We start from the raw sequence: 144,179 nt of genomic DNA, 5'->3' as shown, positions 1-144,179 counted from the left end.
AATTGGTTTTTAGAACCCATAGTGTAAGTTGGCCAATGGATTGGCAGGGAAAGACCCCGGGTAGTGTAAAGTGTGTTAAAGTCATTTAGAGGATAGTTAGGATTAAGAATCTCCTCGCACCATCTACATCCACTCACCTGAGGTGACGCTGCACTACACCATGCCATGGATGTTTTGTTAATTTATTATTTTGATGCAAATGTTTGGAATGTGAGACGCATCATGACGTGGGTGTGACATTGTGCTGATGTTCCATCTCTTCCTCCTTATGAGGATTGATGATGAATTGGGTGATGGCAAATTTTGGTTAGAGGGATTGTGGAGACGAATTTGGTATAAGGGAAATATGGGGGAGACGTGACAGTAGTGACGAATTTGTAAATGTGTAGATTGTTGTAAATATGGGGTAAGGGCAAGGGTAGAGTAGGTGACAGGTGGGGGTGACGTACGGTAGGGACGAGCTTTTCTCCGCTCCGTCTCCATACGCACCTCGCCTTGCATCGCCTTTATTGAAGTGTACCCTTGTGACCTTACCCCTCGCTCACCTGTCTTTTCCCCCCTTTGTCTCCCACCCGAGGACTGTGCGCCACTGGGCGTTGAGGGGAGCGTGCGGAGGTCGTCTTGTGTGCCAGGACCCTCGCAACCAGCATGCATTGCATTGATGTACCACTTTATGGACCGCTGTTCTGCGGCCAAGTACCACTTGATGGACCCCAGGTTCTGGGGCAGGGCACCTCTGTTGGAGCCCGGCCATAGTGGCCAGGGAATCTTGCTTGCGGACCTCGGTAAGGTGGCACCTATGCCAAACAGGTGGACCACCCTTAGTTGGCCCCTGTGGCCCTAAATAAAAATGGACACGGTTTGTGCTTTTTATATTTCCAAGTAGGCCGCATGAAGCAAGAAGACATCGGGAAGAACATCGGCCCAGCAGAGAAGGAGAAGACCACCACCAGTTGTTTTTTTGTGTTTATTACAAACAGTAATGACTGTGCACTGGTTGGTGCTTTTGGGTGCTTTGGTGTTATTGGTACTGGTGCATCGATGCAATGCATGCTGTCTCCTCCCTCCCAACAGGAATTTCCTTCTCTTTGTTGCTCACAAAAAAAAAAAAAAAAAGGAAAAAAACACAGGTCCTGTGTTGCGTTGTAAATAAGAAATAACGTCACTGTAAATAATGCTCCTCACCGTAAATGTATAGCTTGAAAACAATTCCGTAATTCGGTTATCCTGTGGGCGCAAATCTGTTAGGCAGGGTGCAATGCAGCAGGGGGACATATTTATTTGTGTTTTAAAATTGTCGCACTCAGGGTCAGGTTAATTGTAGAGGGAATTACACCTAAGTGTCACACTAAAAGTAAAGTTTTATAGGCCCGAACGGGCCTGAAGGAAGGAGGGTGCAGTGTAACGAATTTGAGAAGTGTAACGAATTTGAGAAAGTGTAACGAATGTGAGAAGTATGGTTTTGTTGTGTGTAACTGTCACCCTCCGTAATGTAAAGAAAGGTCGAAGCTCGTCCTCTTAGTTAATTCCATAAACCTACACACAGGGCACCATATATCCTTTTAAATAGTTAGTCCCTTATTCTCTGTAGGTTAAGGATGTGTTTCCCAATAGTTTGACTCTTCATTGCACTGAATTAAATAAGAGTAGGCCCCTCCGACGCCCCATGGCAGCTTCCAAATGCCAGGTTTGCCAGGTTTGCTGCAATTGACTCTTTAGCCACTTTGCTGCATTTTCATCTCCCGTCCACTTTGCTGCATTTGACTCCATTATGCACGAGGTAATGACGAAGAAGAAAGGCAGGTCTCCACCTCATCATAGAGGGGAGGAGTAAGTCGGCCCCGCTCATCCAACCCAGAACGAGGGGTTTGGCTTGAGAGGGCGGAGAGAGAACACTTGGGGGAGGTCCGCAAAGGTTGAAGGGCGGGGCCTATATAACCCGCAGCGCGACGCTCCCCACGGCAGATGAGCCTTTTGGAGAAGATTGAGGTCCGAAGAAGATTGAGAGAGAGGTGCAGCAGATGCGCGATCCAGCTAAAGCAGCCAAGAGAGAATGAGACGTGAGGGGGTGCTGATACTGAGCAATACGCTGAGACCCTCTAGGCCCTATTGCCGGCTGTGGAGACGCGGAGCTGCCAGCTGCTGTTTGCTTCGAGCACGGAACGTGGACCTCGACGGTGTGGAATTGCCCGGACCTTCCTGCCCTGCCATCGGCTTGGACCTTCTCCTCCCTCCAGTGATTCCTGCCATCATTTCCCCCGTGTAAGTGTGCCCGTTTGTCCGTCTTTCATGTTGTCTTGGGGTATTAATTAAGACTGCCATATATATAAGCTAATCATTGCACTACGTCTCCTGCTCCTTCAATTGCCTTATAAATCATCTTTCTTTTCCTTTCTGCTTAGTGTGTATAAATAGTAATAAATCTTGTTATTCCCTACTTTGTCTTTACTTCTTCATGCGCTTTCGGTCGCTTCAGAGGTTTCCATATTGAGTGTACGTGGCGCGATTCGGCCAACGTTCAGGATCGGGTTTAGTGAAGGCTAATGACTCGAACTTCGGGTTGCTAAAAACCGCTCGGCAACTAACTAGACCATCCAAACTAGGGTTCGAGCGGTACTTGTCTCCCTAGTCTGCGGAGGGACGGATAAAGGTATTCGGGATAGACCCTGGGCCCATAACCCTGATCCGTTCCATCCCGCGGGATAGCGTTACAAGTACCAGGACCGGGGAGACGGCCAGCTTTACAGGACACAGGGCACCATATATCCTTTTAAATAGTTAGTCCCTTATTCTCTGTAGGTTAAGGATGTGTTTCCGACGCTACTCATTGGTCGATTTAACAGGAGTAGCTGATCAATCTTGTAACGGTGATGTTGATTCGCTAATGTAAGAGCAATGATGTACCATTTCCCAGCCTCTTTCAAACGGACGGTTTACTTCGTTTTTCATGAAAACTTGTGGAAATATCAACTATGGATTTGCATGGTCCAATTCTTATTTATTTTGATCTTTGATCTTTTTCTTTGTCCAATATGGCTGCCAGACCACGTGAGCAATGACATAATAAATGCACATTTTCTAATATAATTGTTGTGTAGATCACGCTAAAGAAATTTCGAATTGCTCAGACGAACATCGTGCATGAGTCAACCCTCAAAAAAAAAAATATATATATTATACATACTGGTATCAAATTTGAATTTAAATCCCTTCAGCTGTTCACAAGTTATAGACCTATTAGAGATTTGACCTTTGACCTTTGACTCCAAAATCAAATCACTTAATCTGCACATCATTGTACATACATGTACTAAGATTGAATTAGATCACTTCAGCCATTTTTTTTTGTATACAGGATCGAGGCTATTGAAAGAGCTAACATTTATCACACCCCAAAAATCAAATAGACACACGAAGTATATAATAAGGGGAGCGGTAGACAAGATGGGGAGAGAAAGGGAAGCACACAAACACAACATTTGAGACCAGGGACATCGGGAGATCTGTGGGAGGGAGAGGGCTTGGGGGGAGGGAGAGGGCTTGGGGGGAAGAGGTGTGGGAAGGCGAAGGGGGTGAGGGGGAGAGAGAAGTATAAAACACAAGGACACTGCAAGGACTTCCAGGACAGAAGTTTGTATTTCAAAAAAGTGAATCTGGAGTGAAATTAGCGATGGTAGAAAAGATCAAGGTTTTGGATGGGGGAAGATAAGAGATGGTGGTGAACAGCTGTTTAAAAGACCTGGAGGGAGGAGTGGGATTGAAGAGAGTGAGGGAGTTTGTTCCAGAGGCGGGAGAAAAGAGGAATGAAGGAGTGAAGGTGAGCAGAGAGACTTGATTTTGGCAGTTTAACCATAAGAGGGTTGCAGGCAGATCTTGTGCGACCTGTAAGAATATTTGGGGGACAGAGCCCAGAGATAGCTGGGGGGGCAAGGTCGGAGAGGAGTCGGTAGAAGACAGAAAGACCACCAACCTGCCTGTGGTGAGTAAGTGAAAGGCCCTAGGAGTTAGCTTCATTGTGGGAGATTCCAATAATTCTGAAATATTTGGTTTCAACAGCGTGAAGCCGAGCTAGGTGTGAGGCAGGATCACCAGCCCAGGGGGAGAACAGTATTCCATTGAACTGCGGATGAAAGCCTTGTATGTGGTGAGGAGCTCAGGTGTGCTAAGGAAGGACTTCGCACGATGGAGGATGCCCAGTCGACGACTTGCTTTGGAGGCCAGCTTGGAAATGTAGTTTTCCCAGGAAAGATCAGCAGATAGTGAGACCCAAAAGCTTGAGTGACAGAACTTCTTGTAGAAGATTATTCAGAAAGTGGATGGGAGGGTTGTCCAGTCGGTCTTTTCGGAGAGACATAGTAAGAGTGTGAGATTTGTCAGGATTGAAAGACATGTTCCACTTGTTTGAACAGTCTGTGATTTTGTCCAGGTCTGCAGAGAGCGAGGAGGATGCAGACTGCCGATTTGAGGGATGAGGAATCGAGCGGCAGAGAGTGGAGTCATCAGCAAAGAGATAGAGAGGATTTTCAAGAGAGTCAGGGAGATCATTGATGAAGACCAGAAAAAGCACAGGGCCCAGAACACTGCCTTGGGGAACTCCAGCCTGAACAGAAAGGGGAGATGAGAGAAACCCATTCAGGGCCTCACGTTGACTACGACTAGAGAGGAAGTCCGCAAGCCATTTGTGGAGATTTCCATGGATACCATAGGAGGAGAGTTTTGTGAGCAGAGCGGGTTGCCAGACCGTATCAAAGGCACGTGATATGTCAAGGGAGACAGCTCTAATTTCCTATTTGGCATTGAGGACCTCCATCCATTGTTGAGACAGCAGCGGCAGCATGTCCAGAGTAGAGTGACCTGGTCTGAAACCAAATTGACAATCAGAGATCAAGCCATTTGAAAAGAGGAAAGATTTGGTATCTGAAGCAATGATGGATTCCATGACTTTGCTGATTTTTGGGAGAAGGCTGATTGGTCTGTAGTTGCAAGGATCTGTTTTGCACCTTTTTTGTGCAAAGTGGTGATGTTGGCTGATTTCCAAGCTGATGGCAGATTATCTTGAGCAAAAGAGAGGGTAAAGAGAACAGAGAGAGGGAGTGAAAGAGCAGCAGAGCAGGATTTTAGGACCCGTGGGCTGATGCCGTCAGGTCCAGTTGCAGAATCACAGTCGAGGGTTGACAGAAACTTTTACACCTCGTCAGGATGAATGGACACAGAGTCGAGGAGCAGAAGGGTACCACTGTGCACAGTGGGGAAAGAGAAGGATGGGTTTTGGACACAAGATTTAGAGGCAAACACAGAGTTGAGGCATTCAGCTTTTTCACATGCGGAGTCAGCTGTGTAGCCATTTGAGTGAGGTATGGGAGGGGATGGGGGGGGGGGAACAAACACCAGAAACGGATTTGTCCAGACGAAATAATAGGGGAACGCAAGACTGGAGGTTCGCAGTTATCTTTAGTTTGTGCACTGCAACAAGATATGAGTTGCTATAGTCGTATAGTTCACCAAGTGCAACCTGGATGTGCTCGTGGGCGACAGTAGGCTGTATGGGCAGGTTGGGAAGACCAATGTTTATGGTATGTTTATGGGAGGGGAATGAGAAACAACTCATGTTATCCAATATGAAAATACAAAAACTTTGCAACTCTATATCTCCGAAACCGTTCCATGGATGAAATTGAAACATGGCTCCTTGTTAACCACTCCAAATGGGGAACAACATATATTCATGATGATGTCATCGGATGCCTTCATTATGACGTCATAATTGGACAAGTAGAACACTTGATCCGATCAGTTTAAAATTTTTGAGCATGATCTGCACATATATTGTATGGGAGAATTCAGTTGATGACGTCAATGGTAACGTGGTTTGGCAGCCATATTGGATGGAACAAAATCTACGTCGTCAGTAAATCGCACAAACACAGCAGCGAATAAACGCCATACAAAATTCACCAAACAAACATGTCCTGGCGAGGGTCTGCAATCTCTGACTGCTCTTTTTTGTTGGAAATGCATTATGCATTTTGCTATTTTATTATTGTATAAAGAGTATTTATAGGCTTAGCAGTGTGTGCCTCCACTTTGAGCTGTATAAAATGGGCTTCAATCTCGACCCAGTTAAAAAATGTCAATCTGATATGTCACCAACAGGGAGAAAAATCAAAGTATGCACCGTCTATCTATCGAATGGACATTAAGCTGTATTGGATCCATCTGCCAACACTGGATGTGCCCCCAACAACCCTACCCCCTGTGCATCCTGTGATGGATGCTGTGAAGAGGAACAGGTTGAGATGGTTTGGTCATGTGTTGAGGAAGGATGAAAGTGACTGGTTGAGAAGGGTGATGGAAGCGCTTTCACCTAAAAAGACTTATTTGATATAAGTTAATATTTTGATATAAGCCTTAGAAAACCAACCCTATATAAGTCAATACCTCCAACGACACAGGCGCGCATTCGTTCCATTCGAACAAACTCCATTTGTTCGTTCGAACGAACTCCATTCAAACTCCATTCGAACGTTCCATTCGAACAAACTCCCTCACTCCCTTCAATCCCACTCCTCCCTCCAGGTCTTTAAAACAGCTGTTCACCACCATCTCTTATCTTCCCCCATCCAAAACCTTGATCTTTTCTACCCCCGCTAATTCACCCCAGATCCACCTTGTTTGAAATTCCAACTTCTTTCCTGGAAGTCCTGGCAGTGTCCATATGTTTTATACCTCTCCCACCCCCCCCCTTCCCATGCCCCCTCCCTTCCCATGCCCCCCCCCCAAAGCCCTCGCCCTCTCTCAGATCTCTCGATGTCTCCATGTCTCTCGGTCCCTGCTCTCAAATGTTGTGTTTGTGTCCTTCCCCCTCTCTCCCCATCTTGTCTACCGCTCCCGATGTTATATGTTTTATGTGTCGGTTTGTCTTTCTGTGTGATTAATGTTCGCTCTTTCACGAGCCTCGATCTTGTGTACAAAAAAAAAAGAAGAATATAGAAGGAAATAGAGGACGGGGAAGACCGAGAAAGACTTGGCTAAGGATGGTGGAAGAAGAAATGTGGGCAAGGGGGTTAACAAGGAGAGATGCAGAAAATAGGGCAAAATGGAGAAGATTGTCATGGGGACCGCAAGGCTAACCCCCATTCTAGCAGGGAAAATGACCTTAAAATGCATGTTGTTGTTGTTGTTGTTGTGTTGCCAACACTTTTTGTGAACGTTAAGGATCCCACAATGTCTTTTGCGAAAAGTAAGTGACTTACCACCAGCAATGATGCATCCTGGTCAATTTCTAAATTCCTGCCATGATTGACTGCTAGGAAGGCAACGGCAAACCACCCAGGATAACCATTGCCAATGAACTGCTTCTGCAGCACAAACGCTCCGTGAAAAGTATCGTATATCAAAATCAAAAAACTGATGTAGGAATTTGGGAAAGTCCAAAATATTTTATTGCACAACTTTTGAGGACTGTTAAAGCCACTCGAGGGTTTTCCATTGCATGTGTGTAACTGCCATCCACTCCATCGAAAATGGAATGATCAACATTTCCACTTTTCCATGTTATGGCAGTTGGAAGGATGGCCTAGGCCCGAGAGTTACGTACTCTTTACCCTCTTCTCCTCTCTCTTCTCTTTACCCAGACTATGCCCCAAATAAAAAAAAGAAAAAAAAGTTTGTGCCAGAATATATCAGTAGTTATCTCCCTCATTTTACTTTTATCTCCTTGCTGCTTTTACTTTACTCTTCCTGTTACTTTTCTCTTCAATTTTCCTCCCACAATACCTACAGTGCTTGACCCCATGCAGGCATCGAATTAATGATGTTCTGTATCACTGCATGGCAGCCTGATGGAGATGTTATCCAATATAGAGTAGATTTTGTTACAGCTCTTGTCTATTATTTTACAGACATCGGCTTTTTCACAGCTCTGGTTTCTGTCAGGACTCTTGTTCTTAGGGAAGAAGCTTGAGTACATTCCGTCTCTTCCAGGCAGAGGTGGTTCTGGATGTGTGGTATATATTCCCATCTTCCCGCAGTAAATGTGTTCCATCCTACAAAATATCTTGTCGAGTTGTCAGTATAGTGGTAAGAAGGTTTCTTATGTCTCTCCTGGGAAAAGGGAGGAAGATACATTAATTCAGCCCAGACTATATCCCAAGATATATTTTTTTAAGTCTGTGCCAGAATATATCTGTAGTTAATAATGAGGGGTTTTCCAGAATAAATATGGATATATACCATGGATTAAATCAACAGGTCAATGATTGAGGTTTACTGACTGGTGGGAAGAAAGGAAAAGCTGATCAATATTTTGAATGTTAATCCTTCGCTGAATGAAAAGGTCTTCTCTGAATTCGCCAACTTTTCTACCTTTCCATCAACAGATTCCACCAACAGATCACCTACAAGAAGAGTTCTTCATTACTTCCATCATGGTGGATGGAGGTTATGATTTCACTCCTGTTTGTCTGTCTGTTTGTCAGTCTGTGAGTGGGATATCCCAAAAAGTTATAGACAGATTCGGACGAAAGTTGGTGGGCAGGCTGGGCATGTCACACTGTCACAGTGACCAATTGGTTCGATTTTGGTGAAGATCCAGATCCGGATACAATGTATTTTTTTTAATTTTCATAGCGATACTTCACCATTGAGAGATATGACCAAAAACGATATCCCAAACAGTTATTGATGGATTCTGACGAAACTTGGTGGATGAGTTGCTTAGGTGAAAAGAACAAGCCGATTAGAGTTTGGGTAAGATATGGATACAGATCTGGCCGGACAGTGGGCTACAAACATAAACTGTCCAGCCTGGTTTTTAAAAATTATGTTTATTAATTATGGACTCTACAAAGTGCCGTTCTATTTCTACAATGTGTATACACACGAATCAGTGAAAGTTTTTTGGCTGTTAAACTAAAAAATCTTAAACTCAAAATATCTGCCTTGACTACACCCACAGAGGAGATGCATTACAGACATCCACCGGTCATTATGCCTGTTGAAACTACATGAAGGCTGTTGCTTTTTGCCTTTCAATTGATCATTCGAGTCAAGGGACAGACTCATGACAAAGATAGAGGATCTAATGCCAACAATAAATACCTTGCGGTACACCAACATTTTAGCCACTCCTTGCCTCTCTGTAAATTTAACCTTTTTGCTCGGAATCCAAGTGTCAGTAATGAAAAGGGCAGAAACGAAGCAGAGATTACTAAGCCCTCATAGAGGGCAGGCGAATGGCACTGAATTCTGGTAAAGATTTTATCGCCTCTACAGAGGATCCATAGCATGCGTGGGTGACGACTGCGCACATCCAAACAAACATTTGGCCAATGAGACAACGATGATGATTGTCAGGATGATTATGATGATGATAACATGTGTTGAAACTTGTCTGTCTAAAAATCAAACACTTGACACCAATATGTAGGTGTTGTTATTACCATATACCCTATGCTGTTTCCGTTACTTGGAGTATGACCCCCATCACAAATAGCAGCCAATATAAAAAAAACAACACCACAATATGTGACTTTACACCTTCCTTTGATATTGTTACGTTTGTGGGGGTTGGTGATGAATTGCCATAATGTAGATAGGAATGTATAGGTTTTAGTATGGACCATGAACGCAAAGAAGAAGAACCCACGATGTAATAAGTATGGAACCTGTCAGGTTAAGAGTGTTTGCATGTCGCCATATGGGACGTGGTTTTAGTGTTAACTGGACAAGGCTTAAGATTAATTTACCAATGTGTAATTGCCTCCTGTGATTTTCCCTTATGTTTTTATATTCTTTCGGCCAGCCATGAAATCGGTCCCTTAAACCACAACAACCGACATTGCCAATAGAGACTACACCCCGCCCCCGGGGACTCGTAATGGAGAGACCACGCCCCGAGAGTTGTGATTGGTCCAGAGGACATGGAGTGGTGTTAACCGAGCTCGGTGATTGGTCAGGGGTAACGTCAGAGGTCGAACGTTCAATTGAGAGAAGAAGAAGACGTCTCTCCCTGGCTCGTGGCGGTTCAAACAGAATGGGGAGGGACCGAGGACCTCCTGCCCGAGTTTCCTCACGTTTGTGGCGTGACGGAAGAGTGATTCGATGCCATCTCGCTCCCGTCAATGATCGGGCCGTTGGCCGAAATGCGGGACCCTTTCCATGGCCACCAGGCATCCCACAGCCCTCGCAGAGGCTGGAGTTGAGTACTGGCCGACGCACGAGCAGTTATTTTCTTTTATCATTGCCCTGTTGTGTAATTGTTTATAAGTGGAGAATCCTCTCCCTAGGAATTATAGTTTTTACCTCACCTTTCATTTTTATCGTACCGCATTTATTTCCATGAAATTCATTTATTGTGCATTTTATTATTGTGTCTCGTGTTTTTTGTGTCTGTGCGTTTCGGATTAGACACCGTGTGCACATACAGGTAAGACCTCAGTTCCTTCCCATCCCGCACGTGCCAAAAAGATACTGCCAAGTTCGAACTGATTCCACGGATTTAACCGATTGGCTATCCATGTGAGGTCGGTGTTCATTGGCCACGGGCGTGACAATATATTCAGAGGTGGTGTCCCTAACGCCGAACAGAAAATGTAATGAGACCTTGCCTGCGGTGTGGGTTTTGAGTTGGACCATTTATCAGCCGGGCCATGTTCTTAGTCAACATGCATCGACCCCACCTGCAAAACACCAGGATGACAGTGTATAGCTGGGCTGAGATTCATACCCAGGCTAGACAACTCAGGAGTGAGTGCACATACCTATAGGATATCTTTTCAGCCCCAGAAAATAGACTCGTAACGGAGAGACTAAATGAATAAAGTAACAAGAAGACGTCATGCAGCGTACGATACTTGCAACCCCACTCCCCTCAAAAAAGGTTGCCATTGATCCAGCAAATTGTTCATTTCATCAAGATTAAAATTGACAATCTTGACCAAAGCTCGGGTCAATAGGATGAAAAGTGATGATTTTTCAGTTGAAAATTGATGACTTTAGAAGCTTGACCTGGAGTTTACCTTTGACCTTTTCACTTCAAAAATAGTTGTCCTCTGTCCTCTGTTCACCGGAAACTTATCCTCTGTTTCCCAATTCAGTGAGACAACAACCATGCAAATACTGTTAAATTTTCAAGTCATTCGGCTGAAAATTTATGATTTTTTTTCGATGAAAATTGATGTTTTTGGAAGTTTGACCTTGAGTTGACATTTGACCTTTGAGGCAATAAGTTTGATAACTTTCAGGCAACTATAGTCACCTAGTGCAGTGATATCAAACAAGTGGCAGTTACTGAAACTTGGTTTACCTTGGAAAAGCCATCCACATGTTTTGACTTACCAGCATTTACCTCTCTATTGTTCTGACCGTGATGGCCGAATGGGAGGAGGAGTTGCACTTTATGTTCGAGATGATATCAACTCCCGACAAGTGTTCAACGATCTTGCCCCAACATATCTTGAAATTCTTTGGATTAAACTGACATCGTCATCTACCGTGCGTTTGATGAGGAACGTCTACACATGTGTTGTTTATGCTCCGCCACGATCTCCCCACCATCAGGAGACAACAGACCACATCATTGAGATGGTTGACCTGATCAATTCAACGGAGGAGGCGGTAGTATTCATCATGGGGGATTTTAGTGAACTCCACACCAATGTTATTGAGCAGCATGCTCTGTTGTCACAGTTAGTTGTAACACCGACATGAGGCAATGCAGTATTTGATAAGATTTTGACAAACTTTCAAGAACTTTATAGTGAACCAGTAAAATGTGCCCCAATTGCATCTTGTGATCACTGTGTTGTTATAGCCCGACCGTATGACTCCATTCAACCTCTGAAATCCACCTGGTCTAAACGAAGACCTGCTATCCGGAATCTATCCGGAATTCTGGACAGTGGATTACGGAGTATAATTGGGCTGATTTTAACTCTACCGATAATCCTGATGAGATGGTTAAAATTTTACACGCTACTCTTATGATGCAACACAAACGATGCTTTCAAGAGAAAGTGATGAAGCGGAAACCTAGGGACAAACCATGGTTCAACGACAATCTTTGCCGTTTCGTCAGGGCCCTTAGGGATATTTTGGGGCCGTTTGGTTCAAATTCTTCCAAAAGCACCAAATTTGGCCCAGATGTTGCCCATGCCATACTCTTTCGATTTTTGACGGGCGCCAAGACGGGCGCCCCCCCCCCCCCGGGGGGCCCCATATTGGCGAAACACTAAATGGCCGCCACCCGGATTAGAGGAAAATCAGTTAAATAACCAAAAGGGTTGGAATCATGTATGATACCACTTTTCAGGGGTTTTCGAGGTCGAGAAATCCAATTATGATGTTATTTTGATGATTCGACGTCAAGGTCAACCCTCAAGGTCATCTTAAAGGTCATTTTTGAGTCAAACATGTCGGTTTTTGAGTTTTTTGTCAAGATTTATGCGAGGTTCACCATTTTATGTTTCTGGGTTGGGTAATCGAACTCTGACCTTATTTTTGACAATTAGAGGAAATATTTACATGTCTATTTCCTAATTTTCAGGCATATGCAGTTAATCAGTCTAATTACAAAGGTACGGATTTTGATGTTTTATGAACTGTATGCCATATCCTTGTGTTTAATTTTTGTGCGATCAGGATCCGGGTTCATGTATACATGATTGTATACATGTCATAAATATGACGTCATAGGTCATGTGACCTGGCGGCCATATTGGATTTTATGAAAACCTTAAAAATGGATCCCTGCCTTAATTTTTCGATCGATTCATTTTGAACTTTGACCACTTATAGTACGCCATGTGATTGGATGCATATCCTAATTATGACGTCATAGGTCAGGTGACAAGGCGGGATGGACCGGTATGGTCCCCGGATCATACCGCCCTTGGCGCCCGTCAAAAATCGAAAGACTATGGCATGGGCAACATCTGCGCCAAATTTGATGCTTTTGGAAGAATTTGAACCAAAATATCCCTAAGGGCCCTGACTATTTTAATAGTACAACGGAATGCTACACATGATGATTTGTTCGATACTGTCAACTAAAGAATATAGTTCAGCGTCATGTTAGAAAAGCTAAGGTATTGTGGCGGACACGAAAGCACTGACGTGGTGACATCACCCCGCACACCAAGTGGGGGTGGGCCACGCCAGGGAGAGAGGCGTGGCCTCACGATATACACGGGGCGCGCAGCCCTGAGCAGCTCAGTGTTAGTGAGCTCTTGAAATAAAGACTCTTACAAATTGCTGCGTTGTCCGCCTCCTCTTTGCTTACGAGTAGCGCGCGTAACACCGCGCTTTATTGGTGACCTCGACACTGGATCTGCCGTAGCAATCCTTCCAAACACGACGCCATTGCCATGGCCAACAACGCGATGTCGGTTAAACTTCCCGAATTTTGGGAGGCCCAGGCCGAAGTTTGGTTCGTCCAAGCCGAAGCCCAGTTTCAGCTTCGGCGCCTCACCGGCGACGACACGCGCTACTGCCACGTCGTCGCCTCCCTCGGGCCCGGCACGGCCGCTCAAGTTGTGTCCGTCCTTCGCCACCCACCGGACGGCCACAAGTACGAGGCACTCAAGCGGCTGCTCCTAGCCACGTTCGGCCTCACGGAGGACGCACGGGCCGACCGCCTCCTGGATCTCCCCGAGCTCGGCGACACGCGCCCGTCGGTCCGAATGGACCATATGCTGTCACTGTTGGGCGACGAAGCCCCTGGTTCTCTATTCCGGGCACTTTTCCATCGCCAACCTCCAGCACAGGTACGCCTCGCGTTGGCCGGGACCGTGCTAACGGAACCCCGAGCATTGGCCGCCGAGGCGGACAGGTACTTCGCGGCTTCGGACACGTGGGCGAGAGTCGGCGCGGCCGTCGCGGATCTCGAGGCTGATGCTGCTGCCCACCTTGTGGATCCCGAGGCCGATGCTGATTCACAGCATCAGCTTACACAGCATACGCAGCATGCTGATACGCACCTCCGGGCCGCCGCCACGCCCCGCCCACCACCGCGGTGAAAACCGCCACCGCGGGGAAACCTGCCAACTCCACCGGCCTGGCGGAGCCAGCCACGCTCCTCCAGCTCCACCACCTGGTGCTGGTTCCACGCCAAGTTCGGCCACGAGGCTCGACAGTGTCATCCGCCATGCTCCTTCGACAGGTCGGGAAATGCCCGGGCTGGCGCTCGATAGTGGCAATGAGCGCCGGCCGTTCGAACAGCCTGCTGTTCATCACGGACACCTTATCCGGGCGCCGTTACCTGTGCGACACAGGAGTGCAGGTGAGTGTCGTTCCTGCCGGTACGTCTGACAAGCACGCCGCGGGCGTGGGCCCCGCGCTGCTTGCCGCGAATGGGACGCCCATCCGTACGTACCGAAAACGCTGCCTCTCTCTGCGGTTCGGAGGGCAGGTTTTCCGATGGTCGTTCGTCACCGCCGACGTGCCCATGGCATTGCTTGGCGCGGACTTCCTGTGCGCAAATGGGCTCCTGGTTGACGTAAAGCACAGACGTCTTGTCCAGGCCGAGACGTTCAGCTCGCTCGCTTGTGCTCTGCCCAGCTCGTCGAGCAGCCCACTGAGCGGCTCACCGAGTGGCTTGCCAAGCGGCTTGCCGAACGGTTCGGTTCCGGCCACGTTGATCTGTACGCTTCCGGCAGCGGACGAATTCACCCGCCTCCTCGCCGGCTTCCCGGCCCTCACGTGGCCCACCTTCTCGGCGGGGGCCATCAAGCACGGGGTGGCCCATCACATCCCCACCGTCGGGCCACCGATCTACGCCCGGGCACGCCGCCTCGAGCCGACGAAGCTGGCGGTAGCAAAAGCGGAGTTCGCTACCCTGGAGCGACTCGGCATCGTTCGGCGCTTGGAGAGTGCTTGGGCGTCGCCGCTGCACATCGTGCCGAAGCCCGGTGGGGGATGGCGACCGTGCGGGGACTATCGCCGTCTCAATGACGCCACCACCCCCGACCGCTACCCCGTCCCCCACATTCAGGACTTTTCCGCCCGTTTGGCGGGCATGTCCTTCTTCTCGAAGGAGGACCTCATACGCGGCTACCATCAGGTCCCCGTCAGGCCGGAGGACGTCCCGAAGACGGCGGTCATCACGCCGTTCGGACTCTTTGAATTCCTGCGGATGCCCTTCGGTCTGAAGAATGCGGCTCAGGCATTCCAGCGGCTGATGGACAGTGTCCTGCGCGACTTGGATTTTGTATACGTCTACCTGGACGATATCCTCGTCGCCAGCGCGTCCCGCGAAGAGCACCTACACCACCTCCGCACGCTCTTCGAACGCCTGGGCCAGCATGGCCTGATTGTGAACCCCGCAAAGTGCCGGTTCGTCGCCGAACTCGATTTTCTGGGGCACCGCGTCACCAGGCATGGAGCCATCCCCCTGCCGGGCAAGGTGGAGGCGGTGAAGGGGTTTCCGCGCCCCCGCACGATCAGGGGGCTGCAGGAGTTCCTGGGCATGGTGAACTTTTACCATCGGTTCCTGCCCCGTATCGCCAGGCTCCTGCGCCCCCTGCACGAAGCTCTCCGAGGTAAGCCGGGCAAAGGCGAAGTTACCTGGACCGAGCAGATGGATGCGGCGTTCACGGGCGCGAAGCTCGCCTTGGCTAACGCCACCATGCTCGCGCACCCGGCGCCAGATGCACCGATCGCCCTCACCACCGACGCCTCGGACGACGCGGTGGGTGCGGTGCACGAGCAATGGGTGCGTGGAGCTTGGCAACCGCTGGCGTTCTTTAGCCGGCAGCTTCACCCGCCCGAACGCCGTTACAGTACCTTCGACCGTGAGTTGCTCGGGCTTCACTTGGTGGTCAGGCACTTCCGCCATCTGCTCGAGTGTCGTGCGTTCACGGCCTTCGTCGACCACAAGCCGCTGGTCTTCGCAATGGGCAAGGTCACCGAGCCGTGGTCGGCCCGGCAGCAGCGTCACCTCTCGGCCGTGTCCGAGTACACGACGGACATCCGGCACGTCACGGGGAAGGACAACCCGGTGGCGGATTGCCTTTCCCGCGCCATCGCCCACGCAGTCCACCTCGGCATTGACTATGCCCGGATGGCAGCGGACCAGGCCGCTGACCCCGACGTCCAGGCCTTGCGGACCGCCGTCACGGGCCTCCGCGTCACCGAGGTGCCGTTCGACGGTGCGGGCACGGCCCTCTTGTGCGACGTCTCCCTCGGGCGGCCTCGCCCCATCGTGCCCGCGGGCTGGCAGCGCCAGGTGTTTGACGCCATCCATGGCCTGTCCCACCCGGGCACGAGGGCCTCCCAGAGGTTGATCGCCGACAAATTCGTCTGGCATGGCCTCCGGAAGGCCGTCCGCGGCTGGGCCAGGACGTGCCTCGCGTGCCAGCGCGCCAAGGTGCACCGGCACACCCAGGCCCCATTGGCCCCGTTTGCGGTGACGGATCGCCGGTTTGACCACGTCCACGTGGACCTGGTGGGACCTCTGCCCCCCTCGCGGGGTTTCACCCACGTCCTCACCATGGTGGACCGCACCACCCGGTGGCCGGAGGCCATGCTCTTGGCGTCGACGACGGCGGCGGACGTCGCGCAGGCGTTCATCGCCGCCTGGGTCGCCCGGTTAGGTGCCCCCTCAGACATCTCGTCCGACCGCGGCCCCCAGTTCACCTCGGAGCTCTGGGGGGCGGTCGCGTGGGGCCTCGGGGTCCGGCTGCACCGAACCACGGCCTACCACCCCCAGGCTAATGGCCTGTGCGAGCGATTTCACCGCTCATTGAAGGCCGCGCTCCGGGCCACCCTCCGCGATGGCGGCTGGGTCGACAGGCTCCCCTGGGTCCTGCTGGGCCTCCGGACGGCACCCAAGGAGGACCTGCACGCATCCGCGGCGGAGTTGGTCTTTGGGCAACCGCTGCGGGTGCCGGGCGAGTTCCTCCCCGACTCCACGGCACCATGCTCCGCTCTGCAGTAGACCGCCCAGAGGTTCGCCCCGGTGCCAACGGCACGCCACGGGCACCCACCGACGCACGTCGCCCCGGAGCTTCGCACGGCGGAGTACGTCTTCGTCCGCCACGATGCCCACCGGACACCACTGCGGCCCCCGTACGACGGGCCTTTCCGCGTGCTGGAGACCGGGGTGAAGCACTTCACCCTGGACATCGGCGGTACTCCTGACCGCGTTTCTGTGGAGCGCCTCAAGCCGGCCCACCTCGACGTGGACCATCCACCGCCAGTGGCCTGACCCCCGCGTCGGGGCCGCCCCCCTGCGGGCGGACCCCCGGCACCGCCCAGCCCTGCCGCCATGCCGCCCCCTGGTCCTGCAGCCGGAGGCATCCCAGATGGCATCCCTGCATCCCAGACGCCGCCAGTCGCCAGGGGGCGCTTCGGCCGGGTCATCCGTTTGCCCCGCAAACTGACCCTTCAGGTGCGCAGGGATTCTGGGGGGGGGCGCGTGTGGCGGACACGAAAGCACTGACGTGGTGACATCACCCCGCACATCAAGTGGGGGTGGGCCACGCCAGGGAGAGAGGCGTGGCCTCACGATATACACGGGGCGCGCAGCCCTGAGCAGCTCAGTGTTACAGTGAGCTCTTGAAATAAAGACTCTTACAAATTGCCGCGTTGTCCGCTTCCTCTTTGCTTACGAGTAGCGCGCGTAACACCGCGCTTTAGTATCTTACTTTCAGAACAAAGTCGAATACCTTCAAAGATCAGAGCCTGGAAAATGTCATAGACAGATCAGATTATTGACCGGAATGAAGAAGCATTCCTATAATGTTGCTTTTGCCGACCAATCTCCTCACCAGCTGGCTGATGATGTTAACAAGCATTTTTCCCTTATCTGTTCTATGTTACCTCCGCTGCACATTGCAACTCTTACAGCTTATCTTCCGGCTCCTGTGCCTCCAACAACAATCCAGCAACACGAGGTTTACTTTCGTCTTCGACGTCTCAACGCATCTAAGGCACCTCATCCCAGTGATGTACCTACTCGTCTTTTCAAAGAGTTTGCACTGGAAATCTCAGGCCCTGTTACAACGATATTTAACAAATGCTTATTGAATTGAACAAATGCTTACAGAATGGTAACTTCCCTGTTAAGTGGAAATGTGCTTCAGTATGTGCAATTCCTAAGACTATTGGTGTTACTGAATTCGATCAGTTGCGCCTTATCGCAATTGCCTGTGTTTTAGCTCGGGTGTTTGAGAGTTTTCTTGCTGATTGGTTGATGGTCGATTTTGAACCTCATATTGATCCTGCACAGTTTGGAAACATGAAAGGAAGTTCTATCAACCACTATTTAGTCCATATGCAGGATGTTATACATCGAAATCTTGACCAACGAGGTCATTATGTTAATATTTGCACTTACGACTTTACCAAGGCCTTCGTCCTTGTCAATCACTCCAGGGTCATCGAAAAGCTCATTCAGCTTGGAGTTGATGCTTCCATCCTACCTGCAGTGTGCAGTTTCCTACCGAAATGATGATTGATGATTGATTGACCTTTTGACTTCAAAAATAGTTGGTTTCCATATTAAGTGACTCGATGTGCAAATGCTGTTAAATTTTCAACTCAATGGGTTGAAAATTGATGTTTTTTCAGATGAAAACTGATGATTTTGGAAGTTTGACCTTGAGTTCACCTTTGACCTTTTGTCTTCAAAAAAATAGTTGGTTTCCCAATTTAGTGACTCAATATAGAAATGCTGTTCAAGTTTCAAGTGAATGGGATGAAAAATGACGATTTTAGAAATCTGACCTCCAGATGACCTTTGACCTTTGATTTCGAAATCAATATTCTTCTCACTTGTGACGACCTCGGCAACTTGGTGAAGTTTCATGACGATCGGTCTGGAATTGTGACCTGTAGGCGAGTGACAGACAGACAAACAAACAAACAGACAAAATAACAAACGCAGCCGACATCTTCGATTTTGCAAGTAATAAAAAGGATAGGGTTAGGGTTATGGTTATGGTTAGGGTTAGGGTTAGGGTTAGGGTTAGGGTTAGGGATAGGGCAAAACAAACTCTGAAAAGTAAGAATGCAATAAAATAAAAGGAAGATTAATATACAAAAGACGAGAATATAGAAATGGAAACGTTCTACTAAATGGTGCTCTGATGGCACTCTTAATGTGTTGATTTATGATACACTATAGTACTGCTTTAAATACTGGAAGTCTGTGAATTGAGGATTATCTCCACTTTCTAGAGAAGGTGGCAGAGGATGACTCTGTGAAGCACAAGGAAAAAAACAGCATCATCAGACATCCACCGGATTAACAACTATATCAAAGAAAAGAACAAATACAGCGATGGAGTCATCAGGACATCAGTACATATGTTTTATACCTCTCCCACCTCCCCCCAAACCCTCTCCCTCCCACAGTTCTCTCGATGTCCCTGCTCTCAAATTTTGTGTTTGTGTCCTTCACCCTCTCTCCCCATCTTGTCTACCGCTCCCCTTATTTTGTGTTTTATGTGTCGGTTTGACTTTTTGTGTGATTAATGTTGGCTCTTTCACGAGCCTCGATCTTGTATACAAAAAAAAAAAGGAGGAACTTGGATAGGATTCCAGTTTCGGAAGATGCTCCTCTACCCTCAAACCCATCCAGATGCAGTCAAGTGAGCCTTACGTATGAACGTTAATGCATGGATGAAGAAATAAAATATTTGCTAGAATTCTGTGCCGTTCTCCTGCCCTCTATGAGGGCTTAGTAATCTCTGCTTCATTGCTGCCCTTAATTGCTCACCGACACTTGGATTCATAGCAAAAATGTTTAAGTTTACAGGGAGGCAAGTGTGATGTACCACAGGGTTATGTTGGCATTGGATACTCCATCTTTGTCATGTTTCTGTCCCTTAAGTAGAATGAGCAATTGGAAGGGAGAATGCAGCAGCCATCATGAAGTTTAATCAGGCATCACGACCAGGCGGTATGGTTCACGGGTGTAGTTAATAGTGGGGGGGCCAATGTAGCAGATTGAAATGCCCGGTGAAATTGCTTGTTAATTTTTGGACACTGGTTGGGCTGTCTTTAGGGATGATATAAGTTCTAGAAAAAATATGTCTCCAATTGTTTCAAGTTCTTTATGGCGGCCATTTTGGATTTTCAAAATGGCGGATGTCGAAAACGTAAAATTCCATTATCTTGGCTTCTAAATGACCTAGAGTTTCGATTCTGGTGTCCAGTTGTACATTTTTGGGGATAGAGAATTGAATGAAACCTTCTTTAATAACCTACAAGGGATAAAAATAGGTTTTTATGGCACAGCCGAACCAGTGTCCAAAATCTAACTTAATGCACATCTATCTTAATTGTTATTTGTTATTTGTATGTTCCAGATTCGTGACCCTGAGCTATGATGGAGCCAAAAAGCAAGAAAACCAAGAAAGAAACTGATTTCACACTTTGCATTCAGTGCCAGGATCCCCAAGGTGCACTAGTGACTGAGCCAGCACTGGGCTCATATGCAAAGTTTCTCCAGTTCATCCAGGAGAGGGCACGATATGGTGATGCCGACTTCAAACAGATCAGCGAACGATTAAGCTGTTTCACTGCCACTGACTTGAGGAACAATAAAGCAAAGTGGCACCGGGCATGTTATGGATCTACATGCAACACTGCTCACCTGGAGCGTGCTAGAGTTCGCCACCAGAAAGCCTGCGAACATGGCGACACCCAGCATCTTCATAAGAGGTGTGGACGTCCTTCTTCTGCACCTGCCGCTGCAAGTACCTCAGGTTCTACGCAAGACGAGACTCTTCGCTTCACACGTTCATCATCAACTCCATTCAACAGAGACCTTTGTTTCTTCTGTCAAGAGGTCACTAAGGAAAGTGTACATGTTGTATGCACGTTCAACGCAGGTAAACAGCTGAAGAAAGCTGTTGAAGAAGGCAGCAACCACAAGTGGAAAGTTCAGCTGAGTGCTGCCATCAGTGCACATGATGCTCATGCGATCGACGTCAAGTATCATCTCCCATGCTGGGTGCAGAATGTCCAACGTGCTCCCAAGAGTGGGACATCAAGTGATGACAAAGAACACATACTGCAAGAAACTAATGTTATCAAAATAGCCGCAGACATTGAGTTTGTCAGCCTTGTTCGCTCTCTACTCCAAGCTGGTGAAATTCTCAACATGTCTGACCTGAAGTCGGTTTACTCCAGGATTCTTGACAATAATGGTGTGCACAATGTCCCATCACCTACTACCCAAGGCATGAAGGAGAAAATCAACTCTCACATTGATGACGTTCACTTCATGAAACCAAAACGTCGAAACGAGTCAGACTGTGTATTCTCCACTGCCGTGCGTGATGCAGCTGTCGAAGATGCAATGACGAAGACAAATGAAAAAAACATCGAACAACTGTTTGAGAGTGCCTCTGTTCTCCGCAGTGCCATTGCTTGTCAGAACAAGCACCCATGGCAATTTGAAGGAGAAATGAACACTGATGATGCTGAAAAGCATGTACCCAAAGTACTCTATGCTTTCCTCCGCTGGCTACTGGAAGGACCAGCCACGAGCATTAAGCCAGAGACTATGCGCTCAGCCACTATTCATCGAGATGTTATAACCATCAGTCAGAACATCATGTACGGCTACAAGTCAAAACGCCAAGTCACGTACAAGCCCAAAGAGCCAGATGCACCATTCCGCCATCGCTTAGAATGGCCACAGCAGCTTGCCGTTGCCATTGTAGTCCATCAGTCCACCAGAAACAAGAAGCTTCTGGATTTCCTGCATGGGTTCGGTCTGTCTGTTGATTATAGTCGGATCTTGCGGTTGGAGACACAGCTGGCCAACTCAGTCATAGAGTCTACGACAGAACAGGGTGTATACTTTCCAAGAACCATGCGCATAGGGACGTTTGTCTTCTTTGCAGTGGACAACAGTGACTTCAATGAAGACACACCTGATGGGAAGCGGACACTCCATGCTACAGCCTGGGCACTCTACCAACGACGGGAACATGCACCCTCCACAGATGAACATAGAACACTGACACTACATGACCGAAAGGCCAGACACCGCTCACTCAAGGTTCTGACTGCTCCAGACTTTGTTCCTTGCCAAGCACCAAACAAACAATCTGCCACAGGTACCACGTATAGCTTGAAGACACGGTCAAACCCAGATGTCACCAAGCCGTACTCTGCGACGGACACAGTGTGGCTACTTTCACGCACAATCATGCGAACAGCTGAAGCTGAGGACGTACAAGACGACATCATCCCACCAGATGACCAGCTGCAAGCTGCAGAACCCCAGCATGCTGACCCTGTTGGGTCACTCGTCCACGATCCAAAACAACCACCTGGCAGTAGGATCAAGCATCACGATATCCCAACTTGGACAGCCTACAACTCACTGCTCTCCTCTTCGAAGCCTCTGACAGAGGTCAACGCCCTGCCATTGGTAGCAGCACCAGCCCATGAATGGCAAACACTGATAACAGTCTTGAAACAGACACAGCAAATCAACTGCATGGTCATGGGTCCCGATAGGAAGACAGTGATCACCTTAGACATGGCCCTGTATGAGCGAGCCAAACAGCTGGAGATGACCAGAGATGACTGCAAAGGCAAGTGGGTACTGCGACTAGGGGAGATGCACACTGTGATGGCTGCACTGAGGGCTGCTGGGAATGCCATAGAGGACAGTGGTCTTGACGAGGCTTGGTCTGAGGCTGATATCTATGGCCCAACAACGACCAGACAAATACTGGAAGCCAAGCACATGAAGAGGGCTTTGGAGGCCCACATCACCACTGTCCAAGCCCTCTTCGACCTCTATGTGGACGAATTCTTCCAAGAGCATCCCCATCTGAGGGGCCCATGTACCCAGTCAGCACAACAGGTTGCCCAGAGCTGTCATCTACACAACCGAGAGGAGATGACAAGCGCGCAGAACAACATGCTAGCTGTCCTCGAGTCAAACGAAGTCCTGGAGGCCATGGCAAAGTTTGATGAGAGGAAAGAAGCCAAGAGTCCACTGTTCAAGTTTGTGCGACGCTACATGCGGATGATAATGCTGATATACACATTCATCCGTGCCACCCGTGATGGACAATTTGAGCTTCACCTGTCTTCACTGGATGAGATGTGCATATACTTCTTTGCACATGACAAACAGAAATATGCCAGGCTGACTCCCCGGTACCTTGCAGAGATGAAGGCCCTGAAGATGACAGATCCAGGGATCTACCAAGAGTTCATGGATGGGAACTTCAGTGTCCATAAGAATGAAATCCCCTTCTGTGCTGTAGGTGTGGACCATGCACTGGAGCACATCAACAGGATCATGAAGGTGACAGGGGGTATTGTGGGCATTACCCAGAATGCCAGTGCCCGCGAAAGGTTCTTTCTGACAGCACCAGAGCTGAGTAGGCTTGCTGAAGAAGCCCGTCAGATGGCTGGCTCACAATCAGCTACACGCAAGGAGCACCACGACCTATCAACCACAGTCTGGGCTCGGCAGGAAGACAGCATTCGTCGACTGAAGAATGTGATCAGAGAGTCCATGAATCCCATGACGCATGAGGGTGAAGACCTGACGACTATCATCACCAAGGTGGTGATGCCAGCTGAAGTACAGAAGGATGTGTTGGCATAAGTGCGTGAAAATCCAAGATGGCTGCCATAAGAACCCTTTTGATCATATGTAGGTGTATAAATGTGTGTTTATTGGATTAAGTATCCGCAAATATGTACATTTGGACACCAAAATTAACACTCTAGGTCATTTAGAAGCCAAGATAATGACAATTTCGGTTTTCAACAAACGCCATTTTGATAATCCAAAATGGCCGCTATAAAGAACTTGAAAAAAATGGAGACATATTTTTTCTACAACTTCTATCATCCCTAAAGACAACCCAACCAGTGTCCACAAATTAACATTTGAATTCAACGGGAAAACATTGGCCCCCCCACTATAAGGCAGATATTTAGAATCTTCGAGCAGCAGCCAAAAGTCAGAATGGTGACAGGCAGACTTTGCACAGTGACAAGCAACTGACTCGATAACAACTCTTGAGGCGGTACTTTGGTCGTCATTGTAGCATGAAAAAAGGCATTTTTATTCCTCCCCACCCCCTTGCTCTCCCCCCGCCCCCCTATATTTAGTGGGTAAGGGTGATGACCGACCCGATTTTCTGTTAGTGCTATTCTCCACACTAAACTTTGGTAGTTGGCTCATTCAATATGAATGGCCAAACAGTCAGATACGTATCGGTGGGAGTCATTCACCCATTCACTTAGTCAAAATCTAAGTCCTGTTTTCCCTTTGGTTTGAGGTGGGACAGAGATCGAGAGTATGTCTGTGTACATGTGCGGGGGAGTGAGGGGAGGAGGAGGGGGAGTACACATCTGTGGGTTTTGAATGGGGAGGGAGAGGAATAGGGCAAGAGTGAAGGTGTGTCTGTGTGTGTGTATGTTTGTGTGTGTGTGTGTGCGGTGTGTGTGCGTTCGCATGATAATGTAAAGCGCCATGAGGGTCGTTTACTCTGCTTGATGGGGCTATATAAGACTCCTTTATTATTATTATTATTATTATTATTATTATTATTCATTCCTCAGATTATTGTGGCAGAACAACCAGTACCTCACATTATCAGCCTGATAGTGTTCGAGCACTCTTTGAATGTGTGTGCAGATTGCTCACCAACTCCTCATGCATTTTGCATGGACTGATTTGTCTGCAGATGATGGTTTTCAAGTTCTGAAAGGATTTTGATACTTCTGGCTGCTTTTGAGAATGCTAAATGACTTTTTTTTTTTCACCAATTCCTGGCAGGGAACTTGTCATGTCACATCGTACCAGTGCATGGTATGCAGGGAGTGCTGCACACAATATTGGGCCTATCTATATCTAAATATTTGAAATGTGTTTGGACTATGTATGTATTCGTAAATTGGTAGGTGGACCATTGAAGGTCTGCCGTACACCCATTGGCTGGACAGCCTGCCTGACTCCACCCACAATTAAAATCATGCACCGCCATTTTTATAAACTGCACAGAAGGCAGGCCTCAGGTGTTAGGCCTGGGTGTCTGCCCATATCCCAGTGTAATTGGCATGATCCCAGGTATGTAACCATGATGTCCTTTTTTGCACATAAGCAGTATGCATGTTTTTGCTTCATGTATGTACATCGGGTTATTTATTATTATTTTTTTGGGGACAGAATTCAGCAGTGATCGGTGGCATTATACACCACCCAAATATTGGGATGTGGTGTTTTACTGGTGCGAAAAGTCTAGTAAAAACCAAAATGATGCACAAAAACCTTCATTTATTTTGCTGGTGTGAAAAGCATAATTAAAGGGTGTCAAATAAATGATGGGGTTGGAGTTGTAGGGCCATCATTTTGCGTTGGATGATGTAATATGTAAATATGCTTGAGCTCTGGTGTGGAGGGATTTCCCGAACCGGGAGGGACCCGGAAGAGTTACGAGCGGGTTGTTCGGTCACTGTTTTCAATAAAGGTATTGACTCTGATTCCATGTGTTGCGGGGATGGTTTGCTGTGTGTGTATGGCATGAAGTGGTGTTGAGTTGAGTGGTGTGATGGGCTGACAAGATGGCCCAGAGTTTTGCACACTTGCCTTTCAGCTGTCCAATAGGGTCAGTGTCCAAATCCCAATCCAGCTATGAACTTCCACCCTGGCCATCCAGTCAGACAGGGTAATTCATCAGTGTGTATGTCATCCCTTGGATGGATGTTTATAAACAGGTGTTCCACGAATGAGCGTCCCACTATTTTAGAAAACAAAATGCATGATCAAATGCACGATCAATCGTATGGATTCTTTGTACGTAATAGCACTTTGTACGTTTTAGCAGGGGAGGAGAGAGGAGGGAGAGAGAGGAAGAGCGAGGAGTGGTGATGGGAGGAGGAAGAGAGGAAAGAGAGAGGAACGGGAGCACGAGGATGGGGCGAGGAAGAGGAGAGCGATCGCAAATAATTAATCGGACTTAATCCATAACTTTGTGTGTATGGTAATCCTCTGTGCCTTGTTGAGTTTTGTGTGCCCGCAAATTTGACGAGCTCCTTCCCTCATATTCTTTATGATAGAATGGATGGATATGACCCCTTGTTTTGTCCTTAACTCCAGTACAAAATCACAACTGCTTCCATCCCTGTGCATTGAAGTGAGTGGCACAGAGAAAGGCCACATACATGTCTGGCGATGGAACTACTTTTCTGGTACATCTAGATGTAGTACGCTTGGGTATACATAGTCCAGTCAATCTGTAATTTGACCTCAAACAAATTGCAAAATAAATACGATTTTGATAAACATGCTTAGTAGTATTGCCTTAATGATATATCAAAAGTCTAGAAAAGTCTAGAGTGCGGAAACAGTTTTAAAAACGAAATAAATTTGACGGATTTTGCATGCGACTTTTCGGCAGAGGTCAGATACAAAATAGTTTGAAATCTAAGGAAATTTGGTTTTCAAGCTATGCTAATACAAGTCTGTATCAAGGGCTGTCAGGGGACACTTTTTGGTTGACAAGGCCCTTAATGCTATGCTGATTTCAAAGGCATTCAGAGTACCCTTGTTTGAAGAGCATCAACATGACGACATGTCCAATGACATCAGAGATTCAAATGAACATGATGTTTCTGATGTTACGCCCAGGGAACCAGATATTGCAGATATTCCTCAAGTCATAGTCTCTGAAGATGAAGCAGCTCAGGGTCCTACCAGGATAACCAGCAACAATGTCTTGTCAGAATGTATTGAACTCTATGAATATCTACTGAAAGGAGACGTTACTGCAGAGTCAGTCTGTATGGAGAATGTTGTTGACAAAATGAATGAAAAGCTTGTGTGTGAAAAAGTAGAACTCATTCATCATCGCACGCCATCTCTTTGGCTTCAGTACATGGATATGATAGACATACTCCACAAGTTTATAAAAGCAGAATGTACAGGGAACTGGCATCTTCATCTTCAGTCTGTACAAGACATGTTGCCGTATTTTGCTGCTGCTGGACACAATTTCTATGTGAAATCAGCTTACATGTACTTGCAAAATATGCAAAATCTAGAAGCAGATCACCCTGAAGTGTACACCTGCTTTGAATCTGGACACCATGTACTCAGGAGAAGTGATCGTTTTTGGGCTGGCTTATCTACAGATCTTGTAATAGAGCAGGTTTTAATGAGAAGCATTAAAACAACAGGTGGATTGACTGGAGGACACGGAATGTCAGATCTCAGAGAGCACAGTGGTTACTCTCCAGACCAGCTTGTGCAGACATCAACATTGCCATGCAGCAGTTTACAGACACTGAATTCTACACAAGTGAACAGCACAAAGAAGACACGCCAGCAAGAAAATCTAGAGATTACAATGACACCAAGACAATTTTGTCTTTCCTTGAGGATAGAAATCCATTTGCAGAGGATCCAACCCTTCGGAACATAGCAACTGGTGTGACAGCAGATGCAAGTGTAAATGTTGACAGAGCAAAAGAAGTTGGCCTTCGTGTCCTCAAATCAATGGTTTCTCAGAATGTACAGAGCTACACCTTTAAGAAGGCAAACCAAGCTGTAACCCTTGGAGCCAAGACAGCAGTGAAGATAGATGGAGAATCAGTACAGGTTGACCCTCAGCTCCTGTTTCAACGTTTAATTACAGCAGCTAACGGCCTCTTTGATGACATCTCGGAAGTCTTCACTTATGAACTCTGTAGCTTTCCTTCTTCATTGTTTGACTCATCTGGTCTCCTCAGAGAAGCACAGAAGCCAGCACTTGCAGATGCAATATGGACTTTAGCCGGATATGACATGCCAGCACCAAACGTAGAAGATCTGCATCATGTTTTTGACGGTGGTTCTCTGCTGCAACGCATACCATGGCCCCAAGGATGTAGTTTTGCATCCCTCTGCAAATTGTATGTAGAGTATGTCTTGAAGTACTCAAACCCCACAGTTGTTTTCGATGGGTATTGCAATGGCCCATCCACAAAAGACCATGCTCACATGCGACGCACTGGTGGAACATACGGACCTGAAGTCAGATTCACAGAGGATATGCATCTCAAATCCAAGAAGCAGCAGTTTTTGACCAACTCTGCAAACACACAACGTTTCATCAATCTGCTCAGCAAGAAGATGGAAGAAAAGGGAATCCAGACGTTACATGCTACTGGGGATGCTGACCTGCTGATTGTCCAGACTACAGTGTCATCAGCATCTGCAAACGTGACAGTATTAGTTGGAGAAGACACCGATCTTCTTGTGCTTCTATGCTACCATGCAGACATCTGCTCAAGAGATATCTACTTCAAGTCGGAGGCCAAACAAACAGCTGTTAAGAAAAAGCGTGTGTGGAACATCAGATGCATCAAGCAAAGACTTGGCCCTGAAATATGTTGTTTGCTCCCATTTGTTCATAGCATAACAGGATGTGATACAACATCTCGTTTATATGGAATTGGAAAGGGAGCTGCATTGAGAAAACTTAAAAGTGACCCTCATTTCAAGCACCAAGCTGAAGTATTTTCCAGAAAGGCATCAAAGGAGGAAGTCGTTGTGGCTGGGGAGAAAGCACTTACCTGTCTGTATAATGGTAATCCTGGGGAAGGCTTGGATCTATTGAGGTGCAGGAAATTTTGCAGCAAAGTCATGACTAATACCTCATTTGTCCATGTTCATGTCTTACCGCCAACGTCAGCAGCAGCCAGACACCACAGTCAGCGTGTTTACTTGCAAGTTCAGCAGTGGATAGGGCACGATGGGGATTTGATTCCAGAGGACTGGGGATGGATTACAGCCGGTGACAGACTTCAGCCTATCCGTACCCACTTGCCTCCAGCACCAGAGAAACTACTGAAGATCATAAGATGTAACTGTAAAACAGATTGTGACAGTCGACGCTGCAACTGCAAGAAACATGGTTTGCAATGTTCAGTTGGATGTGGAGACTGTCGTGGCATCAGTTGTTCAAATGCACCTTCTGTTGACCTTCAAGCCGACCTTCACGGGGAAACATAGACATTCCTAAGGCAAAGGAAAGTGAAAAAGGTAGTCCACATTATGAAGAAGTTTATTTGAAATGAGATTAGGCTGTTTAATCGATGAAACGATAATCTGATAACACAGTGATGTATAATTAATCAAATTCGATAACAATCGGACTGTTTCATATCAAGGCGGTTAAAAACCACATACAGGGTGGGTCAAGGAAAACCTAATTTTGAAAATGTTCCCCAAGCTGAATGTTTCGAGACTTTTTATATGTCATGTAGGAAACAGTTCTTATATTGAAACAACTAAAATACATGCTTTTGCAATTTGTTTGAGGTTAGCATATTTTCGGTCATAGATTGACTGGACTATTTGAGGATTGACGAGCTCCTTCCCTCATATTCTTTATGATAGAATGGATGGATATGACCCCTTGTTTTGTCCTTAACTCCAGTACAAAATCACAACTCCTTCCATCCCTGTGCATTGAAGTGAGTGGCACAGAGAAAGGCCACATACATGTCTGGCGATGGAACTACTTTTCTGGTACATCTAGATGTAGTACGCTTGGGTATACAGCAGCATCCTGGTATTAGCTTCTTCCTCATCAGAAGCCAGATCCTCCCATCTAACAGTTGTATTTGGTGATGCACATTGCTTTTTCACCCTTCCTGAAATCTATCTCCAACTACCAACAGGTCTTTCAATCAGTGTTAAGAAGCACAGTAACCAGATACGGTTTCTCCCTCTGGGAAGTCTGCCTGAATGTTTGGAATGACGGCATTGTCTTTCCGATTACAGACTCCATCAAATAAATCACCAAACCTGCCATGTACAAAAGAGGTAATCCTGCAAGGTTCAAGGTCCACTCACTGCCAGTGATGGTCGAATGTTTGGGGAGAACGTGCGTATCTACAAACCTTCGGGACTATTATCGGTCCTCAGGAGTTTGCAGTATTACCGGTCCTCTGGAGTTTGCGGTATTACCGGTCTTCGGGAGCTGCAAGGAATCACCTTTTTGGGAGGGTTCAGAAAGCTCTCCAAGTCTTTCCTTGTGGATTAGCACACCACATTCTCGCCGGTACACTTCCAAGTATTTTCAACTTATTTTAGAAACTGCCAGAGCCATTGGAGGTAAGAATATTATCTCGTACACACGATATACGTTTGCCTGCTCTGATGACCCCCGTTGGTAGGGGTTTCTGCGCATGTGTGTCAAGCATTCTGGGGCGGATTGTTCCATTTCAAAAGTTGTGTAATCAGCCCCAAGAAAGAGCTATCTTTGATTATGAAGGTTAGACATCACGTTTTGACCATTTCCTTTTTATTCACTCATTCATTCACAGATTAGCATCATGTTTTATACCATTATCAGCCTCATGGTGCAAGGGTGATACCATGAATTATGTGCTTGTCCACATTTTTAAAACGACTGGTGTTGGCTTAATGGTTAAGGTGGCTCCATTGAGATCTCAGGGTCTTGGGTTCAAGCCCCTGACATGCCGGTGAATTGACATCAGGTGGGTTGACTCAGCCTGTCATCCTTCCGAGGTCAGCAAATTAAGTACCAGTTCACGGGTAATTCCATGTGCGTCGCAAAAAAGGCGACTAACAGGGTTGGCGGCAGGAAGGGCATCTGGCCATAAAATATTGCTTCAAAAAGGGGACCACGGTGCCCGAAAAGGCCAACCCCTGCTCTGCGAGGAAAAATGGCCTCCAAAGGTGGTATACAGCCTGAATTTAAAATGGATCTGCACATAACACACCATAATGTCATAGTGGAATTATTTTTTGAGAAATTTTGACAAAACAATTATCAAATCAAAGACAGAAATATCTAATTTACATAAATACAGTCGTGGCCAAACATATTGGCATCCTTGCACCTTTTTTTTAAAATAATGCACCATTTCTTCCAGAAAATTGTTGAAATGAAAAAATATTTTGGTATCCACAAATGTATTTCTATGGATTGCAGTGGAACAAAACAAAAAAAGCTGAAAAAATTACGAAACCTTAGCTTATTCCACACAGAAATCTTAAAATGACCCGGACAATAATATTGGCACCTTTTAGAAGTTGTTAGAAATAATTAGATTTCAATCAGGTGATTCTCCTTTAGTTTGGAATTGAACTCACCTGTGGTGAGTTGCAGGTGTCTGCAATATAAAAATCACTCATTCAACCAGTTTGAATAGAGAAAAGGAGTCATTCTGCTGTTTTGTGGCACTGTGTGAACCGCAATGAGAATGGAGAAAAGAAAGAAAACCAGAGAATTGTCTGAGGAGGTCAGACACAAGATTGTAACCGAGCATGGACAATCTCAAGGCTACAAGTCCATCTTCAAAGACCTTGATGTTCCGGTGTCCACCGTACGCAATGTTATGAGGAATGTTAAGGCCCATAGCACTGTAGCCAACCTCCCTGGACGTAGCCGCAAGAGAAAACTTGATCGAAGATTGCAGCGAAGGATTGTTCGAATGGTGGAGAAAGCACTTCGATCAACTGCCTAACAGATTCAAGCTGATCTTCAGACACAAGGTACGACAGTTTCAACTCGCACCATCTGTCGCCAACTCGATGAAAGAGGGTTCTACGGTAGGAGCCCAGCAGAACCCCACTGCTGAGAGAGAGGCATAAGAAAGCCCGAATGGAGTTTTCCAAAACACACATGAACAAGCCACAATCCTTCTGGGAGAATGAACTGTGGACAGATGAGACCAAATTAGAGATTTTTGGTAAAGAACATCATCTCTATGTTTGCAGAAAACAAAATGGAGCCTTCAAAGAAAATAACACCTTCCCTACAGTCAAACATGGAGGAGGTTCAGTGATGTTTTGGGGTTGCTGTGCTGCCTCTGGCACTGGGTGCCTTGAATGTGTGAATGGCATCATGAAATCAGGAGATTATCAAGGCATTTTGGAGCGCAATGTTCAACCCAGTGTCAAAAAGCTGGGTCTCCGTCGATGGTCATGGGTCTTGCAGCAGGACAATGACCCCAAAAACACTTCAAAAAGCACCCAGGAAAGGTTCAAGACAAAATGCTGGACTGTTCTGAAGTAGCCAGGAATGAGTCCAGATCTAAATCCCATTGAACACTTGTGGGGAGATCTGAAAACAGCAGTTGGGAGAAGGCACCCTTCAAATCTGGGAGAACTGGAGCAGTTTGCACAAGAAGAGAGGGAAAACTGCCGGTAGAGAGGTGTAGGAAGCTCATTCATGGCTATAGGAAGAGTTTGACTGCAGTTATTTTGTCCAAAGGCAGTGCTACTAAATATTAAATCTCAGGTGTCAATAATTGTGTCAATGCCATTTCTTTTTATTTTCTGATTTAAAAGTATATATTAAGTTCTGAATCAAAAACAACGGTTCTGCCATATTAACAGTGAAATAAAGAATTTTGGAGACCAAATACTTTTGTCAATTTCAACTTATTTTTGGAGAAAATTGTGTGTTATTTGAAAAAGTGCAAGGGTGCCAATATTTTTGGCCGCGATTGTAAGTGTTCAACCCCCTGAGTCAATACTTCATAGAAGCGCCTTTAGCAGCGATTACAGCTTTGAGGCTTCTTGGATATGGGGCTGTATCATCTTTGCACATCTGGATTGGGGAAGTTTCTCCCATTCTTCCTTGCAGATTTACTTAAGCTTGGTCAAGTTGGATGGGGAGTGTCATTGAGCAGCAATCTTCAAATCTTTCTGCAGATTCTCAATGGGATTCAAGTCTGGACTTTGGCTGGGCAACTCAAGGAGTTTCATGTATGGTTCTGAAGCCATTGCAGTTGCCTTGGCTGTATGTTTGGGATCATTGTCCTGTTGGAATGTAAGTCTTCGCTGCAGTCTAAGGTCTTTTGCACTCTGAAGCTTTTGCACTCTCCTCAAGATTGTGCCTGTATTTGGCTCCATTCATTGTTCCCTCCATCCTTACAAGTCTCCCAATCCCTGCCATTGAAAATCATCCTCATAACATGATGCTGCCACCACAATGCTTCACAGTAGGGATGGTGTTAGATGGGTGATGAGCTGTGCTCAGCTCCGCCAGATGTAGCACTTTGCATTCAGGCCAAATAGTTCAATTTTCATCTCATCAGACCACAGAATATTTTGCCTAATGCCCTCAGAGTCTTTCACATGCCTTTTTGGAAACTGCAGGCATGCTTTCACATGCCTTTTTCTCTGGAGTGGCTTCTGTTTGGCCACTCTCCCATAAAGCCGAGATTTGTGAGGTGCTGCAGAGACTGTTGTCCTTCCGGCAGGTTCTCCAATCTCAGCCAAGGAATTCTGTAGTTCTGTCAGAGTGGTCATTGGGTTCGTGGTCACCTCCTTGTCCAAGGTCCTTCTTGCCTGGTTGCTCAATTTGGTCGGATGGCCAGTTCTAGAAAGAGTCTGGGTAGTTCCATATTCTTTCCATTTCCAAATTATGGAGTTCACTGTGCTTTTGGGAACTTTCAACACAATATAAATTGTTTTATACCCCTCCCCAGATCTATGCCTCCTCACAATTCCATCTCGGAGTTCTACAAACAGTTCCTTGGACTTCATGCTGGAGTTTCTGCTCTGACATGCACATCAAATGTGGGACTTTATATAGAAAGGTGTGTTCTTTCTAAATCATGTCCAATTAATTGGAATGGTGAAAGGTGGACAAGTTGTGCATAAATATACACATCACAAGGATGATCAAAGGAAATTGGATGCACCTGAGCTCAATTTGGAGTGTCATAACCAATGGGTTGAATACTCATTGACTCAAGAAATTTCAGCTTTTCATTTTTCATTATTTTGTAAAATAATATTTGTTTAAATTCCAATTTAACATTATGGGGTAATATTTGTAAATCAGTGACACAAAATGTCAATATAATCCATTTTAAATTCAGGCTGTAACACAACAAAAAGTGAAAAAAGTCAAGGGGTGTGAATACTTTCTGAAGGCACTGTAGGTTGATACTGTATATTAAATATTTGAACACAGGTAAAGTCATAGTCTGACTTTACCTATGTTCAATTATTTGACCTAATTATGTATGAACCACCTTTAGAGGCCATTTTTTCCCCGCAGAGCAGGGGTTGGCCTTTTTCGGGCACTGGTCCCCTTTTTGAAGCAATGTTTTATGGCCAGATGCCCTTCCTGCCGCAAACCCTGTTGGTCGCCGCTTGCGACACACAGGGAATTACCAGTGAACTGGTGCTCAATTTGCCGACCTCGGAAGGATGACAGGCTGAGTCAACCACCCTGGCGTTAATTCAGCGATCACCAGGATTTGAACCCAGAATCCTAGGATCCCAAGGCGGCACCCTAACCACTAAGCCAACACCAGGCCTGACCTAATTACGTATCAAAGGCAAAATTTCATGAAGATTCAATGTATCCACCTGCAATTTATACCAAAAGCTCCTGGACATCCCAATTGTGATGAATCATCATCATGTGCAAGACTTCGAGTTTGGAACAATTCATTCGAGTTTGGAAAAACATTCTATGGATTACTGAATGGAGTCTTCTCATGGGTGACTGGGCGTGGATATTGATGTCGATATTTCTGGCTCTACACACCTATGTTGCGATGTACGATTATTCACCCTGTATGAATGTAACCTTTTATAAACTTAAACCCAACCAGAAAGACCCGAACATGAATATCCAAGGTAACATTGACAATCAGCAAACACGCAGGAACACAACCAATTTGAAAAAATTCGAGGGGACGTTAAGCTGGCATTAGTTGGTGGGCATCAAATATCTCAAGGTATCCTTCACAAAGAGTGGGTGAGCCATCACCTGTATACCAAATAAATCACCACGAGTCCAACGTCAGGCCAAAAACGAGCTAAAAACTTTCTTCAACCGACTCCACAAGAAAGTGCGGAAAATCGGATTCATGAAAGAAGCAGTTGTGGGGGCATTGTGGTAGCGTACTCTAAAATCGTGAAGACTGCTCAGAGGTGGGGGCCTAATTTTTCAGGATGGACGTTTAGGAGGTGTGGGGGATGGAGTGTGGGGCCTGAAGGGATGTGGTAAGGGTGGGGTGTGCAGGGGAACTGAGAGTGCATGGTGGTAGGGTAAGGGTGCATGGTTGTAGGGTGCATCATACCTTTACACTATTATAATGTAACAAGCATTGAGTATTGCGCTGCAATACATGTCCCCTACCGGCAGTCTGTCGTCCGGAAAACTGTTGGGGAAATCACCAAGGGTTATTCACCCACAGGTTCTGAATCGTTCCCAATCGCTAATTACCTCAGGACGGGCTCACCTGTGATTAGCATTCGGGACTTCGATTTATACACCTTGCAGACAGGTCAGCAGAAGCACGAGAAAATAAGTTGTTGATAAAGAACCTTTCGAGTCGCTAAATATCAGTAATTTATTATATTTTCCGGTTCACGATCAATGATCGATGTGTATATATATGTTGCTCGGCTTGGCTCTGCCCTTCCCGAAAGCGCGCGCTGTCGCGCTGTTGACGTTCGTAAGATGAGGCTGATGGTGCGCGGTGCGGCTTGAGGAGAACTCTAGAATAAACAAGAGATATCCATTTTAAAAAAATATTTTCGTTTAATTAACGATATCTGCCAAACCACGCACCCTATCGCAAATTCCAAAACGACATTTTAGTAGACCGACACGCTGAACAGATCTGTGAAGTTTCCCCTCGATTGGATCAAAAATGAGGGAGGACCTCGGTTTTAAAGGTTCATGCTTAAAAACGTCATAACTCTGAAACCATGTGACGCATGACATCATGCTCGATGACTTTTTTGTTCGTCATGGGTATGCGATTCTGCCTGCAAAGATTGGCATCGATCTGTCCAGCCGTTGCAGAGAAAAAGGGGTTTTCGTGTTTTCACGAAAAACAATATGGCGGCCGAACCACGTGACCTGTGACGTCATAATTACTATTACAATATTCTACAGACCGAGTCCCCCCTACGGTGAAAATTTGATCTCAATCGGTCCTATTATTGCAGAGAAAATCTTTTTTTAAAGGAAATTAAAACTAAAAATGGCACTGAGTTAAGGATCATCAGAACTATCAGAATTCCCAAAGTTCAAAGTGGCATAACTTTGTTAAAAATGATCGAAACGTCGTGAAGTTCGAACTTGATCTGTAACATATCATGAGGAAACCATGTGCCAAGATTGAAATCATTAGCGTTAAGAGTTTAGAAAAAAAGTCCGGAAAACTGTTCTTTGCGTGACAGACTGACGGTCTGACAGACTGACGGACTGACAGACTGACAGACTGACAGACGGAGGGACGGCGTGCAAACCTATAGTCCCCTCCGGTGTACACCGGTAGGGGACTATAAATAAAATAATAATAATATATATAATACATATTGATCATATAATATAATATATATATAAACAAGCATTCTGAGTATTGCGCTGCAATACATGTCCCCTACCGGTAGTCTGTTGTCCGGAAAACTGTTGGGGAAATTACCAAGGGTTATTTACCCAAAGGTTCTGAATCGTTCCCAATCGCTAATTACCTCAGGACGGGCTCACCTGTGATTCGCACTCGGGACTTCGATTTCTACACCTTGCAGACAGGTCAGCAGAAGCAGGCAAAAATAAGTTGTTGATAAAGAACCTTTCAAGTCGCTAAATATCAGTAAATTATTATATTTTCCGGTTCACGATCAATGATCGATGTGTATATATATGTTGCTCGGCTTAGCTCCGCCCCTCCGGAAAGCGCGCGCTGTGTCGCGCTGTTGACATTCGCGAGACGAGGCTGAGGGCGCGCGGTGTGGCTTGACGAGAACTCCAGAATAAACAAGAGATATCCATTTTTAAAATATTTTCGTTTAATTAACGATACCTGCCAAACCACGTGCCCGATCGCAAATTCCAAAAGGACATATTAGTAGACTGACATGCTGAACAGATCTGTGAAGTTTCCCCTCGATTGTATAAAAAATGAGGGAGGGGCTCGGTTTTAAAGGTTCATGCTTAAAAACGTCATAACTCTGAAACCATGTGACGCATGACGTCATGCTCACTGACTTTGTTTTCGACATGGGTTTGCGATTCTGCGTGCAAAGTTTGGCCTCGATATGTTCAGCCGTTGCAGAGAAAAAGGGGTTTACGTGTTTTCACAAAAAACAATATGGCGGCCGAACCACGTAACCTGTGATGTCATAATTACCATTATAATATTCTAAGGACCGAGTCCCCCCTACGGTGAAAATTTGATCTCATTCGGTGCTGTTATTGCAGAGAAAATCTTTTTTAAAGGAAATTAAAACTTAAAATGGCACCGAGTTAAGGATCATCAGAATTATCAGAATTCCCAAAGTTCAAAGTGCCATAACTTTGTTAAAAATGATCGAAACGTCGTGAAGTTCGAACTTGATCTGTACCTTATCATGAGGAAACCATGTGCCAAGGTTGAAATCATTAGCATTAAGAGTTTAGAAAAAAAAGTCCGGAAAACTGTTCTTTGCGTGACGGACTGACAGACTGACAGACTGACTGACAGACTGACGGACGGAGGGATGGCGTGCAAACCTATAGTCCCCTCCGGTGTACACCGGTAGGGGACTAATAATATTTGTATATATTAATATATATAATATATAATAAACATGCATATATATCTACCTATCTATAATTCCAGTAATCTCTGTACGTCTGTACGTTTGTACGTCTGTACGTTTGTCTGTGACCGCTGTTTCTCGACAACCACGGGTCCGATATACTTTTAACTTGCCAGGTATATTGCTGGGGACCCGAGGATGTGCCTTTTCAAGGTTTCATATTAATCGGACAATTACTTACCGAGCTATGTCCAAAAAACGATTCAACCAATCAGAGAGCAGCGAACGATCGCGTGTGCCGAACGTGGAGGACACACTCTGCCTCGGATGGCACATTTGAGAGCGTATTCATTTATTTCACGTTTGCAAACTATGTTGGCGTTAAACTATGTTTTAAAACTAATAAAACCGAATTTGCGATTCATTCGCTTTCCTGCGCGTTTGTGCACGCGATGGCGATTTCTTTACCAAACTCCGGAAGCCGTTCGCTTTGGACCAAACCATTGCATGTAAATAGAGGGGGGGGATTGTCACCACTCGCAAGCCGTTCGCTTTGGACCAAACCATTTCATGTAAATAGAGGGGGGGGGATAAAATTTTAGATATAGATATAGTACGGGCAATGCCCTAGTATATATAAAACACAGTTTGTGTGTGTGTAATGTTACCGATAGACTCCTAAACGGAGAGGCTCACGTGCTTGATATTTGGCATAGACATGGCCATTGAGCCTGGGAAGAACATGGCCGACCTAAAAAAAAAAATTTCATAATATTTTTTTACCATATTTTTACCTCAGCGCATTTCAGTGAGGAATATATATATATATATATATATTTTTTTTTTTGTGTACTGAATCGAGGCTCGTGAAAGAGCTAACATTTACTTCACAAACAAATCGACCAGACAAACAAAATACACAAAAAGAGGGAGCGGAAGACAAGATGGGGAGAAAAGGGGAAGCACACAAACACAACATCCGAGAGCAGGGAGATGTGTGGAAGGGAGAGGGCCCGGGGGGAGGAGGCATGGGAAGGGGGGGGGGGGGGGAGGGAGAAGTATAAAGCACAAGGACACCAAGGACTTCCAGGACAGATGTTGGTATTTCAAAAAGGGGAATTGGGGTGAAATTAGCGGGGGTAGAAAAGATCAAGGTTTTGGATGGGGGAAGATAAGAGATGGTGGTGAACAGCTGTTTTAAAGACTTGGAGGGTGGAGTGGGATTGAAGAGAGTGAGGGAGTTTGTTCCAGAGGTGGGAGAAAAGAGGAATGAAGGAGTGAAGGTGAGCAGAGAGTCTTGATTTTGGCAGTTTAACCAAAAGAGGGTTGCAGGCAGATCTTGTGCGACCTGTAGGAATATTTGCGGGACAGAGCCCAGAGAGAGCTGGGGGGGCAAGGCCAGAGAGGAGTCGGTAGAAGACGGAAAGACCACCAACCTGCCTGCGGTGAGTGAGTGAGAGGCCCTTGGAGTTAGCTTCATCGCGGGAGATTCCAATGATTCTGAATGCTTTGGTTTCAACAGCGCGAAGGCGAGCTAGGTGTGAGGCAGGAGCACCAGCCCAGAGGGGAGAGCAGTATTCCATTGAGCTGTGGAGGAAAGCCTTGTATGTGGTGAGGAGCTCAGGTGTGCCAAGGAAGGACTTCGCACGATGGAGGATGCCCAGTCGGCGACTGGCTTTGGAGGCCAGATTTGAAATGTGGTTTTTCCAGGAAAGATCATGGCAGATAGTGAGACCCAAAAGCTTGAGTGACAGAACTTCTTGGAGAGGATTATTCAGAAAGTGGATGGGAGGGTTGTCCAGTCGGTCTTTTCGGAGAGACATCGTAAGAGTGTGAGATTTGTCAGGATTGAAAGACATGTTCCACTTGTTTGCCCAGTCTGTGATTTTGTCAAGGTCTGCAGAGAGTGAGGAGGCTGCAGACTGCCGATCTGAGGGATGAAGAATGGAGCGACAGAGAGTAGAGTCGTCAGCAAAGAGATAGAGAGGATTTTCAAGAGAGTCAGAGAGATTATTGATGAAGACCAGAAAAAGCACAGGGCCCAGAACACTGCCTTGGGGAACTCCAGCCTGAACAGGAAGAGGAGATGAGAGAAACCCATTCAGGGCCACACGTTGACTACGACTAGAGAGGAAGTCCGCCAGCCATGCGTGGAGATTTCCATGGATACCAAAAGAGGAGAGTTTGGTGAGCAGAGCGGGGTGCCAGACTGTATCGAAGGCACGTGATATGTCAAGGGAGACTGCTCTAATTTCCTGTTTGGCATTGAGGACCTCCATCCATTGTTGAGAAAGCAGAAGCAGCATGTCCAGAGTGGAGTGTCCAGGTCTGAAACCAAATTGATGATCAGAGATCAAGCCATTGGAGAAGAGGAAAGATTTCATATCTGAAGCAATGATGGATTCCATGACCTTGCTGATAATTGGGAGAAGGCTGATTGGTCTGTAGTTGCTGGGATCTGTTTATGCACCTTTTTGTGCAAAGCGGTGATGTTGGCAGATTTCCAATTTTTGGCAGCGGTGATGTTGGCAGGAATATTATACACGGAATCTGACCAGTGGCAGAGCAGTGCACTGATTCGCTCAGAGCGATCACGTGATGTTCCTTGCCGCCATAAACTCACAGTTACGCGTTCGCACGTAATTCTGAGCGAAAAGCGAATGTGTTTTTTCACATTTCAGCGAGGAACATTGCCATTCACACCACATAGGTTTTTTTCCCTTTCATCTTTAGATCCATATTTTTTTTCAGCGAGGAATATTATACACGGATTCTGAATCGGTGGCAGAGCAGCGTGCTGATTCACTCAGAGCGATCACGTGATGTTCCTTGCCGCCATAAACTCACAGCAAGTAGCATAGATTTTAGCATGATTAGCATTTAACATGATTTAGCATGATTTAGCATAGATAGTAGCATGTTTCACCTAGATTTTTTTTCAGCGAAGAATATTATACACGGAATCTGAACCAGTGGCAGAGCAGTGCGCTGATTCGCTCATTCGCGCTCATTGATGACGATCACGATCACGTGATGACGTGATCACGAATGATGTTCGTGACGCGATCACGTGATGTTCCTTGCCGCCATAAACTCACAGCAAGTAGCATAGATTTTAGCATGATTAGCATTTAGCATGATTTAGCATGATTTAGCATAGATAGTAGCATGTTTCACATATTTTTTTTTTCAGCGAGGAATATTATACACGGAATCTGAGCTGGTGGCAGAGCAGCGGGCTGATTCGCTCAGAGCGATCACGTGATGTTCCAATCCCGTCGCCAGACCATTGAACATAAAACACAGTTTGTGTGTGTGTAATGTTACCGATAGACTCCTAAACGGAGAGGCTCACGTACTTTATATTTGGCACAGACATGGCCATTGAGCCTGGAAGGACATGGCCTACCTAAAAATATTTGACGAGATCCATATTTTTCATTCATATTTACCTCAGCGCATTTCAGCGAGGAATATTATACACGGAATCTGACCTGGTGGCAGAGCAGCACGCTGATTCGCTCAGAGTGATCACGCGATGTTCCATCCCCGCCGACAGACCATTGAACATAAAACACAGTTTGTGTGTGTGTAATGTTGTAATGTGTGTCATGTACGGGTCTCCCTTCCCCCGCCCGGCAACGCCGGTACTGGAGGGCGTCACAGGATCGGTGAGTCTCCAAAACCCGCTTCGTGCTGTTGCGAAGATGCAGGACGATGTCGCGATTGTTGTGCTGCTCTCCAACCATGAGAACTGTAACGTCATTGTTGACTGGCCCTCCCCTTCCCTCCCCCTCCCCCTCCCCCTCCACCCTCCCCCTTCCCTCCCACCCTCCCCTCCCTCCTCCCACACCTCTCCCCCTCCCCCCTCCCACCCCTCTGCCCCTCCCATCCCTCCCCCTCCCCCCTCTCCCCCTCCCACCCCTCTCCCCCTCCCATCCCTCCCCATCCCCCCCTCTCCCCCTCCCCCTCCCCCCTCTTCTCCCCTACCCCATCTTCTCCCCTCCCCCCTCTTCTCCCCTCCCCCCCTCTCCTCCCTACCCCCCGTTCCCCTCCCCTCCCCTTCCCCCTCCCCTCACCTCCCTGCCCGGCAATGCCGGGTACTTCTGCTGGTATAATAATATTTATATAAATATACATATATGATGCATATATAATATCTAATATCAATCTTGCTTGCTGTCCCGAAGAGTTCACCAGATTCGCCTCCCCCTCCCCCTCTCCCCCTCCCCCTCCCACCCCTCTCCCCCTCCCCCTCCCACCCCTCTCCCCCTCCCATCCCTCCCACCCCTCTCCCCCTCCCATCCCTCCCCCCCTCTCCTCCCCTCCCCCCCTCTCCTCCCCTCCCCCCCCCTTCCCCCTCCCCTCCCCTCCCCCGCCCGGCAATGCCGGGTACTTCTGCTCGTATAATAATATTTATATAAATATACATATATGATGCATATATAATATCTAATATCAATCTTGCTTGCTGTCCCGAAGAGTTCACCAGATTCGCTCCAACGGTGTTGGCTACCTGGGTCTGCACCTCTCCTCCCTAGATGGTGGTCAAAATTCCGTCTATTTGCATCCGTTATACATATATGTCCCCTTTCATCATTACATACTTCAGTTGTAAGCTTGTAACAAATACCCTTTTGGTATGTAAGAAGTGATTACACTACACCATCATACCTTTACACTAAACCTCAGTACCTCACACAGTCTCACCTCTTCTTCGCTCCCACGTGTCTGTCGCTCCGATGTCATTCCACCTCCACCTCCACCCTCGCAGCTCTGGCACGGCGCACTTGGGCGCGCGTCGTCGTGACGTCACGACGCAAGTCAGATATTAAACGCGTTCGGCCGAGTGGTTCGCACAACACACGAGAGTGAGCTACGCGGTTCAGCGTTCAGGCCAACGGCGTGGCGCCATCATTATCAGGTTGCAACAGTCCAAGGTGGATGCCGACATGGGATCGGCGAAATGCGACCAATTTTGGAAGCGGAACGGCCTGCTGGTCGCCACCATCGTTGCCGTGGCTCTTGGTCTGACATTGTTATTTATTTATTTTTCCGTTTTTACATTTAGCATTTAATAATTAATTATTGTACGAGTTACGTTTCTTGTTCCATGCGATTACATCTTTCAGGAATTCGTGTGCTTTAGATTGATTCTCATTAGGATTCGCCACGTTGCACCACAAATATATATAGCATTAGCATAGACTGCAGGATTATATTGCATTGAGCAGGTGTACCTGCCTCGCCCTCGTCCGTGCCTGGATTTACCTGGCTTAGGGAAACGGACCCGAAACCCGAAACGGAGGCAGCGATTGCTTCGACATGTTTTTTAATTTTTTCTATTTAATTATTGACGTTTGAAAACCTCTGTTTTCATTCTAACACTTGTGCATGAGTATTGTGCTCAGCAAAGGTGACTGAGCAAGGTAAGTCAAGATGCACGTTAATTTGAGGTTCACGGTTCATTCGGAGTCGGTGTTATTGGGTTTGGTCTTCAATATACAGTCATTCCCGACCTGGAGACCCTAGGTGCACCACTCGGTTCAGTTTAGTGTCCGGTTTAATATCAGGTGTCAGTGGAGATGAACTTTTGCAAGTTATTCTTCATGATGTTCTTCAAACACACCTTTGGACAACCTATTGAAGAACACGTTGCCTTCCATCGGGTGGTTAAAAATCACACCTTTGGTCAACCTATTGTAGAATGTGTTCCTTATATCAGGTGGAGAGAAACACACCTTTTGGTAACCTATTGTATAACGTGTTCGTTCCATCAGGTGGTTAAAAATCACACCTTTGTTCATCGGATCTTCACCTCACCCATTCTTACTCTGCCTGTCCTAAAGAATTGTCCTTTTACAATAGTGTGTGTGTGTGTGTGTGTGTGTGTGTGTGTGTGTGTGTGTGTGTGTGTGTGTGTGTGTGTGTGTGTGTGTGTGTGTGTGTGTGTGTGTGTGTGTGTGTGTGTACAATGAAATAAACAGCCTGACATGTTGGGCTTCACCCTCAGCCAAGTGCCAGCATTTCAATAGAGGGGTATGCCTGAAATGTCAGGCTTTTAATTTGAGTTTTATGGTGAACTTATAAACTTTTATTCTTTCTTTACTGGTACTTGAACACAGACGACTTGTACATGTGTGTGCGCATGTGTCGTGGTGCTCGTCGTGTGGTCCAGAGGAGAAATTTTACCAAAATGTGAAAGTCCAAGTTGCGTTTACATCTGTTGAATCCTTTTCATCTAAACTCCTCTACACTTGGACGCAATCTTTTATGGCTTTAAGAGCGAGAATCCTTTTTACGTTGATGTGCAATCTCTTGTTCTATATGGAGTATCTCCATGGAATTCGAGTTAAACTAGTACACTATAGAATTTATTTATTTATTTTCCACCAAAGTCAACATGTTGTGTTTACATTTGTTTATTGGTTTGACTTGCTATTGTGAAACCAGTGAAGTGGGTTTGTGTTTTTATTACTTTGTCCACAGGAGTGACCACGGGTATGCTCATACGCCAGTATTTTGAACTCTCAAGCCTCGATATCGTTTACTTCTCTTTTCCCGGGAAGTGCTCATGAGGATGCTGAAACTGATCATTTTACCTCTCATCGTATCTAGCATGATCACAGGTTGGAGAAAGTTTTCTAATTTTTAAACTCTGCGCTTTGATCTTGAGCTATACTTTTTCTTTTCTGTATAATGTCACAAATCTTGTCCTGCGTTTTCTCGATGTCTAACTGAGTTTATATTTCCTTATTTATAGCGTCATTTATTGTTTGTTGTTTGGTTAAATGATTAGACTGCCTTCAATAAATGACTGTGTAGTACTTCTAATGCCATGTTAAAATGATCACCGCTGATTCTAAACAAGATTCATTTTGACAATTGGTGATTATGAACACAATCAAATAGACTGGGTAATATACTGTGATGGACTGGGTCTTCATAACGGGTGATGTGAGACAGACCGCCAGAGATGAACTTCCAAGACTCCGAGTGGAGCTCACCGAATGCTCACGATGCTCACCGAATCGTGCAGCGCTGCACTGATGTTTTGTTTTCTCAATTTATACGTGTGGTTGTTTCAAACACTTGCTGCGTGCATACATTTTTGCAAGGGGGAGGGGGGGGCAGGAGGGGTGCAGTGGCTAGGAGTAAAGGGGGGATTTGGTAATGCTGGAAATTAAGGTCACAGCTCAAAATGCCACAGCAACACCTCCTTTATTTATTTATTTATTTATTTATAACTATTGGGGATTGGGTCACGGGAAGAAAAAAACTATGGGGTAAATAATGAGGGGACAGACCAGATGGCACGCTTAATGGGACGGTAACAATTTCCCAGTTATTCTTCAATGCTGCCTTACATGGGCAGACTCAGAAAGAGAGAGAGAGAGAGAGACTGACTGTTTCTTCCTTTTATTACAAGAGTACAGAAAATCAGTTATGTTCAGTCATAAAGAAACAAAACACAATAAAAATGGTCTCAAGGAAAAGTTATTATCAAATCATCATCATCAAGTGTGCATATGGCATCATTAAAAACCCACTTTTCTTTAAAACATGTTAAATTCTTGTTCATTTGAAAAAACCGGTACTCTAGCTTTAGTCTTGCATTTACAAGAGCCTTAAAGGTGAGCAGTACATCATATGACGAGTCAGAAGCGTTTCCCATTTTTTTCTTCCTGGATTTGTAAATTGCAAACTTGGCCTGGCCAATTAAAAAATTCATTAAAACCACATTTCTAAGGGAAGACGGTCCTAAAACACCATAAATAAAAACATTGTGATTGAAGAGGGAACCAAGCTTCACAAAGCGTTCCTGAAGGAATGTAAAAAGAGGTTGCAATCGTTCACACTCCAGGTATTATATGCGGTAGGGTTTCAATGGATGCACAGAAAGGGCATAGATTAGAGTTAGCAGTAGAAAACCGGTTCAGTAAAACATGAAAAGGTAAAATCCAGTGTACAAGTTTCCATTGAATATCTCCAACATACTTTGGAGTAGGCAAGAGATAAAAACTTCGCCAATTGGGGCAATTGGGTGGTATTGGGGGTAAAACATCCCGCCATCGAAGCCTCGGGTGCTCAGAAAATGTTTTTGCGTATAGAATTTTAACGTACGCGTTGTACAAAGTTTTCTTTGGAAAGGCGGGAAGGGATAATGCAGTATCATCAGGGCTGTTCAGGCCAGGGGACAGATTAAGTGGCGGGCTGAAGACTAGGAGTTTGGGGAAGTCACCCGCTGTTTCCTCGGGGGAAGGGCCAAGTTCCTCGCAGGTATTACGATACGTTGTGGATATCCCTTGAAGGAACCGAGAGATGATCCTGACAGATTTTATTCCGGTTTTTTGTGCCACAGCGGCAGCACTCAGCCGGCAGCTCCCAGACTCTGTCATGAGGTCTTTCACTCGCAGCAGCTTGGCATCAACAAAACGTTGAACGAGTCCCCTATTATTCAAGCTGTTTTCCAGGAAGGGGTTGTAGCATAGGTGCTCATTCAACAACATTTCCATGTTGTATGGTGCCATTTCACGGGAAAAGGACAGGGCTTGCCAGGCGTTCATCACACCTTGGTAAAAGGTGGGCAGCAAGGATGAATCGATTTGATGAGGGTTCATCAAGAAAAGTTATCGGTCGTAACCCAGCTTGCATGTAAGCTGCAATATGCAGTTAGCCAGAGGCCTCCAGAGTAGGGATTCATCTCCATATACAAGTTGGCGCACGATATGAAGCCGGAAGACCATAATCCGGCTGCGGATATCAATAAGACCTTGGCCACCTTCAGTGAGTGGTAAGTATGCCACGGGGGGTTGGAGCCAGTGTTTCCCGCTCCAGAAAAAGTCGACAATGCTCTTTTGCAGTGTAATAAGAAGGCTCCCGGGCAGTTGTAGGCATATCATCTTATGCCATAGCATAGAGGCGACAAGATTGTTAATGACGAGAGTTCTTCCGCGGTACGAAAGTTGAAAAAGAAGTCCTTTCCAGCGGGCCAGTTTTGCCATTACCTTGTCCGGTAATCCCACCCAGTTCTGCTGCTCAAAGGTGTTGTCTCCGAGGAAAATACCGAGGTATTTAATGCCACTTTTCTGCCAGTTCACTCCTCCTGGTAGGACAATTGGCGGGCAATCTCCAGGTCCTATCCAAAGGGCTTCACTCTTCTTCCAGTTTACCTGGCCTGAACAGGCCTGACAATATGTTTTTAGTGCCTGAGCCACCGCAGTGACGTCAGCACTATTTTTTATATAAATACAGACATCATCTGCATAGGCAGAGACTTTTAGCGGTGTGGTAAGAATTGATCCAGTGAAGCCAGAAATGTGCGTACGTAATTGGAGCAGAAGAGGTTCGATGGCAAGAGAGTATAAAAGTCCAGATAGCGGGCAACCTTGCCGTACTCCCCGTTGTACAGCAATGGGGCTACACAATACTTGATTAATTTTAAGAACACTGGATATATTACAATACAAAAGTTTAACGTATGAGATAAAAATAGGTCCAAACCCAAAATTCTCTAAAACTCTAAAAAGGTACATGTGGTCAATACAGTCAAAGGCTTTTCCTTGGTCAATAAAAAACAGACCAACATTCATATTAAAATTGTTACAAAACCGAATGGTATCACGGATAAGAAAGATATTATTAAAAATAGTACATCCAGGAATACAAAAGGATTGATGTTCTCCTATTAGTACATTCATAAAAGGTTTCATTCGATTAGACAAGGCTTTGGCTAAAATTTTATAATCCGTACATAAAACAGAAATAGGACGCCAGTTCTCTATAAGTTGAGTGTCCGCTTTCTTAGGAATTAAGGTGGTGACTGCTCTCCGGCAACTCCACGGCAGTTGTCCATCCTCTAAACATTCATTCAATACCCGCAGTAGGTGAGGTCCAATGGCGTCCCAAAAAAACTGGAAAAATTCACTAGTCAGCCCATCCAGTCCAGGGGCTTTATCAGGTTCCAAGGCCTTCAAGGCAGCGGTAAGCTCAGGTAACCTAAGAGGATCCTCCAACTGCTGCTTCTGATCCTCCGCCAATGTTGGAAGGTTAGAAACAAGTTCCGATATTGCATCCTGGTTAATGTCATGCCGCATAAACCGTTGTTTAAAATGTTTCCGGGCACATTCCCCGATTCTGCCATCTTCATAAAGGAGTTCCCCATCATGGAGCAAGCGTGTAATCATTGACGAAGAGGCCCCCCTTTTAAGGCTGAAGAAGAATTTGGTTGGAGCATCAAGGTCGTGTATGTACCTCATCTTCAGGTGCAATAAAGCATTTTGTGCTCGCCTTTCGGATATGGAATTCAGTAAGGCCGTTTTTCCATGGATTTGTTGCCTCATTCCCTGGTAGCTCACACTTGCAGTTCCCTGAAGCTGTTCCTGTAATTCCAGGATTTCATCTTCAAGTAAGGTTGTGGTTTTTCTTTCCTCTTGAACACCATACGCACGATATTGTTGGCAGAACAGTCTGATGTGCGTTTTGGCATTATCCCACCATTGTCTGAGGTTTGAGAAATTCCCTTGGGAGGCAACCAGAATATTCCAAATTTCCGGAAAAATGTCCTTAAAGGTACTATCATCAAGTAAGTTGTTATTAAATTTCCAAAAAGCACTCTTGTGTTTCGGGCAGGGGGCAGAAATTTTGAGAAATGTTGCGCTGTGGTCCGAGAATCCTGATGGGCAAATTTTGGATGACAGAACGAGGCGTTCAAGTGGAGGATTAATATAAAACTTGTCCAAGCGAGCAAGTACAATATTACCCTGAATGCATCGACACCATGTGTATTGCCTGATTGATGGGTGCTGTACCCGCCATATATCTGTCAAATTCATTTGTTTTAAAAATTTGGTGAGAGGGATTGTGGAGGCAGGATGGGGCTCTGCACTGTTCCTGTCTAGTTGGGGTTGAAGGGTGCAATTAAAACCTCCACCAATACAAACATGATTGTCTTGGTTTTTTAGGGCGTTTTGGCTGTCGAGGGACGTTAGGTGTGTCCCAAGGGCATTAAAAAAAATCGCCGAGCTACAGGCGTACTTGGGGCATAGATATTAAAAATAGTATAGAATTTTCCACAGTAGTGGAATTCTAGGGATGCTCGGGATCCCTTGTGTATTTCGTCGAATTTAAGCGATGAAGGCGAAAAGGAGGGGCTAAGAATTATTGCGACACCGCCTTTGCGGGAGTCACCGTTACTAAAGAAGGACAGGCCGGGGAAGAGCCTACACCACTCTGCGACACAGCAGTCGTTGGCATGGGTCTCTTGTAAGAGGGCAATGTCAACTTTCTTCTGTAATAAAAAATCCCTTACTTGAACTTTACGGACAGAGCTACATCCTCCGTTAATATTCAGGCTACAAATGGAAAAACTCATTACAGCTACAAGGAGGAGTGACCACCACTCAATTTTTTGATAGCAGTTCATTCTTAGCTTTTTGCAACCACTTCTTTAAACGGTGACGTTGGGAGGAATTGAAATTAAAAACGTGGGGCCGTTTTACCATCAGTCTAGCAGAATGTATAAAATCAGGTAGCTCCGGAAAAAAGGTTTCTATAACAACATTCCTTTTTCGGAATGTGTCCTTAAGAAACCTTTTTATCTCGGAGGGAGGGATTGGAGGGATTTCTTCTTCCTTAAGGCTACCACATTCACTAACAGAGTCATCTATATCAGATGGCTCAGATGGTGTGTCACACTGGTTTTCATCATTTACTTCCTCACCATCATCACATCCCTCCACGTTATCGGATGGGGCATAGTCCATAGAGGGAGGGGACGGGGAGGGAGAGAAATGAGCCATCTTCAGGGGAGGGGGGGGGGGGGGTACTAATTTTTGCGGTTCAACCATATCAGTTTCTAGGTCAGTAGACAAGGGCGAGGATTCATCCACATCTATGTCCTCCAATACCGAGAAACGATTTTCTGTGACGAGGGACAAATCTAGGCCAGAGAGGCGGGGCTGTCGGTTTTCAGTTGTAGGTTTTTTAAAGAGATGACCGTTTTCATCTGTTGTTTGCAGATGTCTTTTTCCTTTTGGGCAGACTAGCTGAAACTCGTCCTGGTTAGTGGGAAGAAGTGGGAAGAAGGGTTTGGGGGGAGGGGGGGGGGGAGGGAGGACGTGATCATCGGGAGGGGATTCCCATCGGCTACCACGGCGAGAGAGGTAGGATCAGTTATAGCAGGCAACAAGCTGTGATTGGACGATGTCGCCTGGGGGGGTGAGATCTATCGTTAACAGGAGATGGCTGCAATTAGATCCTTCAGTAGAGGGAGGGGCCCCTGTTTCAAGGGGAGGGGAAGGGGGTACGGCGGGGGGGTTTGGATTGGTGGTAAGAGGGCTTGGGTTGGTGGTGGACAGATTGGGATCAGTGGTGGTAAGGCTTGGGTCGATGGTGGGAAGGTTCGGGTCGGTGGTGGGAGGGCTTGGTTCGGCGGCGGGAAGGCTTGGTTCGGTGGTGGGAAGGTTTGGTTCGGTGGTGGGAAGGCTTGGGTCGGTGGTGGGAAGGCTTGGGTCGGTGGTGGAAGGGTTTGGATCGGTGGTGGGAAGGTGGGGGGGTTGCTTATTCCCGGTTCGGAGGGGAGGTTGTACTTGTGGAGAATTCTCTTTTCGGGGGCAGTCATGCTTAACATGCCCAAATTGTCCGCAGCCAAAACATTTTAGAACGTTGGTGGACACGTACACTGTATATTCGTTCTGTTGATGTTTTAATTTTATTATAAGGTTTAAATCCTTATGGGAATTTTTTAAAATCATAAACACTTGCCACCGGAATGAAACCACGTGCCTTAAATCGTTGTTTCGTGACCCGAAGGGAATCATGGAGATACGAGACACGATGGTACCGTATCGGGACAATTCTTTAATTAGTACATCGTCGGATACAAATGGGGGGCAATTTGATATCACGACTTTTATCGCTGGGCTATCTAGTGGGGAAATCATAACAAATAAATCTGGATCGATTGTCAAACCCTGTTCGACAATTTGTGGGACACAATCCACGTCGGACAAAAAAATAACGATCCGCTTGTTCATCCGCGAAGCGGCAACAACCTTGTCGATCCCGACAACACGACCGGTTGCGAGGACAACGTCCTCGACACTAACCTCACGTTCCGGAGGTACACAAAAGAACCCGTGCTTACGGGTCAGGCTCTGAAAGGCCGTAAATCGAGATAGTGCAGCTGCCATGCTGGAACAGCTGCACTTACAACCCCTCCCCAACTCGGGGAGGGTGAATATATAATACAATCTTCCCTACCCGAACTCCGGGAATGGGAAGCAATCAGACCTCTCCGATTTCCCTAACTTCGGAAAAGGGAGGCAACAAAACAAACTGAAGGAAAGATAAACGAAAGGAAAAAAAGGAAATAGAGGTTTAAGATGAAGGAGCAAACACCGATCGGGCGACGCCCAAAAACGGCGAACCCTTACCAGCGATCACCCTGTGCTCTCCGGCTCTCTCTCCCGTCTCAACGTATATGGGAATCACCAGGAAGACTCCACGAACAGGCACAAGGACACAGAGGGGGGAAAACGGGGGGGGGGGGGAATGGAGCAACAACACAGAGCACTCACAGGCCTCCACAAGCAGACGCCATGACAGTACAACCAGCATACAAACGGCCAGCAGGTGGCGACAGAGAGAGAGAGAGAGAGAGAGAGAGAGAGAGAGAGAGAGAGAAGGAGGGAGGGAGAGGGAGAGGGAGAGTGAGTGAGTGACTTTCCTTATTATAATTTTTCTGTGTTGAAGGCTCCATGCACGGACTATATAGCCCTCATCAAGACCAGGCCTTAAATAGAAGACATGAAAAGTGTATGATGAAAAATGTATGATTGTTTGCGAGAAAGATATTGAAGCGAGCCATGATCATCAAGGGGTGACCTGAGCTATAGTTTGAGTGAGACAGAAAGTAAGAGCAGCAATCCTGACACGGAGAGTGTAAGATGGTTCCGGGCACCACCATAATGCTCCTAAGTCAGGATGGTAGTACTACCCTGGGTGGTTGTAGGCTACAACCTAAATATGAAGCGTGACCCTGGTTCGGTCTCATCTCATCCCCCTCTCTTGGTCTGGTCTTGTCTCCCCTTCTCCTGGTCTTGCCTTGTTCTCGTCCCCTCTGCCTTTTCCCCTCTCCTGGTCTCTTCTCACTCGTCCCCTCCCCCTCTCCTTGGTCTGGTCTGGCCTGGTGTCGGTAGTTGTGCCATGGTTGTACGCTCAATGGCAGGGCTTCCACTCTCTCTCCGGGTCCTGGCTGTGTCACTCGATCGTCCTGGCCGTGTCCTCACTCTCTGGGGGTCCCAGGCTTTCTCTCAAGCTGGCTATATGCTCACACTCTCCACTGCATCCATTGCTGCCTTTTATAGCTAGTACTCTGGGCATTTGCCACGTGGGTCTTGCACATGCGCTCTTGCAATGCAAAGTAGCACACGTGGCTATGCCATGTTCATAAAACATGTATTCTAGACTTCACATAGCATACATGTGCCCTCCATGTAGAGGTGTGATGAAAGGACAAAGGTGATTTAAGACACACAAGGATGGGAGACCTGAAAAGAGACAGACATGAGGATAGGGGTGACTGCGAATACAATGATATAATCTTCTGGTCAATGCTAATTGGACATTACAAACACTTATGCTGACACCCATTGGGATATAATCGTTAACCCCTGTCATTTTCGTAACAATATATTAGCCAAATGTAGCATTTGAAACGGCTTCAAGAAATCATTGTCTTCAATCATTTACCACACAGCTCAAACTTCTGATGTCAAAACAAGTCACCTGGGACCACGAAAAAAATAACTGTGGTGGGTGATTAAACTTTTTTTTTTTCAACCACGCATTGGCAAATGACGATCTGTGCAACTTTTGCCTTGTGAATTGGCACATTGTGTTCCAGCGATATCAGATCATGTATCATCACTAGTAACCAGATGTGACAAAAACTCCACTGGATCAGTGTTGAACAGCTCGGAATTCCTTATTGGAATCTACTCTCTTGTAGGTTTTTGAGGTTGATGGATAATGGTTTCAGATGCTTCCAACAGAAATGCCAAACTGACTTGCAACTTTGATTCTGCGATTAGACACCACCATGCTTTTCATGGCTGGTTGCATCCAAAGATCATCCAAACATGGGGTCACCTTGCCAATTTCCTGCAATGTTTTAACTCCTTGCCCATCTATGATGTAATGAGGAGCTTCCTCCACAAACAAAGCAACCATGCATTCCTGGATTGCCTTTTTTTTAAGTCTAGGCTCGTGGAAGAACTACAACACTGAACAAGGAAACACACCAACTTCAAGGTAAAGGAACACTTGTAGGCGGAATGGGAATGGGGAAGAATGAGATCAAAAGGAGGGTGAGGAGGTCACAGGGAATAAACAGCCCAGATACAAGCTCAAACACAGCAAGAAGAGGAGGGGAGAAACTGAGGATGAAACGGAGGGGAAGGGTGGAGGGTGGGGGGGAGAGGGGAGGGCACAACCACCTGGAAAGGAAGGGCTGAGCTTGGGCAGGGCTAATGAGGGAAGGAAACGTCATTATGGATGAGGGATGACTTGAGGTGGTGGTAAACAGCTATCCTCAAGTCCTGGAGGGAAGAATGTGATTGAACAGACTGAGGAAGATTATTCCACAGATGAGTGGAGGTAATCAGTAAGTTTGGAAGTTTCACCAAAAGTGGGTTACTAGCCGACTGTGTGCACCCTGCAGAAACTTGAGGGAAGCAGAGGGTGCAAGACTAGAAAGGAGGTGGTAGAAAACTTGGGCTACCAACCTCTCTGAGGTGCGTGAGCAACAAGCCGAGAGACTCGGCTTCATCACAAGATATTCCAGATTTGAGGGCCTTGGTTTCCACAGCATCAAAAGTGCATGGTGCGAGCTCAAAGGGGAGAGCAATACAGATGAAGGCCTTGTAAGCTGATAAAAGTTCAGATGTGCCAATGAAAGATTTTGCATGATAGAGGATGGCAAGTCAGCGACTGGCTTTGGAGGCCAACTTAGATATGTTGTTTGCCCAAGCAAGGTCATGGCTCATAGTGAGGCCCAAACGTTTGATCTACTTAACCTTCTAAGTGGTTTGTTTTGGAAGTCAAATAGATGGGAGGGTTTTCCAGATGGTCCTTGGAGAGTGAGAGAGTTTGAATAATAGCTGTCAGGATTGTTCTAAGTGTTGGAAACTTATTCTGAGTGTTGGACCAGCATGGCAATGCATCCTTAATCGTCGTCGTTTTGCATGTCACTGTCGCAACGTAGCCGCAGACACAAGAGATCTCCAGATGTTCCTGTCAAACATCATTCGTGTAGCCTCATCCAATGGAAAACCCAGATGGTACAGTTGCAATACAAAGGTATCCTTCAACGTTGAGTGGCAGCCGAGAGGATGCTTCCATCCATTTGGGGCATTGGTATACATGGCGACTACAGCATCGATATCTTTATTTTGACCAAAAATGTCCAAACCACTGTTTGAGAGCTCTAACCTGAGATATATAGATATATTTATGAACACACGCCTAAATATATGGCTTTGTAAACCTGTTTACAAAGCCATATATTTAGGCGTCTGTAGATGTTATTGTCTTCCATATCGTCTTCCATATTGTAGAAACTGAGCCTTAATGCCGCTTAGGTAAAAGCAGCATGGCGACACTCCTGAAGATGTTATTCTGGAGCCAAGGTATCCGAACTCTGTTCCTATAATAAGAATGAATTGTCGTCTGACTATTGTAGGTGCAAGGGTTTGACGACTAATTGACTGGATCATTGTCCTAAGTCAGCCAATTTGCAGGTCTGCTGAAGTCCTACAAGTCAGATAAAAATAATGCATAGTCAGCATAGTCAAGATCAGAGAAGATCTTGGCATTTCTAAGATTGACAGCACACTGCCTGCCCCCATTTCTGAAAATATGTTCCATGATGTAATCAATGACTGGAAGGGACAAGGTTGGTACTAGCACACCTTGATGGACACCTCCATTGAATTAAAAAAAAAATCGGATGATTCACTTCCAGCTCAGTGTCTTTGTTATATATATATATATATATATATATATATATATATATATATATATATATACTGTATATATATATATATATATATATATATATATATATATATATATATATATATATATATATATTTTTTTTTCTTTTTTTTTTTCCGTGTTGCTGTTTGTGTTTTCGTCCAATTCCCCATGTTGACTCGTACCTTGCTTGTGCTGTGTTGAATCAATATCCTTGTGACTCAGGCCCACTCCTTGGCTAGCCGGCATGCCAATTCTGTTAGGGAAAGGCTTTCCTCAATCCGCTTCATTTCTCCCAAGTATTGTCCTTTCAACCTCCCCTGCAACTTCATCCTATTCCCACTCCTCACTTCAAGAAAAATAACTAAAAATAAAATGTTCTTGTCATCCCAAAACAGGAATTTCAATCTGTTTGTATTTCCTTCTGCTTGTATTTCTTGTACTTCATTGTTTGTCTCTTCCTTTTCACAAATCTCCAAGCTAAATCTTCCTTGAATGAAATGTTTCTTTGTTCTTCCTTAAAGTGCTGAAATCAATTTGAAAATGCTTCACCTCCCTTATTTTCTCCATCATCATTACTCTTCTTCTTTCTTCCTCTTCTTCTTCCTCTTCTTTTTCTTCTTCTTTACAAGGATTATTTCCCAAACATGTCTCACCTAAACATTTGGTCCATCAACTCCCCTCCCATACCAACAGCACCACCTTTCTCTGGCCCTTCAACAATAATTATTTTCACCCATGACATTTGTCTCTATGTCCAGAATTGAAATCTTAAGTCTAGTTTGCAGAGGTTGTCTGCTTACGACAATCAAATCCCCTTCACATCCTTTAACGGTGTCAAAACCCTCCATGTCAGTATACGCACCCCCACATTTCCAACAGGCCTGTGTCCTTCCAACCCCATCCCTCCTATGTGTACCCATCTTAAGCATCCCTCCACTTCATGTCCCTTCTTGCCTCATCCCTCAAAGCTTCTCCATTGTCTCACCCCCACTCATCCTGCATCCACCAATCTGCACACCCCCCTCCACCCCCAGTTTCACTTCACCCCCTCAATACCGTGCTACCCCCGTGCCTCTTCTCCTCCACCTCGCACCTTCCTGCCTTCCCCTCTGTCCCTCTTGCACGCTCCCACCTTCATCTCCATCTCACACCCTCCTATCTACCCCTCTGTCCCATAACCTCCCATCTTCCATCTACCCCTCCTCCCCTATTCTCCCCTCCCCCATCCATAACTGTCTTAATTGTCCTTGGTTTCTCCCTGGATATTGTCTCTTCCAATTTGATACACCTGAACCATGCCCTGGTGGCGGAGTTGCACTTTATATCAATAACTCAATTATTAGTTGGCCGTGTACCTATCTTGCACTTCCCAACCCCCAAGAGTACCTTTTGGCAGTGACTACCCCTCCTCTCCCACCTGTTGTTTGCCAGTGTGTTGTACCATCCTCCAAACTGTGACAACAACATCTTCCTGTCTGTCTGTCTGTCTGTCTCAATCACTCGGGTAACATGGACCAAATTTTAACCACTCACCCAACTCTTTTCCTCGTATGTGGTTACCATGGTAATTGGCTGGGTGTTGATACATCTCTCAACAGCCATGGCACGTCTGCAAATGACCTCTGTGACTCCATGGGACTGACTCAAACTTTCAACTTTCCAACTAGGATTTCTCCCAATGGGAAATCTTTCCTCCTCAACCTGATGATGACAAACTTCCCTGCAAATGTCTCCTGCTCTTCTTCTGCTCCAATTGGTTCATCTGATCATATGCTTGTAAGAGTCAACATCCTCTGGCTATTCTCAATGATCTGCATCAGTGCAAGCAAGTCTGGCAGTTCACTCAGATTGGCAGAGACTACAAGCAGCCATCTCACTTCAGCACTGGTCTCCTACACCTACCTCCCCTGATATTAATTCAACCTTCCACAAAAATCAGCTTTCTTGTGCACTGATCAATCACATCTTGTCTTCAGTTATTGTTCCCTTCTTCCTGCCCATGGGATACTGAATCCTGGGGTGAAGCTGTTGCTTTGAAACTACTTCCTTTCTCTTCCTGGAAGACAGACCCTACCAAAGCCAATCTCAGATCGTTCCACAAAGACCACAACTGTGTGTCCACTCTTGAGTAGAGCCAGAAAAGTGGAGACGTTTCTGGCAACCCTTGACTGATTCTACAATCTATTTGATTGTAAATTGCTGAACATCACTTCCTTTGCAGAGAAGGTGCAAAAACCGATGCCTTTAACTATAGACCAGCTTATTTCCAGCTTATTTAATCTTATTTCTTTCAATACAATCTTATTTGATATCAGCAAGGTCCTGGACTCCATCATTGCAGTAAACATAAAATTATTCCTTTTCTCCATTGACCTCCTCTCAGATCGTCAATTCCAATTCAGGCCAGGTCACTCTACCTTGGACATGCTGCTTCTACTCTCCCTCAATGGATGGAGGCCCTCAATGTCAGACATGAGATCAGATCTGTCTCTTGAAATGCACGACATGCCCACAAGTTTGCGGACACCCCTTCTAATTAGTAGATTCGGCTATTTCAGCCACACCTGTTGCTGACAGGTATATATAATCGAGCACACAGCCATGCAATCGCCATAGACAAACATTGGCAGGAGAATGGGCCGTACTGAAGAGCTCAGTGACTTTCAACATGGCACCGCCATAGGATACCACCTTTCGAACAAGTCAGTTTGTCAAATTGCTGTTATTGTGAAGTAAAAACGTGTAGGAGCAACAACAGCACAGCCGTGAAATGGTAGGCCACATAAGCTCACAGAATGGGACTGCCGAAGTGCGTAAAAATAGTCTGTCCTCGGTTGCAACACTCACTGCCGAGTTCCAAACTGCCTCTGGAAGCAGCCTCAGCACAACAACTGTTATTCGGGATCTTCATGAAATGGGTTTCCATGGCCGAGTAGCCGCACACAAGCCTAAGATCATGCACAATGGCAAGTGTCGGCGGAAGTGGTGTAAAGCTCGCCGCCATTGGACTTTGTAGCAGTGGAAATGTGTTCTCTGGAGTGATAACTCACGCTTCACCATCTGGTAGTCCCATGGACGAATATGGGTTTGGCAGATGCCAGGAAAACGTTACCTGCCCAAATGCAGAGTGCCAACTGTAAAGTTTGGTGGAGGAGGAATAAAGGTCTGGGGCTGTTTTTCATGGTTCGGGCTGGCCCCTTAGTTCCAGTGAAGGGAAGTCTTGAGTCTACAGCATACAATGAAATTCTAGACAATTGTGTGTTTCCAGCTTTGTGGCAACAGTTTGGGGAAGGCCCTTTACTTTTTCAGCATGACAATGCTCCAGTGCACAAAGCGAGATCCATGGAGAAATGGTTTGTCGAGATCGGTGTGGAAGAACTTGACTAGCCTGCACAGAGCCCTCACCACAACCCCATCGATCACCTTTGGGATGAATTGGACCGCCGACTGTGGGCCAGGGCCAATTGCCCAACATTAGTACCCAAAATAACTCATGCTCTTGTGGCTGAATGGAAGCAAATCTGCACAGCAATGTTCCATCATCTAGTGGAAAGCCTACCCAGAAGAGTGGAGGCTATTATAGCATCAAAGGGGGGCAGGGGGGGGACCAACTCCATACTAATGCCCATGAATTTGGAATGAGATGTGTGATGTTTAGATCTCCACATACATTTGGTCACATAGTGTATATCTTAAGCTTTCAATACAATCTGACATCCCATCTTGCTTTCAAAACTGTCTTTGAAATCTAGGGCCAACTCCACACTTGGGTTACTGACTTCCTCCACTATTGTAGCCAATGTGTGGCACTCAACGGAATCCTTTCATGTCATCTCCCTGTCGGGGCTGTAGTGCCCCAAAGCAATGTTCTAGGCACAGTCCTAGTCCTAATCTTAATCAAGGATCTCACTAACTCTGGAAAATCCTCTCTATATATTTAATGACTCCACCCTCTGCCGTGACATCCCTCGTCCTTAAAATAGGCAGGCAGGCGACCTTGACAAAATCATAAGTTGGTCAAACATATGGAATATGTGTTTTAGCCCCGACAAGTCTCTCTCTGTCTCTCTGTCTCTCTGTCTCTCTGTCTCTCTGTCTCCGTCTCTCTGTCTACTGTCTGTCTCTCTCTACTGTCTCTGTCTCTCTCTGCTGTCTGTCTCTGTCTCTCTCTACTGCCTCTGTCTCTCTCTACTGTCTCTGTCTCTCTCTACTGTCTGTCTCTGTCTCTCTCTACTGTCTCTGTCTCTGTCTCTCTCTACTGTCTCTGTCTCTGTCTCTCTCTACTGTCTGACCAACCCTCCGATCTACTTTATTCTTGAAGATGTTCAGTCAGTCACTCAAACTCTTGGGTCTCACTATCAACCATGATATTTCTTGGCAAAACGACATTTCAAAGCCAGCTGCTGACTGGCTTCCTCCGTTGTGCAGAGTCTGTCCTTGGCACATCTGAACTCTCATCCACCTATAAGGCCAAGATCTGCAGCTTGATGATGTACTGTCGGACCCCAACATTCGCGGGGGATACATTCCTGGAAAATTCCATGAATGTTGAATCCGTGAATGCGAGGGAATTGTTTTAATGGCAAGGAGGAGGGGCGGATTTTTTTTTTTTCCACTACGTGGTCTAGGCTCGTGGAAGCCTATGGCACAGAACAAATCAGGACACAACATAACAAAGGGCACAGCAGGCAAAAGGGGGAATGCCAACAGCAGGGCAGAGGGAGAAAATAGATGTCCAAACATGGGTTGCAGGTAACGATGGGAGAATGCAAGGGGTGGACAAGATGGCTAAATAAGCTAAATTTTGGGGAGGAATGGGAGGTGGTTTAACAGGTGTAGAAAATATCATGACTTTGGATGGAGGATGACTTGAGATGGTGGTGAACAGCTGTCTTGAAGACCTGGGGGAGGAATGAGATTGAAGAGAGTATGGAAGGTGGTTCCACAGGTGGAAAAAAAAAAAAACAACAACAAATGAGTGGAGGTGAGCAGTGGTTCTGAATTTGGGCAATTTCAGGAGGACTTTGCATGTGTCCTGCAGATACTTAAGGGGAACAAAGTGCAGAGAGGGCAGAGGTTTAAAGTCCTGACAAGCCACCACCAGGTTTTAGAGGACAACAAGTCTGAAAGCTCATTCTTGAGATTGGACAGGTGTAGTTTTCTGGCTATCCAAAGAGTAAACATACTTGTTGCGAGCTTTGTAGAATTATCAGAGATTGCCTTCAGTTGCATTTGCCTTCCATGAAGAGAAGTTGTTTTAACGCAGCTGCCTCACCACAGGATTCAGACTACTAAGAGTACTCGCTTTCAGCGTGCGTCGTTGCCGGGCCCCCTTTGGTGCCCGTCATTGACGTCATGCAGCGCCTGGAGATAGCATAGGAAAGGAGTGATGTACAACAAGTACAGATAGATTCAAAGTACACCACCCCCATGCCAAATAAATATATATCCTCCAGCGCGGCATTGTCGGGCACCTTAGGCGCCCGGCAATACCGCCGTGCAGCTCATAGAGACTGTATTGGGAGGGAGAGGTGTACAATATATAATTGATTGATTAATTGCATAATTAAAATCAATAAACAATGATCGTAAAATATTGTGCATTGCTCCTTTCCTATGACATCTCCACGTGCTATATGACGTCATCGCCGGGCACCGAAGGGGGCCCAGCGATGACTCACGCTGAAAGGGAGTACTTGGTTTTCACTCCGGTTTCTTGTTTGTTTTCTTTGTTATGCACCGCTCCTTTTCTATGCCATCTCCAGGCACTGCATGACATAATTGCCGGGCACCGAAGGGGACCCGGCAATGACGCACGCTGAGAGGGAGTACTCTGTTTTCACTCCGGTTACTTGTTTATTTATTTGTTTGTTTGATTGTTTGTTTGTTTCTCCAGGCAATATGTCAGCCATACTTTGAGATGGGAAGCTGAAATTTTGGCACAATAGTGAGAAGGTGCTTTGGCAAAAATGTTATTTTTTATTTTTTGGATTGATCAATTAATTGATTAATTACTTAATTATTATCGATTAATTAAGTACTTATTTATTTCCTTTCTCATCTGGCCAATATCTCAGGCACCTTTTGAGCTAGGAAGGTGATATTTGGAGATGACAATGACCAAGTGGTTGTAAAGTGATTTGGCTGTAAAGGCTATTTTTGATTTATTTATCAATCAATTAAGCGATTAATTAATATTCGATTAATGACCTAATTGATTTTTTAAAATAAAGTTGCAGATTCGGATGAAACTGCGGTGGTTTAGGTATTCTATTAGCCAATTGATTAATTATTTAATTATTTTATGATTATTATTTATTTATTTTCATTATTAATTATATATTTTCTTTCTCATCTGGGCAATATCTCAGGCACCTTTTGAGCTAGGAAGCTAATATTTGGATACAACTGACCAAGTGATGTGGCTCTAAAGGATATTTTTGATTTATTGATTAATCAATCGATTAATTAATTATTTATTGATTGATCAATTAATTATTATTTTTTCCAAGTAATGGTATATTTTTAAAAAGTTACAGCTTCGGATGAAGCACTGGTGGTTTAGGTATGCTATTAGCCAATTGATTAAGAAAATATTTTATGATTACGATTTATTGATTTTAATTATGCAATTAATCAATCGATTATTGTACACCTCTCCCTCCCAATACAGCCTCCATGAGCTGCACTGCGTTATTGCCGGGAGCGGGACGCGCCCCAGCAATTCTGCGCTGGAGGATATTTATTTATTTGGCATGGGGGGCAGTGTACTTTGAATGTGTCTGTACTTGTTTGTGTTTGTTTTCTTGTTTCTTTTTCCGGGCGATATCTCAGTCATCCTTTGAGCTCGGAAGTTTAAATTTCAGCACAATAGTGAGCAAGTGCTTTGGCAAAAAAAGTTTTTTTTTTTAATTAATCAGTTAATTGATTAGTTACTTCATTATCGATTAATTTAGTACCTGTTGATTTTCTTTCCCTTCTGGGCAATATATCGGGCCTCTTTTGAGTTTGGAAGCTGATATTTGGACATAGCAGTGACCAAGTGATGTGGCAATAAAGGATTTTATTGATTAATCAATTAATTGATTAATTATTTATTAAATATAATCAATTAATAATTCAATTTTTTTCGATTAATGACTTATTTAATTAATTTTCAAAAAGTTACAGCTTCAGATGAAACACTGGTGCTTGAGGTATGCTATTAGCCAATTGATTAAGGAAATATTTTATGATTACGATTTATTGATTTTAATTATGCAATTAATCAATCAATTATTGTACACCTCTCCCTCCCAATACAGTCTCTATGCGCTGCATGGCGTTATTGCCGGGCGCTGAAGGCGCCCCTGCAATGCCGCACTAAAGGATGTTATTACTTGCAATATCGAAGATTTTTCAAGTATATTGGTCGGTTGCGTTTGTGGTCCTGTCTGTGTCTGTCTGTTTGTTTGTTTGTTTGTCACCGGCCTACAGGTCACAATTTTCAACCGATCTTAACGAAACTTCACCAAATGGTAGTTGGTCAAAAGCAAGAGGCTTATTATTTTTGGGGTCAAATTGTCAATAGGTCAACATAGGCCAAAGGTCACCAACTTTGCTAAAGTTCTAAAATCCTCAATTTTCATCCGATTGACTTGAAATTTGAAGAGGACTTGCATATCTGGTCACTGAATTCAAACACCAAGTATTTTTGAGGACAACATAGGTCAAAAGGTCAACATAGGTCAAGTTTCAAAAATCCTCAATTTTCATCCGATTGACTTGAAAATTGAACAGCATTTGCACATTGAGTCACGAAATAGGGAAAGTAACTATTTTTGAGGTCAAAAGATCAAAGGTCAACTCAAGATCAACCTTCCAAAATCATCATTTTTCATCTGAAAAATCGTCACTTTTCTTCCTATTGACCTGAGCTTTGATCAAGATTGTCAATTTTAATCTTGATGAAATGGACAATTATGCTGTAGCAATGGAATTTTTTTTTGGGGGGGGGGGGGGGGGGTTGGGGGGGCAGATTTTGCAAGTATTGTGCTCCGCATGACATCTTCTTGTTTATTTATTTAGCATGGGGGCGGTGTACATTGAATGTATATGAACTTGTTTTCTTAATCAATCCACCTTTAACGTTACCGGCACTGCCCTCTCTTGGATTAAATCATACCTCTCTGACAGACGCCAGTTCATCTCCATCAATAACTGCAAATCCCCCACTGCTCCCCTCCCCCAAGGTGTCCCCCAAGGTTCAGTTCTTGGCCCCCTCCTCTTCATCCTTTACCTGTCCCCCCTCGGTCACTTAATCCGCCGTCATGGTCTCCAATTCCACTGCTTCGCGGACGACATCCAGCTTTTCATCTCCACCAAGTCCGTCTCCACCGACACCCACTCTATCCTGACAACCTGCATCACTGAAATAAAATCCTGGCTTCAAATCAACTTCCTCAAGCTTAACTGTGATAAATCAGAAATAATCATCATTGGCCCCAAAACGCTCACAAAATCCACCCATAACTTTGCCCTCAACATCGACGGTATCCCAGTATCCACCTCCCCTCACATCCGGAATCTTGGCATCATCTTTGACCAAACCCTCTCCTTCGACAAATACACTAAACAGATCACAAAGTCAGCCTTCTTTCATCTGAAAAACATTGCCCGTCTCAGCTCATCCCTCTCCTCCACGGCTGCAGAAACCCTCATCCACGCCTTCATCACCTCCCATCTGGACTACTGCAATAGCCTCCTCTATGGTTCACCCTCAAAAATCACCAATAAACTCCAATACATTCAGAACTCCGCTGCCCGTCTACTCACCCATTCCCGGACCCGTGACCACATCACCCCCGTCCTTTACAAGCTTCACTGGCTCCCCATCCCCCAGAGAATCCAGTACAAAATCCTCCTCTTGACATACAAAGCCCTCCATAACCTGGCCCCATCCTACCTGGCTGACCTCCTCTCCACACACACTCCCACCCGCAACCTCCGCTCTGCTGGTACCAACCTCCTGACCCCCTCCATCCGGACCAAATTCAGATCCTGGGGGGACAGGGCCTTCTCCATCGCTGCTCCCACCCTCTGGAACTCACTACCTCACACCATCAGAGACTCCTCCTCACTCACCACATTCAAAACATCACTAAAGACCCACCTGTTCAACACTGCATTCAACATTCAACCCACAGCATTTAACCCCTGACTATCTCTTCTCCTTCTCCCTCCTTTTGCTTTAAATATTTCCCTATTGATTCTTGTCTTTTTGCAATTGTTGTTTTCATGTATTGTTATGCATTATGTTTTCCACTCTGTCAAAGCGCCTTTGGGCTTCTTGAAAAGCGCTATACAAAATAAATGAATTATTATTATTATTATTAATTGGCTAATAGCATACCTAAACATTGGAATCGATCATTGGAATTTTAATCATTGGAATTTCTCTTTACAGCCAAATCACTTGGTCATTTTCATGTCCAAATATCAGCTTCCTAACTCAAAAGGTGCCTGAAATAATGCTCAGAAGAGAAAGGAAATAAATATGTGCTTAATTAAGTAATTAATGAAGTAATCGATTAATCAAAAAACCAAAAATTTCTTTCTTTCCAAACCACTTGCACACTATTATGCCAAAATTTCAGGTTCCTAGCTGAGATATCACCTGGACAAACAAACAAATAAGAAAACAAACAATGGAGTGAAAACCAGAGTCATCCCTTTGGGTGCACATCATCGCCGGGCCTCCTTCGGTGCCTGGCGACGACGCCATGCAGTGCCTGGAGGTGGAATAGGAAAGGAGCTGTGTACAATATGCGTTGTCAGCGAATGTTACGACTGCAAATGTCGAGGTCTGACAGTACTATTCACCCTCTGGGCTGGCGCTCCTACCTCACACCCAGCTCAGCTTGACGCCATGTAAACCAAGGCCTTCGAAATCATTGGAATTTCCCCACAATGAATTTGGGTCTACTAGTGAGGTACCCATGCTACGCATGGGTGGGATGCCAGAAGCAAACAGACAATGCAGAAATGGCGAATGCTAAAGCATGAAACCAATAAATTCCACATTCCTGTAGCACCTTCAGTCGCACGTCAGACATGGACAGCAAGTTTGTGAAGGACTTCCATGAAAAACGTACCTGTTGGCAAACAAACAGGTACGTTTGTTCAATACCCAGTGTGGTGGTTGAGATGCGGTGTCTGCTGCTCTGACGAGAGATCAAGACACTGCACTGAGAATAAACAGTTGGTTTAATATTGTAGAGTATAAAAACACATGTGGGAATTCCATCCGGCACGAATGAAACCAGTAGAGAACAACTCGATTCCCAGCGCACTGCTCTTTAAAAAGGCAGGCGAGAGATAACAAATCTCCGCTGAACCAACGCCCTAATCATATGTGTCATCACATTTCACTCAGTGCATTAGTTCACTGGGAGGTTACAGAAAGTTTAAAGTCGTTAGAAATGATAAGAGAGAAATTGTACGAAAGCCATCTGCTTCAAGAATTTTTGTCCGATGTGCGAGGAAAGATAAAAGGTGAGGGAGAGTAAACAAGTCTTTGGCTTGGTCCAAGAATGTGTTCTGGTTACTTTCGAAATTTAACTTTTACATGGCGTGCAGGCAGCCCGAGATTTAAGGGAGGATTAGCATTTAAACAATGGGCCCGCACATTTTCCCTTTGGGAGTCACTTCGCGTGCCGGCAAAATCGAGAATTGAGGAAGAAATATAATTCCACATGTGCGAAAAATATATATATGTCTTTATATCAGATAGGTGTGATTTTATAGTTCATAATACAGACTCCGACAATCCCTTCTCTTGTTCAGATATTAATTAATTTTTAATACCTAAGAACAACAATGTTGATGGAACTTTATTAACTCTTCAATCCGCAACGAGAATGGCTGGTTCAACGAAGATGTGCCCTGCTGGAGGGCCTGCCACCTCCCCCTCAGGACCGGCTCCTTCCTCCTACCACAACCGCAATCCTTGCTGATCTTCCAGTTAATCGAGCTCCATTTTCATGAGATCTTGAATGTGTTGTTCCTCTGGGGAGAACATGAGATCGTTAATTTCTTGCAACATTTGCTCTTGTTTGGCATACAAGGCATGAAAATCAAAAGATAAGAGAGAAAAGCCCCTACAGTTCGGATCAGCCATGTATGTGGATTCCTCGGAATCCAGAGTGACGGTTGGATCATCCAGTTCCCTGTCCCCGTACTCGCTCTTGTCCATCTCCAGTTGGGCCATTTGCGCTGAAGAGCTAGAAAAGAATCTCTCCAAGCACATCCAAAGAAGATGCTTCATTATAAACACAGCAACCACTAGTCCCACTATTATGGTGAGACCCCACAGAACCCCAAAAACCTGCTGAACCATCTTGAAAACGAATTTGTTATGCCCAAATATTCCCAATGCTTTTTCTCCTCCATGTCCAAAAAGTGTAGTCTGTCACTCCCCGTCCCACATTGCCCTATGGACCCTTCTCTGAGGGCTCTTGATAGAACCGTATCACGTCAGGTTCTATCAGTTCGGATACGTCCGTATCACGGAACCCAAATAGCATCTCCCCTTCCAATCATCTGGCAAGTATGGGTAAGCCTTTTCCCTGCAGACAAACATGATTTCATGTGGAGAAACTAAATTATTTGAAAGACATCTCATGCCCTCTGATTTTACCCTCCTAATTAAACTGCTGAAACCCCTCAGATCTTTGAGGACCCTTTTTAATTCCCCCAAGACCCCTGAAGACTTCCAAGACCCCTGAATGCACCGAAAGACCCTGAAGATGCAAAATACCGTGAAGATCCAAAAGACCCCTAATATACAAAGGGCCCTAAAGGCCGAAGAGACCCTGAAGACCCCAAATAATTTTTCAGTAACCCAAAAATACACTGAAATGGTCAAAGATGCCTATCCCTGTGAGATGACGTGTGGTGACTGGAGCTTTTCCCCAATCCAACCCATCCTCTTGGTTCTGGACGACACTTGGCCTCGATTTGTATCAAGCTTGGGTTCTATTGAGGGACATTTACAACATTGTTAGTGCAGGTGGACCTTCCCAAATGTATCCCACTTTCATCTTTATTCATGGAACCCAAGTTCATTCCCCCATTGCTGGCCATACATCTTGTTTCAGTAGCGCTTCACGATGTACTAGCGGTGTCTCTATCATGACTAGCAGCAACATCTGTGTGCTGGTGTTGGTTGCGCTGGTGTGTTGTGCTGGTGATGTGCAACATGTTATGCCTCTGGAGATCTACGTTGCTGAAATAATAAAAACTTTAGGACAACAGCCTCCATTTGAATTGTCAAGCATATAAAAAAAAACAACATTATTTCAATGATTATTCCTAAGTCCAATAGTGACCATTGCATTATTTTAGCTCCCCATTGGCAAAAATATACTGGCAAACCAATTACCCAAACTCTATGATTCTGAAAACCTTTATGATTCGTGGTTCCTAACCTTTTCTTTGGATACCTAGTGAGGTCCGAGCCACCTGGAGTGTAGTGTGGTGCTCCATTTACAATTCTTCACCACCACCCAGTCACCTGGTTGGTCAGGATTGGCACTGCTCTGTAGCTGGTTCGGGCATTGCTTCTTTAACCTGTGTGCGAAAACCTTTTGCATCTTTTGTTAAGGCTTTACAAAATTCCAGTACCATTCCATCCATAAAGTGTATGTCCATTTCTTATTCCTCAAACTGGCCCTGGGACACAATTTCCTCGAGCTGCAAGCTCATTTCTCCCAAATATCAGCCTAATCAGTAACTAAATATCAATAACTAAGTAAGTAAATATCAATAACTGCAACGATTACATGACAATATTACATCCTCCATTTCTTTTCCTCAGTATCATCACACAGCTATTTTCAAACACACTGTTTCGAGCAGTATTAATTAATTAACTATTGTTAACCCATTATAACTCTTCTCATCAAATATTCATTATTTTACAAAATCTGTTGCCAAGATCTGTATTTTCTTCCTCTCCTTTTTATTAAAATAGACCATTTTCTCGAGCCATGGAATAGTCCATTATTCATATAAATAATCATAAGAGTTCTGTGAAACATCTCTATCTTTTAGACTTAACCAATTGTTTTACCCCACATGTTTGCCTCCAAAAACAAGTCACATTCCCTGTATATTGCCAACATTGTTCATAGTTTAAGTATCATCCAGAACTAAAATTATATTAATCCATCAACTAGTAGATGCTTGTATCCCATTAACCCAAGAGCTCTCAGTTTTGGTCACAATTTTCCAATGTCTAGGAATCAGTTTTGTCCTTCCCCCACCAACTATTTTTAGGAACACAGGAAACATATTTCCACAAGTTTTGTAAATGTCCCAAATTTACATATTATTTTGCTACATTAATTACATTTACCCAGTTCACATCTCAACCCAATCGGAAAACATGTGAACTACCCTTAATATATGTCTGTACCCACAACATGGTTGTATATATTTTACACACCATTGCCCTTGAATTGGTGATCACACACCTTTCGTACTCGACCCAAAAACAACATCATGATAACACACAGTCCTTATCAATTTTGTATCCCAAAGTTGGGCTGGATCTGGATTTAAACTTAAATCAAAATCTAATCTGCTTATCCTCATTATTTTAATCAATTTATTCTTCAATTTTCCAAATGGCTTTCTTAACATTGCCCTTCGCTCGATTTCTCAATGATGAAGAATACAACCTCTTCTCATATCGTTCCAGTATTTCCTTTTATTTTTCCAGTGTTCCAGTACTTATGATCCCACAATGTTTTCGTTCCTCCTGCGCTAGTTCACTGAGCCATTTTAACTCGTTTCAAATGCTACATGACACACCCTTAGCAAGAATTCAAACAGTACAACACTTAACACTGAAACCAATATTTAATTTACTGCAACATTGAAATTTTAATTTTAATCTAATTTAATTTTAATTTAATGCAACCTTAAAATTTAATTTTAATCTAATTTAATTTTAATTTAATGCAACAATTCAATGCAACATCTGCAGATGCAAATACAAACATGACAATATGACATGACAATCCAACCGCAGGGTGCCGCAATCTCCTGCAGGCACACCTGTATTTCACACCTTATGCACCCCACGTGAACTGAAACAATCTACGCAAACATGTACCACTATTTGTTCACCACTCAGCTCCTCAATCACAACTCATCAAATATTAGATGGTATTCACAGAACTAGATGGTATTCACAAAACATCCACCCTGCGCAAGCCGCGAGCCAACTCCTCTGTTCTTGAACACCTCCCTTCCCCGATACAACATGGCTGCCAGGCCAACCGAGCGATGACATCACAAATCTATACTCTCTAACACAATTGCTGCACAGATCATGCCCAACACATTTCACACTGATCAGACCAAACGTTCTGTCGAATTGTGACGTCAGTTTCTGATATCATAACTCCATCCATCTCTTGGTCGCTTTAACATCCAATTTAAAAAAGTAAGGACAAACATAGTTTGATACAAACTTAATGTTAAGCGAATTATTACGAACAGCAGTTCCAATACATCTTTGTTTAATCATTCTTTTTACACATGACAGACACATCATTATACAGAACATCACAGTCACACTGGACAGAGGATTCATATTCACACTGGTCAGGACAGAGGGTGGGATCATTATTATTTAATCATTATACTTTATTAACCTGGATAGTGAGTGGATACCCTTGTTTGAGGAAGAAGAAGCTCCACATCTCCGAGCCATGCGATCCCTAAACATCTCTCAGACGCCACAATTGTGTCAGACCCCTGTCCTTGTCAGTCAGACCACAGACCACAGGATAAATATTCTATTTAAAAGCTTACAAAAACCTCCTACCTACTCGACAACACCGCTGTCACCCCCCAAAATAATACGCTACAGCCCGCCTGGCAGAGCCTGGCAGACTGGAACTCCAACTACTCTCACCTCTATTCCTCTGTATTTACCTTGATATTGTACACCTGTTGTATAAAGCTTCCTTTCCTAATATCACTTGGTTGTGTCTTTTGGTGATCATAACTTGATATACTGAAAAATGAAGCTTCATTTATAAAAATTTCCTTGCCTTTAATTTTGCATTACCCAACAATGATGTAACCAGCCGTCACACAATGCCTACCCCTGCCAAATTTTGTACGAATCCGTCCACCTTCCTGAGACGTCCTGCCCACAGACAGACAAACAGCCAGACAAAGGGGCTAGCTTGGATTTGAATCTTAACCCCATGATAAACTGTCATCCCTCGGATAGACGTTAAAACCGGCATCTCGTCTTCGTTGGTATCCATCAAAGATCCCACGTTGTCCCTCTTATAGGGTAGGTGAGATATCTGCAGCACCCTGGTACAGATTGCAACTTTCTGCCATAATTCTGCCGTTTCTGGTACAAAAGTGTGGAGGACAACAGGGGACACAGCATCACCGGCACAGCTCCATTCTTACCATCGTAATTTTACCTTAGATTTCCTGTTCACAAATTACGTACACAATTTCAGTTTCAACCAACAAGATTTTTCTTTTGTCCCGATTTAAGTCCCTGTCATGTCGTTAAATAACATCCAATGGGTTGACCCAGCCTATCATCCTTTCAATTAACTCTGACTTTTACTCCCATGCTAAATCTGTGGGGATATAATTAAATACATGTTTTAAAAACCTGCCTACACACGCTCTCCATACAGGCTCACTCTAGCCTGCCATTTTCCACAAGCAGACTGAATAGACATTGAATCTCAATAAAAATCCAAACTGACACCATCTATTTCTTAGCCCCAAATTGACTCAATTTCATTTTTACTTCTACATCATTCCATAACATCATATAATATTGTTGTGGATCTCCCGAAGCCCGTTCCCGTTACAAAGGGGGGATTAAACCCATTTTTTCCCCCCTGGGTCTTCGTGTCCACGAGGCCGAATCGCCACTTCCAGAGCAAGCATGAAAAAGGGTATCGGGTCAACGTCGCATGTACCTTTAACCCACGCTGCCACGAAAGCGGGGACGGAACCTCGCACAAGCCATGCTTAATCGAGTACGCCCGAGTGGTATGCGTATCACGTGACTCGTGCCGTTACTTTTATGGAACCCGATTTGAGCGGTTCTAGTCGTACCATGTGAGGCCAATCAATGGAAGGGACGGGAGCGGTCAAATAAGAGGAATAACACAATTTATTTACAATGTACAATGATTCGCAGAAGGAAAGGGGACACAGAGCAGAAGCATAAACAATTTAACTAATTCCCAGACACAGGGCCCACTCACGCACACGGGGAGAAGAAGAGAAGAAGTCCGCATGCCAAACGCGCTTTGCCATCTTTCGCTCCGGGGCAGCTCACCCGGCGTGGCTCTCTGGCGGTCACGGCACGTATGCAGGAGAAGGCAGGCAGGAGGAGATCGTGCGTCTGTGGCCCGGAATGGTCGTCTTCTTGAGCGTGCGATTAATACAGTGCAGAGCGCAGAGCGCAGGGCACGGGGCACGGGGCAAGTTCGTGTACCGCGCGGCTATTTCAGTGATCATTTCCAACACTCCGATTCTGAATGGAACTCCAACTCATGGGCTGCGCGACTCTTAACTCAACTCAACTGCCTGTGCACACGACTCTGACTCAGGCGAACTCCGAATTCTCTACTGCACTCAACTCAACTCAACTGAGGTGGAGGGCTCGGAGCAGGATTTTTATGACTCCGCCCCAGCCTTACTCGAATGTTCCAAGCCCCACCTCTCATCGCCGTCGTTAGCCACTCCCCTCGAGCCCTGAAAATGGCAATTGGCCTGATTGGCATATGCGTCATAGCATTCCAAATTCCAGGAAGCAATTGTACTCCAGGAAGCATTTTCATTCCAAAAAACATTTCACATGAACAGTTGACCACAGGTAGGTCATGGGACAAATCGGTCGAACAAAGTCGAAATCGGTGGAACAAACCTCCGTGTACAGCGTTCCCTGGACCTTATATTCACAATTTGTGTGTGTGTGTGTGTGTGTGTGTGTGTGTGTGTGTGTGTGTGTGTGTGTGTGTGTGTGTGTGTGTGTGTGTGTGTGTGTGTGTGTGTGTGTGTGTGTGTGTGTGTGTGTGTGTGTGTGTGTGTGAGAGAGAGAGAGAGACACATTGCAACCATCGCATCACTCATTTTATATTCAAACCCCAGGCTGCCCAACTCAGAAGCGAGCCGGCACACTCATCTAGCTAGCCGCATCCTGGAGCATGCAAATCGCACATAAACCTGGGTATTAATTTTATCCTGCCTGTTCAACATCAGGACGACACGATCCAGTACAGTGCAATCAATTTGTAATCTAAAACTCACTGTACACGAGATAGCAGTCTGCAAGGGACGGAGGTGGGGCCCCCTAAGCCCACAAGTCCCAATGCCATTTCACTCCGACCAAAAAAAATCACAAAAGTCCAAAACGTTTCAGAATGCCCCAACTCAACTCACAACGATCCCACCCCACAGCAGCTGAACGATGACATCACCCCCCCCCCCCTCAACCCTGTTCTGACTCACTCCCTCACCCAAGCACGACGTGGACAACCTCATGAATAAAAACCACCAAACTCTACTTCATCAATATCATGTTGTTTCCACACATCAATCCTATGTTGCTGCTATTCTCCTGTGTCCTCTCCATACACCTGTTATGACACCTGCACACATCTCCATTGACAAGAACAACAAATTTCAATATTCATTCATTCTTTCACTCTACTAAGAAATCATTTCATTCATTCATTTTCCACCAAAACTCATGATCATAGGGGCTAGGATCCCTGCCTTGGTCTGCCTTTTTCTGCCCTGATCTTGTCTTGATCCCTGCCTTGATCCCTGTCTTGTCCTTGATACTTGGATCGGCACCTGGATACCTGCACCAGACCTGGCTCATTTGTCTTTTTCCAGCCCATGAGCTGGGCATATAATCCTGCATATTTTGAGTTCATCTCCCTTCTGACACACTCCTTCATTCCTTCCCTGGAGGCCTCCATTCATTACCTTTGTGCTTTTTCTTAGCATTTCTTATTTTTAAAGCTTTCCTCCAATTTCCTAACCGTGTTCTCTGGAACTTCCCTCAACGGTCCTGCAGACTTCTGTCCGATGGTTATTTCCAACCTACCAGTGTACATATTGTACGGATACCTCCCAAGCTGTTTTCAAGATGTACTCGGCTGGAGTATTGAAACCCTGGTGTTGGGCTAGCGGCTAGGGTGCCGGCTTAGGATCCTAGGATCCTGGGTTCGAATCCCGGTCGATTGCTGAATTAACGCCAGGGGGGTTGACTCAGCCTGTCATCCTTCCGAGGTCGGCTAATTGAGTACCAGTTCACTGGTAATTCCCTGTTTGTCGTTAAAGGCGGCAAAAAGGGTTAGCGTCAGGAAGGGCATCCGGCCGTAAAACATTGCTTCAAAAAGGGGACCAAAAAAAAACAACAACAACCACAGTGCCCGAAAAAGGCCAACCCCCGCTGGCGGGGAAAAATGGCCTCTAAAGGTGGTTATATACTCGGCTGGAGTACCTGCAGATGGATGATCGGTCTCAACCGGTTTTCCATAATTTCCATTCTTAACCCATATTTCCCTCTCAGTGAGGTCACTACTCTGGGTATCCCCTGGTCGTCCTTAGTCACAGAATTCTCTTTCCAGCAAGGTCAAACCTTGATATCTTATCTCAGAAGTCCCACTTCTGTTCCCTAAAATTTGTCCCACTCTCCATAAACCAACTTTTTATTCTCTTGTACCACGTTAACAATTCTAGTCTGAACTTGCTCAAGCTATGGAGGAGAGGGATTAGACTCTTTACCTGGACACGACAGCAACTTGCCCCGACAGAGAGATATAAAAAGGTCTCTCTCACCTTGGTCCCTACATTGAGATGTGCACTCTGAGCCAGTTGCTGCCACCTCCAGGAGTAGTCGGTCCTCATCAACAGCTTCGGAGATCCCGGACGGGCCCCCAAATGTGGTGGTTGAGATGCGGTGTCTGCTGCTCCGACAAGAGATCAAGACACTGAACTGAGGATAAACAGTTGGTTTAATATTGTAGAGTATAAAATCACGTGGGAATTCCAACCGGCACGAATGCAACCAGTAGAGAACAACTCGATTCCCAGCGCTGTGCTCTTTAAAAAGGCAGGCGAGAGATAACAAATCTCTGCTGAACCAACGCCCTAATCATATGCGTCATAGCATTTCACTAGGTGCATTAGTTCACTGGGAGGTTACAGAAAGTTTAAAGTCGTTAGAAATGATAAGAGAGAAATTCTATGAAAGCCAGCTGCTTCAAGAATTTTTGTCCGATGTGCGAGGAAAGATAAAAGGTGAGGGAGAGTAAAGAAGTCTTTGGCTTGGTCCAAGAATGTGTTCTGGTTACTTTCAAAATTTAACTTTTTCATGGTGTGCAGGCAGCCCAAGATTTAAGAGAGGATTCGCATTTAAACAATGGGCATGCGCGTTTGCCCTTAGCGTACACTTAGCATGCAGGCAAAATCGAGAATCGAGGGAGAAATATAATTCCACATGTGCGAAAAATATATATATATACGTCTTTATATCATTCTGGTGTGATTTTATAGTTCACAATACAGACTCCAACACAAGTCAATGGCGAATCTGCATATGGCGATCTGCGAATTCACATTTAGAAAGTAGAAACCGTCATGGCATTTCATCATTCACTTGAACTCAATATCTCTTTTTTTCATTCCAATCAGCATAACTCCAATCACAAATGAAATAACATTAATATAAAAAATAAATTTTAACAACATTTGTGACATAAACAAATATTTAAATCCTGATGTGAAGTTCCCTATGGTTGGTTGAATACAATTACGAATTCAAAATCGTAATTGTATTCACTCAATTCCAATCATCAATTGATACTTTAACAAACGATTAACACGATTAACGTTTAACGATTTAACATTACGATTGAATGACGGTTGTATTAGGATATTATCAAACCCGCGCATTGCCGTCATCTGTCCACTTACGCATTCGCGGCAGGTTCATAATTGTCATCAAAATCTAAATGGTATTTGTAGAATTTCAATAAAAGCCACATCACTGTTCATATCGGTAAATATTATTCCATTATGTTTGGAAAAACTGGAAAATTGGAAAACTTGGAAAACTTGGAAAAACAATATCGCCAATTTTACTCCCAGGGGTCCCAGAAATACCCACCCAAAATATCGTTGCGATCGGTTGAGCCATTTTTGCGGTACCTTCGAATGGACAGACGGACATTTGGTGAATCATAGTAAGATGGGCCTATCACTTTGCCATCACAGATAGGTCAGTGGTCTCTATCTTCTACCACTGCCTTTCTGGCCTTCCACCCTCTGCCCATTTTCATGCTTTGTCCCACCCACCCCCAGGTTTCTGCAGGGTGCACGCAGTCCACAATCAACTCATTAAAAAGAAAATCATTAAAAATAAATAAATAAATAAAAACTCAAAAACAAATGTTAATAATTTCCTCCTCTCCTCGTGGCTTCCCCTCCGCCAAACGCGACTACACGTTTCGCCCCACCCCTTTTTCTCTCCTTCCTTCATATCTCATTCCTCTCCAGCTGATACCTTCCCAATTCTAGTTTTCCCCATACTTCTTCAACCTTTCTCCTTCTCAGATCCACTTTCACCTAACCTTCAATAAAAATATATTAATGAAGAATTAAAAAAAAGTGGTGCCCTCCTCCCGTACTAACACAATTGCTCATACACCTCCCTGTTTCTTTGTTCTCTGCTCACCTGGCTGTCAATCCCCTATTCTTCTGTTCCTGCTTCTGAACCTGTTCTGGAATACTTCATGCCCTCATTTAGGGAATTTCCCAGATAGTTTTCATGGTTTCATTTTAAAATGTTTAAACCTTCCCCTGCCGTGTTGTATTCTGTTGTACATTATAACACGCTTTTCTTCTTCTTTAAAAGGTGGTCTTCGATTTGCTCATCAAATCTCTCCATTTTAAATAAAAATTCAATCTCTTACAGTTCTTCCTTTCTACTTTCCCTAAACCCACCTGCATTCCACCCCTCCTCCAACGTTTTCAAATGAATTTCTGACCTGAAAATCACGAGAAACTCATTTTGCAATAAATGTTCGTTTTCCATTAATTGTCCAACACTTTCTAAAATCCCAACTCTCCCCTCGCCCCTCCCCTCCTAAACTCCCCCCGAAACCCTCCACTTCAAATCATCCCCTCGCTCCTCCCCTCCCAAACAACCCACTCGCCCCCTCCCATCCGAAATTCCCCCCTTGCCCCTTCCCTTCAAATCTCCCCACCCTCCATTTTTCTCCAATTCTCTCCTCTCACCCCTCCTCCTCAAAGTGGCCTCCTCCATGCTTCCTCTCCCTTCCAAGGGTCTTTAGGGTCTTTTGGTTCCCCTGGGTCTTTAAGGGTCTTTGAGGAATTTTAGTTTTAAGGATCTTTTGGGTCTAAAGGGTCTTTAACGGTCTTTGGTGTCTTCAGGGTGTTTTGAGTCTTTGGGGTGTTTTGAGTCTTTCGGGTGTTTTTGGGTCTTTGCGGTGTTTTTCGGTCTTTGGGGTGTTTTCGGTCTTTGGGGTGTTTTTCGGTCTTTGGGGTCTTTGGGGTGTTTTGGGGTATTTGGGGTGTTTTGGGGTGTTTGTGGTGTTTTGCGGTCTCTGGGGTGTTTTTGGGGGACTTAAAGGGTCGTCAAAAGTATGATTGGTTCCAGCAGTCGAAACGTAATTAAGAGTACACAGGCTGTTTTGGATGTTTATTTTATTTGAGGAAGAAAAAGGAGAAGAAGAAGACGTTTTTGTCACATATAAACAAACATAACCATATACGTTTGATCTATTAGAAGAAGATTATACGTGTGTTGTACCGTCCACCAAACAGTGATGACTCGATCTTCATCTCGCTGTCTGACAACATGGACCAACTTCTATCCACTCATCCCAACTCTCCCTTCCTCATATGTGGTGACCAACTGTCATCATGCCAGCTGGCTGGGTGTGGGTACCTCTCACCAGCCATGGCACCTCAGCAAAGGACTTCTGCGACCAACTGGGACTGGCACAAACTGTCAATTTCCCGACACGGATCTCAGTCAACAGAGCATCTTCTCTTATAGATTTGGTTATGACAAACTTCCCTGCAAATGTCTGCTGCTCTTCCTCTGCTCCAATCGGTTCATCTGATCATTTGCTTAAGGCGGACATATCTCTGGCCATTTTCAGATAGCCTCCTCAACGTCGATGAGTTTGGCATTTCACTCAGGCCAACTTGTCTTCAAGCAGCCATCGATCATCTGGACTGTTCTCCCATCGCTACCGCCTCTGACATCAACTCATCCTGGGAATTCTTCCAAAGTAAATTGCTCACTCTCATGCACAGATTTATCCCATATCGTCTTCAGTTGTCATACCCTTCCTCTCCTCCATGGTACACTGAATCATGTGGTGAGGCAGTTGCCCTGAAACAACCTGCCTTTTCCTCATGGAAGGCAAATCCAATGGAAAGCAATCTCCGTTCCTTTCACGAAGCTTGGAACCAGTATGTCTACCATCAGGAGAGCCAGGAAACAATTTTATTTATTATTTTTTTTGTATACAGAATCGAGGCTCGTGAAAGAGCGAACATTTATTTCACAAAAAAATCAAACAGACAAACAAAATATATAAAAATAGGGAGCGGAAGACAAGATGGGGAGAGAAGGGGAAGCACACAAACACAACATTTGAAAGCAGGGAGATGTGTGGGATGGAGAGGGCTTGGGGGGAGGAGGCGTGGGAAAGGGGGGGGGGGGAGGTGGAAGAAGTATAAAACACAAGGACACCAAGGACACCAAGGACACCAAGGACTTCCAGGACAGAAGTTGGTATTTCAAAAAAGTGGATATGGGGTGAAATTAGCGGGGGTAGAAAATATCAAGGTTTTGGATGGGGGAAGATAAGAGATGGTGGTGAACAGCTGTTTTAAAGACCTGGAGGGTGGAGTGGGATTGAAGAGAGTGAGCGAGTTTGTTCCAGAGGCGGGAGAAAAGAGGAATGAAGGAGTGAAGGTGAGCAGAGAGTCTTGATTTTGGCAATTTAACCATAAGAGGGTTGCAGGCAGATCTTGTGCGACCTGTAAGAATATTTGGGGGACAGAGCCCAGAGAGAGTTGTGGGGGCAAGGCCAGAGAGGAATCGTTAGAAGACGGAAAGACCACCAACCTGCCTGTGGTGAGTGAGTGAAAGGCCCTTGGAGTTAGCTTCATCGCGGGAGATTCCGATGATTCTGAACGCTTTGGTTTCAACAGCGTGAAGACGAGTTAGGTGTGAGGCAGGAGCACCAGCCCAGAGGGGAGAGCAGTATTCCATTGAGCTGCAGATGAAAGCCTTGTATGTGGTGAGGAGCTCAGGTGTGCCAAGGAAGGACTTCGCTCGACGGAGGATGCCCAGTCGGCGACTGGCTTTGGAGGCCAGATTTGAAATGTGGTTTTCCCAGGAAAGATCATGGCAGATAGTGAGACCCAAAAGCTTGTGTGACAGATCTTCTTGGAGAGGATTGTTCAGAAAGTCGATATGAGGGTTGTCCAGTCGGTCTTTTCCGAGAGACATCGTAAGAGTGTGAGATTTGTCACGATTGAAAGACATGTTCCACTTGTTTGCCCAGTCTGTGATTTTGTCCAGGTCTGCAGAGAGTGAGGAGGCTGCAGACTGCCGATCTGAGGGATGAGGAATGGAGCGACAGAGTAGTCATCAGCAAAGAGATAGAGAGGATTTTCAAGAGAGTCAGAGAGATCATTGATGAAGACCAGAAAAAGCAAAGGGCCCAGAACACTGCCTTGGGGAACTCCAGCCTGAACAGGAAGAGGAGATGAGAGAAACCCATTCAGGGCCACACGTTGACTACGACTAGAGAGGAAGTCCGCCAGCCATGCGTGGAGATTTCCATGGATACCAAAGGAGGAGAGTTTGGTGAGCAGAGCGGGGTGCCAGACCGTATCGAAGGCACGTGATATGTCAAGGGAGAAGTCTAAGTGCACCCTCCCTGACCTCCCTGAATGTAAATGAATGTTTACGTGCACTCTCTCCTCACTTCCCGGTCTCATAGATAGGAAAGCACTCCACATGCCCGGTGCGACAATGTATAGGTGTAAATGTTACAATGCACACGCATGATCGGTGTTCCGCCTTCCCCTCCGTTTCTCATGTACGCATTCTCACTTGTAGGATTCTGCGTGCCCACAGCCCGACTGTCTTCTTGGGGGGCGACAATCGCCAACCCTGTTGCTCGCCTTTGGACACCTGTATGTAGACCGTTGTAGTACAGCGCCACAGCGCCATCGTATCTTACCGCCCGAGGTTCGGCTTCCGCAGCCCAGCTTGCACCAGCATCCACTTTATAGGGGGCGCTGGGGTAAGGTGAGCAGTGGCGGACGCCATTCCTTGGTATCTGTCTCACCGAGGGAAAAACCGGCATCGGAGTCCGCCGCACCCTCGGGTGTCTAAGACGGCTTGATGGGGTGGACCCCTCATCCCCATCCTTGTTTATGTTTGGGACTTAGTCTGATACAATAGGTGGGCACTAACCCCGATAGTGGTAAAAGGCGGTTCGGCGAGAGCACGCAAGGCGACCATGGGGTTGCTGACCGCGCACTCTCGTCGCCGTTTCCCCCTAATTATCATTCCCTCGGTCAGGAGCCACAACTAAGACACGGGATCGGTCGCGTGACCTCGGCCGATCCCATCGTGGCCACGTTCGGCCGGTCCCCAGTTCTCCTAAAAAGATGCCCACTCACTATGTTGTCAACACTTTTCGGACGCCAATCACGCTCACTGTGATGCATGACGTGCCCACGCACGGCACACGCCATCAACAGAAATTGCCCTCACCCCCATCTCTAAAGGGAAATTGATCTGATCACCTCCAGATAAAGACAAAAACTTCTCTCTCCCCCTCAGGTCACAAGCATAAGGGGCAAGTCTTGGGAACGAGTTCGGCAATACGGACGGCCTTGTCTGGACAAGCCAAAAAGAAAATGTCGGGAGTGTGCGGTAAGGGCGCGGTCGCAGCCCACAACGGGTGCGGCCGACTCGCCCGAGGGAACTCTTTCCCAACGTTCCGGGTCGGCCGTGGCAGCGGCGTTACCCGCACACGCCTCTCATTGCACGTCAAGACCTACCAAATCACACCACATCGAAACCCACCATCGGGTGGTTCCGGTATTTGGGACCGCAGGGACGGGAAGTGCAGGTTCGGGGGTGCCAGTCACTCTTGCTAGCCAGCCCGCTCTGACGGCTCGGATCAGGACACTGGGATTCTTTCCGGTCGCCCGGTCGGTCCGGAGGTGGGGGTGCGGGACTTGGCACGGAACGTCAAACACAAACGGCCTCCCGGAGCCGCCCAAAACTCGGGTGTGACGGGCGAGTCCGCTAATGGAACGCCTCTCACTTCCCAAATCGAGGGCCACGCGGTCAGGAGAACCTCGTCCCTTCTGGTTGCCTTGACGTCCCACTGTGAGCGTTCCTCAGGGTGTACTTAAAACTAAGTTTAAGTGTTAAGTTCCTCCTTGCCCTCACAAGGGAAAGGCTAGAGTCAAGCTCTTACAAATTTTCCAAACAATAATGATTGGACGTCTCCAATTAATTAATTAATTCATTCATTCATCTCAGTCGCCAGCGATCCCTCTAGCACGGGCGTCGAACCAGTTTGTTTCTGGTGCGACCGGGCCTATTGACCCGGCCGTGGCTGAAGCCGTTCATTCCGCCGTAGCAAGCTAACGCGTAGGCTCGCGCGTCCCCGGTCCGCCGGGACTCCGGCGGGTGTCCTATCGTGCCCACGTCGCTATGTCTCTTGGAAACGAGAGTAAGATGCTGGTGCCCGGGGAAGGGCTTTGCTGGTCTAAACATAGTAGCGCTAGGCCTGGGGGATCGTCGTGCACACTAGCTCACAGAGGTGTCCTGCGCGCGGGCGGCGGTTTCACACCGGGGCACTTAAAAGCACCCCGGCTAAAGTTCATCCTGAAGCGCCCACAATGTGCAGACAAACTCCACCAATTGGATGATGAATTACGGGCCTATCGGCCGGCCTCAAAGACCGAGATTGTGTCGGTTACGGGCGTGCCCAGGAGGGGTCATAACTACGTACACCCTGAAAATATCCAAATGCCTCGTCATCTAACTAGTGACGCGCATGAATGGATGAACGAGATTCCCCCTGTCCCTATCTACTATCCAGCGAAACCACAGCCAAGGGAACGGGCTTGGCGGAATCAGCTGGGAAAGAAGACCCTTTTGAGCTTGACTCTAGCCCGACTCTGTGAAGGGACTTGAGAGGCGTAGAATAAGTGGGAGGCCCGTCGGGGCCCGCGACGTCCGGCCCCGCAAGGGGTGCGGGGCGCGCGGTGTCGCCGATGCAGAGCCGCCGGTGAAATACCACTACTCTTACCGTTCTTTTACTATCCCGCCGTAACCCGGTGAGACGGGATGTGCGGGCCCCCTGGTCGGGGGGTCCCGCGTTTCTGGTGTGAAGCCCAGGGGTTGGCCGTGTGAGGCGCGCGTCTTAATGGGCTCGCGTCACGTCAGAGAGCGACCCGGGCGACCCGCTCCGGGGATATCTCTCTACTCTCAATACTGAACTCTCAAACCTGTCTCCCTCCTCCAAATCCTGGTGGCGTCTGGTCAAATCTGTTTCTGGTTTTTGTTCCCCCTCCATCCACTCCCTTACCTCAAATGCCTAAACAGCTGACTCCACACATGAAAAAGCTGAATGCCTCAACTCTGTGTTTGCCTCAAAATCTGGTGTCCCAAAACCGTCTCTCTGTACCCACCTTACCCAGTCGTACCCAGCTGCTCCTGGACTCTGTGTACTTCTCTCCTGACAAGGTGGAGAAGTTTCTGTCAAACCTGGACTCTGATTCTGCAACTGGACCAGACTGCATCAGCCCACGGGTTCTAAAATCCTGCTCTGCCGCTTTATCAAACCCTCTCTCTGGTCTCTTCACCCTTTCTTTTGCTCAAGGTCATCTGCCATCAGCTTGGAAATCGGCCAAAATCACCGCTGTACACAAAAAGGTGCAAAGACAGATCCTTGCAACTACAGACCAATCAGCCTGCTCCCAATTATCAGCAACGTCATGGAATCAATCATTGCTTAAGATATCGAATCCTTCTTCAATGGTTTGATCTCTGATCATCAATTTGGATTCAGACCAGGTCATTCTACTCTGCACATGCTGCTTCTGCTGTCTCAACAATGGATGGAGGTTCTCAATGCCAAACAGGAAATCAAAGCTGTCTCCCTTGACATATGTGCTTCCTTCTCTCTCCCCATCTTGTCTCCTGCTCCCTTTATTATATGTTTTATGTGTCCGTTTATGATTTTTGTGATTAATGTTACACGATTAATGTTACTTAATGTTACATTATTAATGTTAAACGAGCTTAATGTTAATGTTACACAAGCTATAATCGTTACACGATGAATGCTCTTGCATGAGCCTCGATTTTGTATCCAAAAAAAAATACAAAAAAAAAACTCTCTTCTGTTGAACCTCCCAATATCCAGAATCACTGCACGCCTCCATGCATTCGTAGTTGATCTACTTTTGTGTTGTTGTTGAACTGTCTTGTAAATCCTGCTTTTTTTCATTCTATATCCAGTCTATCCTAGATTCTAGATGAGTATCCAGCAAACACCTTTGCTACAACTTAAAGGTATACTCTCCCTTTAGCTGTAGCCAAGGTGTTTGCATGATCTTTCTTACCATTAACTCGCCACTAACATGATCATGCTTTTTCTTCATGTTCCTTGTTTCTTTGGGTCTTGCATTTTGTAGCTTATCATTATCTTGCAGGTCACTCCCTCAAGTTGGAGATACATGTCTAAGACTGAAGCTTTAAAATGCTCGATTGAGCACTGCTCTTAGTTGTAAAGTTTTTGGAGAACACTTTCTTCCGATTGTCGAGCAATGTTTGTGTATAACTACTTCTCCTATATACGTCCATTTCTTTGGTCATTACAATTACCATTATTGATTACAGTTTTCATGCAAATCAAGCATCTGTCCAAATTGCTTCTGTAGCGTCTCCATTTGTTTTTACCACTCCCACCCACCCCACCCCCCCACACCCCCACGTCCCCTGTCCCCTCTCCCTCCCACAGATCTCACGATGTCCCTGTTCTCTACTGTTGTACTTGTGTGCTTCCCTCTCTCTCCCCATCTTGTCTCCCACTCCCTTTATCTTATGTTTTATGTGTCCGTTTTTTTTTGTGTGTGATTAATGTTAGCTCTTACACGAGCCTCGATGTTGCATACAGAACAAGAAAAAGAGCAATCAGAGATTGCAAACCCTCACCAGGATGTATTTTCAGTGGTTTTTAAGGCTTTTGTGTTAAAACAAATATGGCGGCAGAACCACGTGACCGACGACATCATTTTTTTTTTTCTAAACTAATTTATTCCTAGATTATGCTCAAGAAATTTCATCTTGATCGGATGAAGTTTTTTACTTGTCGAATTATGACGTCATAATGGAGGCACCTATGACATCATCATTAACATATTTTATTCCCCATGGAGAGTTCTTTACAATGAGCCGTGTCTCAATTTTTTCTATTCAGCACTTTCGGAGATATAGAGGTGCAACGTTTTTCGGTTTTTCCAAGATGGTGGCCGCACCACGTGACCTATGACGTCATAATTATCATTAAAAACTTATACAGGTGGAGTTGCACCTACGGTGAAAATTTCCTGTCAATCGGACCAACGTTTGCAGCGAAAATCATATGTACTAGCCGAAACCCGTGGAACATCCACGGAAGGGAGGATGTGGTGTATGGATAGAGTGTACCATTATGAATGGCATAGGGGGTTTGCTTGTCCGAGTAAGAGTTAGGAAGAAAGATGAGAATGAAGAGTGCGTATATGAACAACGATCGCCGACACCGGCACAAATGCATGCTCTGGATTGTCCACTCAGTGGACGGCTTGCTTTCGCCTTCGCCTGTCCAATCAGCGGACGGCTTGTTTCGCCGTCGCCCAGTAGACGCCAATACGATGGCGTCGTAAGATGGCGTCATATCGGCAGTTAATCGGATGCTTTTGGGCCCCAACGTCGGCTAATTCAGATTTTTCGAGTGTGGCTGTACGTGATAAACAAAGAGCGCGGTTCGTAGATCGTAAATCCATTAGTGCCGTGGGCATCGGGTCACTGGGTGCGGCGTAAAAGGGATAACAAAGTCGAGTCCTTACGCTATTATTATATAGATTCTGTGCAGACAAACAAACGAACTCAAATGCAATACCCTCTCCTCCGGCAAGGGTAAAAATTTAAAAATTTTAAATCATGATGAAATGGACGATTTGATGTCTCCATGGCAACTTTTTTTTATTTTGGGAGGGGTGGATTTTGCAAGTATCGTGCTCTGCATGACGTCTTTCTTGTTTTTGTATTGCTGATTATTCCATTAAGGCAAACACACATGTCTGATACGAATTTTAAAAGGTCGTTTGTCTCTTCCCTCAATTCATCCTCGTACTTTTCCATCCACCAGGTCTCGCATCTCTTGACTCCTCTGCTTCAGGAAAGATTGGCTTACTTGCTGTCTTGTACTACCTGTGCACCACCGTCATTGCAGTCATGCTTGGTAATTTTGCCTTTAATTATTTTATAATTCAGCCTTCCCTTTTAAAGTTTTCTAAATATAATCTGAGTATTTAAGCACAATGATTAGGGGAGTTTTCACATTTCCTTTCACATTTTTTTTTTTACTTCCAAGCTATTCATCCACTTAAACAATTGTATGCCCAATATGACTGATTTTCATTAACCCTGCCTGATATGCCAAGGTATTGGTTTAGTGCTGCTGATCAAGCCAGGTGTGTCACAAAAAGCTGAAGATATGAACAGATATGGGGTTTCCACCAATGTAACTGCCGCTGACACACTAATGGATCTCATCAGGTATGCAATGAGAGAGTGTTCAAATGCCAGGGGGAGTGAAGGCAACTGACATTTTACCCTCATTTTATAAAAGCTTTTTCTCATAGATCCCAAGGGTTGTTCAGAAAATCTGCAACGGGTGGCAGATGATTGTAGGGATTATCATGCAATTTGAATGCAAAGCAGGCTGGATTGAAGGCTTTCCTTTGAGATATTAACGAGGCCTGTTCAATCAGGCCGAGCCAGGCCAATATGTTACAATGGTGTAGATTGGGACTCCCAGGCATATATGGAGGAGCAGCTGGCCTGGCTTAAGCGACCTTTTACATTTTCACATTTTGGTCTTGTACATGACAGCTGCATCTCACGATGCAAACTAAATTTTTTATTGTGACATCAATCTAGCCATCTTTAACGGAGCAATCTGCTTTGTTTAATGAATACAAGCCATTGGGTTTTAATTGCAAGTACAGTACTAATAAAAACGCTTTGCCATTTAAATGAAGCTGACTGATTTCGGTTGTTGCAAATAAATTTATGCTCTCTTTAACAGAAATATGTTCCCTGAGAACCTCATTCAAGCCTGCTTTCAGCAGGTACGTTGTTCTTATGCTTCCTTTCTCATCACCATCATTTTGCGTGTATCATATTTCCCGTGATTCATGATTATCGGCACATTTGAAACCATTGAGGACGGTAAGTGGACCTTCATTTAACGTTTACATTTTTTTTTTCAATCAATTGCTTTTATATAAATTTATTTAATATAATTCAATTAATTTTGTCAATCAAAATTGATTGATCAGGAACCCCCTTTAGAGGCCATTTTTCCCCGCAGAGCAGGGGTTGGCCTTTTTTGGGCACCGTGGTCTACCTTTTTGAAGCAATGTTTTACGATCGGATGCCCTTCCTGCCACCAACCCTGTTAGTCGCCTCTTGCGACACACAGGGAATTACCAGTGAACTGGTACTCAAATTTCTGACATCAGAAGGATCCCGATGAGATTTATCTACCCATTTGTAGATAAATAGTTCAAGGCTGAGTCCACCCCCCCCCCCCCCCCGCCCTCCCCCGGCGTTAATTCAGCGATCGACCGGGATTTGAACCCAAGCTGGCACCCTAACCGTTAAGCCAACACCAGGCTATGAATGAATGAATGAATGAATTTTTTTTTTTTTTTTTTGTATACTGAATCGAGGCTCGTGAAAGAGCTAACATTTACTTCACAAACAAATCAACCAGACAAACAAAATATATAAAAAGCGGGAGCGGAAAACAAGATGGGGAGAGAAGGGGAAGCACACAAACACAACATTTGAGAGAAGGGAGATGTGTGGAAGGGAGAGGGCTTCGGGGGAGGAGGTGTGGGAAGGGGGCGGGGGGGGGGAAGGAGAAGTATAAAACACAAGGACACCAAGGACTTCCAGGACAGAAGTTGGTATTTCAAAAAAGTGGAATTGGGGTGAAATTAGCGGGGGTAGAAAAGATCAAGGTTTTGGATGGGGGAAGATAAGAGATGGTGGTGAACAGCTGTTTTAAAGACCTGGAGGGTGGAGTGGGATTGAAGAGAGTGAGGGAGTTTGTTCCAGAGGTGGGAGAAAAGAGGAATGAAGGAGTGAAGGTGAGCAGAGAGTCTTGAATTTGGCAGTTTGACCATAAGAGGGTTGCAGGCAGATCTTGTGCGACCTGTAGGAATATTTGCGGGACAGAGCCCAGAGAGAGCTGGGGGGGGCAAGGCCAGAGAGGAGTCGGTAGAAGACGGAAAGACCACCAACCTGCCTGCCGTGAGAGAGTGAGAGGCCCTTGGAGTTAGTTTCATCGCGGGAGATTCCAATGATTCTGAATGCTTTGGTTTCAACAGCGTGAAGACGAGCTAGGTGTGAGGCAGGAGCACCAGCCCAGAGGGGAGAGCAGTATTCCATTGAGCTGTGGATGAAAGCCTTGTATGTGGTGAGGAGCTCAGGTGTGCCAAGGAAGGACTTCGCACGACGGAGGATGCCCAGTCGGAGACTGGCTTTGGAGGCCAGATTTGAAATGTGGTTTTCCCAGGAAAGATCATGGCAGATAGTGAGACCCAAAAGCTTGAGTGACAGAACTTCTTGGAGAGGATTATTCAGAAAGTGGATGGGAGGGTTGTCCAGTCGGTCTTTTCGGAGAGACATCGTAAGAGTGTGAGATTTGTCAGGATTGAAAGACATGTTCCACTTGTTTGCCCAGTCTGTGATTTTGTCCAGGTCTGCAGAGAGTGAGGAGACTGCAGACTGCCGATCTGAGGGATGAAGAATGGAGCGACAGAGAGTAGAGTCATCAGCAAAGAGATACAGAGGATTTTCAAGAGAGTCAGAGAGATCATTGATGAAGAACAGAAAAAGCACAGGGCCCAGAACACTGCCTTGTGGAACTCCAGCCTGAACAGGAAGAGGAGATGAGAGAAACCCATTCAGGGCCACACGTTGACTACGACTAGAGAGGAAGTCCGCCAGCCATGCATGGAGATTTCCATGGATACCAAAAGAGGAGAGTTTGGTGAGCAGAGCGGGGTGCCAGACCGTATCGAAGGCACGTGATATGTCAAGGGAGACTGCTCTAATTTCCTGTTTGGCATTGAGGACCTCCATCCATTGTTGAGAAAGCAGAAGCAGCATGTCCAGAGTAGAGTGTCCAGGTCTGAAACCAAATTGATGATCAGAGATCAAGCCATTGGAGAAGAGGAAAGATTTCATATCTGAAGCAATGATGGATTCCATGACTTTGCTGATAATTGGGAGAAGGCTGATTGGTCTGTAGTTGCTGGGATCTGTTTTTACACCTTTTTGTGCAAAGCGGTGATGTTGGCAGATTTCCAAGCAGATGGAAGATGACCTTGAGCAAAAGAGAGGGTGAAGAGAACAGAGAGAGGGAGTGAAAGAGCGGAAGAACAGGATTTTAGGACCCGTGGGCTGATGCCGTCAGGTCCAGTTGCAGAATCCGAGTCGAGGGTTGACAGAAACTTTTCCACCTTGTCAGGAGGAAAGGACAGAGTCCAGGAGCAGCTGGGTACGACTGGGTACGGTGGGTACAGAGAGGGATGGGGTTGGGACACAAGATTTAGAGGCAAACACAGAGTTGAGGCATTTAGCTTTTTCACGTGCGGAGTCAGCCGTGTGGCCATTTGAGGTGAGGGAGGGGATGGAGGGGGAACAAACACCAGAAACAGATTTGACCAGACGCCACCAGGATTTGGAAGAGGGAGACAGATAAGATAGTTCGGTCCTGAGAATGGAGAGATATTGTTTCCTGGCTCTCCTGAGGGTGGACAAACACTTGTTTCGGGCTTTGTGAAAGGAAATGAGATTTCCTTCCGTTGGATTTGCTTTCCAGGAGACGAAAGCAAGTTGTTTCTCGGCAATAGCCTCACCACAAGATTCCGTGTACCATGGACGGGAGGAAGGGTATGACAACAGAAGACGAGATGGGATAAATCTGTGCATGAGAGAGAGCAATTTACTTTGGAAGAATTCCCAGGAAGAATTTATATCAGAGGCAGTAGAGATGGGAGACCAGTCCAGATGATTGATGGCTGCTTGAAGACCGTGCCAGTTGGCCTGAGTGAAATGCCAGACTCATCGACGCTGAGGAGGCTCTCTGAGAATGGTCAGAGAGATGTCCACTTTAACAAGCACATGATCAGAAGAGCCGATTGGAGCAGAAGAAGAGCAGCAGACATTTTCAGGGAAGTTAGTCATAACCAAGTCCAGAAGAGAAGATGCTCCGTTGACTGAAATCCGGGTCGGGAAATTGACAGATTATGTCAGTCCCAGTGAGTCACAGAAGTCCTTTGCTGAAGAGCCATGGCTGGTGAGAGAGGTACCCACACCCAGCCAACTGGCATGGTGACAGTTGAATGATCGTTTTAAGGCCATTTTCCCTGCTAGAGCGGGGGTTAGCCTTGCGGGCCCCATGACAATCATGGTTCCCTGTTTGAGGCAATGTTTTTATGGCCGGATGCCCTTCCTGACGCCAACCCTTGGTCACGCTCTTACGATGCACAGGGATACGGTGTACCTATTCTAAACTGGGGTACACACCGGGATCATTCATCCCAGCAAGCTGGTACTCAATTTGCCGACCTCGGAAGAATGACAGGCTCAGTCAACCCCCCTGGCGTTAATTCAGCGATCGACCAGGATTCTAACCCAGGATCCTGGGATCCCAAGCTGGCACCCTAACCGCTAAGCCAACACCAGGCTATGATCGAACAAAATAAATTCAAATATTTGTTTATTTTTCATTATATAATGAGTTGTATTTTTTTTTTCCCTGCTATTTATGTACACTTGGATTCAGAAAAAAAATATTGCTGTCTTGGACTATTTTATGTTATTCCATGGACATTTTGAAGGCCCCATGAATCAAATATTTATAATGCATTTCATATGTATAGATTGCATAAAGGTTGACATCTGTCTGAGGGAGGAAATTCCTCCTTTGGAAATGCCCTGCTGAGTGTGGTAAGAATTGTTGACATCTGAGTGCCACCATTGTTGACAACGCTGGTACCCAGAGATCCCCAGGAAGTGATGGTACTTCCCCGAAGCTCAGTGGCTGTGGTTGTCTCATCCAACAGTTTTGCATGATCTCATACAGTGCATTCAGAAAGTATTCAGACCCCTTCACTTTTTTCACATTTTGTTATGTTGCAGCCTTATGCTGAAATCGTTTAAATTCATTTTTTCCCCTCATCAATCTACACTCAATACCCCATAATGACAAAGAGAAAACAGGATTTTAGAAAGTTTTGCAAATTTATTAAAAAGAAAAAACAGAAATATCACATTGACATAAGTATTCAGACCCTTTACCATGACACTTGAACTTTAGCTCAGGTGCCTCCCATTTCTTTTGATCATCTTTGAGATGTTTCTACACCTTGATTGGAGTCCGCCTGTGGTAAATTCAATTGATTGGACATGATTTGGAAAGGCACACACCTGTCTATATAAGGTCTCAAAGCTAACAATGCATATCAGAGCAAAAACCAAGCCATGAGGTCCAAGAAACTGCCTGCAGAGCTCAGAGACAGGATTGTGTCGAGGCACAGATTTGGGGAAGCCTACAAAAAAAATTCTGCTGCATTGAAGGTTCCCAAGAGCACAGTGGCCTCCATAATTCTTAAATGGAAGAAGTTTGGAACAACCAGGACTCCTCCTAGAGCTGGCCGCCCGGCCAAACTGAGCAATCGGGGGAGAAGGGCCTTGGTAAGAGAGGTGACCAAGAACCTGATGGTCACTCTGGCTGAGCTCCAGAGATCCTGTATGGAGATGGGAGAAACTTCCAGAAGGACAACCATCACTGCAACACTCCACTGATCTGGGCTTTATGGTAGAGTGGCAAGACGGAAGCCTCTCCTCAGTGAAAGACACATGAAAGTCTGCTTGGAGTTTGCAAAAAATCACCTAAAGGACTCTCACATTGTGAAACAAGATTCTGTGGGCTTTCATCCGCTCCGGGCACTGAGCGCCATGAGGTCGAGCCTCGCGCACGGTCGACAAGCCAACTCGGATCGCACTGGGACTGCCAACTCAAACCGTGAACTGCGAACCAAACTGGTGAACTGCTCGCAACTGACAGGGCCGGGATCTCTGTCTGAACCGCTTGCCACCTGCTCTGGCTGGGAAAACGCTTCTCCACCCCTCCACTCGGGCAACTCTCTCACTCACTGCCAAGTCTCCCAGCTCTCCTCACCCTCTCGAACCAACTGCGAAAATGGCGTTCGGCGCTCGCTAATATCTCCTGGCCGGTGACGTCAGCCTTGGTGCGCTACCGACCAATCAGTGTCTTCCACCGACTCGTTGGCTTGCTCAGACCCATTCCTACCGCGCCACCCCAACACTCGTTCTCTGTTCCTTGGTCATAGCGCGTGGCAGTCGATTAGGTTAGGCCCGTCGGAGGTGTAACTGGCGGCGGCGCCCATCGGCGGTGTCGTGGCCTGGTTTCCTTTTGCCGGTTCTTTTCCAGAGTCTCGTCAGGGAAGGGAATTTATTTAATGTTGCACAAAGGAGATCCTAACTACGTGTCTAAGTGGTGTGCAGTTCCATATGGGACAAAGGTTTGGCTGACCAGGTGAGACACACAGGGCACTACTCTTTAATCCCTAACTCTACTTGACACACGAACCTCCTGGTAGGTTCACAAGTATACATCTTACCTGACAAAATGCCTAAACACACAGAACTTATTACAGTTTCAAATTCCCTATCGCGACAGTCGGACACCTACCTACACAGATCTATCTGGCTCTACATATCACTATCCCACCAGACATAAACAGTATGTATGCCTTCATGTATTGGCTTTGTGCCAAGTATGACCGAAATTGGTCCGTACATCTCCGATATGGTTGTGGATGGATGGACGGATGGACAACACCTAATCCATAAGCCACATTCTAATGCGCTGCCTTCCCTTTTCCTCCCCTCGTGCTTACCTCCTCTCAAACCCTATCCCCTCCTCTCTATCCACATACAACTTTGGGCAATGTTCGTGCCTTTTATTTATTTAATTACAACTAAAATGTGAAAGCTCTAGAATCCTTTAATCTGTGCCGAATTTCAAATTTTAAACTGTAGAAATAAGCTTAGCAGCACATCCGACTGCTAAAAGTGTTAATTTTCTTAAAATAATAACGTCTCAGAACATCTCCAGGTGGTGCTTGGTATGACTGGGCATATCTTGAGCGCCATTTCAGCAACGCAATTACATAAAGAGCACAAATGAAAAAAAAAAAGACAGCACTTACTTCAATCTTACGCTCTCCAACCGACGCAGGGAAACAGTCCAATCCCATCTCGCATTACCTGTTGGTGGGCAAATAATCCAACGCTTTGCGAATACTCGGTAATTTCTTAAAATTTTCAAATTTCACGCCAGGTTTCGACAGTTATTTAGTCCACCAGCTCTTTTCCTCAAACCTGAATACAGATTTTGTTTATATACATTAATTAATGTAAGAGTATATTGTGGTTTCAAGACCAGGTATGTTTGAATAGGCCGAAATAAATTGGTGGCCAAGACCCCTGTGAGGTGAAGTTAGGCTGACCAAGCATAAGCCTTTCATGAAGGTAATCCATTAATTATCTTCAAAAGGGGTGTTTAAATTTACCTAAATACCCAGTTTTCATTCGTGCACTCCCTTGGAGTTCCCTTGGTATGCATGCATAGTTTCAGGTTGCTCGGTTTCATTTTTTGGGAGTAATAGAGGAGACACACTGACTGACAATTATGATTGTAGATAATCACTTTACCATCTCCAAGACCAACACACCTTCATACACCCTATACCATTCCCACTACGAACACACAACTTTGGATTATTTGTTTATTGAAATACGCTTTACCATCTCCACTGTGGACATACCACCTTGAATTTTATTTATTATCTTTTAATCACCACAACCAACACACCAACTTTTATGTACCTTCTACCATTCTACCAATCACCATAACATTAATTATTTTATGTACACTTTACATAAAATCTATTCACTACACACACACACACACACACACACACACACACACACACACACACACACACACACACACACACACACACACACACACACACACACACACACACACACACACACACACACACACACACACGACCCATTATCACCGTGTTGGCCTAATGGTTAGAGCGGCGGGCTTGGGATCCTATGGTCTTGAGTTTGAATCCTGTTGAATTAACGCCAAGTGGGGTTGACTCAGCCTGTCAACCTTCCGTGGTCAGCAAAATGAGTACCAGATAACTGGTTATAGAGAGGCATTGCATCAGTGGCAGACGCGCCCACAGAAAAATGATGCAACCAGCAGCGTGTGGCCGCACATGAACTACCCACCACCTTGACTCATTTATTCACTTTACCATCACTGCTACCTACATACCACCTTTATTATTATTTTTATTTTTTTGGGGGATACAAACTTTACCATCTCCACCACCAACACCACTTTTGATTTATTTATCCATATATTTACATTCACTTTACCGTCTCAACTACCTACATATTTATTTGGTTATATGTAAAATATACACGTCCCATTTTTATGTTGCAGTTGGAGGCTGTCCTTGATGAGGACTTGCATCCTTGTTTTATCTATCTATAATTCCAGTAATCTCTGTGTGTGTGTGTGTGTGTGTGTGTGTGTGTGTGTGTGTGTGTGTGTGTGTGTGTGTGTGTGTGTGTGTGTGTGTGTGTGTGTGTGTGTGTCTGTGTGTGTGTGTGTGTGTGTATGCGACCGCTGTTTCTCGACAACTACCGGTCCGATATACTTGAAACTTGCCAGGTATATTGCTGGGGACCCGAGGATGTGCCTTTTCAAGGTTTCATATTAATCGGACAAGTAGTTACCGAGCTATGGCGATTTCTTTACCAAACTCCGCAAGCCGTTCGCTTTGGACCAAACCATTGCATGTAAATAGAGGGGGGGGATTGTCACCGTACTCGCAAGCCGTTCGCTTTGGACCAAACCATTTCATGTAAATAGAGGGGGGGGATTGTCACCGTACTCGCAAGCCGTTCGCTTTGGACCAAACCATTTCATGTAAATAGAGGGGGGGGATTGTCACCGTACTCGCAAGCCGTTCGCTTTGGACCAAACCATTTCATGTAAATAGAGGGGGGGGGATATAATTTTAGATATATATATAGTACGGGCATGCCCTAGTTTTATAGTAATACTAGCAGGGGTACCTGGTGTTTCCCGGTCTATTTTTAGTGGGGGCCTAAAACACTTCCTCAAACCCACTAAGGAATGGTGTCCCTACACACTTCCCCACACCCACGATAGAGTGATTTAAAAAAAAAATTTTGGCTAAAAAATTGCTTTGCCTAAAATGCTCATCGGCACTCACTAATGAACATCTGAAAGTTTAACGAAGATCCGTTCAGCCATCTGAGAAAAATGGTGACCACAGATAGAGACGTACCGATTTATATATTTATATATTTATATATTTATATATTTATATATTTATATACTTATATACTTATATACTTATATATTTATATATTTATATATAAATGGGATGTAATATCTTGTGTGTTTATCTATCTATAATTCCAGTAATCTCTGTGTGTGTGTGTGTGTGTGTGTGTGTGTGTGTGTGTGTGTGTGTGTGTGTGTGTGTGTGTGTGTGTGTGTGTGTGTGTGTGTGTGTGTGTGTATGCGACCGCTGTTTCTCGACAACTACCGGTCCGATATACTTGAAACTTGCCAGGTATATTGCTGGGGACCCGAGGATGTGCCTTTTCAAGGTTTCATATTAATCGGACAAGTAGTTACCGAGCTATGGCGATTTCTTTACCAAACTCCGCAAGCCGTTCGCTTTGGACCAAACCATTGCATGTAAATAGAGGGGGGGGGGGGATTGTCACCGTACTCGCAAGCCGTTCGCTTTGGACCAAACCATTTCATGTAAATAGAGGGGGGGGATTGTCACCGTACTCGCAAGCCGTTCGCTTTGGACCAAACCATTTCATGTAAATAGAGGGGGGGGGGGATTGTCACCGTACTCGCAAGCCGTTCGCTTTGGACCAAACCATTTCATGTAAATAGAGGGGGGGGATATAATTTTAGATATATATATAGTACGGGCATGCTCTAGTTTTATAGTAATACTAGCAGGGGTACCTGGTGTTTCCCGGTCTATTTTTAGTGGGGGCCTAAAACACTTCCTCAAACCCACTAAGGAATGGTGTCCCTACACACTTCCCCACACCCACGATAGAGTGATTTTAAAAAAAAATTTTGGCTAAAAAATTGCTTTGCCTAAAATGCTCATCGGCACTCACTAATGAACATCTGAAAGTTTAACGAAGATCCGTTCAGCCATCTGAGAAAAATGGTGACCACAGATAGAGACGTACCGACAGACAAACGGCTCTTATAGTACATTAGCAGATAAGCTGGTTCCACAGGGCTATTGGAAATGAATTAGTTTGCAATAGAGTGTGGAATATCTCTGGAGTTTTACAGGAATATCCTTTGAAAGCATAATGGCAGGGGCCATGGAAATTCCTCGGGGTCTTTTGGGTATTCTGGGTCTAATAGGTATTTTGGGTCTTTGGGATTCTCTGTGTCTTTGGAGTCTCTTAGATCCCCCAGATCTTTTGGGTCTTCAGGGTACTTTGGTTGTTTGGGGTCTTCAGGGTCTTAAAAGGTTTAATAAGGGGCCTCAGCAGTCTAAAGGGTCGAAAGGTACATTCCAATAGTATGTAATTGATAGACTTGCTTAATTAATAGACAGGATGCAAGCAACGTTCAAACACCACATAATTAATAGACATATAGTCACGTAGCTAAATGGACGGACGGCTTCACCAACTGTGTTTTTTGGTTTTATATGTTTCGCTGTATAGATAGATATTGACAGAGTGACTGAATATTATTATTTATTTATTTTTCTTTACTTCCTGTATATGTGCAAACCAATGACTGAGCATATACACGACATGTGCAACAAAAATGACTAAAACTCGAGGTTGCATCAATAACAATAGTTTTAAACCTCATCATGCACTGTCTGGACCCAAGAGCTCTTAAATAAAGTATCATTCAGCATTGTATGTGTTGTAGTTGTGACGTTTACCCCGATCAGACGCAATCAGGCTGTATATTTATATATTTATATATTTATATATTTATATATTTATATATTTACATATTTATATATTTATATACTTATATACTTATATATTTATATATTTATATATAAATGGGATGTAATATCTTGTGTGTTTATAATAATTAAATTTTACCACCAGAGATTAATTGAATATCTCTAATAGATTTTAAAAGGATTTCTCCAATTACATTTTGATATCGGTGTTCAGAAATTGTCCATGCACGTTCAAAGTATTTTCCTAATGTGGTCTGCATGTTCAAAAATAAACAGTTGCAATAAGTGAATTGCAGTTAATAGGTCCTCAGCATTGTCAAAACACTGACTTGTATCTCCTTTGGGTTCTTGAGAGCAGCACGAGTCTCAATTGGGCTGTAAAAATACCACTGTCACACTGGGGTACCTAAATCGTCACAGGAAAATGTGCTGATTTGTCCAGTTTATTTACTTGAGGCTTTGAACTTGATATACAACGCAAGGCCGAATAAATTGAAATGCATGTTTGTTTGATTTTTGCATCAATGATTTAAATGCAGGTGACATGTTCCGGTGTATATGTTATGCATCAATTTCGAAACTGTCAGTATTGATATGCCAGGTGTCGTATAGCTGCTAATCCCTGCAAAGAACTAGTGGTCTGCGTTGACAGCACATGGCGATTTTAAAACATTGTTAAAGCTATCTGCCATAAAGATGAAAAAAAAATGCTGACATTTCAGGCCTTGCCCTTCGTCGGAGCTTTTGCTCCAATGAAGGGCAAGGATTTTTTGCTCCAAAGAAGGGCAATACCCGAAACGTTGGCGCTGTGATATTTTACGGTGGATAACTTTAACTATTTTATTCCCGTGTTTTTATAGATGAGCTCATCAGGATTTGACCTCATGCCAACTTTAAAATGTGTGAGGTGGTGTGCTGCGTGCAGTGAGGGAATGGTGCTCCCTGTGTCTCCTTGCTGTGCAGTATAGGACGAGGCGAGTGTTGGCTGAATCCGCGGGTGAGGTTGAATTGAACTTCACTGTGACACCAACAGCGAGCAACTTCTTCACGACAACGCCATTGTACTCGATCAATACTGTAAGGCATTTTGCAACTCGCATAATTGAATTGTTCATGCAATGTTTGTATGGAGCCATGTTCTCGTCATTTTCATTTGCTATGCAGTTTATTTGGTGGTACTTTTGCTCCTTGACCTCATTATGCTGCTGCTCAAAAATAAATTGTTACCATCGCCAGAGGAGAGGGTATTGCATTTGAGTCCGTTTGTCTGTATGTTTGTTTGTTTGTCCGCACAGAATAAATATGATATTCTCTGCAACCGTTGGTCTGATTGACAGGAAATTTTCACCATATGTGCTTCTTGGATAAAACCGAAAACATTTGCACCTCTATATCTCCAAAAGTGCTGAATAGAAAAAATTGAGACATGGCTCATTGTAAAGAAGTCTCCATGGGGAATGAAATATGTTAATGATGATGTCATAGGTGACTATTTTGACGTCATAATTCGATAAGTGCAAAACTTCATCCGATCAAGATGAAATTTATGGAGTATCATCTATGGATAAATTGGAGGAAAAAATAATGTCACCGGTCACGTGGTTCGGCCGCCATATTTGTTTTAACACAAAACCCTTAAAGACCACTAAAAAACGCCCTGGTGAGGGCCTGCAATCTCTGATTGCTCTTTCTTGTTTATTTTGTGGTTGGTTGAGCATTGTGCAGTCGTTTTTTTACATGCTTTCACACAATCGTTGTATTGATGTGTTGTATTTCTTGCATGAGTGCCTTAACTTTTGATTCCCTTTGCAAGTTGTAAGATTGTTACATTTGAGAGATATGAATTACATTTGCCGTTTTCGTTCCTGTTTGCTTCAGACCATTTTGAATGTGTACTATCTGAAAGGCGAGTACGTGTCTGGCATCAATGTCTTGGGTCTCATCGTCTTTTGCCTCGTGCTGGGTTGCGTCATCCGTCGCATGGGTGACAAGGGTGTCGTGCTGGCTGCCTTCTTTGATGCCCTTAATGAAGCCACAATGCGTATGGTGGCTATTGTCATGTGGTAAGCCTCCACAGTTTAAACTAGAACCTACAATGGGGTTCAGGGGACAGTTGGAGTTGCATCATTGTGGCCAGATTGTTTGAGACTATAATCAAACAAATATTAGACTTATTTTGACTGCTTAATGCTTTGAAGGTTTACTGACCAACAGCTCGGTTAGTTGACCAACATATTGGGGCATGTGAAAAGTTCTGCGATTGGGTTAGAATCTCCGTTGATTTGGGTAGAGGTGAGACTGTAACGTTCCGTGACAATTTGATATTACATCATGCATACCCGAGATGATGCATATAGCTAGAAATTCCTGATTCTGGGGAAGGTGCTGTTATGTTTGGGCATGTCATCATCATCATCATGGTGGTCCTTTGTTGCCGAAGGTGACCGCTCACATATAACATGCTAACAACACTGGGACATGAAATTGTTGAAACTAAGAGCTGCTGTTTAGAAAAAATATATATAGCAAGCTGTCTAATTTGGTTATAGGGATATCGAAAAAGACCAGACAACTTGTGGCCTGCAGTTTTAGGCAGGAATTTAATTCAAGGTGCTGGCAAAAGTTGACCAACTCTTCATGAAAGATGCCCTGGAGTATTTAACGTCCACCAATTAATAGCACTGGCAGACAGATTCACCCACTTAACGTCCGTCCTGTGGACAGTGCTGACATTGGTACATCACCTTGCATGGGAAACACCAGGATTGCAGTTTATAACAGACAATATTTTAACCCAGGCTAGACATGGCAGAGGCGATCCTGCCAGCTATTCTGGGCATGTACACACATCCTAATATATCAAATAAGGCAATTCCCAATGTATGTATGTATGTGTATATGCTTGTACATCTGAAAAATCATAGAAAAAAAAACAAAAAACACAGGCTCGTCTGATCTCCACCAAATTTTACATGCATGTCCAGGGTTTAAAAAAAATCCTGACTTTCCAATGGGAAGACGACTTGCCAATGCTCCTGAAGGGAGTGGGTGTTTCTTGTGCTAAAAAGAGCAAAAACCACTTAAATGGCAAAGATAAAACTGTTCATCGACTTGTTGATCCGAGGAGCATGCTTATAGAATCTCCAATTGCTGGAGGGAGATGTTAAACAATTTTTCTATTTTTGTTTCGGATATCAGGAAATGATTTGTTTCTTCACAACATACAATGTTTGAAGTTTGTTCTTTGCATTGAATAATGAAGATCATGGCTGAATGTACTTGTGTTGTGGCTATTGAATTTACTATAGTAAATTTACTATAGTAAATTCAATTTACTTGAATTTACTTTAAGTGAATGACTTGTGTTCTGCAACTTTATTGTCCGACCTCACTGGGCTAAATCTTTACTGTGTCTGCACACGATAACTTCAGGTTCCTTTGAAGGAATACATAAAAACAATTACCATTTGGAGACTGGAAAATTATTGAAGGGGAAGGAAGAAGATCGTGCATCTGGCTATCAATAGATGAAAAAAACAAAACAAGAAGAAGACTTTGTAAAAGGACATTGTGACATGTTTGATTTCCACAAGCACAGAATGTTGTACTGTTGTAGTCTTGCAATTTTGATGAAGGGAGCATGATTCATATTTCATCTGCTTTGCTCGAAGCACCAGGATATCAGCTTTTAGTGTAACCCAATTCCCTGGGGAATTGAACTGTGGACATCCATTAACATGTTGTATTTGAACCTTGGCACCAAGCAACCACGAGTTCAGATGGGAACATTAACAGGTCAACTCGGTTTTCTTCTGCCCTGGCCTTTCCTTTGCTTCTCTCGTTCGTTGTAATCTCCATTAAAAATATTTACAGGAGCGAGGCTCATGTAAGAGCAAAGTAGAACTGACAGTGGACAAATGTCAAGGGAATGAATGAATGGGAAAAGAGGAGAGAGGGAGGAGGGTTGGAAGCAAACTAGCAAGTAAAATAGTTAATGGGAGTAATAAAGATCATGGATCAGAATTGGGGATGACAAGAGACGGATGACTATGCACTGCTTGCTTGAAGTCCTGCAGGGAAGAATTGCAGAGAACAGCTTCCAGAGGGTGGTTTCATAGATGGAGAAGCAAGGAATAAAAGAGTTGGGGTGTGCAGTCAGCCTGTATTTTAGAATTTTAACCAGGATGGGATTCCTGGAAGAACTTGTGCATCCTTGAGTTGCTGGGGAAGTTTGGAGTTGCTGGGAGAAAGCAGAGGGAGCAATGTTGAATAGACAGAAAATAGAGTTCATAGACCAAGGTCTGTTGCTGTCACATCAACTAGTTGTGATGTGACTGATACAGACATTGTACTTAAGCCTCATCATGGGAGATTCCAATAATATTGAGAACTTTAGATTTCACAGATTCCAGGAGTGAGGGGTGTAATTTTGGGGCATCAGTCCATTGCAGAGATCAGTACCCGTTGAACTATGGCTTGGGCCTTAGACTGTGAGTAGCTCTGATTTCTCCAAGGAAAGACTTGGGTCGATGCCGTTTGTGTGTGTGTGTGTGTGTGTGTGTGTGTGTGTGTGTGTGTGTGTGTGTGTGTGTGTGTTCACAAGCCAGGGTGGGCGTGCACATGTGTGTCAGTGCACACATGTTTGTGTTTTCGTCTGTATGTTTTTGTACGCATGTATACGTGTTGGTGCCCGCACGCCTGTCTTTGTGAGTGCAATAATGTGTTTGTTTGTACGTGCCTACTTATGCATATTTGCTGGTACGTATGCGTGTGGTGGGATGCTGGTATGTATGCGATTTTTTTTCTTCTTTTTTGGGGGGGTTTTTTGTAACATCTCTTCCAGGAGTTATAAAAACTAAAGTGATAAGAGTGATAAATACCGTTTACCTTCTAATTTAATTTTATTTCCCTTCACCCATTTTACAAAAGAACCAAGGGTGTGCCCTGTCACTAGTGGTCGTTGATACATTTTCCAATTATAGCCTTGTTGGAGCATTCATTCATTCTGACCTTGAAAAGCAGAATTGCGTTAAAAACGCCTTTTCTGACTTTCCTTTAACTTTTAAATAGTGGGGTTTTTTTTCTCGTGATGCTTTATTTCTAATAGTTTTCTGCTGATGTGCAGGTACATGCCAATTGGAATATATTTCCTCATTGCTGGAAAAATCTTGGAGGTGAAAGACTGGGAAATCTTCCGACAGCTGGGACTGTACATGGCAACTGTGCTGTGTGGGTGCGTGAATCTTCCTTTAAATGTTCATTTTCAATGACCTTGAGTGTACCCGTTTCTTTTTCTTTTTTTATTGAGAAAGTGTGTGTAGATATTATACATTTAACCTCAGGATCGTTTCATGAACTGAGATGTTCACAATTTGTGAATAGGTTCAACCAGAAAATTGGGCAACACAGGCGGAGACCATCAAAGCCTGCTCTACTGTTGTCAAATTGCGGATGCTTGTCCATGCTCTATCCTTAAATGCTGAGCATCAATGGAGGAAGCAGAACATACCGTTTTTAAAGTCTGTTTTGACATGGCCAGGATTATAACCACTGACCAGTGACCTCCCAGACATGAAGAAAATGGGTGCAACGTACCACACCAAGTCAAGATAAATTAATAACTGGATGGTATTCTAAGAATATTTACCCTGCGCAGTCAACTTGGTACAAACCTCTTTTGTTTTTGAACCTTCTGGTTTTTTGTTTTCTTTTATCCAATTTGGCCGCCAGACCACGTGAGCGATTCATAAATTTATATTCTTTAATATAATTGTTGCACAGATCACACTCAATAAATTTCAAACTGATCAGACAAAGCATTGTCCCTGTCAAATTATAACGTCATAATTACGACACCAATGACATCATCACTAACACGTCTTATTCCCCATGGGGAGTACTTGACAATGAGCCCCGAATCATTTTTTTTTTTCCATTGAGCAGTATTGGAGATTTAGAGGTGTAACGTTTTTCCAAGATGGCGCCTGTACCACGTGGCATTGACGTCATAATTATCATTTAAATATTCTACAGGAGGGGGCACTCCTATGGTGAATTTTTTTTGTCAATCAGACCAAGAATTGCAGAGAAAAAACAATTCATACTGATCGAATCGAGCGTTGTACCTGTTGAATTATGATGTCATAAATAAGGTACCGGTGACATTATAATTAATGTATCTTATTCCCCATGGGGAGTTCTTTACAATGAGCCATGTTTCAATTTTTTCCATGGAGCGGTTTGGGAGATGCAGAAGTGTTACGTTTTGCAAAGATGGCGTCCGTACCAAGTGACCTGTGACATAATAATTATTTTAAAAAATTGAACACGCGGAGGCGCTCCTATGGTAAAATTCCGTGTCCATCGGACCAACTGTTGCCGAGAAAATTAATTTTTAAAATGCAGACACGTACGCACACCACACGTATGCAACCGAATGCCGAAGCCTGCTTTTCACTTCGCGAGCCGCAGGGTAATGACCCCTTTTCGAAGCAAATTTGCATATGAAGAATATTCCTTTTGTTTGTGGACACATTTCAGATGAAATGGTGCTACTTCTATTGGCAATCCATGATGAGGCCAGAAGATCGATTTTGATGATGGGAAAATTTAATTATTACCCTCGCCAGAGAAGAGGGTATTGCATTTGAGTCCGTTTGTTTGTTTGTTACTTGCCGGAAAAGATTCCGGCAAGTATGTTGATCGGTTGGTTTGTCTGTCTGTCTGTCTGTCTGTTTGTGCGCAGCACTACGTCTACACCGTGGAATCGCCAAACTTTACACACATTTGTCTTGCCCTGGAATAGACTGTGCCCAATTTTTAACTCTCGGCCCAAGGCCTCCATTATGGTCATAATTCCATAATTCTACAAGTACAAAACTTCATCCAATCAAGATGCAATTTCTTGAGCGTCATGTCGGCATAAACTGGTGGAGAAAAAAAATAATGATGACGTCATCGGTCATGTGGTTCGGCCGCCATCTTGGAAAAACCTTACAACTTTGCACCTCTATATCTCCGAAAGTGCTGAACAGAAAAAATTGAGACATGGCTCATTATAAAGAACTCTACATGGGCAATAAAATATGTTAATGATGATGTCATAGGTGCCTCCTGTTATTACGTCATAATTCGACAAGTACAAAACTTCATCTGATCAAGATGAAATTTCTTTAGCATAATCTAGGAATAAATTAGTTTAGAAAACAAATAATGACGTCATTGGTGACGTTGTTCGGCCGCCATCTTGGAAAAACCGAAAAACTTTGCACCTCTATATTTCCGAAAGTGCTGAATAGAAAAAATTGAGACATGGCTCATTGTAAAGAACTCTCCATGGGGAATAAAATATTTTATTGATGTCGTCATAGGTGCCTCCATTATGACGTCATAATTCGACAAGTACAAAACTTCATCCGATCAAGATGAAATTTCTTGAGCATAATCTAGGAATAAATTATTTTAGAAAACAAATAATGAGAACGTCATCGGTCACGTGGTTTGGCCGCCATATTTGTCCAAACTGGCCGATAAAAAAGTACATTCCGGCAAGTCCTCTGTCTCTGACCGATTTTTCGTTTGTTTGTTTGTCTGTGAACAAGATATCTCAAAAAGTTGTGGATGGATTCAAACGAAATTTGACAGAGGTAGTGTATGTGGCAAGAACGAAATGATTAGATTTTGCTGAAGATCTGATTTGGATCCAGCTACTAGAATTTTAAAAGTAATTCTTCACCATTGAGTGATGGGGCTAAAACCTATACATAACACAATATCTCAAAGTTATGGGTGGATTTGGACGAAATTGTGGACAAGTTGGTTCGGTGACAAGAACAAGCCGCTTCGATTTTGGTTCAGGTCCGAATCCAGATCCGGCCTATCATTGGGATACAAAACATAAACTGTTCAGCCTTGTGGAGGTATTTACTCTACCAAGTGCCGTTCTAGTTTTTCAAGCATAAATTTAAATTAATTACAAAAACAAATGAATGCTTTGGCAGGAGAAAATAATGGCATGTACTGATGAGAAATCCTACAATCGATGGTGGCAAATGCGTATTGAATAAATAAATGAATCTGAACCACTAGTTGTATCCTCACTGCGCTGCAGCTCTTCTGATGATGCAATACCCTTGCACATGAGGATAGGAATTTTGAATTTTGCCAGGGTTCCGACGCACAATGGCCTTCTCTTGCCAAATAAACTGGGATCTTTAACATCCACCAGCAAATGCTAATCGATGGGATGCATGATTTGATGCCCCCATTTGAGGGTCAATGCGCTCATTGATGCAATGCCCTTAGGATGACTGTTTACAGTCTGTTTGATAGCGGAGCTTGAACTCATCGGTCTCGACGGTGTCTACACTACTTCTGAGATGTCCTTCTGAGATTCTAAAGATCCGTTAACACTGCCAGGCAATTCATAGGGTTTCTTGGCTTTATTTTTGTTTTAGTGTAGGCACAAGTTGTTAAAGGTGGGCGCGATTCGGAAAATTTTAAGTCCGCTTACCGCTTATCCGCTCCGCCAGCCCGTGTAGTCCGATTCGCTTATCCGCTTCAGCGGCCGAAAATCTTAGGCCGCTTACCGCTTATCCGCTTATCCGCTTCAATTCGATTTTTTAAAAGCGCTTCGACGTTTTTAAAGCGCTTTTTGACGTTTCTAAAGGGAATTTAATGTGTTTTAAGCCTAAATAGCCATTTCTAACTACTACAAAGACAAACAAAGCTTTTAAGATCAAAAATATACATTTTTATTTAAATAAAATTTATTCAAAATTTATTGAAATAAAGTTTTCCACTCGACTCTACTCTACTCTACAGTTAATTTAAATATAATTTTAATATATGCAAGTTACATTAAAGAAAAATCAATTTGCCCGTCCTTTCTTTGACAAGAGAGTCTACTAGTCAACAGACTAGCAGTCTGTTGACTAGTCCTCGTCTTCCTCCTCCACCTCGTGGGCCTTCTTGAGGAATTGTCTGTGTCCATTGTCACGTTGATCTCAGCCGACTCGATTGAGTCCAGCGACATCCTGCTCTCGCTGCGCGCGAGCTGAGGGGCCAGGGCGCAGATCTCCTGACTGTCCTCCACGTCCCCCATCATGTTGACCGCCGGGTTGTGGATGTCGCTGTGCTGGGACTGCTGGTTTGCGTCGCTCGTGTGCCTGTCCCTGGCACTGCCGCTGGGCTGGAGAGTCAGAAATCTCTCCATCTTGACGTTATTGCCGCTCTAGCGTCCAATAAAATATTCAGTTTTCACTTATTATTCACTTAAATAAATATTCACAATTCTAGAGTAACGGCTCAGGCTAACAGCTGATTTGGCGAATCGCGATGCGCTTTAATTTTTCAGTAGTCCGCTTACGCTTATCCGCTTCGGTTTCCGGGGGTTGTTCCGATTCGCTTATCCGCTTCGAAAACGTTAGTCCGCTGCAGCGGATAAGCGGATAAGCGGACTTTCGAAGCGGACCGCCCACCTTTGCAAGTTGTATAAATTCACACTTAATTTTTTAACACACTTGTATGATCAAATCGAGATTTATATTTGGGTCTCTGCCATGTCGTCCTCGGTTGTGAAATTGCAAATTAACCTAAACTGATATAGATTATTTGTTCCAGCCTTGCTGTGCACAGCCTTATCGTTCTGCCCTTTATCTTCTTCGTTGTGACGCGCAAGAACCCCTTTACTTTCGTGGCTGGTTTGACTCATGCCCTGACAACTGCCCTCCTCATTTCCTCAAGGTATGTGAAATATATTCCACCCAGATGCTTGTATGCTGTAGCCTGTGTCGCTCATGATGGTTAATCACACAAATGGTGTTGTTTCCTTTCCTTGTAATTGAACCATGCCTTATCCTCTTGAGTATTTGACCCTCAATGTCAACTAGATTTTGGAAATGAACAAGCTAATGTGTGTTCCCAGTCTTTTTATATACAAGAGCAAGGCTCATAGTGTAAGGGAAAATTTACATTGGGTAGTGGAGCAACAATTGGGCACAACTGGAATGGAATAATGAACAGGAGACGGAAAGAGAGATGGAATGAGAGAGAATGAACGAATGAGAATGAACGAATGAGAACACAACACACTGAAATCAGTAAATAAGAGGAGTTGGGAAGAGTTAATGAGGGTATTAAAGATCATGGGGGTGACACAAGGTGGTGATGCACTGCCAGCTTGAAGCCCTGGAGGAAAAAGAGCCAGCATGGCTGCTGGAAGGTGGTTACAGATTTATTTTTTTTAAAGCCAGGAATAAAGGAATTGAGGTGTGCAGTCAGTCTGGATTTAGGAAGCTTAGCCAGGAGGGGGTTGCTGGAATAACGTGTGCAATCCTCCTGGAGTTTCTCAGGAGAATCAGAAGACAGAGCCGAGGGAGCAATGGTGGTGAATAGACGGGAGGAAAGGGAGACCACCAAACCTGCCTGCGATGTGAGAGCAACAGGCCTTGTGATTCAGCCTCATAACGGGAAATTACAATAATTTTGAGAGCTTTAGATTCCACATAATCCAGGAGGTAGATATGCTGGAGTACCAGCCTATAGCTGAACGCAGTACAATACTCAAATGACCTATGGACACAGGCCTTTTAGACTTGGTAGCTCCGTTTTTTTCTATTTTTCCAAGGAAATGTGTAGCAGATTCTTGTTTCTGAAATTCTTTCTAAAAAAACATCTCAACAAAGTCTCATAAAATTATGAATATACTGCCTTTTGTACTCATCAAATTATAAATGTACAGTTTTATCAGAATCTTATTTTTATTTTGGATTTTTACTACTCAAGTTTGAGGCAGATTACCTCATTGCGTTATTTTTGCGACTGTGTGATAGCGATAGGATAATTCTCCTGAGATCAATTTGGCTTGCAGATCAGCTTCGAATCGAAATAATATTGTTACCTGCAGCTTGATCAGCATGTGCAACCTCTATATAAGGATGCCAGTCAATTGACCTTGCCACATACTTGAATCAACAACAGTATACAGAGTTCATATGTCTGGCACAAGCTGTTGATTTTCAAAAAGTTGAAAAGTTGAAAGTGGGGATTAGATGGGTATTTTGATAATTATTGCAAAAACTTTGTGCTGATTTCAGTTCTGCCACGCTGCCCGTCACGTTCAAGTGCTTGGAGGAGAACAACGGCATAGACAAACGGGTCACTCGCTTCATGCTTCCAGTTGGTGCCACAATCAATATGGATGGAACCGCATTGTACGAAGCCGTTGCTGCCATCTTTATCGCACAGGTCAACAATTACAACCTCAACCTCGGACAAATTGTCACCATCAGGTAATTGAGGTGGTATAAATATGGAGCTTTTTCTTTTTTTTAAGGCATTCTGTACTTGTTGCATCTCCCCCAGATGAACGGATCAGCTGTCTTGACTTGCTCGGCCTAGGTAAGCGGCAATAATCTTCAGTGATAACGAAGCCGCTTGCATGAGTCTTTACTCCTGAATGATGAATCCCATTGCCTGTTTGATTTTTCTCGCCATCAGATTTTATGTGGATAATATATGGATTGTCTATTACATATCTTGGGGCCTCGTGCAGGCTGATTGGTAATGGAACGCACCCCTTCTCGACATGTTGATCTTCTCAAATGACCAGATTTTAGTCTTTTTTTCAAGTTTAAATACAACCAGCCTTTTCACTTTTCCTTCTTCATTGTCTGCAGCAGTTTCATCAAATCCTCTTTACTTTCTGACAACAGAGTGGTATCATCAGCATACCATAGATTGCTGCTGCATCGTCCTCCAATCCCGACTCCATACAACTTATAATTTTCATCAAAATTATTATAACCATAAATTAATTGGTCAATTCCATCCGAAGATAATGGCAAAATGGTAATAATATTAACAGGGGAGCTGGGAGGATGGCCTAGAACTATGCACACTTTCCTCTAGCCTGGGCTGAATCCCGACCCAGCTGTCATTCCGGTGTTTCGCAAGCAGGGCAATTCATCAATGTGTGTGCCATCCCTCAGATGGAGCGGCGTTAAACTGGCGTCAAATCTGTTTGCTTTAGTTGGTGGATGTTAAAGATCCCCGGTGTCCTTTTACGAAGTGTCGATGAGCTATCACCGGCACCATGGACAAATTCAAACTCAAACCAACAAGGAATGGACAACAGCGGTACGACCATGCCCCGATACATAATGTTACCTGCAGCAATGTTCTGCATACAAAATAAGAAGAAACGCGATTGCTGCATTCATGAAATGTTGTAATTTCAGCAATCCATCTTGCCTGTGTTGATAGCTTGCCTTGGTTTACAAATCTCCTTGGTTACCACAGTGCCTGTGTCTCATCAGCAGGAATATGTGGACAAACTTAAGTGACACAAGGAGATACACTCAGCTGAAAATGTTACTACAAAAAAGATTGATCGACAAATAAGCAGGGGAAATTGGGCGCAGGAGGAAGTAATTTGGCTCATCATGCCTGTGCCATATCTACATTCCAGCACTGCCATTTACTCAAGGTCGTGCTTATGACAACTAACCTCGAGCAGGAATTTTGGCCTCGGTGCCAGCACACAATGGAGTACTCTTTTCAAACCGAATCACGGGATCTTTAGCCAGCTTTAGGTTTTTTGGGGGGGTTTTTGGGGGGGGGGGGGTGGGGAGGGTTTGTGGCTTAACTTCTCCGATCAAACAGCAGGCTCTGTGATGCTTACGTGAACTTACAATGCACCATAAGAATAGATCGAGTTGAATGTAACCTCGTCAAATCCTTCATCAAATGAATAATCGATCTGTTCTTTGAAAGGCCGAGGCTCACAGAAGAGCTGAAAAGCTTTCGCTCCACTCCAATATTTATCTCGTATTCTCAATATTTATATAATAGTGAAATATCACAACATTGGGAAGAAACTTGGAGGAGACGTCATAACTTTCATGTTGTTGACAGCCAGCGGCAGCTAAGCATGTGATTAGGGCAGGTTTAACATAATATTTTGAGTAAAGTTTGTACTCGTTTTTTTGTTTGTTTTGTTTTTTATTGGCATCCTTCATTTCCCACAGTGTGACGGCCACTGCAGCTAGTGTTGGTGCAGCTGGTGTACCTCAAGCTGGCTTGGTCACCATGGTTATTGTCCTCACTGCAGTTGGATTGCCTTCCGATGATGTCACCCTCATAATTGCTGTGGATTGGCTGCTGTGAGAAATACATTTGCATTTACCTTAATTTTAAAATGTCCTGCATGCTTGAATTTTCGATCTTACACCCAACTACTTTAGTTTCATATTGAGGAATCAGAGCCTGTAGATGGTTCTCTCGATGCTTTTGAAAACTTGTTTAATTATTTTGAATTTTTCATTGAAACTATATTTTATCTCATTTCTCTTCAGTGACCGCTTTCGCACAGCAGTGAACGTAATGGGAGACTCTATAGGTGCTGGTGTTGTGGCAAAACTTGCTCGGCATGAGCTAGACAAGGAATTGACACCCTCACCTACACCTAAGATGTCCAATCCTTATGCTGCATCCCTGTCGAGGCCTTCAGCGATCAGATCAGATATTTTGGCGATGGGGGTGGTTGCTGGTGGTGAAGGTTGCGCCGAAGGTGAAGACACAAAGTCACTGGAGTCACCGAGCAACATGGAGTTCTGCAATGGAGCGTTCATCTCGGACCCACGTGATCGTGCCACCCTGCCCGAACAGATGTCCCACCTATAATCTTCACATCTCCTCAAAGCTGAAGGAAACCCAAATCTGGGTCTTGTAAGAGGGTAGAGTTGGATGCACGGAACCAAGACTGGGCTCAGAATTGTGTGGTGATCGCATGCCTTTGGTCAGAAAACGTTTGCTCTGAGAAAGCCATCCGTAACCAAGCAAACACAAATGGAATTTGGTGATTCGTGGCACAAGCACTTTTTAATGAGCGTTATTTAAACAACTTTCAAAGAAAGATGGAGCTGAAAGCATGGTGATTGGCTGTGAATGTGGAGGATACCAAGTAAGGTTGTGACAAATTAAGGAGATTGCAGGACTCTTCTTTTAATCCACGCTTCAATGGAATTATTTTAATCAATTCCCAATCATTGTTTATTTATTAACTCGTTCATAATGAATTCTTATTCAAACCTTGTCCCATCAATAGGGGACGGGTGAGATTTTTCACCAAATTTCTATAGTTGAGAAGCATGTTGATCACAAAGCCAAATCTTGCTAACCCCTGAACAATGGCTCTTCCAGGATTGATAAAAATTGATTAACACAGCAAAAAACCCAACCTGCATATTGGTTCCCGAACAGCTCTTGCACATGTAAAATAAATTGCAAACTGTATGTGATCATTTGTTTGAACTTCATTTTTTGCAAATCTATCCATTTCCCCATTTCTTCACCTGTCCGCAGATCCCTCAAAGACGGATGGATGGTCCTGCATTTACGATACAATTTTGCTTAAATTTGTCATTTCCAATAACCAGCTACTTTATTTTCCATGCGGTGTTTGCCATTGATGTAAATATGTATAAAGAACGCGTTGTGTTTAAAACAAGTTGTTTCGGTTAGATCCTCCATGCCGGTTACTAATTCACCCTGGAATCGAATTTATTGAAACACCAGCATGCAATATTCATGAGTGAGTTCATTTTTTAGATAAATATTCATAAACATTGCATTTTCAACTTATGATGACAAAACATCTTTAGATGTATAGGATTTTATATATGAAAGGCCAAATAGATATTTTTACTTATTTCTTGTTTTTGGCCATTTATTTATTGTTTTCCACTGATTAATTGCCATTTAAGCTTTCCATGTTAAGGTTTCCCTTGTATCTGCAGAATATACTGTTTACTTAAAGAAAACATCAAGGTTAACATACATTATATAATATGAATAGATGGGCATGCAAACAAAGCAACTTTCCAATGCCAACCATTCTGGCCTCTTGTGATCAACTCATTTCAGGATTCTGATCCGAGAATAAAGTTTGAACCATTGTTGCTTTGTGTACAAATGTACCACTTAATCAATTTTCTACTTGGTAAAGCCTTGTTCGCTCACAGTCTATTCAGTCAAAATCTCAACCATTGATTCTGACCTCATAGGATATTATGTCTTGTCCATGCCAGGGATGGGGAGTGCCAAAGTGATCAACAAATGCATCATCAGTTCGTTTTACAATGAGGAATTCCTCTGATAAAGCATAACCTTTTCCACATTTATGGAAGTCAACAGCACAATAGGAAAAGCAGAGATTGTCTGCCATGTAATTACAACAGGTTATCTACAATTTACTGGAATATAATAGTTGGTAGGAAAAGTTAAACGATGGATTTGATCAACTGAAAGCAAATGCGTTAACTTTAGAAGTCAGTGAGTTATAGCTTGGAGCGTTGGTTGACGTTCTTATTGACTCAGTTGATGTGTGGATCATCTACTTTACAGATCATATCAAGTTTAAAGTGAAACAAAAGGAGTTTTAACAACAGTGTGACTAGATATGATCATCCATGTTCACATTTGACTTTTGCAATTTCTTTTTTTGTAACTTTTGGCCGAGTAATTCTTTTTGAAACGACCTTCTTGCCTTTGTGGGTATGATTGGCTGTGAATCACGTGACTTAAATGGCACAATCAATCAAGGACAAGAGAAAGGCAAGATATGGCTGTCTTCATGGAAATTCTTGGGAAAGTTCACTGAACTTGCTCTGATGAGAAATTTCTTCATACTTCATACAAAGTGAAAACTTTAAATCATCGGATGTGATCGTGAATGATCACATCGAATTTGCCTTTCGTTTCACTTTATGCAAAAGTAATGCAAAGAAGAAGCTGTAGACGTTTTGCTTCCAACTTTTGCACTTTCATTGCTGCTGAGGAGCTTTCTCTAACCCTTGCCAAAATGTATATCGACGTCATGGCTGGTGTTTGTCATATATGATTCAATGTAATCTAGAGATGCTTCACATGTTGCACCACAGTTGTTTCAATAAGCAACAGTGTATTACTGTATTGTACAAATGCAATAAAATTTAAAATGAGTAAGGATTTTGTTGTTGAACGCAAGGCCGGTTTCAGGGTAAATGTGAGTACAGGATGGCTGGTGTATTTCAAAAAGGTGAATAAAATCAAGTGTGTTAAAGAATATAGAAAAGAAATCAAGACCTATAGAAACCAAACGTTTTGGAAGAGATGACTGTTGGAGGTGGTTGGCTGTATGTGTGCAGCCTGTGGCTGCTGGATGCATCAATTTTGGGGGCATGGCTGTGCTGCTGATGCAATGACCCCCCCCCCCCCCCCCACATTTTCCACAACCCCATAACCAGTCATCTGGTACTCAATTTGCTGACCTCAGGCTGTCAACTCACCTTGTGTTAATATCAACGACATGATATACTTTACGTCTCCTCTGTCAACTCAAATCCTCTTGATTAAACCTTACTAACAATTTTTATTCCACATATGATTAAAATTTTCGTGGTCCTTCATTGTGAGTAACACTCGACCCAAACAAAACCAATGGAAATCTGACGCAACAAACCCGGGCAATGTATAATCACCAGAGGCCAACAGGCCTGATGTCTTCGGCCGACCAGAAAACCAAGATGGCGGCTATATTACATCTGGGTGCCATGGTGGGTGGAGTCAAGCAACCAATGTGGGTGGGGTCCAGCAGCTGTCTGACCAATGGGGGCACATTTCAAAAATAGACTCCCCGTCCCCCCAACAAGAACAACAACAACCATGCGGAGCCCTTGTAGACCTGCTACAAAATGGTATAACAGCAGGGGCAGATTGGGCCATCTGAAGAGCTGTTGGCCTGGTTGAAAATGATCCAAGTGTGGTATTGTGAGATAGTTAACGTACATAGCACTGTTCACTTACCTGAATATTAATGAATAAATAGCTTTGAACTGAAAGATCTGCAGTCACATGTTCATTTGCTTGTTCCCCAGCATACATTACTAGAGATGAAGATTGGATGGCTACCTTTATCTTACACCACCTGTTGCCTTCATATAAAGTACGGGTGAGCCTCCGATACCTTTTACTTCTTGGTTTTGTATGTTCAAAAACTTCATACTTGCAGTAAATGATGAACTTTCTGATGCAAGGAATTGCTTATACACCGCTTAGGAGCTGAAGGGCAGCATTTATTCTCCCTTTCGATGAGGACATAGACTCTGCTTCTTTTACTGCATTAGCAGTCTTTTTCATGCGAAAAGTGAACGTTGTTGCCAAATGAAATAAGTTTTGTCAGTGAGCACAAATACCAGTGGAATCGACTGCTCAGTAAGTTGTGGTTTTACCTGAGCTTGGCTTTGCTTGCCAGTCTATTATGGCATGAGACTTGCAAGCTTATTGAAAAACTAGAGTTTTAACCTCACGTATACGAAGGTTTTCTTTTGAAACTGGAGCTTACACTACCTGAAGCGGAGCCCTTGTAATAGTGGGACAAATTGAATCTGTATGGCAGAAGCTGGAAGCTAAACCAATTACATGCGGCACTTCAATAGGTGTTCAGGCTGTACATGCAACACCAGCACATCCAAAAGGGAAGTGATACAGATGTGACACCAGACTGAGCAACACTGAATAAACCAGCACAATCAAAATCTTCACAGACTCGACAGGCACAGCACATGTTAGTTTTGTGAATATGCAATGCTCTTAGCCAATTACTCCAACTACTCTGCAAAGTACAACAACTGCACGCAATGTAGCAAACTAGACTTTTGGTGAAAGTATTTCTCATTAAAGAGCCCAAATGGCAAGTGTATGGAGTTACTTCCCTCGTGTGACTTTTATGGATAGACACCTCTGAACAAACCAGAGAGGACCTGTTTTGTGATGCCCTTCTTTACATTTGGAGGACAGGCATGCCAAACGAAACTACTGGTGGACACACGTTCACCCATTTCAATACTCTGAGGTTACTTACCTGGAGCATTTCAGAATCACACCTCTTAGATAATGTAGATTACATTTGGTGGCACTTGCAAAATCCAATGCCTGTGCTGTTATGTACAGGTGACATGCAACCATTTTTCTTTGCCTACTGACTTCTTCCTTGTATCTTCTGAAACTCCTATACTTTGCATGGGCCTCTCCACTTCTCTCAAGCTGGATATCTTCAACGGATGCTCCCGCATCAGTGCTAAGCATTTTGGTTCATCAAATACCAGTCTGCCAGATATCTGAATCCAACTCCATTGAAACCCTAAGCTATGCAAAGACATCTGTACATAAAGTGAGGACCAGGCCTGACCTGATGCCAATTCAACAGAAGCTTTACTGCTTATCCTTTGATGTCTGCAATGCTGTCTCACAAGATTTGATAAAACAGGAAAACGGAGGCATCGTTGAAAAAAATAGACTCTTCTGAAAGGTGAAACCCAATCATCATTATGCACATAAAAACAGGACGGATAACTAGAAAGGAACTCGGTAGAGAGCATACCTCCGCCAGGTTGAACAGCTTATGTTTTGTATCCCACTGATAGGCCGGATCTGGATTCGGACCTGAACCAAAATCGAATCGGCTTGTTATTGTCACCTAACAAACTCTTCCACCTAGTTTAGTGATGTCATCCATAACTTTTTAAAATATCATGTTATATATCGCTTTTCACCCGATCCCTCAATGGTGAAGTTACTTTAAACTTAAATAATTATCGTATCCAAATCTTCACCAAAATCGAATCGATTAGTCCTTGTCACGCACACATATCCACCAAGCTTCGTCCAAATCCGTCCACAACTTTTTGAGATATCGTGCTATGTAATGGTTTTAGCCCTATCACTCAATAATGAAGAATCGCTTAAAAATTCTACTAACCGGATCCGGATCTGGATATTCACCAAAGTTGAACCAATTCTTCCTTGTCGCACATCCAACCTTTCCACTAAGTTTCGTCCAAATCCATCCACAACTTTTTGAGATATCCTGCTATGTATCGTTTTTGGCCATATCACTCAATGTTGAAGAATCACTTTAAAAAATTCTCAGTTCCGGATCAGGATCTTCACCAAAATCTGTTCATTAAATCTAATCTAATCTAATGAAATCTAATCTAATCACATACGTTACCTCTCTGCCAAATTTCGTCCGAATCCGTTCAACCATTTCAGATATGTTGTTCACAAACAGACAAACAAGAAGACGTCATGCGGAGCACGATACTTGCAAAATCCGCCCCCCACCCCAAAGAAAAAAAATTCCATTGATGCAGCAAATTATCCATTTCATCAAGATTAAAATTGACAATCTTGATCAAAGCTCGGGTCAAGAGGAAGAAAAGTGACGATTTTTCAAATGAAAAATGATGATTTTGTAAGGTTGACCTTGAGTTGACCTTTGACCTTTTGACCTCAAATAGTTACTTTCCCTATTTAATGACAATGTGCAAATGCTGTTCAATTTTCATGTCAATCGGATGAAAATTGAGGATTTTTAAAACTTGGCCTATGTTGACCTTTTGGCCTATGTTGACCTCAAAAATAGTTGTTGGTTGAATTCAGTGACCATATATGTAAATCCTCTTAGAATTAAGGCAATCAAATGAAAATTGGTGATTTTAGAAATTCGGCCTATGTTGACATTTTGGCCTATGTTCACCTAAAATATAATTTGTGGTTGAATTCAGTGACCAGATATGCAAGTCCTCTTCAAATTTCAAGTCAATTGGATGAAAATTGAGGATTTTAGAAATTTGACCTATGTTGACCTTTTGGCCTATGTTGACCTCAAAAATACTTGGTGGTTGAATTCAGTGACCAGATATGCAAGTTCTCTTCAAATTTCAAGTCGATTGGATGAAAATTGAGGATTTTAGATATTTGGCCTATGTTGACCTTTTGGCCTATGTTAACCTCAAAAATACTTGGTGGTTGAATTCAGTGACCAGATATGCAAGTTCTCTTCAAATTTCAAGTCAATTGGATGAAAATTGAGGATTTTAGATATTTGGCCTATGTTGACCTTTTGGCCTATGTTGACCTCAAAAATACTTGGTGGTTGAATTCAGTGACCAGATATGCAAGTTCTCTTCAAATTTCAAGTCAATCGGATGAAAATTTAGGATTTTGGAAATTTGGCCTATGTTGAAATTTTGGCCTAGGTTGACCTCAAATATACTTGGTGGTTGAATTCAGTGACCAGATATGCAAGTCCTCTTCAAATTTCAAGTCAATTGAATGAAAATTGAGGATTTTAGAAATTTGGCAAAGTTGGTGACCTTTGGCCTATTTTGACCTTTTGACCCAAAAAAACAATAGGCTTCTCAATTGGGACGACCTATACAATTTGGTGAAGTTTCGTGACGATCGGTTTAGAATTGTGACCTGTAGGCCGGTGAAAGACAAACCAGACAGACAGTCAGAACCACAAATGCAACCGACAAATATACTTGAAAAATCTTCGATTTTGCAAGTAACAAGCAGACAGGGGTGAAAAAATAACCTCCACCCACCTTCGGTCGTGGAGGTAACAATGTGTGTGGATTTGCGCGAGACCGATAAGTTGATTGTAATAGACAGTGATCGCCTCCCACACATTGAGGAGGTCTTCCCTGAACTTCGCTGTCTCCACTCCCAGTCCATTCCAGCGAAATATGTCACAGCTTTTAGTTGGACAGGAGGGTGTCCATTGGTACCTAGATTACATCATCGTCAATGGTTCCTTTCCTGAGAAACATGAGGAATGCCGTCAACCTGTTTTGCGTAGTATTGATCAAGCGGGATAAAAACTGAATGAATAGAAATGCCACTTCAGGAAGACTGAACTTTCTTTTCTGGGTCATGTGATTTCAGAAAACAACCTGAGCCCAAACTCAATGATGGCAGTAACAGAAACACCACCTCCAAAAGAAACCTCTGCCCAGCATTCTTTCTTAACCTGATTTCCTGGTACTCCACATTCATTCCAAATGAATCTGCTCTGCTGGAGGGTCTCCGTGCTCTCCTGCACAAGACTGCTGACTTTTCCTGGACTGATGCTGCACGTACTCATTTTGCAAGGGTAAAATATTTGATTGCCAATAGTTCTGCACTTGCTTTGTTTGACTCTACTTTTCCCACTTTGTAATTTGTCTACAAATTACCAAAAACAATAACTGAACAAGAAAGAGCAATCAGAGATTGCAGACTCTCGCCAGGACTTGTTTTGTTTGGCAAATAAATTGAAGGATGTACTAAATGAAAGGTCTAAACAGTCTAGTTGCAAATGTGTAAAGGTTAAATATCTGAACGGTTATTCTAGATAAACTACATACCTATTCGGGATTGGTATTTCGAGATATCGATAGCTAATCTAAGCACGATTTGTTTAGAAATATCCCATAATGAAATGTAAACGACATTAGGTCTCACTAGCTTTGTATTGCAGTCATATGATGCCCCCACTGTGTGGGAAGATACTTAGTTAACAACTGTCATCAAAAAAATGTGCCGGCCCTCTAATGGACGCTAAGCTGGGCATCCCATCTGCTCATCAATTCATCTCGTGCCATCACATGAATGGTTGCCGTTGGTGGGCATACAGAAGAGCTCCGTCATTAGCCTCTGCCAGATCCTTTTGAAGAACATTCCTCATTTAACGTGCCACATCTCATTAGATGTTTCATTGTCTGGAGTCCAACACTGCACTCACAGTTGGCATCATCTTTACTCTAGCCCCATTCCAGCATATTTGCTTTACACTTTGCAACGCTGGCACGTAGTCTATTCAGGCTGCGCCAGGTTGTCCATGGTTGATCGGCGCCTGGTGGGTCTTTTCTGTTGGCTCAAGGTTTACTAGCTCATCCTCTGAGGCCAAATGCAATCTTTCATCCTAAAGGTTCAACCTCATTGAGAATATATTGCAGTCTAGTGAATGGACTGATGATAGGAAGCTCCTTTGGAGGGATCACTGGATTATCATGAACAAGGTGACTCTTCATTTGATGGTCTAAGCTAAGGTGTTCTATCTGGCTTTCTACTGCCAAAATAATATGAGGTGGAGCAATACCTGCAAGCAGATACAGACTGGTTTCAGACAGCCATTCATGTAACACCAGCTCGGGTCCATCTTCTTGACATGGGCTGATCGTTCCCAAACTGGGCCTGCATATTCCACCATGGAAAAGCAGATGGTTGTATTGACTCCCCACTTAGGATTCACAAACTTTTTGAGGAGTGTACTGACCTTTTACATGGACTTTGCACATCAGGAAATGATCTAGGCCGTTCTAGGGTCACTATGAGTTACACAGGATTGTTGCCGTTTTCCAGCCTGGTTCCATTCCGCAACATTTCCAACTTTCAGTCTGCATTTTAGTTCTTCAGATAGAAGGCACAGACGTAAGTTTTGTTTGGGTTAGCACACAGGTAATGGCACACAGCTTCATAGAATATGATGACAAGTTGGTCAAGGCATCGGAAATAATATATTCCACCTGCTTGAGGTCTCTCCGCAGTGTTGTTAGGCACAGGTAATCGGCGTAGATAAAACTTCTGGTTTGAAAGTGGATGGTTTGGTCATTCACATGGATGTTAAATAGTGATGGTTTTAAGATACTGCATTGGAAGGGCCCATTTTTAGCTCACCTGGACCAAAAATTGTTCAGTTGAGGTATTGGCATGGTGTGGTGTCCATCAGTGGGTCATTGAGTCAGGCTGGATGTGAACATTCGGAACTTCTTTGCCGAAACTAAACACAAAATTTAAATGGAACTTGGCCACAACCTTTATTACCCTTGATGTACCAAAGTTTGTTCACGGTATTAAAATAAATCATGGGTTTGCACGCCAAAATAGGTATTTACGTTCATCCCCCGTTACATATTTTGTGGATCATCCACGCCTACCAGTGGTTCCCTGGTTCTTCCAGGTGAGCCCAGGGACATTGCCCCTATTTTACTGTCTACACCAGCGACTTTGTTTGCTAATACAAGTAAGTGGATGCTTAAGACCCCAACGTGTTCATTGAAGAGTAGGCGAGTTATCAGCAGGTAGACCCCTGAACAAATTACAAATTCCTGCCTTAAAATGTGGGAAGCAAGTGGTTTGGTCTTCTCAAGGAATTCTTCACATCAGGTTAAACTGCTTGTTATCTTCGGGTGTGGTTGCTGTACGAGTGTATGGGCAGCTGCTGCCACACCTTCAATGAGCTCACGTGCCAAGGTTTTCACGTATCATGTGTGAACCTGACTTCTCTACAATTAATAGCTCATTCTGTCATCAAAGGTGCACAGTGACATAATCTTTCAACCGGAAAGGATTGCCTTTGTGGGTGATCACGTCATAAACGGAAAATACAGTAGAGGGAAATTGCCAACTGGGACAGTCGTAGCTTTTCCCTATTTATAAAATATACTTTTGAGAAACATTTCTGAGCATCTCACAAGATTATCGGCCTGGATATACTATTTTTTATCGCCTTAGTAGGATATACTTAGTAATATTGAAGATATTACTAATGTATTACCTTTAATATGATAAAGTTATTAGAGCCACTGTCTATATTATTCAACTTACACAATTTATATCCCACTAGAGGGCATCACTTTCCCACCATCCCAAACACAGATTGTAACAAGAAAAAGAGCAGAGATTGCAAACCCTCGCCAGGATGTATTTTCAGTTGTTTTTAAGGCTTTTTTTTGTTGTATACAGGATCGAGGCTCGTGAAAGAGCTAACGTTAATCACACAAAAATTCAAACCGACACATAAAACACAAAATAAGAGGAGAGGTAGACAAGATTTGGAGAGAGGAGGGGAAGGACACAAACACAACATTTGAGAGCAGGGACATCAAGAGATCTGGGGGAGGGAGAAGGCTTGGGGTGGGGGGGGTGGGGTGTGAGAGGTATAAAACATATGGACACTGCAAGGACTTCCAGGAAAGAAGTTGGAATTTCAAAAAAGTGGATCTGGGGTGAATTAGCAGGGGTAGAAAAGATCAAGGTTTTAGATCAGTGAAGATAAGAGATGGTGGTGAACAGCTGTTTTAAAGACCTGGAGAGAGGGGTGGGATTGAATGGAGTGCGGGAGTATGTCCCAGAGGCGGGAGAAATGGGGAATGAAAGAGTGAAGGTGAGCAGAGAGCCTGGATTTTGGCAGTTTAACCATAAGAGGGTTGCAAGCAGATCTTGTGCGACCTGTAGGAATATTAGGGGGACAGAGCACAGAGAGAGCTGGGGGAGCAAGGCCGGAGAGGAGGAGGTAGAAGACAAAGACCACCAACCTCCCTTCGGCGAGTGAGTGAAAGGCACTCGGAGATAGCTTCATCGCAGGAGATTCCAATGATTCTGAAAGCTTTGGTTTCAACAGCGTGAAGCCGAGCTAGGTGTGAGGCAGGAGCACCGGCTCAGAGGGGAGAGCAGTATTCCATTGAGCTGCGGATGAAAGCCTTGTATGTGGTGAGGAGCTCAGGTGTGCCAAGGAAGGACTTTGCACGACGGAGGATGCCCAGTCGGCGACTGGCTTTGGAGGCCAACTTGGAAATGTGGTTTTCTCAGGAAAGATCATGGCAGATAGTGGGACCCACAAGCTTGAGTGACAGAACTTCTTGGAGAGGATTTTTTTTTTTTTTGTATACAAGAGAGGCTCGTGAAAGAGCTAACATTAATCACTTAAAAAGTCAAACCGACACATAAAACACAAAAATAAGGGGAGCGGTAGACAAGATGGGGAGAGAGGGGGAAGGACACAAACACAACATTTGAGAGCAGGGACATCGGGAGAAATGTGGGAGGGGGAGGGCTTGGGGGGAGGTGGGAGTGGTATATAAAACACATGAACACTGCAAGGACTTCCAGGAAAGACGTTGGAATTTCAAAAAAAGTGTATCTGGGGTGAATTAGCAGGGGTAGAAAAGATCAAGGTTTTGGATGGGGAGTTCTTTACAATGAGCCACGTCTTAATTTTTTCTGTTCAGCACTTTCAAAGATATGGAGGTGCAAATGTTTTCGGTTTTCCCAAGATGGCGGACGAACTACGTGACCTATGACGTCATCTATATCATTAAATTATGCAGGTGGAGGTGCTACTATGGTGAAAGTTTCCTGTTATTTGGATCAACGGTTTCAGAGAAAATCATATTTATTCTGTGCGGACAAACAGACAGACAGACAAACAGACAAACAAACGGACTCAAATGCAATACCCTCTCCTCAGGCGAGGGCAATGAGCAATCTTGGGATTCAAACAAAGTCATTTGTCCTATTTTAGAGATTTATACATAACAAGCCTAGATTCCCAAGCATTTAATATCCTTGAAGACTTTCCTTTGCTCTGAATCAGAACCTGGACCCTAACTCTCACATCTGGTTAGAAATAGATTTCTCCACCATTCCACATATATAGTGCTTTGACCAATTCCTCTTACCGAGCCCCTTATTAAACTTCAAACTCATCCCTCAGACACTGCGATCAGACGTGAAGCAGGTGTATCTGAACTCATCACTCCATAATATATGTTAAACAAGAAAGAGCAATCAGAGATTGCAGACCCACACCAGGACGTGTTTTAGTGGTTTTTCAGGCTTTTGTATACAAATATGGCGGTCGAACCACGTGACCGATGACGTCATCGATGTTTTTTTTTTCTCCACCAATTTATCCCTAGATGACGCTCAAGAAATTTCATCTTCATCGGATAAAGTTTTGTACTTGTCGAATTATGACCTTATAATTGAGGCACCTGTGACATCATCATTAACATATGTTATTCCCCATGGAGAGTGAATAGCATATGTTAACAATGTCATGTTAATGATGATGTCGTAAATGATGATGTTAATGATGAACTCTCCATTCCCCGTGTAGAGTTTAGTCTCTCGGCTTATGTAACATTTTGCAGGTTTGTCATTTTTTTGGGTAGATTCTTGGCACTCATGTCTAAACACATCTAGAACCTTCACTCATTAAGAAAAAAAATGGTGCCAGTTTTTCCAGTAACATTTAGGGCCTCCATTTTGAATTTCAAAATGGCCGCCACCGAAACCCATTTTCCTAAAAAATATTTGCCAATTAACTACTATTCATTCAAATGTCATACAATATTTATTCCATTTTATCTAAACTGATATATAGGGGTCAACAATTCATTGGAAACAAAATGAGAGCACTAAAAATACTCTAAATTAGCAAAAATCAAAGATGGCCACCAAATTTCAGACTTTTCTACGTAAAATGCCATAACTTTTGAACCAATGGACATAGGAAGATGTTTTTGGTGTCTAACCATGTGCTTGGGCATATGAGGATTCCAATAATAACATATTTATGATTCGAACACTCTTCACCAATCCTCCAAAACATTTAATAGAAATAATGTAAAACATGTAATTCAATATAAATTTATTTGGGCGGTTATAGAACTTGAAGATGGATAAAAAAATTTTTTTAAAGGTACAACATATATGAATCAGGAGTGTCAACGTTACGTATTAAATGTTCCTAATTGTCATTGTTTCAATCATCTTCTAGATCTTCGCCAATCATTGGTGGTGTGATGTTCGTACATATGTCGCCTTCCCCACCACATTTGCAAAGTTCGGTACAGACCACATTGTTTCCTCTGCATGAGCATCTTCTCGAACACTTTGATTTCCCACGGTTACACCTGATGAGCTGCAACACTGAGACCGGAGCTGTTGCAACCTGAGAAAGATCCGTCAGTAGCTTTTTGTCTAGTTTCGCCACCCCAAGGTCAGAGGGTCAAGACAAGTTGGGTTCAATACCATATCCTGGCGCCAGATATTAGCCTGCACATGGGCACGGCGTATATGTTCAATCCATGCTCCCTGAGTCGGTGGCAGTTTGTCAACTGCTTCTTCATCTTTGAGTTGCTTGAACAAAATCCATCTCAGAGGCGGATCCAGAGGGGGGGTGCAGGGGGTGCGCACCCCCCCCCTTCGATCCAGGATGAGGGTGCAGGCGGTGCGAATCTGCTGAACTGTTGGACCAGTGAAGAACACAAGGAACTGCAGAAACTTCCAAGAACGCACGAAATGCCGTTTCTGATGATCAATTTTTTAAAATTTCCTGGGGGAGGATCCCCAGACCCGCCCTTTATCCCCCCCCCCACAAGCGCTATACTTTCATGCACCCCCCCCCCCATCTTGAAATTCCTGGATCCGCCCCTGCATCTGAGCATCTTTGCTTGCCCAATGTGGACTCCACGTGGACTTGCCCAATGTGGACTCCACGTGGACTTGCCCAATGTGGAATCCACAAATGCACTTGTTGCTTTTCCATGCTTTGATTGGCTACCAATCCCTCATGTTCTTCGGTAGTTTCTGCTGATTCATCAGGCTGTGATGTACTTGACTCGGATAAATCTGGAGCTTCAGAGTCAACACCAGGCAAGTTGATGTTTGTTGACGAGTTTCCTCTGTTACAGTAACGAGCTGTCATCCAAGCGAGGTCATTGACTTGTGAAGAATCGTATAGCTCGTCATATACGCCCATCTTGTAGTTGGCATACTGTGGACTTGCCTGTGGTTTCGGACTGCCTTCGATAGCGCAAGGGAGTAACTGGATAACTGTTTGTGGGACATTCCTTAGAGTTTCTGATACAGGCTGTTGGCTACTGAGCTGAAATTGGTTAACTATCGTTTCACCATCGCCTGATGACTGACACACTCCAATGGCCATGCCATGGAAACTGTGTTTCCCATCTGGAGTGTCAACTTTCTTGTCAATGTTATCCATTGATGCTCGTATGGTCTTGTTTTTCAGAAGACCTGGTGGAACATAAACACCATACTCTCCCATGTTGTCGCATACGGAAATGGCAATGCTGTTCCATATCTTCTGTACTCTGTCATATGTAACTCCTACACCTGCATTGTTCAGCAGCGCAATTGCCTTTTGACTGCGGAAACTGTGATACATGTACAATGAGATTCCTACTGAGTAAGGGCTGTCAAAGACGCACCGAAATTCAGATGTAGTTGATTTTGGTGCTAGAGACATTTGTCTCTTTGTCTTGCATGATTTCACTATGGAATCTGAAAGAATGTGACATGTGACATGTTTAAGCGTCTTTGGGCTTCCTGAAAAGCGCTATATAAAATAAATGCATTATTATTATTATTATTATGTGTTGTTAAGCTCTTTGGCACGTGTGTCTGTTGTTGCAGCTTGAGCTCCTTGTACTATCCACCTCATCATATTGACTAGTTCTGCAGGTACACACTGTTCTTCGCAATCTGTCAATGAGCCGCAAAAGGTCCATGGGTTAGATTTACGGGATTGCAAGATAGATTGCCTGATCAGTTTTGAGCAACGAAAGATTGTCTTCATGTCTCGTCTGACATCACGTTCCTCCACAGCAGTATCTATTGCTGACCGAACAGTGTTTTTAGAATAAATGACTGCAGGTTTTCTTCCTTTCGCTTCCGTAATTGTGAAGTTCGATATTTGTTCTTCTATTTTGGTGAGGAGCACTGCACGTGTCATCTGTTGGTTTGGAATGCCATGATCGCGCATCATACGGTTGTATCGTGTTGCTACTTCACTCAAGGTAAGGATGCTTCCTTGATCTAGAGAGTCCTGCAATTCGGCACTGAACTCGATCTCTGCAGAAACAAATTCCACTGTATTTTCTGCCTCAGCTGACGGTTCGAATTGGATTTTCATGTCAGCTAACTGAATTCAACCACCAATTATTTGTGAGGTCAAAAGGATGCTCTACTGAGTGCCATTCTGCTTTGTTCTCTTTTGCCAAGTGTCGCTCTATGAGTGATTTTTCATCTGTTTGTTTGTTTGTCTGTCTGTCTGTTTGTTCGCACAGAATAAATATGATTTTCTCTGCAACCGTTGGTCCGATTGACAGGAAATGTTCACAATAGTTGCATCTCCTCCTGTATAATTTTTATAATGATAATTATGACGTCATAGGTCACGTGGTACGGGCACCATCTTGGAAAAACCGAAAAGCTTTGCTCCTCGATATCTCCGAAAGCGCTGCATAGAAAAAATTGAGACATGGCTCATTTTAAAGAACTAGTCTGTGGGCTTATGTAAAAAAAGCAAAATTTTGGGTAGATTATTGGCATTCATGTTTAAACACATCTGGAAACATCACTGATTAAAAACAAAATGGGTGCCAGTTTTTCCATTACCATTTAGGGCCTCCATTTTGAATTTCAAAATGGCCGCCCTTTTTAGCCAATCTGTATGATTTTTTTGGTATTCAACATTATTTTAAACACGTATTTAAAATGTGTGTGGCATTTTATTCGTTTTACTAATATTTAGTCTTTCATTAAGCAAGGTTGTTTTTTCATTTGGTGAATGGCATTGAGATTAATGGCAACTTGTTATTCTAACTTGTGCTTTTTATTCCAGGTTAACCATGGCGTCCAGTGAAGAACCACCACGGAAGAAGTGTGCAACTGAATCTTCCATCAACTTTCGACTCTGCTTGTTATGTCAAGGAGACAAGTTCACGAAGATTAAAGGTGTTCATCAGCTGGAGCATCTGCGACAACCAGAATTGGAATCATACCAACCATTGGTTAACTGTATAAGCAATAGAGCTCAATACCAAAACCCCGAGTATGTTCGTTTGCATCAACAACTGAGTGGCATATCTGGAGAAGAACTGAACAACCAACATTCAGTGTGGCACAAATCATGTCACGGGTAAAGCAACACACAAACAACACATTGAGAGAGACAAAGGTAGATATGACAAAGCGATTTCATCCCAAGAGTCGAGTGTATTGTCATACAGAAAAGATGTCGGTCGTCCTCACACGTCCCAAACATCTAACACCCAAAACCAGGCAAGCTCTGCATCTACCAGCACACTAACAAGATATCCTTACCCTCCATTCGAAAACAAACACGGTTTCTACTGTCAAATGGAGAAGATTTGTGGTGGTAAGACAGAACGCCTTGTTACTTGTCGAAGTTACAATGTTGGAGTGTCAATGCAAGACATAGTTGATGTTAGCGGGAATGAACAGTGGACAGTGAACCTAGCAAACCTCATAACTGGTGGCGACTTTATTTCAAGAGATGTTAAATATCACAAAAGTTGCCATACCACTAACTGGCGCAAGTACAAACAAGCCAAAGAAAGAGTCAGCAACAGAGAACCGTCAGCTGAGGCAGAAAATACAGTGGAATTTGTTTCTGCAGAGATCGAGTTCAGTGCCGAATTGCAGGACTCTCTAGATCAAGGAAGCATCCTCACCTTGAGTGAAGTAGCAACACGATACAACCGTATGATGCGCGATCATGGCATTCCAAACCAACAGATGACACGTGCAGTGCTCCTCACCAAAATAGAAGAACAAATATCGAACTTCACAATTACGGAATGTTACATATTTATGTGAATGTATGTGAATTACCATTCAGGTCTTTGCTTAGCCATGTGTAATAGATTAAGGGTTGTTGTGGTTGGAGGGTCAGGAGCCCTTCTGAAGTGTCCGGAAACGGAAGTGACCAGAAACGGAAGAGAAAAAGACACGAGGAAGGAAAAGGACGAGGATTCTTCTCTTTCCTCGCCCCGCTCCGACGAAAGGTGGGATTGATTGAGCCGTGTGGAAAAGCGGCGTTCCCGAGCCCGTCTGGCGAGAGGAGTTACCGGGACGGATACCTGCCCGGTGGACGTCAAACTGTCGTGTGGCCGTGCACCGACCCAGCGTTTGGCACCGTTTGCGACACCGTCTAAAAAGACGCGTACGGGTAGCCCGTTGGGGCCTAACACGCCTTGCAAGCGGCGTGGGGGCTTTTGGCTGGCTTTCCCGTACCCGCTTCGCGTGGCCACGAGGGGCTGCAGCCGGGGTGTCGGGTACGATACCTGCCCGGTGGAAACACGTCCACCCGGGGTTCGTTCAACCGCCCGAGTGCGGCGACGCCGACCATCATCTTGGTCAGGAGGGGCCCAGAGACATTGTGCGGGACCGAGACCAAAAGGGGGTCGTGAGTACTCACGGGGGACACACACATATAAGATGGCCATCTTAATCATAGGGAATTGATTGTGGATGGGGAATTGTGGATGGTTGTGTATTGTTGATTGCTCGGGGAAAATCTCCGTGGTTGTATCATTGAAATTGTATGGTATCATTACCATTGGAAATATATCCTTGAACTTCAGTTGTCTCTTGGGTGGAATTCATATAGATTACGTGGCGAAAGCGCATATATAATATAACTTTCTGGCGAAGTTCCTCTCACGGTCCGGGGGTCACCGAGACCAGGTATTCACCGAGGGGACCATGTAACAGAATTGGGGGCTCGTCCAAATTACGATTTGCAGTTTCGCAATTGGGTCTACGTCCGGGATTTAAAATTGTATAACATAATAAAATATTTGTTTTTTATTAATTAAAATTTATTAATTAATTATTAATTGGTAATTTTTTTTTGAGAAATTGGGGTAAAGTCTTGGGTGAAGGTTAACAGTCTTGGGTAACTATAAATTGATCGTCTGTTTGCCGTGTCGTGTCTTGAGGCCTTGTACAGTGTGCACTGTACAACCTTGAGGCTTTGTTTTTCTCTCAGCGGTCCGTCTTTTGTGATCCAATAACTTTCGTTCTCTGTATTCCCAGTCTTTTCACCCATAGCCTACTTCCTTGTGTAAATCTCAACTCAAAAAAAAAAAAAAAAAATTTCCCTTCTCTGTTATCATTCGTTTATTCATTCTTATTCGTTCGTTCGTTCTTTGACCACGTGTTTCTCCCCCATTTCCCCAGATAGTTTTCACTCATTAACCTTCAATGTTTACACTTTCCCCTCAAGTTATGTATTCCGTCATATTTTATAACACCTTTTTCTTCTTCTTCTTTAAAAGGCTGCTTTCGACTTGCTCACCAAATCAATTCATCCCAAAAAAAATATCCATCTCCTATAGTGCCTTTTTTCTACATTCCCTAAACTCTCCTGCACTCCATCCTCCATCCAGCGTCCTTAAACGTATTTTTAACTCGAAGGTCACAAGCAACTCATTTTGCAATAAATGTTCGTTTCCCATAAATCGTACACTTTCAAAAATCCAATCTCACCCCTCCCCTCCAAATCTTCCCCATAACCCCTCCCCTCCAAATCTTCCCCATCACCCCTCCCCTCCAAATCTTCCCCATCACCCATCCCTTTCAAATCTCCCCCCTTGCCCCCTCCCTCCGAAACGACCCCCTCACCCCTCCCCGCAAAGACGCCCCCTCGCCCCTCCCCTCCTAGACTCCTGCCTCACCCCTCCCCTCCAAATCTCCCCCATATCCCATCCCTTTCAAATCCCTCCCCTTGCCCCTTCCCTCCCAAACTTCCCCCTCACCCCTCCCCTTCAAATCTCCCCACCCTCATTGCTTCTCAATTTCCCCCCTCTCACTCCCCCTCCTCAAAGCGTCCTCCCCGCTTCTTCCCCCTTCAAACTCTCACCTCCATCTCCCCCAACCTTCTGCCTCGCTCTTCCCCCTCCTCAAATAACACCTCATTGTGGCTCACCCAATCACCATCAAACCTTTTGTCCGCCCCATCCTTCCCTTTCTCCGAGCTATTCTGAAATCTCTGACACACCTTCAACAGCTCTCCCTACCTCTTCCACCTCTTCCACATCTTACCCTACCCCTCCTCCCCCCTGTTCTGTATCTGATGCTCCCCCTTCCTCTTCATTAACGGTATGGACCTCAAACATCCGGGGCCTTCGTTCAAACTTAACTGATCTCTCCATACAGGTTGCTTCTGTCAAACCAGACGTGATCTGCTTAACAGAAACTTTCCTCCTTTATGATGTCTCTGATTCCATAGTATCTCTCCCGGGCTACTCCCTCCTCCGGTATGATAGACCTGAGCCTCGTCCTGGAGGCGGGGTTGCTATCTTTATCAAAAACTCTCTTCCTCACTCGCCCTGCACTGCACTCTCTCCACCTCACCCCCAGGAATACCTCTGGCTACGGCTTCCCCTTCGCTCCCACCTCTTGTTCATATGTGTGTTGTACCGTCCACCAAACAGTGATGACTCCATCTACATCTCGCTGTCTGATGATATGGACCAACTTCTATCTACTCATCCCAACTCTCTCTTCCTCATATGTGGTGATTTCAACTGTCATCATGCCAGTTGGCTGGGTGTGGGTACCTCTCTCACCAGCCATGGCTCCTCAGCAAAGGACTTCTGCGACTCACTGGGACTGACACAATCTGTCAATTTCCCGACCCGGATCTCAGTCAACGGAACATCTTCTCTTCTGGACTTGGTTATGACTAACTTCCCTGAAAATGTCTGCTGCTCTTCTTCTGCTCCGATCGGATCATCTGATCATGTCCTTGTTAAAGTGGACATCTCTCTGACCATCCTCAGGGAGCCTGCTCAGCGTCGACGAGTCTGGCATTTCACTCAGGCCAACTGGCACGGTCTTCAAGCAGCCATCAATCATCTGGACTGGTCTCCCATCTCTACCACCTCTGACATCAACTCATCCTGGGAATTCTTCCAAAGTAAATTGCTCTCTCTCATGCACAGATTTATCCCATCTCGTCTTCAGTTGTCATACCCTTCCTCCCGTCCATGGTACACGGAATCTTGTGGTGAGGCTGTTGCCCAGAAACAACTTGCCTTCGTCTCCTGGAAAGCAAATCCAACGGAAGGAAATCTCATTTCCTTTCACAAAGCCCGAAACAAGTGTGTGTCCACCCTCAGGAGAGCCAGGAAACAATATCTCTCCGTTCTCAAGACCGAACTCTCTTATCTGTCTCCCTCTTCCAAATCCTGGTGGCGTCTGGTCAAATCCGTTTCTGGTGTTTGTTCCCCCTCCATCCCCTCCCTTACCTCAAACGGCTACACAGCTGACTCCGCACGTGAAAAAGCTGAATGCCTCAACTCTGTGTTTGCCTCTAAATCTTGTGTCCCAAACCCATCCCTCTCTGTACCCACCATACCCAGTCGTACCCTGCTGCTCCTGGACTCCGTGTCCTTTCCTCCTGACAAGGTGGAAAAGTTTCTGTCAACCCTCGACTCTGATTCTGCAACTGGACCCGACGGCATCAGCCCACGGGTCCTAAAATCCTGCTCTGCTGCTCTATCTCACCCTCTCTCTGTTCTCTTCACCCTCTCTTTTGCTCAAGGTCAACTGCCATCTGCTTGGAAATCAGCCAACATCACCGCTTTGCACAAAAAAGGTGCAAAAACAGATCCTAGCAACTACAGACCAATCAGCCTTCTCCCAATTATCAGCAAAGTCATGGAATCCATCATTGCTTCGGATATGAAATCTTTCCTCTTCTCCAATGGCTTGATCTCTGATCATCAAATTGGTTTCAGACCAGGTCACTCTACTCTGGACATGCTGCTTCTGCTGTCTCAACAATGGATGGAGGTCCTCAATGCCAAACAGGAAATTAGAGCTGTCTCCCTCGACATATCACGTGCCTTCGACACGGTCTGGCACCCCGCTCTGCTCACCAAACTCTCCTCCTTTGGTATCCATGGAAATCTCCACGCATGGCTGGCGGACTTCCTCTCTAGTCGTCGTCAACGTGTGGCCCTGAATGGGTTTCTCTCATCTCCTCTTCCTGTTCAGGCTGGAGTTCCCCAAGGCAGTGTTCTGGGCCCCGTGCTTTTTCTGGTCTTCATCAATGATCTCTCTGACTCTCTCGAAAATCCTCTCTATCTCTTTGCTGATGACTCCACTCTCTGCCGCTCCATTCCTCTTCCCTCAGATCGGCAGTCTGCTGCCTCCTCACTCTCTGAAGACCTGGACAAAATCACAGACTGGTCAAACAAGTGGAACATGTCTTTCAATCCTGACAAATCTCACACTCTTACTATGTCTCTCCGAAAAGATCGACTGGACAACCCTCCCATCTACTTTCTCAACAATCCTCTCCAAGAAGTTCTGTCGCTCAAGATTTTGGGTCTCACTATCTGCCATGATCTTTCTTGGGAAAACCACATTTCCAAGCTGGCCTCCAAAGCCAGTCGCCGACTGGGCATCCTCCGTCGTGCGAAGTCCTTCCTCGGCACACCTGAGCTCCTCACCACATACAAGGCTTTCATCCGCAGCTCAATGGAATACTGTTCTCCCCTATGGGCCGGTGCTCCTGCCTCACACCTAGCTCGGCTTCACGCTGTTGAAACCAAAGCTTTCAGAATTATTGGAATCTCCCGCGATGAAGCTATCTCTGAGGGCCTTTCACTCACTCACCGCAGGCAGGTAGGTGGTCTTTCTGTCTTCTACCGACTCCTCTCCGGCCTTGCACCCCCAGCTCTCTCTGTGCTCTGTCCCCCAAATATTCCTACAGGTCGCACAAGATCTGCCAGCAACCCTCTGATGGTTAAACTGCCGAAATCTCGGCTCTCTACTCACCTTCACTCTTTCATTCCTCTTTTCTCCCGCCTCTGGAACAAACTCCCTCACTCCCTTCAATCCCACTCCTCCCTCCAGGTCTTTAAAACAGCTGTTCACCACCATCTCTTATCTTCCCCCATCCAAAACCTTGATCTTTTCTACCCCCGCTAATTCACCCCAGATCCACCTTGTTTGAAATTCCAACTTCTTTCCTGGAAGTCCTGGCAGTGTCCATATGTTTTATACCTCTCCCACCGCCCCCTTCCCACGCCCCCCCCCCCCCCAAAGCCCTCGCCCTCTCTCAGATCTCTCGATGTCTCCATGTCTCTCGGTCCCTGCTCTCAAATGTTGTGTTTGTGTCCTTCCCCCTCTCTCCCCATCTTGTCTACCGCTCCCTATGTTATATGTTTTTTGTGTCGGTTTGTCTTTCTGTGTGATTAATGTTCGCTCTTTCACGAGCCTCGACCTTGTATACAAAAAAAAAAAAAAAACAAAAAAAAAAACAGGTGTTAACGATGGGCACCATGGCGTTTGTGGCACAGAACTTTGTGGTAACCCCGAGTGAGGCACAGTTCCGAGCGTTGCTAAAGTCGGACCTCTTGAAATTGGCCAAACATTTTAACTTGGAGGTCCGAACTAATTTGAGGAAGGCAGAGTTGCAGGCCACGGTGATACAATCTATGGTGGGATTAGGAACATGGGACGAGTTAGCCTGGGAGTGGCTACCCGAAGAACCAGAAGATGTTGCGCTCTGGAAACTGGAGTTGCAATTACGGAGCCAGGAACGGATTAAAGAAGAAGAAAGGAAAGCAGAAAAGGAAAGAGCAGAAGAAGAAAGGAAAGCAGAAAAGGAAAGAGCAGAAGAAGAAAGGAAAGCAGAAAAGGAAAGAGCAGAAGAAGAAAGGAAAGCAGAAAAGGAAAGAGCAGAAGAAGAAAGGAAAGCAGAAAAGGAAAGATCAGAAGAGGAAAGGAAAGCAGAAGCGAGGAGAGAAGAGAAACAAGCAGAGGAAAGGAGAGTGGAACGAGAACTCCAGGAAAGGTTAAAAGAAGAAGAAAGGAAAGCAGAAGCGAGGAGAGAAGAGAAACAAGCAGAGGAAAGGAGAGGGGAACGAGAACTCCAGGAAAGGTTAGAGGGGAGAAAAGCAGAGGAGAGGAGAGCTGCAAGGGACCTCGAAGCAGAGGAGAGAAAAGCGGAAAGGGAATTAAAGGAACGTGACACGGAGCTTCAGCAAGAAATCAAATTCAAGGAGCTGGAGTTAATGAGAGAACGGGGAGAGGCACCACCCTTGCTGACGGGGTCGACACCTAACCAGAAAACCTGGGATGTGGGCAGACATGTGAGGCTGGTTCCACCGTTCAGTGAAAAGGAAGTCGCGAAATTTTTTCCACACTTTGAGAAAGTGGCTCGACAATTAAACTGGCCGGAGGAGGCCTGGACCATACTCGTGCAAAGTGTGCTGGTGGGGAAAGCTCAGGAAATTTATTCGGCGCTACCAATGGACCAATGTGCAGATTATGAGGTACTGAAGAAGCACATCCTCAAAGCCTATGAGTTGGTTCCGGAAGCTTACAGGCAAAAATTCAGGAATGCCAGGAAGAGGGAGAGTGAGACCCATGTGGAGTTTGCCAGAGTGAAAGAAAACATGTTTGATCGGTGGTGTGAGTCAAAAGGAGTCGGGAAAGACTTCGAAACATTGCGTGACTTGATCCTGGTGGAGGAATTCCAGCAGTGTGTCCACGAGGACATCAAAGTGTACCTGCAGGAAAAGAAGGTACCAAAATTGTGGGACGCAGCCACCATGGCAGATGATTATGCCTTAACCCACCGAATAGGGGTCCACGAACCGAACTCCTCGCCTAGATATCCGCAGGGGAGGTGGGGAACAGCAGGTGCGGAGAACGACAATACATGGCGGCGGCCTCGAGAGGATTATGGGGACAACGCGGATACCCCACCTGTTCGAAGTCAGAGGGCTGCGGGCCCAAGACAAACTTATTTTTCAGGAGGCCCGAGGCAGACCACGAGTTTTTCCTCCGGGCCTACTTGCGCGTTTTGCAAGAAACCTGGACACTTGATGTCCAGTTGTTACCTCATGAAAAGGGACAACCCAGAGCGGAGTCCGACTATTACAACTCCGAATGCGATGGCTAGCGTAAGAAATCGCCATCAAAAGGGTTACCAACCATTTATTTCAGAGGGGTTTGTGTCCCTGGATGGAGCCTCGACTAACCGGAGACCGGTTAGGATATTGAGGGACACAGGGGCACATCAATCTTTAATGCTTGAAGGCATTTTGCCATGGTCCGAGGAGACGGCAACGGGGGATAGTGTTCGTTTACAGGGGATCGGGGGCGGTGTTAGTGCTCCCCTTCATGGCATCCATTTGGAGTCCGATTTGGTGTCAGGACCGGTCACCGTCGGTTTACAAGCCACGCTTCCTGTAGAGGGTGTATCTGTGGTTATCGGGAATGATTTGGCCGGGGGTCAAGTTTATGGTAACCTGAGGGTTGGTAAAGAGCCCAGCAGGGAAAATAACACCACACCAGCTCGGGATGGCGACAAAAGTGCCAAGTTATTTGTAGGGGGACTGAACTTCAAAACAGAGGAAGAAGTTCTGACCTCTGTCTTCAACAGATATGGGCCGCTGGTGGAAGTGCGGTTGGTAAGAGACTGGGAAACGCAACAGTCAAGAGGGTTCGGCTTTGTCACGTTTGCCAGCACAAAAGACGCCAGAGAGGCAGAGAAGAATTGGAATGGCAAGGATTTGGAGGGTCGGACGATAACAGTAGGGAAGGCATTTCGTAGGCGTCGAGAGGTCTACAGGAGAGGACAACTGGGCGGTAGTTTTGGTGGTGGCCGCAATCAATATTATTATGGAGGCTCCCTGAGTTACGGCAGCTCCCGAAGGAAGGATTGTCAAAGTAGTGGCCGAGAAGGAGACCGCTATTCATGGGACTACCGGGACAAGCGGTCCCACCATAATTATTAGGGAAGTTCTGAGAAGTTGAAGCACTGAATGCGGCGGAGCCGCCGAGCCAAGATTCCTACACGGATTAACCGTGAACGCCGTTCCTAAAGGCGTCCATGTAGTGAACTTTCATGCACGGACTAACCGTGAACTCCACGTTCCTCAAGGCGCCCCTGTAGAGAACTTTCCTGCACGGACTAACCGTGAACTCCACGTTCCTAAAGGCATCCATGTAGTGAATACTCGGCTTGGCCTCCCGGAAAAAGTGCTATCGAGTTGCTTAACTTTGGATCTTTGATCAACCCCTTAACCTTCATTCACAAGAAACTGACGGTCAAAGTCAGAGGGTCATGAGATGGAATTTGATTTGGCAGGGACAATGTCGTTGCTGGTGCTTAGTCCAGAGGGAGTAATCTGGAGGGGTTGTGGGGAAATTTTGGTTGCTTTATTTTTAACTGATAAAAAGGGGGTTGAGTTATCTGGGTTGTTTCTCCAAATTGGCCGGCGAAGAAAGTTTTCGCTGGGTTCAAACTTTCTTTCTTGAAGGGGGGGAGTGTTACATATTTATGTGAATGTATGTGAATTACCATTCAGGTCTTTGCTTAGCCATGTGTAATAGATAAAGGGTTGTTGTGGTTGGAGGGTCAGGAGCCCTTCTGAAGTGTCCAGAAACGGAAGTGACCGGAAACGGAAGAGAAAAAGACACGAGGAAGGAAAAGGACGAGGATTCTTCTCTTTCCTCGCCCCGCTCCGACGAAAGGTGGGATTGATTGAGCCGTGTGGAAAAGCGGCGTTCCCGAGCCCGTCTGGCGAGAGGAGTTACCGGGACGGATACCTGCCCGGTGGACGTCAAACTGTCGTGTGGCCGTGCACCGACCCAGCGTTTGGCACCGTTCGCGACACCGTCTAAAAAGACGCGTACGGGTAGCCCGTTGGGGCCTAACACGCCTTGCAAGCGGCGTGGGGGCTTTTGGCTGGCTTTCCCGTACCCGCTTCGCGTGGCCACGAGGGGCTGCAGCCGGGGTGTCGGGTACGATACCTGCCCGGTGGAAACACGTCCACCCGGGGTTCGTTCAACCGACCGAGTGCGGCGACGCCGACCATCATCTTGGTCAGGAGGGGCCCAGAGACATTGTGCGGGACCGAGACCAAAAGGGGGTCGTGAGTACTCACGGGGGACACACACATATAAGATGGCCATCTTAATCATAGGGAATTGATTGTGGATGGGGAATTGTGGATGGTTGTGTATTGTTGATTGCTCGGGGAAAATCTCCGTGGTTGTATCATTGAAATTGCATGGTATCATTACCATTGGAAATATATCCTTGAACTTCAGTTGTCTCTTGGGTGGAATTCATATAGATTACGTGGCGAAAGCGCATATATAATATAACTTTCTGGCGAAGTTCCTCTCACGGTCCGGGGGTCACCGAGACCAGGTATTCACCGAGGGGACCACGTAACAATTGCCTGATCAGTTTTGAGCAACGAAAGATTGTCTTCATGTCTCGTCTGACATCACGTTCCTCCACAGCAGTATCTATTGCTGACCGAACAGTGTTTTTAGAATAAATGACTGCAGGTTTTCTTCCTTTCGCTTCCGTAATTGTGAAGTTCGATATTTGTTCTTCTATTTTGGTGAGGAGCACTGCACGTGTCATCTGTTGGTTTGGAATGCCATGATCGCGCATCATACGGTTGTATCGTGTTGCTACTTCACTCAAGGTGAGGATGCTTCCTTGATCTAGAGAGTCCTGCAATTCGGCACTGAACTCGATCTCTGCAGAAACAAATTCCACTGTATTTTCTGCCTCAGCTGACGGTTCTCTGTTGCTGACTCTTTCTTTGGCTTGTTTGTACTTGCGCCAGTTAGTGGTATGGCAACTTTTGTGATATTTAACATCTCTTGAAATAAAGTCGCCACCAGTTATGAGGTTTGCTAGGTTCACTGTCCACTGTTCATTCCCGCTAACATCAACTATGTCTTGCATTGACACTCCAACATTGTAACTTCGACAAGTAACAAGGCGTTCTGTCTTACCACCACAAATCTTCTCCATTTGACAGTAGAAACCGTGTTTGTTTTCGAATGGAGGGTAAGGATATCTTGTTAGTGTGCTGGTAGATGCAGAGCTTGCCTGGTTTTGGGTGTTAGATGTTTGGGACGTGTGAGGACGACCGACATCTTTTCTGTATGACAATACACTCGACTCTTGGGATGAAATCGCTTTGTCATATCTACCTTTGTCTCTCTCAATGTGTTGTTTGTGTGTTGCTTTACCCGTGACATGATTTGTACCACACTGAATGTTGGTTGTTCAGTTCTTCTCCAGATATGCCACTCAATTGTTGATGCAAACGAACATACTCGGGGTTTTGGTATTGAGCTCTATTGTTTATACAGTTCACCAATGGTTGGTATGATTCCAATTCTGGTTGTCGCAGATGCTCCAGCTGATGAACACCTTTAATCTTCGTGAACTTGTCTCCTTGACATAACAAGCAGAGTCGAAAGTTGATGGAAGATTCAGTTGCACACTTCTTCCGTGGTGGTTCTTCACTGGACGCCATGGTTAACCTGGAATAAAAAGCACAAGTTAGAATAACAAGTTGCCATTAATCTCAATGCCATTCACCAAATGAAAAAACAACCTTGCTTAATGAAAGACCAAATATTAGTAAAACGAATAAAATGCCACACACATTTTAAATACATGTTTAAAATAATGTTGAATACCAAAAAAATCATACAGATTGGCTAAAAAGGGCGGCCATTTTGAAATTCAAAATGGAGGCCCTAAATGGTAATGGAAAAACTGGCACCCATTTTGTTTTTAATCAGTGATGTTTCTAGATGTGTTTAAACATGAATGCCAATAATCTACCCAAAATTTTGCTTTTTTTACATAAGCCCACAGACTAGTTCTTTAAAATTAGCCATGTCTCAATTTTTTCTATGCAGCGCTTTCGGAGATATCGAGGAGCAAAGCTTTTCGGTTTTTCCAAGATGGTGCCCGTACCACGTGACCTATGACGTCATAATTATCATTATAAAAATTATACAGGAGGAGATGCAACTATTGTGAACATTTCCTGTCAATCGGACCAACGGTTGCAGAGAAAATCATATTTATTCTGTGCGAACAAACAGACAGACAGACAAACAAACAAACAGATGAAAAATCACTCATAGAGCGACACTTGGCAAAAGAGAACAAAGCAGAATGGCACTCAGTAGAGCATCCTTTTGACCTCACAAATAATTGGTGGTTGAATTCAGTTAGCTGACATGAAAATCCAATTCAAATTTCAAGTGAATCGGATGAAAATTGAGCATTTTACAAATTTGAGATTGTTGTTGACCTTTGGCCTAAGTTGCTCTTTTGGTCTATGGTGATCTCAAAAATAGTTGGTGGTTGAATTAAGTTTGCTGATATGTAAATCCCATTCAAATTTCAAGTGAATCGGATGAAAATTGAGGAGTTTAGAAATTTAAAATTGTTGTTGACCACCACTGCAACACTCCACCGATCTGGGCTTCATGGCAGAGTGGCCAGACGGAAGCCTCTCCTCAGTGAAAGACACATGAAAGCCCGCTTGGAGTTTGCAAAAAAGCACCTAAAGGACTCTCAGACTGTGAGAAACAAGATTCTGTGGTCGGATGAAACCAAGATTGAACTGTTTGGCTTCCGTTTGGCCACTCTGAAATAAAGCCCAGATCGGTGGAGTGTTGCAGTGATGGTTGTCCTTCTGGAAGTTTCTCCCATCTCTGGGATCTCTGGAGCTCAGCCAGAGTGACCTTTGAGTTATTTGTCACCTTTCTTACCAAGGCCATTCTCCCCCGATTGCTCAGTTTGGCCGGGCGGCCAGCTCAAGGAAGAGTCCTGGTTTTTCCAAACTTCTTCCATTTAAGAATTATGGAGGCCACTGTGCTCTTGTGAACCTTCAATGCAGCAGAATTTTTTTTCTAGGCTTCCCCAGATCTGTGCCTCGACACAATCCTGTCTCTGAGCTCTGCAGGCAGTTCCTTCGACCTCATGGCTTGGTTTTTGCTCTGATATGCATTGTCAGCTGTGAGACCTTTTAGAGACAGGTGTGTGCCTTTCCAAATCATGTCCAATCAATTGAATTTACCACAGGTGGACTCCAATCAAGGTGTATAAACATCTCAAAGATGACCAAGAGAAATGGGAGGCACCTCAGCTAAATTTAAAGTGTCATAGCAAAGGGTCTGAATACTTATGTAAATGTGATATTTCAGTTTTTTCTTTTTAATAAATTTGAAAAACTTTCTAAAATCCTGTTTTCTCTTTGTCATTATGGGGTAATTAGTGTAGATTATTGAGGGAAAAAATGAATTTAAACGATTTCAGCATAGGGCTGCAACATAACAAAATGTGAAACAAGTGCAGATACATTCAAAGTACACCGCCCCATGCCAAATAATTAAATATCCGACAGCGCGGCATTGCCGGGGCGCCTCCGGCGCCCGGCAAAACCGCAGTGCATCTCATAGAGGCTGCATTGGGAGGGAGAGGTGTACACTAATTGATTGATTAATTGTATAATTAAAATCAATAAAAGATTATCACAAAATATTTTCTTAATCAATTGGCTAATAGCATAACTAAACCACTAGTGCTTCATCCAAAGATGTATCTTTTAGAAATTCAATTAAATAAGTCATTAATAAAAAATTAAATAATTAAATGATTAATCAATAAATAATTAATCAATAAATAATTAATCGATTAAATGATTAATCAATAAACAAAAATATCCTTGATAGCCACATCACTTGGTCACTGTCATGTCCAAATATTAGCTTCCCACCTCAAAAGGTGCCTGAGATATTGGCCAAATGAGAAAGAAAATAAATAAATGATTAATAATGAAAATAAATAAATAATAATCATTAAAAAATTAAATTATTAATCAATTCGGTCACAGAACACATAAACCACCACCATTTCATCAGAATCTGTGACTGGTAAAAAAAAAAAATTTTTAGTAATTAATCGAATAATTAAATAATTAATCGATTAATTGATTAATTGATTAATCAATAAATCAAAAATATCCTTGATAGCCACATCAGTTGGTCACTCATGTCCAAATATTAGCTTCCCAGCTCAAAAGGTGCCTGAGATATTGGCCAAATGAGAAAGAAAATAAATAAATGATTAATAATGAAAATAAATAAATAATAATCATTAAAAAATTAAATTATTAATCAATTCGGTCATAGAACACATAAACCACCACCATTTCATCAGAATCTGTAACTAAAAAAAAAAAAATAGTCATTAATCGAATAATTAAATAATTAATCGATTAATTGATTAATTGATTAATTAATAAATCAAAAATAGCCTTTGCAGCCAAATCACCTGGTCATTGGCATGTCCAAATATCAGCTTCCTAACTCAAAAGGTGCCTGAGTTAATGGTCAGAAGAGAAAGGAAATTTGATTAATTAAATAAGTACTTAATTAATCGCTAATAATTAAATAACTCTTCAATTAATTGATTAATCAAAAAACAAAAAATAACGTTTTTGACAAAGGACTTGCTCACTACTTTGCCGAAATTTCAGCTTCCTAGCTCAAATAGGCCATTGAAGGAGCTGGGGCTCCCACGTCGATCGGAAGAATGGACGCGACAAAAAGCTGGAATTCATCCGAGTTGCTTTAATCAAACCAAACACTCAGGCACTCTGAAAAACCCGTTTATCGGGCAGCAATATATATACCTATTATCCCGGAGCGTTTGCCCAGGCCCGGCGAGAGGGGGCGTGGCCCAGCGTCCTGGCTGCGGCCTGGCAAGTTGAGGGCGAGCCTGCCCGGGCATGCCCGGGCATGCCCGGGCGTCCCGACCGAGGCCTGGCAAGTTTAGCGCGGGCCTGCCCGGGCGTCCTGGACGAGCCCGGCATGGTGATCGCTCCGCGTCCTTGATAGGTGCAAGGCGATTGTGAAAACCCAGCGGCAGCCGCTACACACGTCCCCCCAGAATCGACTTGCACCGGCAGGGTCAATTTGAGGGGGGTCCTGATGACCCGGCCGAAGCGACCCCTGGTGGGTCGTGGGAGGGGGTCCGGTGAGGTGGTGGGCGGTCGAGTGGGGGGCATCGTGGACGGGGGGCGGCCTCACCGCGGCGGAAGGGCCACCCGTGGTGAGTGGTCGACGTCCACGTGCGCCGGCTTGAGGCGGTCCACCGCAATCCGGTCCGACCTGCCACGGATGTCGATGACGAACGACTTGTCGTCCCGTCGCAGCACCCGGAAGGGCCCGTCGTACGGCGGCTGGAGTGGCCACCGATGTGCGTCGTGACGCACAAAAACATACTCCGCTGTGCGAAGTGCTGGGGGGACGTAGGACTGGGGGTCACCGTGGTGGGATGTTGGCACGGGGGCAAACCGTCGGGCGGCCTCCTGGAGGTCCGAGCGCTGGTGAGCTGCGGACCAGGGACTGGTAGCGTCGGGCACGAATTCGCCCGGGACGCGTAGCGCCTGGCCATAGACAAGCTCGGCGGTGGATGCCTGGAGGTCCTCCTTGGGGGCCGTGCGGAGGCCCAAAAGGACCCACGGCAGCCGGTCGGCCCAACCGCCGTCTTGAAGGCCGGCCATGAGCGCGGCCTTCATGGAGCAGTGGAATCGCTCGCACAACCCGTTTGCTTGGGGTTGGTAGGCCGTAGTATGGTGGAGCTTGACCCCCAGGTTGCGGGCGACCGCGCCCCACAGCTCGGAGGTGAACTGTGGTCCACGGTCTGACGAGATGTCCGCCGGTGCGCCGAAGTGGGCGACCCAGGTGGCGATGAAAGCCTGCGCCACGTCGGCGGTGGTGGTGGAGACGAGGGGAACGGCCTCCGGCCACCTGGTGGTCCTGTCCACCATGGTGAGCAGGTGTGTGAACCCCCGTGACGGGGGGAGGGGGCCCACCAGATCCACGTTGACGTGGTCGAAACGTCGTTCGGGCACGGTGAAAGGTGCCAGCGGGGCCTGGGTGTGTCGGTGGAGCTTGGCCCGTTGGCAGGCCGTGCAGGTGCTGGTCCAATCGCGGACGTCCCGACGAAGGCCGTGCCAGACGAATCGCGCCGACACCAGCTTCTGGGAAGCTTTCCGGCCCGGGTGGGAAAGGCCGTGGAGGGAGGCGAAGATGCGGCATTGCCAGGTGACGGGCACGATGGGGCGAGGCTGGCCTTGGGAGACGTCGCAGAGCAGGACAGTGTCCGCGCAGGGGATGTCGGCCAGGCGGAGGCCCATGTCAGCCGCCCGGAGGGCTTGCACCGTGGTGTCGGTGGTTTGGTCCGCCGCCATAAGCGCAAAGTCCACGCCCAGGTGGACTGCGTTCGCGCTGGCCCGGGAAAGACAGTCGGCCACGGCGTTGTTTTTGCCGGCGACGTGCCGGATGTCCGTGGTAAACTCCGACACGGCGGAGAGGTGGCGCTGTTGGCGGGCCGACCACGGCTCCGTGACCTTGGCCATGGCGTAAACCAACGGCTTGTGGTCGACGAACGCCGTGAAAGGTCGGCCCTCCAGGAGGTGGCGGAAATGGCGGACGGCCAGGTGTAGACCGAGGAGCTCCCGGTCAAACGTGCTGTATTTGAGCCCGTTCGGCCGGAGCTGCCGGCTGAAAAAAGTGAGTGGCTGCCAAACCCCGTTCACCCATTGCTCATGTACGGCGCCCACCGCGTAGTCGCAGGCATCCGTGGTGAGGGCGATGGGAGCGTTGAGCACCGGGTGAGCGAGCAGTGTTGCGTCGGCGAGGGCCCGCTTTGAGCGTTGGAAGGCCGCGTCCATTGCTGCGGACCAGGCGATGTCGTGCTTGGCCGGCTTGCCCCGGAGGGCTTCGTAGAGGGGCCGCATGAGTTGAGCAGCGCGGGGCACGAAGCGGTGATAAAAATTCACCATTCCCAGGAATTCCTGCAGGGCCTTTATGGTGCGGGGACGCGGGAACGTGGTGACGGCCTCGACCTTGGTTGGCAGTGGCACGGCCCCGTTCTTGGTGATGTGGTGGCCCAAAAAATCAACGGCCGTCGTGCCGAAGTGGCATTTGGCCGGGTTGACGATGAGGCCGTGCTCGCTGAGGCGCCCGAACAATGTTCGGAGGTGGAGGAGGTGTTCGGCCCGGGACGTGCTGGCGACGAGGATGTCGTCCAGGTAAACGAAAAGGAACGACAGGTCACGCAGCACGCCGTCCATCAAGCGCTGGAACGCCTGAGCCGCGTTCTTGAGACCAAACGGCATCCGCAAGAATTTGAATAAGCCGAACGGCGTGATGACTGCCGTTTTAGGGACGTCGGCCGCCCTGACAGGTACCTGGTGATATCCCCGTATGAGATCAATTTTCGAAAAAATGACCCATCCCGCCAGACGGGCGGAGAAGTCTTGGATATGCGGGATCGGGTACCTGTCGGGGGTGGTAGCGTCATTCAGACGGCGGTAGTCGCCACACGGGCGCCATCCACCCCCCGGCTTTGGCACGATGTGCAGTGGCGAGGCCCACGCGCTATCGGAGCGCCGCACGATGCCGAGGTGCTCCAACGCGTCGAATTCGGCCTTCGCCACGGCAAGCTTGGCTGGGTCGAGGCGGCGGGCCCTGGCGTAGACCGGCGGGCCCGTGGTTGGTATGTGGTGCTCGATCCCATGCCGTACTGCGACGGCCGAAAACGTCGGCCGCGTGAGGGCCGGGAACTCCGTGAGCAGGCGAGCAAACTCGTTCGCCGCCGGGACGGTGCATGCCAGCTCGGTCGGCGCGGAGCTGCTCAATGTGCATACCAGGGAGCTGAAGGTTTCGGCGTTGATTAAACGACGCCGTTGGACGTCCACCAGCAGTCCGTGTGCGCAGAGGAAGTCGGCGCCTAGCAGAGCCATGGGCACGTTTGCGGTTACAAACGTCCAAGCAAAGCGTTGGCCGCCGAAGCAGAGGGTGACGTTGCGCGGGCCGAAGGTGCGGATGGTCGATCCGTTGGCCGCAACCAAGGAGGGGCCGCAAACCGCGGATTGCCTGTCCTGGTCAGAGGCGGGTATGATGCTCAGTTGGGCGCCGGTGTCGCACAGGAAGCGCCGTCCGGACGCTTTATCCGTGATGAACAGTAAGTTGCCCGTGTGGCCGGCGCTCATGGCTGGTAATGAACGCCGGCCCGGCCGTTTCCCGGCCTGCTGAAGGTGCACGGGGGTCGGCATGTCCGGGCCTTCTGTCCGAACCTGGCATGATAGTAACACCACGCTTGGTCAGGTGGAGGCCCCGGTCGTCGTGCTGGAGGTGGTCGGCTCGGTGTAGCGGCCGCCAATGGCGTCGGCAGTTCGGTCGTCGACCGTGCCGGGTGCTCGGGCGCCATGGGTGTTGCGTCGGACGGCGGTGGGTCCCATGTCGCCGCTGCGATGCGCTGTCCTGCGGCGGAGATCTTGTCGGCTTCTCTGGCAAGGGCCCGGGGATCTGTGATCGTCGTGCTTGCCAGGGCGAGGCGTACCGGGTTAGACAGCTGACGGAGGAACAGCTCCCGGAACAGGAATGCCGGAGAGTGCTCGCCGAGCAGTGAAAGCATGTAGTCCATTCGCTCAGAAGGGCGCGTGTCGCCGAGCTCAGGCAGGTCGAGCAGGCGCCGTGCGCGTTCCACCGATGGGAGGGCGAAAGCATCGAGGAGACGCTTCTTAATCGCGCTGTATTTGTCAGCGGCTGGCGGGCTCTCGAGGAGGCTCAGGGCGCGGGCCGCGGTGGCCGAACCGAGCGCGGCTACCACATGGTGGAAGCGGGTGTCGTCGGCCGTGATGCCTCGCAGGGCGAACAGGGACTCCGCCTGTGCGAACCAAACCGCCGCGTGAGCCTCCCAGAAGGTAGGCAGTTTAAGGGCGACTGCCATGTCCATGTCGGTAGGTCACCAATGAAGGAGCTGGGGCTCCCACGTCGATCGGAAGAATGGACGCGACAAAAAGCTGGAATTCATCCGAGTTGCTTTAATCAAACCAAACACTCAGGCACTCTGAAAAACCCGTTTATCGGGCAGCAATATATATACCTATTATTCCGGAGCGTTTGCCCAGGCCCGGCGAGAGGGGGCGTGGCCCAGCGTCCTGGCTGCGGCCTGGCAAGTTGAGGGCGAGCCTGCCCGGGCATGCCCGGGCATGCCCGGGCGTCCTGACCGAGGCCTGGCAAGTTGAGCGCGGGCCTGCCCGGGCGTCCTGGACGAGCCCGGCATGGTGATCGCTCCACGTCCTTGATAGGTGCAAGGCGATTGTGAAAACCCAGCGGCAGCCGCTACACCATCAGCCAGACCCCCAAAATAGGGTCCATTGGTACCAAAATGAGGGAGTAAGCCTAATATTGATTTTTGGATAGGTCTTTACCCCTAGAATATGAAAATATGTGAAAGCAAATTCAACCATGTAGCTAAATGGGTGTTATCACCTCATTTTCAAATGGCCACCAAAATGCATGTTTTTCTATTAAAAACACCATGTTTCATATTCTTGTAGGAATTTGTAACAAATAGCATTGCGTTTTGAGATGTTTAAGACTTTACAACTCTCTTAAAGTATGAAATACATCATCTGAACTTTAATCCAAGAAGATAGAATCCAATATGGCGCCCAATTTCACAAAATGGCTGCCATCATAGCAACAACTTTATGCACAAAATATGCACGAAAATAACTGGCATTCAGTAGATTTGCAAGTATACACATGGAAAAAAGTATCGCACCACCACGTATTTTCGACATAGTGGAAATGTATCAATTGTGGCGGACACAAAAGCCCACTGGCGTGGTGACATCATTCCACGCACCAAGTGGGCGGTGGCCACGCCCGAGGG

General features: G+C 45.2%; 1 protein-coding gene across 1 annotated transcript; it reads left to right on the top strand.

Annotated features, from left to right (window-relative positions):
- The first annotated feature begins 42,356 nt into the window (after positions 1–42,356).
- On the top strand, positions 42,357–111,148 carry LOC137425576 (excitatory amino acid transporter 3). The gene is given in 13 exon segments (XM_068114146.2): positions 42,357–42,532; positions 43,994–44,068; positions 44,071–44,133; positions 84,091–84,183; positions 84,386–84,500; positions 85,033–85,075; positions 96,107–96,220; positions 97,022–97,206; positions 100,269–100,376; positions 104,765–104,887; positions 106,240–106,434; positions 108,172–108,306; positions 108,499–111,148. Coding segments are annotated over 13 exon segments (1,653 nt in total). The 5' UTR covers positions 42,357–42,456; the 3' UTR covers positions 108,827–111,148.
- Positions 111,149–144,179: the final 33,031 nt, after the last annotated feature.

The sequence above is a fragment of the Myxine glutinosa genome, chromosome 1, assembly GCF_964187855.1.
Source record: "Myxine glutinosa chromosome 1, kmMyxGlut1.1, whole genome shotgun sequence".
Classification (NCBI taxonomy): Eukaryota; Metazoa; Chordata; class Myxini; order Myxiniformes; family Myxinidae; genus Myxine; species Myxine glutinosa.
The sequence above is the reverse complement of the archived record's forward strand: the minus strand, read 5'-3'. Positions and strand labels throughout refer to the sequence as shown.